Source organism: Ciconia boyciana, chromosome 3, assembly GCF_034638445.1.
Source record: "Ciconia boyciana chromosome 3, ASM3463844v1, whole genome shotgun sequence".
Lineage (NCBI taxonomy): Eukaryota > Metazoa > Chordata > Aves > Ciconiiformes > Ciconiidae > Ciconia > Ciconia boyciana.
The window spans coordinates 71,495,116-71,639,294 of record NC_132936.1 but is presented as its reverse complement, the minus strand read 5'-3'; the positions used below and the strand labels follow the sequence as shown (position 1 = coordinate 71,639,294).

Below are 144,179 nucleotides of genomic sequence, written 5' to 3'. Positions count from 1 at the left end.
TTTATATGAAACAGGAGATAAAACAAATATCAATTATTCATAGGGAGCCACATCCATTGGCTTAGATTTTTTTTTCAAAAGTATTAATGAATATGGCTTTTACACATTTAAGATGTTTATTTAATGAAAATGAACCATGTGATGCATTAAGGGATGATTATTTAAAAATAGCAGCACTTTATGATGCAGAAAAAAGGCGGAATCTTAATAGCTGCTTTCATTTATATTTTATGTGCAAAAACCCCAGCATAAAAAAATTATAAGAACCTGACTTTAACTAAATCAAAGTTATTCAAAGAAATGCTGCTTTCTCATTTTTTAAAAACTTACTCTCTTATGCTAAGAAAGTATTATCTACAGGTGAGAGCACGAGACTGCAAATTAAAACACATGGCTGCTCTGTCACTTCATCACAGATTCACTCTTTGGCATAGGGAGAGATTTTATGGCAACTTCATCTTAGGTTCTGTTGACTGTTAGCAAAACTGTGCGAGTTGACCTCTTGTGAAAAACCAAACTTCTAACCTGGTATTTGTCTGATCACAGAGATTCTGCTCCCACTGTGACTCACAGACGGACACAGCCCCAGAGCTTTACAGTTCAACCTTTCACAGCGCCCTACAGGGAGCTACGCAGAGGACAGTCACGTGAGCCGAAGCATGGCCCTGTCTGCACCTTGCCTTAGCAAGAGCCTTTTAAAAAAAAAAAGGTATGAAGAAGGTTAGCCTGTAACTTCTCCAACCAGATCTGACAGCATTTCTGAAGCTCTTTCCACTCTTAATGCCACATCCAGAGAAAGCTCTACCCCATGAAAAATTTCCTATTCTGACCCCAAATTAAATAATAATTATAACAGAAGGTCAGTAAATGAGCCTCTTCCCCTGGTTTTGCCCACCTCTAATGCAATTATTTATTCAATATATATTTTTTTAATATAATAAATACATTGGTAATTAAGCATCAATGAAACAGATGTACAAGAAAAGTTCACGATACTGTGCCTGCTCATGCATTTAAACTGCGATGTCCTGGTGATGCAGAGATTATGTTCTTTGTATGGCACATTGTAAGTTACTATGGACACTTACAGGGTTTAGAATAGAATAATGAACTGCATTGCTTTCCCTGGTTTATTATTAGGTGGCAACATTTTTCTAAATTAACTAATACTCACACAAAATATTTCCTCCCTATTTTGTGTGAAGCATGTTTAAATGAAGAGATAAGCTTAAAATATAGCATGCAATCGTGGTCAGACATATACCCTGCAAATTGAAGAGAAAAGTGACAAGTGTCCCCCACACACACACTATATGTAACACAACAACAGACACAAGCTTTATTATTTGTGGGTGCTCATGACAATGAAGCAGAACTGAACCTATTTCCTGTGCACTCACTGGGCTGCATTATCCATGGGTCACATTTAAAGTGGAACTAATAATTTTAAAGGAACTGTCATAACTGTGTGCATGTCGAATTCAGTGACATGCACCCAGGGACGTGATTTGCAAGAAGCATCAAAGACACCAATAGTTCATGGTTCAAAAATAACTGGTCTTAGACCTTCAATGGCTAAAAAACCTGACATCTCTGACTGAAAAGAAACAAGGTAAGAAAGCAGCTACATATAGAACTAACATTTATGCTTGACTAGAGGAAGTGGGGACGTAATAAAACTGCTTAGCTATGAGAGAGCCTACAGGAGTTTTTCACAAAAACAGGAAAACAGCATTAAACTGACATTTACTCAGCGAGCCACCAACCAGAAGTGCTTGGGGGACCCCCTACACTGAAGCAAAATGCCAGAGCTGTATAATGATTAGACTTTGATGGATCCCACTGACGTCCCAAAGGCTGTTCTGTTTCTATTTTTTATTTCTTTCATCTGATCTTCATCCATAATTTGACAAACTATTTTTAAGTGTCTATTTTCCTTGTGATTTATATATTCCAGGCTCACCAAATTAATTCAATACTTCACCCGATCACCGACTACACTTATCTCTTGTTTAACTGTTAATGTGACACCATAATCCAAAACCTGGCCCGTTTAGAAGTAGTGGCAAAATCTGGTCACTTTAAAAGTAGTGACAAACATACCCCTGCAGCTGAGATCCACCCAATTTGTGTGCTCCTAAACTCACATTCTACCACTGTTTTCTCCTACCCTCTGCATTGAGCTCCAGTGACAGAAATAGGAAGAGACGTTTAAAAAAAGTAACTGTGAAAGGTTTGTGCAGAGTTCTTCAAAATGGTTTTCCGGGCACCGTGAGACAGTTGGCTGGTATTAATCAGTATATGTCCCCCTCAGCCAGGGAAGCTCATCCCATTACTGAGAGTGTGACCCAGTCTCTGTCCGGATGAAGCTCCAGTACGTTACTGAGACTCACCCATGCCAAAGCTCTTGTGCTTCCTGCCTCCAGGGAAGAACAAGTAGAAGAATTTTCGGCAGGACCTGATAAAATGTGGCAGTATTTGACTTTCGAGCTCCCCCGCTGCCTTGCATTTCTGTGGATGGTGCACTGGTAGTTATTTACTTAATTGGAAGACTATCCTTATTAAATTCTTAACTCATTTACTGTCTAACAGCAGTATAGGCAAGTCAACAACAGTATAGGCAAGTCAAGTTATCTTTTATGTACACTGAAGAGAGCCAGGTTAAACCTAGTAAGTTGTTGGTGACCTACTTAGCATTTGCAAAGGTCTTGTGTTTCTGTCTGCTGCTCCCTCACTGCACTATGACTTAGAGCACCTCCAGAACAGTTTCAAACAAAATATCATCCAGTCCTAGTTAAATCATAGACAAGACATAAACTTGAAAACTCCGACTGCACCATTACTACCTGAGGAAAAAGACGGCCTCTCAGACAACCCAGGCCCAGCACACTAGAAATTATTGCTATGAGAAGTTTGAAGGGGTCTCAGAAATGAATCTCAGTGAATACTCCTCAAAAGCAAAGGCAGACAAAGAGCATGTATCTCAAATGTAGATGATCTCTGATTCAATGCTCACCATCACCATCATAAAGGTCTTTCTTTAGCGGAATAGGGCACCCAGGGAGAAAAGCTTTTGTGCAGTGAATGTTTTTGCTGTATTGAAAGATGTGACCAGCTGAAGAGAATAAAACATCTGGAAGATGCCATTTATGAGGAAAGATTTTCAAGTATTTAGACCATTGGTTCAAAGAAGAAAGGAATAAATTGTTGGGGTTTCTTTATTTCCTCTGAATAGCATAAGTAGTGGGTTTAAATTGTAGCAGGAGAGATTTAGCTTTCTAATAGAATAGATAGTCTATGGGAACTACAGCATCTCCATCATTTAAAGGATTACAAGAACAAACGTCTATCAGGAGCAGTTTAAGTGCAGGTGAGTCTGCTTTGGGGACATGGAAATTAACCAGGTGAATTGCTGTCACTGTTATTTTTTAATTCCATACTGCAAAAAGCCATTGTCAAAAAACCTCTTAATTCTCAGAAACAAAATTAGTTTATGGGAATCCTAATTTAACACAGAGGTATAATCAGTGAGTTAAACAGGTTTTTCTACATTAAAGAGCATATTGAATTAATGAGTAGGTTTTATAAGTCTGCATGTGCACGTGGGGCAGGATCCAGCTGTTCAGACATAGTAATTTAGTGCCTTTTCAGCTACACCATGATATCCCACTTGCTGCCTAGTTGCTGCTACAGAACGGCATAACTCTCCCATGGATCTGCCAGCTCCAGACACATCTGGGACACTGACGGTGTCTCAGAGGGAACCCCCTGCGGGGGATAAGCTGAGAGCCAGCACAGTCCCACGCAGTTACCACCAGAGAGGCAGCTAGTACCCTTTGGCATAGCCTGGCACATCCTCCCATCCCTCCAACCGCTGCATGAGAAGGACATGGGTCTCCTCAAGGCCCTGGGTGAGATATACTGGAGCCTCACAGGTGGTACTAACACTTACGTCCAGGCAAATGAATTGAGCTCCTAGTGTTTAATGCAAGACTGGAGCTATAAAATGCTGCCTGGTACCTTTTGCTATACATATAACATGTTTTGAAATCATGCTATTGCAACCTCTTCTGAAACCATGCAGTAAATTATACTTCAAACAATGACCAGCTCTGTTTTAAAACAATTTGGATATGATTTTCCCAGCTCCTGTGCCACTACCATCACAGCTTTTTAGTGGCTTTAATTTCCTTACTGATAGACTTTTGTTTGCACAATAGATCATTAGTAAATACTTGGTTGAAAAACAGGTTTTAAAACTATAAAACCAGTGGAAAATTATTAAAGCTTAATAGGGTTATACTGAAGCAAATATATAACATGTGAAGAAAATAAGAAAAAAAAATTCAACTGTAATTTCTGTAGGAAACCATATATTTTATGAGCTGCTATACCTATCAGTATTCAGGATCCTATTCTGTCTGCTAGTCAGGGGAGAGATGAGGAAAGATGAGAGGGGCATACTCTGAGAAGAATATATGAAACTTTCTTTACTTTTTGTTATAATAGCATTTGAACTTACAGGTCGCTACCTACTAAGGTTAACAGAGATTTAACCCACTGACATTAAATATTAATGTTTTCTCTTTCTCTTGCATTTAAAATCAAAATTTAAAAATCTATTTGTTCCCAGAAGCTAGCCACAAAGACTGGAAACCATTTTTTTTTTTAAATAAAGCCATTTTTATTAATTAACAGGAAAATCTTCAACATAATAGCTTTTGGATTCCTGTAACTTCTGGAATAAGAGCAGAGATAATTCTCACTGAGCTCCCACTGGCTTCTTTTGGAACTGTTTACTATGATACTAATGATTAACAACAGGACAAACAAAACTATGTCAGTGGGTTTTTTTCATAATTACCTGATCCTGGCTGACAAAAAACCAAGAAACAAATAATTAATTAAATTGTCCATAAGAGAACAAATCTGAAGGTCTGTATCTGTACATATTTTTACTTTTTTGTCTGTCAGAAGAAACAACTTCTACATCTTAAGTGGTAGTTTGAAAATATTAAGTCAAAAAAGAAATTGCAGCTCCTAGATTTAATTTTTCTTATCTCCTTTTTCAAATGTTTTCCAGTATTTTCTGAAACTCTCCTGAAGACTTTAGGAATTCAAAATTTAACAAGGAGTTGTAATGTAATCTCAATCCTGAGATTACCTAATCAAAATTATTCCTTTACTATTCCAGAGATTTATTAGATCTCTGGAAGATGAAAATACAATGAAATCTCCTACAAATGTAGGAGAAAGTTGAGATTACTGGAAACAAGGATGTGTGGGTTAGCCACAGAACCATGTAGGTTAGAAGGGACCTCCAGAGCTCCTCTACTCCAATATCTTACTCAAAGCAGGTCCAGTGAAAGCAGGTTTAATTCAACATGTCGGTGTAAAGGGCAGCTATCTGAAAATTTTCAAGCCTTGCAGTCATTCTACAAAGATATACCTCTTTAAAATAAAGTGTTTATGAATAGCAAAACAAGAACATATTTTAACTAGAAAGTAAAGAGTGATTTATCTTCTTCAAGAGATTAATTTCATGCTGGAATGATCCAATGTACTCTGTAGAAGGAACATGAAGGCAACAAACACAGGAAGTAATAATTGAAGATTAAAGCTTTTGTTACCTTGGGCGGGTTAGAAAGAACTTGTGCAGGTTCCAGTACTATAACTATAATTACACTGCATAAAGGTGTGAGAGCTGAAGTACCATTATATAGTACTCATTGTTGTTTGAGATGATGGGTAATAGGCAGTTAGCCTGTTTTAGCATCCTGTTTGAAGATTAAAGCTTGGATAATAAGAAATAACTCTTGTTTTCTTCCTATCATACACTGGTGAAACACAATAAAGCTTTAATAATCAGAGAATTGTTCAGAAACCATGGTGATTAGCATGGTACAAAGACATTAATAAACTGGACAATTCGGTAAATTTCAGCTTCTAAACCTCAGCAAAACTGTAGGAACAAAGGGGCAAAGAGGAATTTTCTAAGGGAAGTTCACGTTATCACAACATACCTGCTAGTTTGTGAATAACTTCAAGGTGTTGTTAAGGAAGCCATGCATCCATCAGAGAACTGAATTTACACCCCAGCAGAGAATTATAGACTTGCATTACATTTTTGAGTCAATGATGACTTCTACAATAGAAGGAAAGATGCTCATGTGGGTTTGTCCTGCCTTTTTTGCAAGATCCCATTTCTTAGCTGTGGTTGTAGGCAATGCTCAAATTTGGGGTATGTGTATTCCAATGTAGTAGTCTGTTACCCAGGAAATGTTAGCATAATGTTTTTAAATCAATCATAAAAAGAAAAAATTCTTTCAATTGAGAACTGTACTTCTAAGATGAAACATTTTTTCCTTTGAATATTTTGACTGCCCCATAGATTTTGTTCTGAGGAAGATAACACAAAGAGAGAAATTTGCTCTACTAATTGAAGGATACATGCCCAGCTCCCTGAAGCTGTATTTCTGTTTCTCCGAACACCACAATAGGCTTTTGCTCCTTAGAAAGAAAAAAAAAAAGCATGACCCTCACTTGGAAAGTCCTTTGAACAAATCAGTTCTACCAAGGCTCTGTAGTCTGGAGGAGGTTGTGCTTCCTGGGTCACACAAGTGTTTTATAAACACCCTGGAATTTAGCACAGACTGAAAGACCTATTGATGCAACAGGGTGAGTGCAAGGTCCTGCACCTGGGAAGGAAGAGCTCCCTGCAGTGGTGCTGGCTGGGCTTGACCAGGGGGAACAGCTTTGCTGAAAAGAGCCTGGGGGTGTTGGCAGACAGGGAGTGAGCATGAGCCAGCAGTGTGCCCTGGCAGCAAAGAGGGCCAACAACATTATGGGCTGCGTGACTAGAGGAACAGCCAGAGATGGAGCAAAGTAATCATCTCCCTATACTCAGCACTCCTTAGACTGCTTCTACAGTACTGCGTTCCATTTTGTGCTCCTAAATACAGGAAAGATATCACTAAACTTGAGTGGGTTTAGTGGAGGGCCACCAAGATGGTCAGGGACTGAAGCACTCACCCTGTGAGGAGAAACTGAGAAACCAGGGCTGGTTCAGCCTGAGGCAGAGATGGCTTTTGGGGTACCTTTCTGCAGCTCCCCAGCACCTCTGGGAAGATCAGTAAGAAGATGGATCCAGGCTCTTCACAGCAGGGTGCACCAGGAGGGCGACATGTAATGGGCAGAGATAAGCCTGAGCAAGCTGGTTTGAGCACGCAGCTGACCCTGCCTTGAGTAGGAGGTTGGACTAGACACCCACCTCTCAATGTCTTTCCAGCCTGATTTGTCTTGTGATCCTATATGTTCCCAGAAAAGAAACCAAAGAGTAGAAAGGATCACAGCTAACATGAGTGAATAATGTTTTGCTGTTGCCAAAGCAGCAAAATCATCCTGGGATGAATAAAGAGGAGCAGACTTGCAAGACTCTTTCAGAAAAGGAGGGAATAGTCTGCCCTTTGCTTCAGTCATGAGTAGGAATAGCCTTAAATTGTAGCAATAGATTCAGCTGCCATGTGTTCCTCCTTTCAAATGATATTGCTTAGCCATTCCCTATTCTGGAGTACATAAAAAGCCTCATTTATAGCTTTCTGTCTCTTTATTTGTGTTATCTTTCTGGTATTTTCTGTCCTGTTTGTTCCTCCAGACATTTGAGCTAATAACAATAATAATAAAAGCTTTTATTTTACTCTAAAACATTGGAGGTGTGATAAAGGGTGGGTGAAGAGAAAAGGGAGTCTGAAACAGAGAATTCAAGCTTTGACTTCTGTTGGCAAGGAAAATTGTGGTGCTGTTGTACCTTGGTACTGACAGAATATGCTTTAAATAATTTCAAAAATGCCTGTAAAATTAGTTACATGAAGATAGACACTTCTGTTATATTTAACATAATATCAAAAAATGAAGAGGAAGAAAATTAGCTATCGATCATCAGAAGAACTGTTCTTTTTTGCAAAATCAAGTGTAAGCATTGCAGCTCCTGGGCTCAGGATTACAGTCACTGAATAAAGTCATGCAATTCAACAGGTTTAATCTCAAAAATGCTGATTTTATCACTTACGTCTGATATGAAGTCAATCTTTACTGGATTCTACAAGAGCAGAGACATTTAATAGGTGCTTTCCCTAGTCTAATTAACTTTCAAGATCATTGTCAGGCCAGATTTGTATTTCTAGATAACAGAAGAGATAGCCAGAATGCCTGTAGAGAAAAACCTGCTCTTGCTAAATGGACACTCTGTGGAAATGAGGGAGATTTGTACTTATTATTTAATCTTACTTATTCTTTACTTCATGTAAAAACTTGGTGGACATGACTCATAGACATACTTTCGTGTTCTTGACAAAATTGTTAAAGAGTTTATCAACTGCCTTGCAACCTTTAGTTAAAACTAGAAGGTGAGAGTGAAGCTCAAAAGTATAATTGACCAATGTCTTTTTTCAGTCGTCTGAAAGAAAAAAGGCAAAGAGTTAAGTGCTTTTTCAGTAACATAATTTTCTTGAAGACATACCAGGAAGTATCTCTACAGAGACCTCTACAAAATCAAGAAGCAATATTTCTTATAACCTTGATCAGTAACAATGGGGAACAGTGTGGATAATCCTATGAATTTCTGATTTTTCTAAGGTTAGACTCCAGAGAGGTTCAGGTCTGAATTCAGCATAAAAACATATTGAACCTTGGACATCTAACACAGTGTGCAGAGCTAGTGCGATCTGAGTTGTGTACAGCCTTACAGAAAAAAAAACACAAACCAAACTCTGGAAATATTTGTACAGTTGCATATGAAACTGGGACCAAGAAAGACAAATTATGTGTGCATTTTATAAGGTGGAAAGGACAGAAAAAGAAAAGTAATTTTCAACAATTACTCCTTTTAATCTATTACTGTAACATCTTTTTAAAACCAGTTTCTTCATGGAGTCTCTATTCCACAAAGACCAATGCATATTTTTATACATGTTGTATATAAGTACACTATATAATTCCAATAACATCCTTCAGAAAAATAATCATATTTTTTTGTTGAAGGACATAGTGTATCAAGAGAGAAAAATTGATGGACCTTTTCAAAGTATCCATATTTCAGTCCTCATAGAGCCAATGGCCACAAGAGACAAATTCCTTGTTCTTCATTATGAAAAAAAAAAAGAAAAAAAAAGATAATTATAAATGCAATTCACTACCATGTGTGGAAGAATGGAAATCTTTCAGGCAAGCCTCAAGTTAAACCCTCAGCTGCTAGTCAGGTTTCATTTAGTTTTTATTTAGACAAGGCTGCCACACCTGCATGTCTAAAACCAGGACAAAACCCCAGATTTTTGTACACCCCAAGTGAGCCTATCCTCTTCTGCATCAGGTCTGCCCAGAACGGAAATCAGGATTAGGTGGAACCAGATCATTTCTTTCAGACAGCCCCCACCTGAGTGCTACCTAAAGGGAAATTATACACCTGTGCCCTTTGGGGCTTTTTTCTTCCTCCATCTAGGTCTGCCAATTCCCACCACACTGCCTGCATCAGGAAGGGGATGTGACTCTGCTTGGGACAGAGGAAAACTGCTCCCCGTCCCTTTCTGACTCTTTTGAATTTCCCGAGCTTTACCAGTCAATACCACAGCCTATTACAACCATTCCCCTGGAAGCCAGACTGCCTCCTCTCCTAAAGAAAATCTGAGGGCAGAGCTGGTGGGCGGAGGAAAGGCATCTCTGAGGTCCCAGGTAGGTGTACAACTGATAAGCCAAGGCTGGAGAAAGAAACCTCTGTGCCACCACGGAGATCCTGGAGGAAAGGAGCTTTCTCCCACAGGGAGGCAGGTGCTGTGCTGCAGAGGAAGCTCTCCCACTGTGGGGAGAATCTTTTCATTGTTCGTCTGTATTTTCTGCTAGATAGTTAAGCAACAGTTAATCATCATCTGGCAAATGCTCACACAGGCAGCTTTAACAGTTAATTTCTGTACATTTCTAACTTTAGAACTTGCTTTGCAACCATTTGTGCATGTAAAATGCCATTGTTTGCATATTTGCTCCTGTCAACATGAAGAAAGCAAAGATCCTTACCAGGTTTATGTACCTATACTACTGTAGATAAATCTGAAACTCTAAAAAAGGTTGGTTTTGCTCCTTAACGCTGGGCTTTTGTTGAGTTTCTGTCTAATCTTCTACCAGGGAAATCAGAGTGTGTATATTTTAAAAGGGCCAAGGAAGAATGTCACCATACATACCATGAACTGTTATTTGAAAAATACCAGTTCTGATGAAAAAAAAAAAAATGCATACTGGTGCCTTACAATACAAGTCCTAAATTCCCATTCACTTCTTCATAAGGAATGAGAGAAAAATAGATTTTCTGATTTTTTTCTAATTCATCTAAGTTGTGGTGAATAAAAATTGCACAACTGCATCTGACTGTTTTCTTTAATTCTAATTTGTAATGAATCCCTTTATGCTTCCTACGTTGTCATCTGTCTCAACAACATTAAATTCCAATTTGTTGACATCTGGTCCAGTCCAAATCAAATCAAAGATGCTTGACATTGCAGAGCTGTATTCAACAAGCTTTCAGACAAACAGCAGAGGCTGGACAGAATTTTTCAAACACTGCAACAGAACTCCCTCATTCTCAATATACACTGAAAAATAGCGTGAGAATCAAGTATCAGAAAAGAAAGAATCAAGAATTAGAAAGGGATGACTGGTTCCTTCCAATTTTAGGTAACTGTAAACTAGAGTAATTCTACTGAAGTCAGCAGAATTGTGCTGGGGAAAAAAATAAATAGAGAAATTACATTTTCTCGCTTTGAACAAAAGTTGGTTGATTTTAAATATTTGGATGAGTATTCTTTATTATTCACAAATGCATCATTCTAGTTCCCTTGTAATACAGATATAAATAAGCTTTCTCTAAACTTCATCTCCCTCCACACAAAACCTATCTACCTGAAATTTCGGCTTATGTAATGAATAAAACTTTCCTCAGGAAATCTGAACCAGAGTCAGTAAAGCAACTCGGAAACAGGAGGTTTCAAAGTAGGAAATGATCTCATTTCTTGCAGGTTGTCTTAGTTTCTACTTTCTTACTAAAAATCTAAAATAGATTGGCTGAGTAATTTTAAGCCTGTAAGTCATTAAAATGACCGAAACATTTGCTAGAGTTAGTGGGCATGCAGAAGAACCTTTTTCCACAGTCAGAAGTTAATTTGTTCATTGCGTTTAGATTCAAGCTTTGTACGTAAATCTTCGGAGCCTTTATGAAATAGTGTTTTAGTCTCTAGAAAGGAGAGATGAAAATAAAGGGAATCGACCTGTATAATGACTGAGATGAGGGTTGAGTCAAGCATTCCTGCATTATAATCCTGGCTCTGAAACCAGTTTGAAGTGAGCTGTCAGCTAGTTATAAGTTCTTGCTTCTGATTCTTCATTTGTGACATGTAAACAGATCGTAAGTTTGTGAGAGTTAGTATGATTATACAGTACTTTGAAAGTCCTAAAGTTAATATAAACTTAGGATGTATCCATCAAAGAAAGTAACAAGAAAGATGATTGCACAGGCAAGGTCTAGGAAGTGCAGGATTTAGGTGGCATCAGTGATTTCATTCCTTCCAGTGCAGAGCTCCTGAGGAAAAACATCTGTTGTGATTTCAGTAGTGTAACCATCCCCTCCTGACTCTGCAGCCCCTTTTAGGCTATCCGTGTCCACATCAACCAGAGCACCATCCAGAATGATTTTTGGCCCCTTGCTGTATCCCCTGGGTTAGGTCTTGCAAGGGAATCAAGCACTGTAAGCTTTCCCCAGACAATTACAGAGGTCTAATAGGCAGCATCCAAGGGCTGCAGTGGGAGCCGTTTTCTCGGATCATCTTTATACAACATAATTTCACATGTAGTTTGAGCTCAATTGTCTTCATCCCCAAACTAGTGACTGCAGCACTTCACTCTGAAAGATCCTTTTCAGTATATGAGTTTACGTTAGTCCACAATACACAAAACATTTGGTTTGGGGTGGTTTTGGTTTTTTTTCATTGAAGATTTCTATGCCAAATAATTAGCTCAGTAAATGTAAAGATCTCCCTGAGATGAAGCGATGATAATGAAGACATCAGCCTAGTGCTAAATACCATCAACAGAAGGACTTGTGTCCTCACAAAGGCCAACACCATTTATCAACACGTTGTAAAAAGTATGAACACACACCATCCTCAGTCGGACGTGGCTGGGTGATTGAAACCAAACCATCACTCCTTTCAGCAATACATCTGTTTCACCATCAAAAACAACGCACAAGAGGATGTTAACGATTTTCCCCCAGCACCCCAAAATGTGCTGAGTATTTCATAAACAGAAAGTGAAAAACACCTGCAGCAGCAGCAAAGCCCAGGGTCAGGCTGGGGAGGGAGGATGAGGACAGCAATGAGATGATGGGTACCTACAACAGTGAGTTAGGAATGTTAGGCATAACGTTGAGCTGGCATATAACTATTTCTACAGAAAAGAAATACGAAGGATAGAAAATGTGACCAAATCAAAAAGGGTTGGGGAGAAGAGTGGGGAAGAGCACTGCTCTAGAGCGACTGCCATTCGGAGGTGCCGCACGCCAAAGCCGTGCAGCAGCCCTGTGTACCCCAGGCCTATTAAAGTGCAGCTGCTATTCACTGGCCTCAGTTTCTAAAACTGAAATAAACAAATAAAAAAACATAACACAGATATACGTAGCAAGAAGCGCTTCACATGAGGGCCTTAATAGCATCAAGCCATGTGAGGTGGTTTCATGGGCTCTGAGCAGCCGCTGGCAGAAGGTCTGTGTCGGGACCAGAGCCTCTCCTCAGTCTATTTTTCACTGTAAAAAAATGTAGATATGATTCAATGTCACGCACTTCCCCGCTCCCTCTCGCTACCTGTTGAAGAAAGAAGCTCATCCTGTACTCCCCCACCTTCCTCTCCACCTCCAGGTGTTTTGAAAGAGCTGCCTGTCATATTTTAAAGCAGACCCCACCTTATGGTGATTAACAGCACCTAATAAAATCCTGCGGCACTAAATCTTACTGCTGGCCATGAACCCCTGAGGCTACTGAGACCTCTGCGGTTTGCCTGTGGTGGAAGGGTGAGCGACTTGGCCAAGCTGCCAGCTGCTGGGTCACGGGTAAGGGAAGGGCGACCATTTCCTACAGGTGCTCCAGGCGAGGTGGCCTCCTGTAGCAATGTCCCCACTGCCTCTGCTCCTCCAGTCACCGGAGGGAGTTACTGCTGTGAGGTGAAAAGAGGAATGAAATAAGAAGGCAGGCCTGACAGCCTGCTTTTCTTCCCCAGCCTCCAGGCTTCTGTTTTGGGCAGAATGGGCAAATCTGCCGCTTCTCCATCTGCACAGCTCCCTGGAGCAGCGGGGAAGAGGATGGCTGGAAGCACAGCAGCCAGCTGCAGTCTTCTGAGAAGAGTCAGCTCTGAGTCACCACACCATCACACTGCATCATTATCACCACTTAGCATGCATGATGACCAACGCCTTCCACAAACGGGTAACAAATGGTTATTACTTCTATTTTAGCCTTTCCCTCTTCCTTTTATTGGGTCCAGTTTCTCATGCCAGCACTTCACAAGCATCTTGAAAAGCAACGTTCAAAGCGTCTTCTCCCAGGCTCCCAGTTATACATATTAAAGGGAATTAAATTTCAGACAGTAGCTTGAAATTCATCAGCATCAGGGCCATATCCCAGCTGAGGGATGTCTCTCTGGGCTGGCTTGCTCCAGAAGCAAGTCTAGATGGTGGAGCACATGGAGGTGCAGGACAACACCTGTCCCCCTTCCTTCCTGTCCTCCCACAGTGACACAGTGACAGAGGCTTGCCCTCTTGCCTCGCTGTGCTGGGGCACTGCTGGGTGGATAGCTAGGACTACCCGCATTACTTGAATAACCACTCCTTTGAGGAGAGGCTGAAGAGCCAGACACGTGTATCCTGGAGTCTAAATCCATTTTACATGTCACCAGCTGGACTGTGCTGCTCTAGACAATTTTTTCTCCTTGTACAGGCAGAAACACTAGCTGTTAGCAGTACAGTAGTTGCAAAAAATACCTGCAGGGGAACACCAGTTCTAAACACACTGTTATTAAGGTACCTTCTCGTAAAAATCTTCCACAGACCTGATGACAACTCCTTGCTGAATTATTCAAGGTGATAGCATCTCAGCATATTTTTAAGAATATTACATGCGTTTGCTTGTTTTTCTTTTCTGCTTGAAAAAGGCCTGTTGCTTTCAATAATATTCGCAATATTTCAGCATCATCGATTAAATCGAATAATCAGTGTTTTTGTCTAGAAGAACACTAAAAAGACAGAATTAACATATTTTATTGTGATTTAACCACAAATTTATTGTATGATTAACGCTATGATGGGCTCAATTCTACATGACTATCATGGACCTAAATACATGCCTGCTGGGCTTTAAACTTGACAAGGATAGCAAGAAACACAACATGACCTGGCATTTACATGTTTGCAATGCAGATATTGGAGCTAATTCACTTCTCACTCAATGATGAAATATTTTTATTTTCACTGCAGTTATTCCAAAATTATGCTGGTAGAAATCACAAGAAAAACAGGCCCCAGAATCCTTCTCATATAACAGAAATTCTGTATACACAATTTGGACTGGATCCTCATATGCTGTGAATCATGTAGATATTTTGATTTACAACAGCTGAAAAATCTGTCCCACCAAACATAAATTACAGGCTTCATCTGAGAGGTAAATCCCCAGGAAGCTTCAGCTGACATGGAATCTATGTGCTGTTTTCACATGCAGAGTCTGTGTATTATCAGTCAAAATCTTTAGTTGATGAATATTGCAGGTTATACTCAGGCATAGTTAGTGCAAGAAGTTCAGTAAGTAGAGCCATACTTTCAGCTCTCAGCCGCCTCCTTTTCTTCCTAACCTGCAGCAGGGATTTCAGAAAAGAGGCTTTCTTTCCACTTCCTTGACATTGCTCAGGACTGGAAGCCTTTTTCCCCTGCCTTCCCACCATGGTACACAATCCGTCTTACCTCTCTGTTTCCTTCTTCCAAGACAGGACAAAACCCTGTCTTTCCATGTGCCTGGGGCAAAGCAGAACAGAGTCCCTTCCACTCAGCTCAGCTACCTGAGGATGTGTATCATTCCAGTACTTTTCCTCCATGGCATTGTTAGGGATCTGCATCTTTCCTGAGAGGTGGGTCAGACCTATACATATATGGTAATTTATTTACTATAATTGCTTTCTAAGTTCCTACAATCCATCTATCTAGCAAGTAGGTATAGTATCCCTTGGGAAACTACAGAAATTGTATACATTGCTTACAACATTAGGAATGTGCATAATGCCTTTTTACTTCTCTCTTAAACAGGATTCAGTCACTGGAAACAGGAATAAGATGAGGCAGTTCGCCACACACTGCCAGGAGATGTCTTGACACCCCAGTCTGGCATTCTCTCCATTGTCTTGCTTGGGTTCCAGAGATTTCCCTAAACTTTACCCCTTTGGTTAAAGATCTGAATGTGAACTGATTGTTATCCAACAAATCCTGTCTCTGCCATAAACATAATTAAGAGCATGCACCAAACTCCCACCACTTCTAAAATGTCGTAGTTTCAGTAAAGATCATTCTGTGCTCTAAAAGCTCAACTGATGGTGTTACAGCAGCTTAGCTGGTCCACTGTGGCTGCCTTTATACAAGCAAATTACAAGTTACCCGAGAAGTTACCTGGGCACTGGAACACTCTGTCTTGTAGTGTCATTAGCCTGTACCAACCAACTTTTCCCCAAATAATTCCTAGGTACTGTTCAAAACTTGACACTGGATGGAGATTATCACAAAGAGGTCATGTGCATATAGCCAACCTCTTTTGGAGGCTCTTGTAGCTTTTGGAGGCTCTTGGAGGCTTTTGGAGGCTCTTGTAGTGTCATTACCTGGGCACTGGAACACTCTGTCTTGTAGTGTCATTAGCCTGTACCAACCAACTTTTCCACAAATAATTCCTAGGTACTGTTCAAAACTTGACACTGGATGGAGATTATCACAAAGAGGTCATGTGCACATAGCCAACCTCTTTTGGAGGCTCAGGGGATTTATCAGCATAGACATGGCCTGTTGTGTACTACCATAGTTCTGTATTAGTCAGCTTCAATTACTAAAACATTTCTGGACACTTTTATTTTGCTGGCTTAAACATGGCTTATAACTGTGTGTATGCTCTTAGCCCACTCAGGTTGCTAAGCAGAAAAAATTACTCTTAATACCACTGGATGGCCTTTAAGCTAAGGTACATCATGAAAGCCTGGGCTAAGATTGAGTCCCGGGACTGTTACCATGCTCAGCAGATACCCAATACTTTCTTAAACCTCTGTAACATACCCATACATTTGATGCCTAAAATATAGCCCATGATATGAATGCCTTGTAGTGTAATATATATTGCTGTTATGTTGACTGTTCTTTCATGGCAAATTAAGCACATACTCTAGTTAGAAAGCCTAAGCTGGGACAGTTAGAAGCTAAGAGCATGGCTCTGTTACATAAAGCTTGAAAAGTATGTCTTTTTAAAGTAAAGGGATGAGTACGCACATGTAGTCCATGTCTGCAATTAATAATATAGGAATGCCATCATGGACAACTGCATCAATAGGTTAAACCACCCCCAACCTCATTGTAATTCAACACTGTAGGAGGAGAAGTTCATGGCTACATTCAGGGGTTAAAATTAAGAGGAAGATTCGTTAACTTTGAATCCAGCTCATCATGCCTGCAAGACTATATACTGGTCAATGGCTTTACATTCTTAATAAGACAGGAAGCATTAGAAACTGACAGACTGTTGAAAATAACTTCATTGAAGTAATATTTAAAACTAAACAGTATTGTCTATAAAACAAGGTAGCAATTCAAGAAACATGTGTGTTTTAAAAAGCACTCATGAATACATCAATAAACAGATAAATTCAATTACATTTTCTCATGTTGAACTCTCATATCTTTCTCAAATGACTTTTGGAAAGTAATGATAATCAACAATATAGGAACACTGTGCTGGAATTTAGTGCAAAATAGGAGTAGAAATCTTTATGCATGACAAATATCTAATGAAAGGTAAAAATCTTTGGTACTTACTTTATTTCAAGACCTTTTCTTCGCCTTCCTCTCTTTAGCAGAAGACCCTTACTTTAGATGCATGCGTGGGTACTGGTATTGTTGTTGGCATCACGGAAACTGTCAGAGTTACTGAGATTAGATCTGATTTTATATGCACTTATAGCAGTGCAAAAGAAAAGAGCACAGATATAAAGATAGCCAAAAGTTGGATGGCTAAATTAATGTAATAGCAAACTTGAAATCAGGGCCAAGTTTAGTACCAAGGATGTGGGATGGCACCAATGACATGAACTCTAATGCTTTTTAGAGCAAACCTTGCAGCAGGACAGAAAAAGCTTCAGTGTCACTGAGCTAGCGTAACCGTTTCTGTAAGGTGAGAGTTTCCACGAGGAAAGTCTACACAGGCATCAGCTGAAATCACCGAGTTCAAACTCTGCCCTGGCCAAAAATCAAGAACTGTACGTGCGTGTGGTTTCACCTGCCTGTTTTAAATCCCTTCAGACAGCAGGTAAGAAGACAGCTCTGTCTTCTCTGCTCTGATGCTAAAGCACTGACTAGGCTTTTTTTAAAAAGTGGGAAAGATTGTATATGCACAAAGTATTTTAAAATAAAAAGCCTTTCAAGAGAGTAGTCTCCAGCTGCTTCAGAAGACGGGGCGGACACCATGGTTCCACTGGTGTGAGGGTGGGTGGTGGCACTTTCCTTGCTGCCAGGGAGGAAGGAGCTGGAGTGGGGAAGCACGGCTGCAGGTCTGTTTCTACCGCGCTGCCTGTGACAGCAGCGGAAAGTGGCACTGTTCCCTGCCAGCCTGCTCCCGCCTGCCTCAGGGTGGCCAGAAATGGGGGAATACAAGGGTGCTTAAAATTTTCTTTTCAAGCTCAGCTCTTGTTTGCTCCAAACATGATGCAGCCTGAGAGGGGAACCAAGTCTTTTATCACCCGCAGTCTTTGCTGAGACTGACAATAAGAGATGTTCAGTGTTCCTGCTGTGAACTTTGTGTGGCAGAGTGCTGTAAGATGAGAGCAGGAGACTTGCGTGTTCAGTGCCTGTATGTGTGAACGATGGGACAGGAGCAAAACGGGGTGTACGTGTGCTGGTTTTGGCTGGGATAGAGTTTATTTTCTTCCTAGTAGCTGGTATAGTGCTGTGGTTTGGATTTGGATTTATTTCTCATAAGAATAATGTTGATAACACACTGATGTTTTAGGTGTTGCTAAGTAGTGTTTACACTAAATTAAGGACTTTTCATGTTCCCATGCTCTACCGACTGAGAAGGCTGGAGATGCACAAGAAGCTGGGAGGGGACACAGCCAGGACAGCTGACCCCAGCTGACCAAAGGGATATTCCATACCATATGACATCATGCTCATGAAGTCATGCTTCCCCCATAGAAAGCTGGGAGAAGAAGAAGGAAGGGGGGGATGTTCGGAGTGATGGCGTTTGTCTTCCCAAGTCACCATTACACGTGATGGAGCCCTGCTTTCCTGGAGATGGCTGAACACCTGCCTGCCCATGGGAAGTAGTGAATGAATTCCTTGTTTTGCTTTCCCTATTAAACTGTCTTTATCTCAACCCACGAGTTTTGTCACTTTTACTCTTCTGATTCTCTCCCCCATCCCACCAGGGGGGAGTGAGCAAGCTTAGTTGCTGGCCAGGGTTAAACCACGACAACATGATACATGTGTTCATGGACATCACTGCAGTCTTGCTAGTGTAAAGAGTAAAACCAAGGGGCAATCCTGAACTCACCAGCATGCATTCAGGATGGTGTTAACTCAGTTACATGCCTGGTTTTGGATAGGAGCTGTCATGCTTCGTGCTAGTTCAGAGCATGGGCAGAGAAATCACAAGTCTGTCTGGAAAAATAAAAAGAGAAAGGCTCTACAGACATGCTCTCATCACATACTCATACTGAAGGCAAAGAGCTACCTGAGGATTAGTTTTATAAGCAAAAAGAATCTCTTGGACAGTCACTTACCAGTTAAGGAAGGATCAGACCTTGACTCAGGCCTCTTTCGAGTCATACCATGTTTAACATCACAAATGTGCGTGATGTGGAAATTACGCTGACAGGTGCACAGCAGCAAATACCAAACTTCTCAGTTGCAACTTTTGTTCTGTTTCATCATAATTTCTGCACTCGCTGGGATGCAGAAAGGTTTACTAGAACTTTTCTGTGCTGTTGCAAATTGGTTTTTTTCCTTTGTAGCTGTTCCCCAGTGGTCATTGAGTAAGAGGACCTTGTGAGAGGTTGAGTCTGCTGACTCAGAAAGTCTTAGTTTGAAAGGCAGTGAAATATTCTTGAAAGTATTTAAATTTGTCATCAGCATTGCAAGAATTATTAAGCAGAAAACTATATTAAAATTGCACAATGTTTTAAATCAACAAATTTAAAATTACATGGAGCACATAAAGAAGACAAGGAAGTCTCATTAAAAGCGTGTTCTCCACTCCCTGAACTAAATTCTATGATCTCTCAGATCTACCAAATTATATAGTCTATGTTCCTTTCATGTTGTTTCAATTTTAGCGTAAATAAAAAAGCTACATGCTGCTACTACTCTGAATTCAAAATGAACTGATGCTAACTGAGGTTTAATACAAAAATGATGATGATGCTTTTTCATCCTCCTCAGAGTTAGCATTTATTACCTGCAAACCACATCCAGACCAGAAGGACATTGAAAATATAATCAGAGAAGTGTATTTCTTTATAGCAGTTTTGCAGCAGCTGCTATGGCAATACAGCAGCATCTCTAAACCAAATTCATATAGAGGATATATAGTGCCATTGAGTGTTCTGAGTTCACCAGCAAATGAAACCCATTTTTCAGTAACACAAATACTGGCTTAATTTACAAAGATTTATGGATCAATTTCTTGCCCACAGGCTGCGGATCACCGTCCTGTGTTGAGGTTCTTTCATGCCCTTAAGGGCAAGCTTAAGGAGAAGCCTTTTGGATCGTGTTTCCTGCCACGTTAATTTTTAAAATGATGGGCTCCCTTGCTGGCTTTGAACAAGTCTTAAAAATAGTAACCAAAACAGATGCTGAATTCTTTTAGTTTCTAATCCTTCAGACTTTTACTACCAGGTATACAGCTTGCTACCAGCAAACTGTGATGTTCGTGGTGGCCTAAAAGGGAAAGCTCTGCTTTCACTTACACAGCAGTTAAAGTATGAATTTTTTAAGCAGCTACCTTGTATCATACTGGATTAAACATTTACCCAACTATTGTAAGCTGCATAATAAATAATAACTACGTATTTCCTCTGTAACACTAGGAGCTCAGATTACAACCTGAAAGCCAAATCACATTATTTCTAGTTTGTATGTTCTTTACTAGAAACAAAGACATGGCATATATATTTTATTTTTCATTCTTTCACCATTTTCTGGCCACGAGTTTATACAACAGATGTCCTTTCAGCATAATTCCCACAGAAATTTATGTTAAATTCTAATAAAAATGGAAGATGGATTGAACACAGAGCTGGCATGTTTCTCCTCTCCTTTTCTCTGAAGGGGTCTGAGGTAAGGGCAAAAGCAAAAAAAAGAGGCTAAAATTGCTTTCAAAAATGAAACTTATCAAATACAAATGTATACCTGTAGTTATCATTCATGTTTTTTAATATATTTTAATATTTAACGATACAAATATTTGAAAATTATATTATAATAAAGTTCTAAATTAAAACTATGTTTTAGTAAAATACACTTTAAATTATGGAAAATGGAGCAAAAATATAATTTTAAAACTATGCAAATTAAAAATAAACTCACAACTTAAAAAAATTTATATAATCTACCTACTTTCAACTAGCTCCTATCACAATAGTTTACAGAGAAAAAAAGATATTTTATGTCTAACATATTTTGTTTTAAAATTGACTATATTATCTGTGGATAAGCACTGTAGTTACATATACAGATAATGCTGGAATAGGAGATTTCTTTAACCTTATTCCCTAAATAAAAAATTTAGCTGGTTTATAATAAAGAATTTCTGTGCATATGACAATGAACACATTCAGAAATATATTTGAACTTTACAATTTTATGTAATGATTTCTCTGAAAAAAAGAATCTACTAATTTAAAATCAAAGGAACAAAAATAAATAGTAATACGTCTGATGGCTTTTTCTTTTCAGTTTATAATCCTTGTAAACCCATATTAAAGTATATACTTAATTTATTCAGGACAGATAGAAGAGGAAAAACTATAGTTAGCCTCTACGTTCCTCTCCATAATTAATATTTTTAATCCTTTGGAAGCCTAATCCACAGGTCGAGTCACAGGTATTTCTTCCATTGATTTCATTTTTTTCACTTTGAGTGACAACCATTTCAGCCTAGTTAGCAGTGCTAAAAGTTTATCCTGGTTTTATACAGGAGCATAAACTTCTGTTTTCATCAGCTGCATAAGCAACGAATATGTGATGTAGGCTTAGGAGGGCTGTGCAAGTATACATCGCTTACCTGCAGTAAGAAGTTGCTTCAAAGGATGAATTCTGTCTCAGAAAGAAAAATCAGGATATTTGTTACCTCTAATCTTCACTTGATCTTAAAAGTGTTTGAGGCATGAGCTGAGCCTGGTTTTATCATTTCAGACAACCTCTTTTGTGTATATATATATTTTTTTCATCAATATAAGTAACCTGGTGTCAAATATTACCAAATTAAACCAGTAATCTTTCTTAAGTAGACAAACGCTCACATTCCTAAAAGTGTCATTGCTTGTTTGAGCACCAAGTATCATAAAATACAAAGTATTTCTTGATTTACCACTTAAATTACTATGAAAAGCAGTACGGATAGGAGGAGGCATAGTCCCAGAATTTGGAGTCAGAAGGTCTAGGTTGCATTTGTAACTGAACCACTGCATGACCACGGACCAAGCATTTTGCCTCTCCGTTGCTTTACATCTAAAATAGAATAACAACATTCATCTCACTTGTGACGTTCTTTGCAACTTACAGATAAGAAAATGACATGTGATTTACGTATTGATATGTCCTATTCTATGCCTGGTTTATGTTCCAGTAAGCCCAGTTCATTCTAAAAACTATTTCTGAAAAATGTTGTGTTAGTCATGGATTTGTTGTGCTTAGTGTGAATGCTCAGGAGGAAAATGTTTCATGAAGATCCAGCTATCGCCTTCAAGAAAAGATCATGGAGTTCCTGAATACTATTTTTCTCACATCATGCATTGGCAAAAAAATGACCCTCCAGGTCAAAGAGCTACATTTCCCAGAAACCAAGTTGTTCTTAGTGCAAGAGTTACCATTAGCTGCCCCACAAGTCAGTCTTTTTCAGTAATATTATTATTACTTAGTACATTGTAACAGTTCCTTTTTCTTTGAGTATTTCCAGAGGAAGGAGCACATACGCTCTAACTTCTTAAAACATGCACGACCAGTACCTTTGATTTTGGTCACCAGAATTCAATAAATTGTTATAGAAAAGAATAATTACAGGCATTTAATTTGCTTCAGTGCCAATATGTATGGATAGGAAATCTTAAAGCATTTTAAGTAGTATCCAAGATTGGCATGTAAACATAAAACAACATGCTGAACTACTGTCTACTCCAGAAACTTTGTGAAAACCTTGCTATAGTGAGGATAAAGCTGTTCTGTATGAACAATGAAAACCTTGCTCTTGATTGAAACTCCAAGGAAAGAGAACCTTTCTTCTGCTGTGATACACAAAAAGAGAATAAGAGTTGTCTTCATCTTCTTAAGAAAGTCACCCTTCAGGGTATAATCTATTTACAAGAGTGCTGAGAACACTGAAGAATATTATGAGTACTGACAACAGAATAAGTATTGTGAGTAATAACACACTGAGAGTATAAATAGAAATATTAAAAAGTGTACTCCTTATCTACTTCATGGTTAATTCAGAGCAGAGTGGTGGGACTGTGGTAGTGGTGTAGGACACCAAGACATCTTGTTTTATATATTTTACATTTGTATATCATCTACAAATACTGAGAGTATAACTGCTATTTAACAGAGCTGAGGAGACCAGAACAAATATGAACTGATTACTTTTCCAAAACTCTTTCCAAAATGTATACAGTGAGACTGGAAGTCCTGCGGTATTCTTACTGATTTATTTACCTTTAACATATGACACCTTACATGGTTTTTTACCCTGCTTCAGTGGGCTTTTCCTACTACAGTTTAACATCACGACTTACTACACAACCATGATGTGCCATAAAGAATGTCAGGGACATGGAGCAACTCACGAACTTTCTGGATTTCATACTGGCACCCTGATTTTTATATAGGGGTACGTAAGTAAATGCACTGCAGAGAGTAAATGTATTATTGTGCTGCCTCTTGCGAGTAGTTTTAAGGCAACACAGAGCTTTTTAATTTAAACATTATGTGTATTTTTACAAGCAGCTGGTGTTTAAAGTATGTTTGTAAGCAAATTGCAATTGATGTCTTCTCTACTAATTTGGTATCCAGGGACAATCTTGAAAATTAGATCTACATATGACTAACGAAAATCTGGTGTACAATGTAATTAACTGAGCCGAGGTAGACCCTCATAAAATGACATTAAACGTAAGAGGTAAGTCTCAGAGGTCTTGTGTCATCGTGTTGGCATTATGATTCATGCATGAGCAGCTACCAGTGAAGCCCCTGGAAGGAGCCTTCACCATCGCTGAGAAGGGACACTGCACTCTCTGGTGGGCGTGCAGGAGACCCAGGCAGAAAACAGGAGTTCCAGGAGGTGGCAACTAGTGAGATGCCACTATAGCTGGACCCATCCTAAGTCTCTCATGTGAAGTTGTAGCCACCATGCATTAGCCCTGGAAGAGCTATACCTCCTCCTGAAACATGCAGGAGAGTCTTCTGAGCCCGGTCCTTCTGCTCAGCAGCTGAGGACCGCCTGAACTTTATATGCCCACAGCAAATACTTTTGGTTAGTGCCAACTCCGACCTTCACGATGCTCTCGGTGCGGGTCCTACATGGGCTGAGGAGACCAGAGTAACTAGGCCATTTAAAGCAACACCAGCATTCACCATTACTATCCTGGTTTGGCTACGAGGTAGCATCAAATGTCCAGAGGCCTTTGCTTTTCAACAAACACACGCACTTGCAACATGCTCTGTTAGCTACTGAGAGGCCATAGTCCTACACAAGGACTGTTCCCCACCCTGGGCCTTACAGCCACCACAGCTGACTTCCCCAACCCTTCCTCTGCTCCCCATCATGCCCCAGAGCAGCCCCTGCTCCAGCATCAGCCTCCTCGCTCCCCTTGCCAGGCACAGCTGCCCCAGCCAAGGGCAGCAGCGCTTCTGGTACCTCCCAAAAGCTAGCCCAGCACTTCAGAGGTGGGAAACAGGGCAGAAGAGGGGCAGGGTTCCCTCCCTCTCCCCTGAGGGCTATGGAGGGCTCGTCGTATCCCCCCAGCACCCACCCAAAACTTACAGAGCAGTCAGCAAACATAGGGAATTGCATTTTTTTTGCATCTTAATTTCTCAAAATACCTCGCAAGCCCTTGGCTTGTTTGAGTGCTGTACTGAGGTACCAACGAGGGCGGTTCTGAATGCAAAGAGCAGAGCAGTACTAAACCTTACAGGAACAAACCCTCAGCTGCTGAACCGTCTCAGTGGCCATTACAAGAATGTCTAATCCTTCATTTGAACATTGCAACTATTTCTACATGTGCCAGCAGGCTCAAGTAGACCCTTGCTGCTTTTAATTTATGCTAGGAATATTAGCACTAATATAGTTTTTTCCTCTCTCCTTATGTTGCCCTGGACTCCTTCAGAGGAGAAACCACTCCAACAAGGCAACATTAAAACTGAGTGGACCTGACACGACAACTTGTTCATCCTCAGGTAAAGACTCACATTCCAGCAGTTGTCCATCTCTGTAACTCCTCATCCTCTAGTCCAAAGTTTAAATGTATTAGAGCGGGAATCTTTTCTATCATGGCAAGTGTATTCCAAAATCAAGCATCTATCACAGTAATTGCCCAGTCCATCCTTGCATTCAGGTAATGGCATTTCAGCTCAAGACACCAGCTCCTCCTAACCACAGCAGAGGCACTGTATGAGAAGTTGCCTTACATATTCATGCCCTGCCTTTTAGGTATTTTGCAAGTCAGCACCATTAGTTTCTGCCAGAGGACACGTCCAGGTCACACCACAGCAGCTGAGCAGCTGAGGTGTTCACCGAACCTCAGTCGATCTGGAATGCGACGTCCAATCCAAGGCAAAGCTCTGTTTGCTGCTTGCCCCAGACCTGCACTGAGGGCTTGATGGAATGGCTTGCACCCACTGCTTTGGAGTGGTGGCTTTGGTCTCCACTTGTCACTACAGGGGCACAAGGCGGGCAAAATAAATGTTATGTTTTTAGGGCAGCCAATCACTCCTTGAAGAAGGCATGTGCATTTAGCAGCAGGATAAAGCTTTTATGGAAGCCACCTGTATTTTTTTAAGTTTAGCAAATATGTACATATCCTACACAAATATGTTTGAAACAAATGTTAAAATCAGTAACTGATTTTAAGCTTTGGCTTTTGTGCTTTTAACCGCAGATTTAATGCAATTACCCATGACCGTAGTAAGTAGATGGATAGCTACAGTCAGCGGAGGTGGAGGAAATACACACTCCATGAACACAGCAAGAAGGAACTCAATGAATCCGGCTTCATGCAGTGTTTCAAGAGCACCATCTTGTGGTTTTCCCTTTCCAGAACATATTTTATTTTTTAAAATCTCTATACTACAGCATAATTTCCTCAAAAGGGTTGTCACCCCTTGGCTTTAGGATTAGGCATTTTGGAGGTGGGGAGGGAATTCTTATCACAAGCTTAATCTAGATTCCCTTTTTTAAACTCTGTGAGTCAGGGCAGACTTTGTATTTTTACCACTAAATATTCTGAGGTTTTTGAGAGCGAGCACTGCCAGAACTTTGAGTTTTAAATTTTTTTTTGTCAAACAAAACTTTCACCATGCTAAAATGTCGCTTCTTTGCTGTGGAGCCTTTGGCTAGTGACAGCATATCTGGCTCATGCGGCGGTTTTGCCATGCGTTAGAAATCAGCCTCTGAGGTGAACAGCTAGGCTGTGTGCTGTGCTAAGGAGCCAGCAGTTGCAGAGTTGAAGTAAAAGGGGGTTTTTTTTGTTTGTTTTGGTTCTTGCACGTCCCACATTCCTCAAAGCACAAAGGCTGCTGCTGGGGAATAAATTACACTGATAAGTACATACAAACTCGTCCTTGTTTTTACAAGTGATTATATCATCAGATTGATCACCATTATCTGACACTTCTCTCCAGCTTCTCTGGTTGCTGTGGTGGGACAGCTGAGACTGCCTTTAATGCCTTGCAGAAAGATGTAAGCACCTCAAGTAGCTCCTTGGGTTTTTCAGGACAGCATGGTAAATACAAGAGAGAAGACCTGCAAAATGTGGATATTCAATACTGATTTCAGAAAGTCCTAAACCCCTGCCTCTGCCTGCCTCCCAGCTAGGGTTAGGATGAAGTTAAGGAATAATCTGGCCCTGTAATTGTTCGGGCCAGGGGGAACAGCTGCTAGCCACAGCAATTTACAGAGCAGAGAAACATCCCGCCCTTCCCCACCATGCAGAGCCATGCCCGGAGATAAGCAAGTAACTGGGAGAAATCTGTACTCTTGCATCAGCCAGGCAGGGGGCTCTGTCAGCCTGCAGGTATTTATCACCCTCTGTAGATCTGAAAGGCGTATGTAATGTGGGTAAGAAGCTTATCACATTCCTGCAATGTCACTGGGGCTGCCAAATGTTGAGTCTGAAAGTGGTTTTGACGACACAGCTGTAGTAGCTGGGGACAACTCATCTCCATATGGCAAGCGCTATGCTCTTGGGCTAGGTATGGCTCTCACATGATTACATATCAAAGGCAGGTTCAAGATAGGCTCAGCACAGACATTAACAACAATCTGCACCTACTATGTTCCCACCTTTGGCACATAAATCACTCTCCTCAGCACTGGTTGGGGCACCTGCTAGTACTAACATCCAACACCCTCACTCTCTATAAGGAGCTGCTTTCTTGCTCAGCAGTAGATGCCAGCATGCCTGGGTGGGGACTGATTGTCCACTCTGTTTTTTTCTGCCATACACCATTTAACTGAAGCTATTTATGAGGAGACCAACAATCATGTGGCTTTCAGTAAGAGGCATAGCTTTTATACAGGTTCAGTGCTCAGCATTGTTGGGCAAGGTTTCAACTGTTGGGCAAGATTATCATAAAGGAAGAAATAGCTGTGTGCCCACCACAGATCCCCATGTTTCACTTTAGAAATTTCGCGTAGGAAAATGACAAGCATTGGTAAGAGGTCATGGTCCTTAAGGAGCTGTGACCCACCTGTTGAAGGCTGCAATCTTGAATGTCTATTCTGATTATTAACACTAAAGCTGATAGGCAAGGGTCTGAGGATCAGCATAAGACAAAAATGGGAAAGAAACAGCCATGATGGTTTGCAGCAGACCCATTACAGCTTGGCCAAAGCTTCATTAGAAGTCAAGTAATCTGACCTTTCCAACAAGGTTTCAGGTAGAAGGTAGTTGCTTCTTATCACTCAGAAGTTAGTGAAAAATGTCTGTTTCTTCATATTCTTCATCTCCTGTTGTGACCACTGAAGCCATGTAGTCCAATTCTTCCCCCTTATCTGGAGGTAACAAGGGATTTTCCTCAAAATTCTGCATTAGCAGATAAATTTTTACAAGAAACAAACAAAAAAAAGCAGCTGTTCTTCACTCTCTCCACGTACAAATTGTTAGGCCTACTAGAGAGTGGATAGTTGCCCTTAGTAAGCTGAAAAGGTAAACCTGTTAAGTTTGTAACATCTACATTCAGCTCCAAAACAGACACGCAAATTTTAATTCAAGATGTATCATAGTCTGCAACACCAGTCTGAGAGCGGATGCTTGTGCCACATTTCTCAAAATCAATGTACAAAAGGGCAGTTCTGTCCAGATCTTAAGATATCCGTGCTCTTCAGGACACAGGAATTTCAGTAGACACAGATAAAAATTCTATAAAACTTTTGCTTATAGTATTTCTTATCTATCTGTGCTCAGCCTACAGCCTACTAAAGAGACTCACTGTGGTTGCATGCAGATCAAGCCCCTGACCATTGCCTCTTCCACGTCTCACAAAACAATACTGGAGACACCAATACCCAGTAGTTCAGGGCTGTTACTTCCTATATAAACACCATTCTTCTGGCCTGCAGGACTGGATGGTAAAGGCGGTATGGTCTAATCACCAGAATAAGGTATAATGGGATGGAAGACTTCTACCTTTCATTCTCAGATCTTCAGCATATCCGTAAGTGGACTTAAATAGACAAAAGATTTATGGAATCAAAGCTCTTGATATAACTCAGACAGCCTCTTATTTTAAGTCTCAGGTTTAGGTTAGGAGATTAAGTTCACCACACAAAAGCAGAACGCTAGAGGTCCTGCTCAACTGTTTCTACTGCTTTTGTCACAAATAGAAAATTAACAAGTGCAGAAGAAGTTGCCATGCAATATTTAACTGCTGTCCCAGTTCAAGGAGCAGGACCTACAATGCTGCCTTCCCAGTCTCTTATCTACTTACTAACAGGAAAAACACACCCAAACCCCAGACATTTCCAGAAAGTGATCAGTGCTTTTCTTCAAAGCTTGCCTTTCTTTGCTGTGGAATCACAAAGACTTCACTGACAGTGAGCTAGTTCTGCAACAGCCACATAAATTCAGCCAATAGCAAATTTGCCCTTGAATGCATTGGTTCAGAAACTATCAGCAATTACTGCTAAGAGCCTTTAGGTAAGCTGCAGAAACACAGTATGAGAATGGATTTGGAACATTTTACACAAAGCCAGGAGATTTGCTCTTTTTTAAATCAACGCTTTTAAGAAGCACGTACTAGAAAACTTGAGAAATGACCATGAAAAGTAATCTTTTAAGATGATAAATAGGAAGTCCAGAATTGCCAAGTTGTTGAGAACAGTAATTTATTTTCACATTTACAAGACAAACATGAATAATATTTAAAGTAGTATTTACAAATATATACAACTATTTTAAAATTATCTTATGATTTGGAAAAAAACTGGCAAACAAAGTATTTTTTTTAGCAGTACAGCCAAGATACAGTACTTTCTTTTTAAGCTGGAAAGTGTATCACCTCACAGTTCAAGGAAAACCTGCAGTTTCTGAATGAAGAAATGAAGGAAGAGCAACAATTAAAGATTCACATAAGGTAAACCATCAGAGAAAATGGTATTATGAACTTTCACATTTTAAAATTAAGGCAAAGCCTTGGGAAAAAAATCATAAAATCTAGACTCCCTCATAATTTTATGTTAAAAGGGACTTCACTCACCTCACTTGATATTCACACTGTAAATGATTTTAAAAGACTTTTGAGCAAGAGTAAACATTTAAATAAAACACAGTTTACACTTCCCCCTTCTGGCATTCAAGAATTGCAGGGTTACACATGGAAGGCTACTTGCCAAAACTTTGTTTCGTTCAGTATTATTGTGGGGTATTTCGAAGACTGGAACACAATGGACAAATTGTCAGGACAATATTTAAAATGTTATTAGAATCCATATTCAAAATTTTATTTTAAATTTATAGATTAGGAAGACTTTTTAAAAATGGGCATTTGTGATGATTCCTAGGAATTTCAACACCACCAAACAGTACAGAGGAATAATAAAAGTAACCTTTTTTTTAATATAGAATAGCAGAAAGCATCTTCTTGTTTGATTTTCTTTGTGGATAACTTCATATCCTAAAAAAATCTTTTAGGGGACATCTGACAATCTGCATTGGGCTGGATGGATCACAATCGCCGTAGATTCTGTTTGCTTTTCTTAGTCCCAGGAAGCGGCCCTAGCTTAGAGTTGGGTTTCACTGGTTTGCTACTCATACAGTCACTGGAGCTGTGGTAGCTGCACATGCACTTTGTGCAAAAGTCAAAGCCACAACTTTCACGATTGCACGTTGCTCTTTGTAGATAGGAGTCATACTTTGCAGGTGAGCCACAGCGATGGCAGACTTTAAGGCTTTCAGTGTTTTTCAAGGTCTTGGCAGCCTGTTGGAAAAAGCATATAAAGAAAATCATAAGTGGAAGGTAAACACACACCCCAAACATTCTCTGATGTTATCTAAGTGCCACTAAACATGTGATAACTTCTCCTACTCTAGAGAGATAAATTGCAAATTTAGCCTAATTCTGGTCATATCAAATTCTGATGGAGATTGAACAGGAATAATCAGTCTATAACTGCAGGTACTCTGGACTGGAATAGAGGTAGCCAATTTAAAATCCTTTAAATTTAAAACTTAAAGGACAGACAGACTAAATGCAAAGCAGTACAAAAACCGGCCCTCCTGAATCCTCCAAACCTCATCCAAGGTGGTGATTTAGTTAACTTTAATTTTTTAAAAAAGAAAATAAATCTGAATCCCATTTAAATAATTAACATTTTTGAAAAGTAAGCAATGTGTCCAGAAATCTCAGCTGTGGGGCACTCTGCTTGACACCCCAAATTGAAGCAATTCCTACTTCTTTCCAATGAATTCATTTTTGACACAAAACCAGATTCACCATTCAAAATCATTCAGCATTAGAAAATTATAGACCTGTATAATACCTTATCTCAGTCAACTGTTATAAGCAAAATGTTTTTATAATCTAAATGTGTGTGTATAGACATATATATATGTTTATCAAGGAAAAAAATTTAGACTGCTACTTCAGTGTACAGTTGAACTTTCAGATTCCTAATGCCACAAAGTGCTATATAGTAGTATTAGAGCAGCTTGATCATACTTTCCAGTGTGATTATATCTTCTCTTATTGCAACAATTTGCAGAATAAGACTTTTGAGCTTGAGTATAAAAACTTCTTCTAGTTAGGAAAATCTGTTGCTTATTACCAAACTATGACTTTCAATAAACATTTTAAAAAGTCTTATAAGACACTCGCAATGTAGACCTGCACCTATACGTGGGGGAAAAAAAAAGCTTAAGAAAAATAACAAGGTAAAGGGAAACTTAGGCTGTTGGCAGCTGTTGACAACTCCAAATGTGTGACACTACAAATATGTAGTTAAAAAGCTATTTTAATGTCAGATAATTAGTTGGGAAAAAAAAGGTATAGAGTGAACAGGAAAAACATTCATTTGTTTAATTTTTAAAAATAAGAACTACTTAGTCTTGGTTGTTTTTTTTTAATTGCTCATCAGTGTTGAAGCAAAACTGACAGTTTTTGTGGGACTGCTTATGTGGAAGACATGTGATTCATTATAAGCCCATGGAAACTAAGAGGAAATGACTAAACTTTTTCATGTTTGATCCAAGCCAAAATTTAAGCCAAAAAAACCCCCACTAAGCCATTTTGAGGGTACCTAGACACCCAGGGGGAAAAAAAAAAATGTTGAACATCCCAGTGTATCAATATTCTCCACTTAGTTTCTGACATTGTCTTAAAATAGGCTCAGTAAGCAAAATCTGGCAGCCATACTAATAAGAGTTGCAAGCACTTCAAACTGGAGATACTACTTTCAGAAATATGCTTTACAAGCTGATTGTGTGCCGGACAAGTGAGAAATTAAAGATGAATGGAAATCACCAGTTACCTCAGAAAACTCCATGAGCCTGCTGTGATTCTTAGATGCTTTGGATCTGGTGCCCTTTTTATTCAAGTTGTTTGGTGGGGTTGCTTTCTGAATGGAAGCTAAAGCCACTCGGTAGAGAACATACTCCCTTGTTGCAGCATGCTCTGATGTCTTAGTGCCATTCTAACAAAAAGAAAAACAAGAATAAAATTTGAGAAGAGACTTATCTGATACTGATTTTTTGTTTAATAGAAGTCAACAACTTATTTTTGATCCTTCCTCCTGGCTAGAAGGTTTCCAATAGTAAAGCATCATACCAAGTAGTATGCTACTAATTTTACCTTAGCTTTCTCAGTCACTACTGTTATAAATGCATAGAACAGACCCCTAGTTCAGACCATCAAAACCAACCATCTTCTATTATGTAATGCAACTTACTTTCATATTAACACATCATAATTATTTAGGCAGAGCATAGAACCCAGTCACCGCAATGTTTTAAAGCACAAAGCAATACTTCTAATTCTTTACCGTGAACAGGGATGCTTGACGTTTTCTTTCTGAGAAGTAAACTCCTCCCACCAATTTTCTAAGTTTGCAGTTCAGGTAAAAAATAGCATACAATGGCAGGGAGGAAATCAAACTTTATGGGATGAACGTTCAGTGGTGTCCAACTGTTTCATCCCAACAGGCTAGCACCGTAAAATACTACATAAAATTCAAACTAATTGACTATCTTATTCTGTGGCAGATCCTAAGCCTTGTTTCATTGTCTCTCCATCTCTCAAGGAAGAAAAACACCTCTAGTGTTTTAAGAGTCCTGCCTTGGTAAACTGCAATGCTAATATGGTTGGATCTTGTATTTTTCATTTCATAGGACAAATAGGCATCAGGGATAGCTCACAGTGCAAAAAGCTTCTCAGTTTTCCGTAGCCAACATGTTGCACTTCAGAGACTGTTGCTAGAAAGTACAAGCAGAGAACCGAGTCGCACAGCCAGCTGAGTGGTTTCTCTCAGTCTCTCTCCCTTCTGGACCAGTGGGGAGGCTGAAGTAAGCAAGCCTCTGCTGAGAGCCTCTAGGGCTTGCCCAGCGGGCAGTGCTGGAACTGACCCTCTCCTTCCTGCCTTCCTCTGTAACACAGGACATGTGGAAGCTCTTAAGAACATCTGCATCTCTCCTTGGGTAACCTCAGTCAACCTTCCTTGGGCTCCAAAGACAGGGAAGTGACTAGCAACACTTGAGACAGGGCATCCTAGCCGGACAAACTCAGACACTCCAGTGACAATGTTTTCAATCTAAGAAACTCTTCTGTGATCTCTTAAGGCTGGGAGGAGTCCTGAAATAGCAGGAAGACACTGCTGGTTTAGGCTCGAAATATCTAAAAAGTGTGGAAACTTACAGAAAGGTTTTTCACAGCTTTACTATACATTTGGAAAATCCATTTATCTTCTTGTAGAATCTTCTGCCATGTTGTGCTGACTTTGGCAAAACTGCAATGACAATACAAACATATCGGTTACCTCCTAGGAAAGGGAAAAACTTTTTATTTAATAGTGGGAATAACTATGCAATTTTTTTCTTTCATGTAGAAGATGGGATATGTTCACAGTTGTAGTCTTTAATTCGCCTTCTATGGGAAAGACACATCCTCCATATATATCATGGCTTACATTGACAGTTCATGTTTTAATATATTAATACATAATACTAACCATTGAGTAAATGTCACAAGCCCCATATCTAAAACATTCTTAAGCCATCTGATTAGGCTGTTTACTTTCCCAATGAAACACAATGAGATCAATATACTTACTTTATTAAATCCATCTCACTGAGATGCCTTAAAATGTTTGCTAATATATGCTTCAGGTTCTTTTGGAAGAGTTCGGCAAGAATGTCTATTCTATCTAATCCCATTTTCTTTCCAATTAGGTTACAAAGTTCAACTTTTCCCCTAAAAACAATTCTGTCCACTGCAGCCCAAGACTTGAGATTTCTTTTACCACTTTTTTTCAAAGTTGAGCAAATCATTTCTTCATAATGGATTACTGGCAACAAAGTCTTCTTTGAGAGTTGTGCTTGGCTTTGGTTCTTCATGAAACAATGCTTTGGTGTGCCACAGAGATTCCCAGCCAAAGGTATACTATCCTCATGTTCTATTGCATCAGCATATTGATTACTTAACATAGAGGAATAACCACTGTCCTCATTAACTTTACTGTTTTCCAGTGCCTCCATTTCGTAGACACCTTCTTCAAGTCTCTGGGTTACTTGTTTGTTTTCTTTGTTATGTACAGGTCTTCCTTCATCATCAAGATCTAGATTTCTGGTGGCCGCATGGTATGAGTCACTAAGGAGTATTTTCTGATGCTCTTCAGCACAGCTTTTACAAAAGCCTTCCTCATAATTCAAGGGACAGGATTCTTCCAGTCTTGTTTTCTCCACAGCAGATTTCAGTGGTGCAAACCCAGCATGGAGAGACGTACAATCAAAATCACATTTCATTTTGAAAGAGTGGTTAAGGTTTGATTTCATTTTGTTTGTATCCTGCAAGAAACAAGGACAGTATTACAACACAGCATAAAATGCCTCACAAATTCTTGTTGTTATAAAGAACCGATCATGCCTTCCTTCTGCATTATGAATTTTAAGCTTCTAACTCACCCTCTAGCGTCTAAAACAGACAACTAGTGGAACTAAGGGTTTGAACAGCCACACATTAAATCTATGCAAGACCTTCTCAAAACTAGAGCTTTACACTGCGTATAACTGGGGCAAGAAAACTGACTGGGTGATTTACTTTGTCACCATTCCACCAGTATACGTTACTTTTAGACCACCAATGCCTCCAGTTCCTACCCCAAATGCAGCAATATACTCAGGACACTTGCGGTCCCTGCAAGGGACACCAGTGGCAGAGGGTCCACGAGTGACAGCAGGCCCGTGCAGGGTATAGCCAGGCCAGAGCAGCCTGAAGTTTGCATCCAAGGCCAGAGGCAATGCTGCTGATGCAGCCAGGTATCTGGCATTTTTAGAAGAGGAGGAGGCTGGGTGGCACAGGAAAAGCTTGTGTGCTCACATGCATGTGTAAGTTACAGTGGAAAGCAGCGACCCTTAAACAATGGTCAAAATGAAATACTGGTTACTTACAAGCATGATTTGAAGAGGGTGGGAGGACGATAGATATTATAGGGAAACTGAGCTTTTCTTGCCCTGTTTCTTTCCCCTCTCCCCGAAGTGTGGTGCTATCTATAGTAACAATTGGGGGGGGATGGGCGAGGGCTGAAGGGGAGAAGGAAGCCATCTCCGTCGTCTTAAATCTAAGGGGAAAATAATTTTCAACATGCTTTGCAATCCGTAGGAAAAATAAGCTCCCCCATTTGAGCAGGTATTTTAAGGGATTTAAGCACTTCCAGCAGTTTTGGAAAAAAGTATTAGAAAAACGTGTTTCGTGAATGTTTCGGAGGAAAAGTCCCTTCTTCGTACCTACGTTTGGTGGAAGAAAGGAGCAAATACGCTTATGGCTTTGTACAGTGTGAGTTGGGGGAGATGCAAGCCCTCGCTAAGCCTCCTTCTCCCCTTCCCCCCTCGCTTGCGCGCCGCCAGCGAGCAGAGGAGCTTTTGGGCTGAAACCCTACAGAACTGGGAAAAGCCCTCCCTCCCCCCCCCCCCCCCCGTTTCGGGGCGCCAGGGGCAGCCCCGACCCCCCGGCGGAGCGGGCTCAGCCGCGGCCCCCGCGGCGCTGTCAGGCTGCTCCCGCCCAGCGCTCAAGATGGCCCGGGTCGGCGGCAGGTAGACCGGCTCCCAGCCCTGCCGTGCCCCGCGGCCCCGGGAACCGCACCCTGCGCCTTCGGGGGTCTCCGCTTTCCCCCGCGCTGGGGGATTCCCCCTAAAATGGTGACTGCGGGGCAGGCAGGAGCGCGCCGGGAGGATGCCCCCCTCCGGCGGCGTGGCCCGGCGGGCGGGAGACAGCGCGGCGCGGCGCCTCCCCGCCCGCCGCTGCCCGCCGGCGGGAGCTGCGCTCCCCACCCCGGCTCGGCCCCGGCCCCGTTAGTGCGCGGCAGGCAGCGGGTCGCGCCCCACACGCGGCCGGTGGCGGGACCGGGGCGCTCCGCGGCCGCCCATGCGCCGCCGTCCCGTCCCGTCCCGTCCCATCCCGTCCCGCCGGCGGGATAGCTGCGGGCCGAGGCTGGGGAGGGCGGCGGGGCCGGGCGGCCGCCGGGAACCCCCGTCCCCGGTCCGCCTGCCGCCCCTCCAGCACCGCCAGCGCCCCCAGTCCCGCCACCACGTACGCCGGCAGCCGCCGCCGTCCCGGCCACGGAGCCCTCACCGCCGAGTCCCGCTGCCCCGAATCGGCCCTGCCACGGATCCCTCACCGCGGAGCCCCGCTGCCCCGAACCGTCCCTGCCAGAGAGCCCCGCCAGAGAGCCTCGCCGCGGCGCCCCGCCGCCCGCCCGCCGGCCCGCGCTCACCTGCAGGGCTGCGCCGCCGCGGCCGCGGGCAGTGAGTGCGGGGCCGCCCTCGCCGGGTACTTTTAAAAACTTTGAATTTGGTATCCAAAACCGCGCCGGCCAATCGGGCGCCGCCGGCGGGGGCGCCGCGGCCAATGGGAGGCGGGCAGAAGGCGGGGGCCAATCCGAGGCGCCGCGGGCGGAGCCGGCGCTGCTCGCATTTTCCCTCCTCGGCCGGCAAAGAGCGAGCCGAGTGGCGCGGAGGTGGCGCGCGCGCGCTCGCTCCGGACGGGGCGGGGCGAGGGCGGGGCAAGGGGCGGAGCGCGGGAGACAGGGCTCGGGACGGGGCGGGGCCGCCAGCCTCTCCCGCCCGGCGGCGTCTCCCGCCCGGCGGCCGGCCCGCCCCTTCCCCCCTTCCTCCCGGCCGCCCTCCGGCCCCCGCCGCCTGACGGAGCTCTCCTCAGCGAACAACCGGCTTCCGCGCCGCGGGGGTGACGCCCGCCTCAGCGCTGCCTGGCGCCCAGCCGCCTCTGCGTTTGCTTTCATAAACGGATGCGGCTGGCATCTTCCTATCACCCTTGCACGCTCGGAGTGCACGCTCAAAGCGTGCAAAGCTGCTCTGCCGGGGGAGGGTTTGTTAGGTCTGGCGGTGGATCTTACATCTGGGTTCCTTCCCATGGAAGAACTGTACTTATTGTAAAGTACGATCAACGTAATAACGTAGTAGTTGGCAGAGCGAGGAGGAGCGCTACCGGGAGCTAAGCAGACTGGACAGCCGTGCGGGGATCCCACCGCTGCTGAAAACACAATCCTCTCACAGCTCAGGGAGGCTGCCTTTGCAGTGAGACGACAGACCTTGCATTAAAACGAATATGGAGCAACAAAGGGACCTCAAGTCTTTATGCAGTAAAGCCTGCCAGGACGGACCAAGGAGGTTCCGCTCAAGACAGCGAAGTCCACCTTGTATGACGCTGTCAGGTGCCAGTTTTGGGATACCTCTGTCAGCCTGCCGCCAGAACCACGTGATATCTGGCTTTTCTCACGCTGCTCAGAGGCTGGCCACTTGCAAGGCAACACCACGTGTAGTGTCTGTTCAGGAGCCAGAGAAGAACAGGGAGGCTGCGAGCCAGGCAGGGTCTGGCCTGCCAGGCCACCAGCTGGAACATCAGGGAAGGTCTAGGGTGACAAAGACCTGAGCACTTATGTAAGTCTCATGCAGTAGTCCAGTGCTTAGACCTGGCTGATGGCCTTTATCTGTTGGGAGGAATATGAAGCTGAAGTTAGAGAGAAGGAATCGCAAACTCCATCCATCACTTGGTATAAGATAGCCTGGCTTTAAGTGAAGCCAAGACGACTGTCACAAGTGCCCTGTAGTCTTCCATTTACAGTACTGATCTGGTAGGAATAAAGACTTCAGTCCTAGTTTCTGCTCCAATCAATATCCAATTATTTTACACACAAAATGCATCAGTGTTTATTTTTACTTTCTTATGTGCCAGTTGGGAGTTGTAAATCTGCTAGTAAATATAGACCTAGGTCTCACACTTACCAACAGGAAATATGTATGCCTCACCTTACGCATACAGGCACTCCTACATCTGAAGTTAATGTATGCATCTTTAATTAAAAGATTTGGAACTTAATCATAGTTACCATGCAGTATTTCCTAGAAAGCAAAACTGATAAAGGTATTAAATGATTCTATGCCGTTTTTTGACATGCATTGGTTCAAACTGCAATCTCAAATGTAATCAAAGAAGATGATAAACTGATAATAATCAGTTGATTTTTATATAGGATGTTTAAATAATGCATTTCTATATGCTATCTGTAGCAAACTTACTTTGTTCCTATTGTAATTTCCTACACTAATTTTAATTAGAAGTCTGAAAGCAAACGCCCCTATACTCATGGTAACATTTTTCCTTAGATTCCAATTTCTTATTTACTGGTATTTATATTTCAAATACATTCTGTTTGTGTATACACACATGCATAGGTACAATGCATGATGGGATAATGTGGCATGGAAGCTGCAGGGTTTGTATTGCTGTATGTATTTGGGATTGTAAAATGTAGTCTAAAATAAAGGTCAAAAGTCTTTACCCACAGATATAAACGTGCACGTATATCAGTAGATTAGAAAGGCAGAAGTTTTACTTTGTTTTCACAGATCTTTCAACTTTCACAAATCAAATGTTTTAGGATGCTGTTAAATAAATAGACAAAAACAGTAAGATGCTGTTCATACCATGTAATGTTTAGAAAATCAATAACCTGGAGAGTCAATTAAAAACATAAAGGAGAAATCGAACTGAAGCCAAATGGAGACTAAAATATCAGCCAAACAATATTGTAACAATTATTCTAACTTTTGACTCAAGAACAGAAACATCCTTTTCAAAAACAATTCATATAACTTGCCACTTGGCTTCCACAGCTTTTCTTTTTTGGAACAAGGGATATTCCTAAACAATTTTTTGTGTTTACGAATAAAGGCCAGAAGGCCGTGAAAACATGAAGGAGACACACTTTGACTCCCTCTCCCATGCCACGTGTAAGTGATTAACAAATATGCAGATTAGTAGTGGGGTCATTTATTTATCACTTTCTTCCAATCACTCAAACAAAATAGGATTTTTTTGTTCTCTCAAGGAAGCTATTTGACACTGTACTGATGTTTAAACTATTGTTTAAATGAAAACTGGAACTAGAAATAGCTCATTTTTTAATGCGTACCTTTTGAGAGTGGTGTATCAGTATCTTGTCAGTGGAGGAAGTTAAAAACTGCAGTTACTTCTGGCCCAGTCAGATTTACTTTTTAAGTGGACTGCTGCAGCAATAATGTCTCATATGAAGGTAATAAAGTATTTTACTCAGCAAGTAAGAAAACTGTTTATCAGTCATGAGGAAACAAGTTGTGGTGTCTTTCATGATCTGAAAAGCAGTTGCATTTTTTGGGTGGTGCTCCAAGAAGCTCCTTTGCAGACAAATGTCTACTTCTGTTGTAATGGGCTGACAAAGAGCAATGTTCAGGATAGATTCTTTTTTTCATTTTCTGAGATAATTTCCATTAAAGATTCATAATCAGCATATTCTCTCAGAGTTTGTATCATTTCATCTAGCATTTCTTCCCCTAGCATGAAACACTCGATATGATGCACTGATCTGCTTATCCTGTGGTCAGTAATCCGGTCCTGTGGAAAATTGTATGTTCTGATCTTCTCTGATCTTCCTTTAGTCCCAATCTATCAAACAAGAAGAATCAGTTTATCATTATTGTCTTTTTATAAAAAGGATGAAATATTGATTACGCATCTAAAGCAAAAGCTTTCCCTTCCTCCCATTATTACCCAAAATTTGTTATAGTTATGTAGAACTCAGACCAGTTCAGTAGTTGTAGTAATTGTTCTCAAACATGTAAAAGAACTATTTTACTGTATCTTTTTCTAATATTATTCTGGTTCTTCACGCTGTAATCCAGTTTGTTTCACTAGATCTCTAGAATTTACATACTACTGAAATTTTAAGTCTGGTTAATATACAACCTTTTTTGCTGAAGGAGAATGTAATTTTTTTGCCTCATATAAGTCCTTCCTGGGCTCCTGTTCATCTATATTTCCATTTACCATTTGCAGTTCAAGACAGGAGTTACCCCAAGGACATATGCTTGTACAGAATTATATCTTTACTAAGTGAAACTTACTTGAATCTTTCGAACACTGTTTCTCGTTTTGGTTTCTTCTTCCAGTTTGGCGTTATATAGTTTAGCACATAGCATTTGCATAGCCTTCTCTTTGTTTCTAATTTGAGATCTTTCTTGCTGACATTCAGACATGATCCCTGCCAAAAATACCATGACATTTAACACTAAACAGCAACACATACTAAAAGGGTTTTGCAATTTCTAGAAGATTTTTATTATGTTACAATAAGCTGTTTCTTTCTTCAATACATATTTTGGACTGGGAATGCAAAAGTCCAGGCTTATTAATGTCTAATGATACATTTTGGGAGAGAATTGCAGGCTGAGTTGTAAGGTGCTTTAAGCCATAAGGCAAGAAATTTAATTTGATATGTTGGACAACAGGTAGATAATGAAATAAAAGATACGTGATGTGATCTGACTTACAGAAGACACCTTTAATACTTGTAACTTTTGGCCACAGTTCCAGGAAATTTAGGATTTAAGGAGCAGTAAAATACACAAGATAGTGAGTATATAGAATATGATCAGAATATACAAAAGTGGGCACTATTTTCTTAAAAAAAAGGTGTGGTTTCTCCCCCAAAAACATACAATTCAAGTTAAGATAAGAAGTGAACAGCCTAAGAAAGGAGTAGGGAGAAGAAATACAGGAAGAAGACTGCACAAGCGAAGTTGTTATTTGGATTTATATTAAGTAACTGGTAAGATTGCAGTATGCTTTTATAAGATTACATAGTATTACTTTACGAAAGACTTGTTTACAAACAACTTTTTGGATCACAATGAAGGTTTATAAAAAGAGTTAGGATGAGAGAAATGGAAGAAGTAACAGGACAATGGTAAAGAAAGAGAGATCAAGAGGAATGAAGAGTGGAAAGGTGGAATAGGAAAAAGTGAGATATAAAACCTTTATGAACCATCTCTAATGCATAACCACAAAAAAATCTGCAATACATTTTAAGATTTCTGTAACAAACACTAATAACTGCCTTCAGCAAAAACTAAGATCATTTGCTGGTTTTAGTTTGTGGGGTTTTTTTTCCAAATGTGCAGGCAATCCAAAACTTTTTGAATCTGGAGTACCTTTTTGTCACCATATCTTGAGCAGAATTCTATCCTCTCCACTGTTTACCTTCTGCTTTACTGAGGTGATGCAACAAGTGCAGAATGGATTAACGCCTTCAATAAATATGAAGAAATGGGTGACAAAAATCTGGATACGTGAAGATAAAGAGCACTCGGGCTTACCCTGGGGCTGTAAAGCCTGACTAATGTTTGTGGTAGAGAAGAGGAAAAGTTAAAAAGCAATGAAAGTCAAGGCAGCTGTTGTGGATTGCTCAAAGGGAAGTAAAAAGCTTAGGAATGGCAGTAAAAAAAGATACAATAGCTAAAATCAGGTAGCATTTGAGGGTGTATCTTAACCATCCTACGTTTCCTAACCTGAGCCCTGGGGATGGGCCTCCTAATTGTGTGTGTAATCTATGGGAAAGGAACCAGCAGACAAATGGAAACTGGCATCCTGAGTAGACTCTGCAATTAAAAGCAACATTTTAATATGGAAATAGAGCAATCTCTCTCTCAGAGACTAGTCAAGAAAAAGCAAATCATCAGATTTTAACCTACTCTGTTTTTCATTTTCTTTTCCATTATTTGAAAGCTTAAATATAACTTTTTCATAGAAATTGATCTGGACGCTTTTAGAGTGTTACGCTTAATGGCAAAAGGGATAGCTTACCTACTGAAGCCAGTAGTCTTCACTATTACAAATTGGAGTGGGCACAAGATGGTGCATTTAGAGTACTATCAACACACATGAAAACTATATGAAAACTCTGCTCTACTGTTGTCCAGGTTTGAAAATAAAACCATTGTTTCAAAAGAAATTCTGACAGCAGTTTTGCAATGTATATCTTGTATTAAGGAAAAAATGCAGCACCTGTTGGAATATGAACTATCCGTACAGCACTGTCTGTGGTATTGACATGCTGGCCTCCAGCTCCACTAGCTCGCTTTGTTTCTATCCGTAGATCTTTTGGATTAATTTGTAGTCTCATCTGTCATGGGAGACAGAAAAAAACCACGAAAACTCAAAAAAGAACACATTTATGTTGTTTCCTTCTAGACAGATGTGAAATATACATAGTTGGTTTATTTTATAAGGCACATTCAGGCAAGATCAAGCTTATTAAAGTTTATGAGTGGTAGCTCGCATCCACTTATAAACATATTAACAAATCCTTGTAGCCAGATTGGAATGCGACATGATGGAAGCCAGGAAATCAGACAAATAGTAGCTTCAGGTATAACCGTCCCTTAGCACTAATCTTCCCCCTCTTCTGAAAGCTCTGCACCCTCTTCCAGCAGAGTTAAGTTGACCAGATGGTTTTTAGATAAAATGGAGCACATTCCCTTTGCTGGCTCTGGAATGGGGTGATGGTCTCTGGGAGGAAGGAGCGAGACAACTTCAGGAGAGAATAGCAAGGAGTAACATCTTTGACAATTTTCTAGGTCAACACGAAACAAAGATCAAAACAAAGCTTTAGTTCTTAGCCAGTTGTTTTTAACCAAGCCAAGTATGGCAAGAATGAATTATCAATGATTATTTATGAATATCAAATCTCTATGAGCTCTGTAAACTAATTCAGTCTTTTGTTCCTTTGTAAAAAATGTAAAGTTTTCCACAAAACATGCAAGACAGTCACAGTGAATTTTCAAGTTCTAGTGAAGTAAACTGCCAGTAACTTTGTTGTGATTAGGATTATGAGGAAATCCAGAAATTCTTTATTTCACTCCCCTAGACAAAAATTAAAATAAACAAACAAATATGACTTAGTTTAAAACTAAGATTAAATAAAAATCATTACAAGAGAATAACAAGAGAGACAGAAAACACTTGCGTATCAGCAATACGGAATGTTAAAACATTGCTCATGGTAAAGTCTGTTATACTAAAATATAGATATTACCTCGGTGGGTTGGGGTAATATTGCAACAGTCATTGTGCTGGTGTGAATGCGTCCTTGTTTTTCTGTCTTTGGCACCCGCTGAACACGATGCACTCCTCCTTCAAATTTCATGTACTTGTAAGCCTCAAGACCTGCTATACTGGCAACTGCATGTCTTAGGCCACCTTAAATACAGAAAGAAAACAGTTGTAAAGCTGTAAGGAAAACTGTTGGTACTATGCTGTTATATCTCAAACAGTGTATTTAGACATCGCTGTCATTTGTTTCTTAAAATTATGAATTTACCATTTAAATACTTAGGCAGAATTATACCAAAAATGCAGGAAAACTCTTAAAAACAAAGCCAGACATACATACTCACACACTATCTCAAGTAAAAGTGCCAAATTCTTTTTTATAGAGTTCAATTTAGGTTTTTCATATACATAAAAAGATTGTCGATGAACCATGTACATACATGTACACATACAATTGTAAACCATAGTAGAACTCTAACACCAGCAGTAAGTTTACATAAAGATCAGATTTTGAAAGCCACCTTCAAAAACTACATCAATTTTTTTATTGTTAGTTCAGAACCTTATCATTCAATGGGAAAAAACCCCAACTCCTTAACTAAAGGATGAGTATTAGTCACACTCTTCTTATCCATTCTCCTCTATGCATCCTACCCATGTCTCATCTTTGTTCTTTCATTTCCTTTTAATCTTTTGCTCCCTTGGAGCAAGCAGAACTCCAACTCTTACCAATATATCCAGCAAAACATTTGACAGCAATGTACTAAAAACTAGCATCGAACAGCTTGGAACTTGGAAGTAAAGCCCAATACAATCATAGTTTTGTGACAGAAAGAGTTTGTTGCAATACTAGTTTATGGCATTCTTGCTCTTCCTTGTTTGCTAGTGTGCAAACCCGTCAGGCGTGCCAGTGTAACTGTCTGAAAGGTCAGAGAAGTGATGGCACTTTAAACAAATGTAATTTTTTACCTATTTTAGTTTTTAATCCAGCTCAGTTCCCAAATCCCATTCTCAGCACAGTGGATGGTGTGCCAAGGGAATGATTAAAGAAGAGACAGGCAGCCTTGAAAGAGCATTGCTGTTGAAGTCTTGCAACATGAAACCACAGCCGAGGAAAAGAAGAGGCACATACTTCTCAGAAATACTATTTTAGGCTATCTCTAGACTAAGGAAATCAACCATAAGGACAAGATAGCAGCTTTTTAAAAAAGGAAAATGAAGACAACGTAGAACCTGAAAATGCCCTGCAGAGCAGGAAAAAATCATCAGCCAGAACGCAGGCCACATTTTTCACCTCCACGGAGAAGGTTTGCAAATGTTTTTATTCTATAGAAATTTAAAATTCCCTCATAACTTTACTAAAACATATTTACTTTTACAGTCACATTTGTGGAAAATAGTATAAATGGCCTCTTCCTTTCTCTTTCATCTCATTTTTGTCCAACTTTTAGAATTTTTCTCCCACTTGTACAAATCTGTACCACTTCGATTCAAATGCACCTAGTGCTTCACTGATTTAATTTATAGCCATTATCTACTATCAATTCTGTAAGATAAATCCATCATGTTTAGAATAAATCTGACCATAAAGCATGTAGTTTAACAAATAAGAATATCTGTCAAAATCTTCAGTTTAGATCAGTAAGTTTAATTCTAACAGGTAGTGTGAAATCTTTCTACTGCTCCGCAAATGCTATTCAAATGAACAAAAGATTTCTTCTTTACTCTAAAAGAATCTTATATAACCTAAAATAATTAATGTAGTTGAGTAATAAAACTTTCTTACTCCTTTACATATAAAAGCAAGTACTAAAAAAATCATAAGCAACCTCTGCACATGAGGAAGAAGCCAGGCTATGTCAGGAGTAAAACTAATGTGAATGTCCACAAGGCTACGGCACTACTGACAAGTATTAATTACGTGATAAGCAGTTCATTGCAAAAGCTAATGTTCTGTCTTTTCTCCCTCACTTCTCTGGCATTAATATATATACCACGGGTACCGTCTGTCTATTTGAGCTGCAGTCACATCTGTGACACGTTCAGGAGAGTTTAAGTTTGTAGTGATAACAGTGTGCCTGTGGTGCTTAGCATGAGATGACCAAGAAACTGGTTCAAAAGACAGGTATTTAGGTCATACTGCTTCAAATCAACTATTACCAACACAAGTTTAATATGAAATGCAGCCAAATCCAATGGAATTTCAACAAACCCTTTACCCTGGCGCACATGTCATAGGCCTGTCAAATACAGGTAGCTCTTACTAACTATATGCTTGCCCCTTTCAATTAAAATGTCCCTCTCTATCCTGAAAGCTGATGTGCTCAGAACAAGAGTGTGAGTTTGCACTCGTTTTTTATGTGGCATCTTATACCCAGATTGAAATGAAGTCCCATATCTGTGTCTCTGCCTGCCACAACAGGGTGAGAGGCAGTGGATAAATAATGACATGTGGGTTTGTGCTTTAACGTGCACGCTAAATCTTGAATGTGCTATTTTTGCACAGTGGCATCCCTTGGGGTAGGTCAATAAAGTCAGTTAAGAGTGGACAGAAACCAATCCTTAATTGCAGCTTTGTTTAACATTCACCTTGTTCACACATGCTCACATTCAAGTTTCAGCTGAATTCTGGAGCTCTCTGAAATAAGGGAGTTTGATGTTTTCATGTAGGACCTTGCTTTTGCTCATGCAGTCCATAAAAATGGAGTGTGGATGGGATGCAAGAGCCTAGTGTCACCAGCAAGCATCCTTAACTCCATTCTTACTCAGCACAGCACAGACACCTTGAACCTGAGGGTTCAAACATGCCTTTCAGTACCAGTGCCATCTATAGTCCTCCTACCTCCCAATTTATTTCTAGCTCCTCAGTTTTGATAATAGGTGGTCATGCAAGTAAGATCAGAACATACACTGCAAGAGGCTGACAAAGGCTAGGGCTGCCTTTATTTTTCTCTAGATTTACATCCTACCTTCCTAAACATTAATTTCAGTGCACAGGCAAGCCCTCAGCAAGACAAAAGAGCTTAAAATAAATATATATCCATTGAAAACCTAGCAGTTTCAAAGAGAAAATACAGCTAGATGTATACTAGGTTAATGTATTACTTCAATTTCCCATTTAAGGCATTAAAGATAATGCCTCTGAGGGTGTGGGCTCCTTGTCCAAGGACTGAGCTTTCACCAAAAGGGTAGTCAAGCTCAACTCCCTTTCTCTTCCAATCCCTGAACTGCAAGTTGAGTCAGACCTGACTTCAAACTATCCAATACCAGAGAGTTTTTAGGCCAAATCAGTGGATTGATCCAATTAGCACTGTGGCCTCCAAATTGCTAAAGCTGAGAGGGAGAAGGAACATAGGGCGGGCAGCTGGCTGGAAGGTGGGACAGCCCTTGTTTAAGCTGACTGTGAAACTCTGCTCTGAAGGGGAATGTGACTGCTGGGGTTTACCCCATCTAAGTTTTGCCTCAATGGAAAGGGCAACTCTCCTCTCCCCCTAGTATATGAAATAAAGAAGGCCCAGACCCTTCCCCCATTCTGTTTACACCCATTTAACCTGCACCCTGTTTATTCCATATACTTAAAAAAAAAGTTAATAGATTTCTGTCGTCTTTGAAGGCTGAACTGGCTCAGCTCCTGGCAAAGCGTTTGCCTGGTCATGAATGGGGATAAACATGACCTTCCTCTTTCAGCAACAAGCTGCGCTGTAACGTGGAGCTTCTTCTTGTCCCTACCTTCACTTGAACTGTGCAAACAGTTTACTTGACAAATGACCTCTTGACCATAAAAAAGTTTATTAATAGTAACAAATCTAGATAATAGACAATACTGAATTCAAGTGTCATTACATTAAAAAATGTATATCAATTCAATCAACAGCAGCCACTCTACAAGGAGATTCTGATACTGTGAAAACCTGAGTTCATGTTCATCAACTTGAAACAAGTCACCCTGAAGAAAATTATTCAAACATTTTATAGATATAACACCTTTTAAAATCAAATTCTAGTAAAGCTTTTAAGAACCCAGAAGTGTAAGTGAAATCCATAGTAAGTTAAATTGTATCTGCATATCTGAAAGGTGAAGACACGGGCCTCCCTTTTTTGAAGTGTCAATACTGACAACAAATCAAGCCTGTACCTAGATTTTCAAGTTCCCAGTTTGTGATGTCCGACTGTATTTCTTCCATGGAGTCCAATTTTTGAACCTTCTTTTAATCCCTCAACATATAACAGTGAATCTAAACCTGTACTTCTGGCACAGAAAGACCCTCATTAGAAGGGGAAAGTAGCTCACTGACATGAGAAGCTCAATTAGGAGAGTTGTGGACATCTATTTTTTGTGAATTTCTACATGGTTGAAACAAAGGGTTCAAGATACTTGAAAATATCATTGAGTCCAAAATGTGGCGTAAGTAAACAGAAGAAGTGTTAGAAGATGCTTCACATTTCTCAAAGCTTGCTAAAAATCTCTCTGCAATTATATTGTGTTGACTGAAAAAAGATTAGAGTTTTTCTGACAGATTGCATATCCTAACATCCCAGCTTTTCTCATTTCTTCTTCAAAGTTTCACTAAAAAAGAAGAAAAATGCTGATGAAAGTATGAATACAGGTAAATTTTCACAACCAATCTGAGCTAGGAGCAATAAGCTGCACACGTGCCCATCTACTGATCCACACCCACTATGATCTTTACATTACTTTCACAGCAATATGTAAGCAAAATGTGCTAGCTTTACTCACAACAGCATGGATAACACTAAGCCTGCAGATCTGTTAACACAGACAGACTTAGCAAATTTAGCCTGCTGAGAAACATGGCTAGCAATCTGTCAATCAAAACCCGAAATCCCTGCCACTGGTTGGGCATGTTTTGGATTGCAGTTTCACAGTTGGCTTAAGCTGACTGAACCTCTTGCTGCTGGAAGGAGGTCCTGGTTTTCTCACTGCCACCACCAGCAGCCACAAACTTCTGCCTCCACTGCCTCCATGAGCATATCTCCTCTTCTCTTGTGCTGGATTACCTGAAAACTAATTGGGGTTTTTTTTGTGCTGTTTTTCAGTTGGATTGACTTCGTGATGAGACTCTACAGAGATGCATAATCACAAGTGCCAATGCAAAGAAGTCAGCAGCAACACAGAGACAGCAGCCTGATATTTGGGAAACAACTTTACACACTAACTGGATTAAGCTAAAATTAACTAACATGTGCCACTGCCTCAGTTTGTTGTGTAAACCTATCAATCCTCATCTTTGCAAATACACTGTTCCAGGAGATGCAGTGAACCAACTCCACAGCTCATCATCACCAGAAGATCCAGTTTTTCCACCTCCTTGCATTCAGCCCCATGCTGCTACTTATCTTATGCTAGCTCTAAGGCTCATAAGAACTGATTTAACACAGTAACTAGGCAAAAAACTATCCCAGTTGTAAAAAGCAAAGTCTTTGCCAGTTTAAGTGAAAGGACATCAAAACAGACAAAGAAAAAGGTAGGACTGCTCAGACAGGCAGAGAAGCAGTAAGGAAGAGGGGAGAACAGAGAAACATCTCATTTTACTGGCATCAAGCTGTTAAACTGATTACCTGTGAAATTTTAGTTGACGACTTTCATAAATGATTAGATCTCTTATCTCTCCTCTCAAAGTCTCAACAATTCCCCCACTTTGCTCATCCATTAGCTGTTACAGATGAGGTATATCCAAACATCCCATTTCCTTATATAAATCCTCAGATGAGATTATTTCAGATAAATTCAAGATGTTTTAGATTAAACCTCAAGAGTAGTTTTAATTATACTAGTCCCTCTCTGCCAAGGGATCCATAATAATAAACAGACTTTAAACCTGACACCAAACTGATCCATAAACATTAGAAACATCAAGTAACGAAGTAGAACAGCATATCCAAATAAAAAGTATAGGTAATCTGTATTTGTAAAAAAATAAAGCTAAAACAACATATCTGCATCACTTTCTGAGTTTTCTTCCACCAAGAACTTAGTTTCATTTCTACTTTTTGAAACTACTGAAAGACAAGTTTTATTTTTTAGCACGTTATTATTTTAATAGTACTTCTGAAATAGAACTTCATTCTCAAATACAGAAGCTGAGGAAAACTGTACTCAGACATCCAAACAGTATTCTCCTTCTAAAATTAAGTTAGTGCAAATTAGCTTCCTGTAGTCAGGAAATTCAAGCGTCATATGAATGAGTGTTTCAACTTTAATTAAAAAGTTACAAACATTAAGTATTTTCATTACTGACCTATTTCACTGGGAAAGTATTCTAATATTTCAAATTTCCACTTTTTATAGGCAGCATATCGTTGATACATATCAAATATCTCCGAGGTGAACAGCATGGCTTCCTGCCCTCCAACTCCAGCGGTTACTTCCATGACAAGATCACTCTTGTCCGTTTCTTCTGAAGGAATCAAAAGCAACACTATCTGCGAATACAAAAACACCCAGCTAAGACTTCCCTCTGACACTGCTATCCACAACCGAGACAGTATAAAATGCCAGACAAGTCTGCAATTGATCTAGGCTGCGTTCTCCTGCACTAACTCCTTGGTTGCCCAGCGGACAGGCTTCTCATGCCTCTTGCACTGAAGAAGCAGCAGTCAGGAAGAGATGGGGGGGACGCTGCACTGCAGGAAGGCTCCCTGTGTCTGTTCACAGTCACAGGAGCTACATAGGTCTCTCAAGACCTACGAAACTTCACAGAAGTTTTCACCCATCAGGAGCACTGCGATGTCTGCACACCACAGGATACATGCCGGTTCTTGCAAGACAACTGAACATCTCCCTTCCCATCAGAGTCCCTTTTAACCCGGTCTCAACTGCAGAGCTAAGAAGGTATGGATGTTCAGGAGGACAGTCCTTCAACAACAACTCAGATGCATTAGTCGTTTGTTTATTTAAAAAGAGAGAGCCAGCCTTATATTGATCTGTAGAAGAAAGCTACACTAGAACCAAAAAAACGTATCACAATTTTGCAGGCTGGATCAAAACTCTGGATGATTTGCAAATGCTTTTCAGTCATCTTCCTTTAGTAGCATTAGATGATGTTTCTTTCCACAGATTTCTCCTTCTTCTTTTGGCAAAATCATATGTATTTACAGAAATATTTATAAAGTGACTTGTATTGTCGTGGAAGGAATAAAGAATGTGACAATACCAGCTTCTGCTTCACCAGTAACATCAAGAATATGTAACAGTTTGTGTACCTACAGATCATTATTTTTATGTTAAATAACATAGATACTATGTAGAACCTATATAAGGTAGCAGTCTAAAGTAGCTACATAGGATTAAACTATTTTTTTAAAAACCACTAGTGTGTCTGATACTATACAAGTTTAATGTTTCCAATAGATAAAAAGCTGGGCATCCATGAAGATACACCCAGACAAGACAAACTATAGCACCTACTTATAAGGATGTATTGATTCAAACAGTTTCAGATACAAGTAGGCACTTACTTGCAGGCTGTCTCTATACCATCTGCACTTTTCATTTTCCTTAGCTAACAGACAGTAGTCGAGGAGTATAATTGTCAGGGAGGGGAGAAGGAGAAGAGTTTATCGTATACATCATATTTTGATGAGAAGATAATTTGGCTTCGTTAATTTAAGAATGGCAAGGAAATAGAGGCTTTGAAAGGGGACCTAACCTGCTGTTTCAGTTCAGCTATCTCTTCTTCACAGGAGGCCATTTCCCTTTCTGCAAGGTTCCGGAAATCTTCACTCTCATCTGGAATATTTGAGTATGGTTAATCCTCAGTCTTATATCAATGCCACTCTCAGAAAACCTTCTGAAAAATAACTACATGAAGAACTTACTCTACAGGAAAAAAAAAACCCCACCACACAAATACCCCCCAACACACTAAACCTGTGAGAAAATGAGATGAATAATACGATCTGTAATGAAGACACATAGTATACATTAAGAGTGTTTTCTGATATTGTTCAGGTACAAGACATGGGAAAATCTGAAATACAAGAATTTCCACTTAAACATTAAAAAAACCCCCCAAAACAAAACAAAAAAAACCCCAACCCAACCAAAGAAACAACAATTGCTGTGCTGGTGGTCAAACAGTGGCACAGGCTGCCCAGAGAGGTTGTGGAGTCTCCATCCTGGGAGATATTCAAACCCTGACTGGACACAACCCTGAGTGACCTGGTGCAGGTGACCCTGCTTGAGCAGGGGGTTGGACTGGATGATCTCCAGAGGTCCCTTCCCACCTCAGCCATTCTGTGATTCTAAGAAATGACTTTCTGTATTTCAATGTGACAGGAACATCAAGGATTTAAAGAGCACAGCAGCTCCACAACTGACACTCTTCATTAAAAGGACTATTACCCCTATCATTGCATGCAAAAATTTGAGGACAGTAGTAGCAATTTCAAGTATTTTATCTCTGTCAATTTATTCCAGAACAGCTGCAAAACTTCTAACACATCACTAAAAACAAAGGTATGGAAGAACTCTTGCATAGTAAGAGGAACTTGTAATTTTAAAGTGTTACTTGACTGATCAACATTCATGTTTTACAATTAAGACTTGTTTTCAACATCTTAAGCAGCCTCTGATCCGCACTGATTCAGCTCACTCACCCAGAAGAAAAAAATATTACCCCACAAAGGAGAAGGTGGTACACACAATGAAAAAGGGGAACTGGGGTGGGCACAGGGACACAAAACTGCACAGTCAGCAGCAAGAGAAGAAAATGAAAGATGCTAAACCTCTTTTTTCTGTGTACAGAAAGCTTTTAAATGCGTTCAGCTGAGACGGGAGGTGTACTCTTACAATAAAGCCACACCTTTTCAGCATTTAGTCAGTAGCACAATTTTAAATGAAACTTTTTGACTTTACAATTTAGGTTTAATATTGGTGAATTAACCCCCCACCCCCAATCACTTCTGTAAGAAGGAAACTAAAAAGATAATCATGCGTAAATTAGTTTAAACAACAAGCATGCTTTAACTCCAGCTGGCTAAGAGCATGCATGGTTGACTACCTGACTAACTGTAACTCTTTAAACATATAAGCTTGATCACCTCCAACTATCTACGTTTCTTTACAGTAAGTACTGACGGATCAAGGGCTACTCATTAAGGCCAACGGAAGGAAGGATAAGAATTAAGGAATTACAAATCTACTAGAGTCAAACCAGCTATTGATAATGCAATTATTATGCAATTAAGAAATAATCTAATATAACAATTAATAGCGATTGCATACTTTAAGATGCAAATGTAATATAGGCTCTAATATCAGTTTAAAATAACATATACAAATATTTTTGAGGATGAACTACAGAAGTGCACAAAGTTACTGACTAAGCCCTTGTGATCACTCCACTTTGCTGAAGTTCTAAGCCTGGTTTTGATGACACTGGCTTCTTCAGCAGTTTCTGAAAGGAGAAAAAAAGATGTTCCATTCCATTTCATTCAGTTAGTTTGGGTCAATGATTAGTTTGTTCAAAAGAAACATTTCTCCTTTTTCAATCTGAGGTGGGAGAGAATAAATAGAAAAAAAAAAAAAGATCGTTTGCTTTTAGACAGCGTTTGCCATGTCCATTAGTCAGAATAACTGACTACAGTTAACACTTTTGATTAATCAGTACTTAGCAAAGTAGTAAGTATTAAATGATCATAGAATGGTTTGGGTTGGAAGGGACCTTTACAGGTCATCTAGTCCAACCCCCCTGCAAGACCAGGGACATCTTCAACTAGATCAGGTTGCTCAGAGCCCCATCCAACCTGGCCTTGAATGCTTCCAGGGATGGGGCCTCCACTACCTCTCTGGGCAACCTGTTCCAGTGCCTCACCACCCTCACTCTAAACAATTTCTTTCTTAAATCCAGTCTAAGATCCCTATGATCTAGGGAACGTTTCATGACCTAGTGAATGTTTGCTGATCTTGAAGTACTCCTTTTCTGCATTTTGGTTTCTAACCGTGATCAAAATTAAGTTTGATTCAGGGTGAAAAATATTAACTATCTGACAACACTAAAGTGCGCAGCCACTAACGCAATGCAAAGCTACGTCACAGCCTGGAGGCAGCACAAACCGACGTGAAGGCCTACGGCTGCTGAAACGGATGCAGGCAGGCGGACCGATCCGTCCTGACAGCAAGAAAAAAACCCGCAAGAAAAATGTAAAAGCTTTCTATCGCTAATTATCTTTATTTTATACAAAACAGATGCTATCACGCTGCTCTTCCTTCAAGTATCAGCGGCTCCCATGCCCGTGGATGATCCTTACCCACTCACCCACCCCTCGCTTGTACCCTGACCTCTGCTCAGGCTTGTTTGCTCTCGGCAAGGGAAGGCAAGAGGAAACTGCCCCGCTCTTCCCTGGCCGACAGGTTTGGAACCCTCCCCGCGCCTCCCCGCTCTCCCGCCACCGGGGCGCGCCCCCGACCGCGCCCGCGCCCCCACCCCCGCCGGCACGTGCCGCGCCTCCCGCACAGGCAGCTGGCAGCCTCACCGCCGCGCGGCGCCACGTGGCCGCCCCCGCCCGCCCCCTTGGGGCGCTCCCCCAATCGCGTCGGCATATGCAAATCGACCGCCCCGCCCGCCAGGGGGCGCCGTGGGCCGCCCGGCCCGCACCTTGCCGCGCCAGCTCACGCGTGTCGCGCAGCTCCTGCTCCTTGTCGCGCAGCCGCTGGATCCGCGCCGCCAGCTCCGGCCCCGCCCCGCCCCGCGCCCGCGCCTCCAGCAGGCTCCGTAAGGAGGGGGCGGCGAACAGCTCGTCTAAGCCGGGCCGGGCGCTCAGCCCGCGGCGCGGCTGCAGCGGGCATGTCCCCGCCGCGCTGCCCCTGACCGGCGCTGCTCGGAGGCTCCGCGGGGGCAGCCTGGAGGCACGGCAGCGTTGCGCCGCGCGGAGCGCTCGCGAGAGCAGCCACATGCCCGGCGGGGGCGGGAGCTCGGGCGCCCTTCCCCCGCCAGCCCTGCCCGTGCCGGAGACACCCGAACGCGCTCGGTTGCCTCCCTTCCGGGTTTCCGGAAGCTGCCGAAGAGGCTCGGCGCTGATTTCGGGCGCACTCGGAAGTTATCGGGGCTCCGCTGGCGGAAACGGACGAAGGGGTTCGGCTCCTTTCGGTTCGCGGGGCTGTGGGCGGGCGCGCTCTGATTGGCCGGCGCTGGCAGGGCGGGGGGGCAAGGGGTGGGGCCCGGCGGCAGGGGGGCTCTACGGGCGAGACGCAGGCGCGGGGCCGTGCGCAGCCCAGCGCCTGCTTGCAGGGCTTCCTGCCGGCGCGGGGGGTGGCAGTTGGGCGGTTTTTTAATTTGTTCTGACCGAAAAAAAAGCCCCAAACCTCGCCAGATCCCCCGTACCACAAGTTTAAAGCAGCGTAAGACCCCGCGGGGGTGCTGAGGTTTTCCCTGGGGAGCTTTAGTGTCCTCCCACACCGCGGTCAGCTTCCGAGGCTGCTTGTGTGGAAGGGGACGCGGGAAGTTTCATCTGGGGATTTGGATACCCAGGTTACTCTTACAGGTCTCTTCCTCTCACTCCAGAATAAATTTTCGGAATTAAAATACCCTGAGGAGGAGGGGGAAGCTGCAAATACTTGTGGAAGGATACCTCCACTGTAAAAGCAGGTGCAAAGTTAAGCATTTACAGGAGAAGAAATGCATTGTCAGAAGAAGAAAAAAGGGCAGTTGAAAGAGCCTTTACGGCAGAGATTAGTGGTGAGACTGAAGGACTCAAAATACAGATCTGAGTACGGTGTCTTACGTCAAAGTTTTAAACCGGAAGGCAGCGAAGATGCAGTCATTTAGTAAATGTGATGGATGTTGTGGGATGATCTTGAGAAATCCCCTCTGGTATGCAGACAAGGTGGCATAGTAACCGTGTTTGAGATAGCCTCATTAATAAGATTCTTGGCTAAACTCAAAACAGTTTGAAAGATATACTTTATTATAAAAATGTGCAACTATCTATAAAACTTTATTAGGCAGTATTTTATATTACAGTCATTGGAGGAGTCAAAGTCAGGTCTCTGCTGTTCTTCTGTCCCTGTTCATGGCTTAACAGGACCAGGTAATCATACTTTACAACTAATTACACTGGTGGAATAACAGTAACTTCCATGTGATACATTAGTAAATTGCTACTTTCATGAATGTAATATCAAAAGCAAGAGTAATGCTTGCGCACCTAAGCAGTTTTGGTAGTCAGAAATGAAAACTTGCAAGTTTTGTTCCATTGGGAGATCCAAAGGTAATATGGTCAACGTGAGAATTTGTTATTCCGAATATTAAACATTAAAATGAATGGTTGGGTAAAAACATTTTCCTATGATTGTAAATGCACCCCTTTGAATAAGGATTATTGGCAAAATACACTGTAGCAATAACTTATAAGTAAAATCACACTCCAAGAGCTTTGTGGAGAATGGACAGTCTGTGCAGCTGGTCTCGTGCTGATAAACAGCCCAGGCCATTGCTTATGAAAACTTGACCACCAAAAGCTTCCCTTGCGCTCACTGCTGCCTGCCCATGAAGCTCCCTGAAGCCTTCTTTCAGAAGGGTAAAAGAAAAACGATCAAATTCATGCTTTCAATAGACCAAATATTTTGGTGTTCTGTAATAATGAATGAAATTATGAGTCTTAACAGCTGTGTGAACCCTGCTTGTAAGAGAAGTACGCAGAACTCAGGAAATTTAGAATAAGGGGTGATTTAATGTAAAGCTTTTGAGAAGGAAAAAAAGGTAGTGTGAGTCAATGACTGATGGTCAGCCTTTGAATTGCCTGAATTGTATCCCTGTTTTAAATCGGAAGGACGTATTTCCACAGAGTGAATTTATGGATAAAGGAAGGGGCAAAATCTGGCTTTTGGTATAACGTTAAATTAATATGCAGACAATGTTTATATCAGGGTTTTTTTCCAGCTGATTTTGGCACCATTATTGCTTTGTTCTTTCATCCCACAAACGTCACTTCTACTGCTGTCAGAATTATTCAGGACCTATGTGAAGGGGGCTGATGCAAATGTACTCAGGGTATTGGTGAACAGGACTGGACCTTTGTCACCGCAGCCATGTTCCAGGATGTGCTACGGTGCCACTCTTGGGTCTCTCCAAAAATAACAGCATTATGGGCTGAGAAAAACCCTATTTTGAAGTTGGCAGTTAGACATGGTTCAAATAAACTTGGAGGAGACATTGCAACCTTAATTTTTTGCTTTGTTGGATTTGTTAAGGACTCAGGCTGTTGTTGGCTGGGTTAACGCTGCCGGGAGCAGGCTCACAGACATTGTAGAGGTGTGAGCTTTACTCCTTGTGGTGTAGAGAGTCGCTGAAGTTAAGAGACTTTCTTGTATCAGCTTTGATTGCTTTTGAATTGGCATTGTGGAATACTTATGCTAAATGGCTTTCGCAAGCACTTACTGCGTACAGAAGCTGCTGGTTCCTGAGCGGGCTCACAGCGTGGTCAGTCCAGCAAGCTGCTCTCACCAGAAGAGCCCCCACCTTTTTTAGATACTGGTTCCACGGGCAGATGCTCCTTGTGATTGAATTTGCTGCCTAGGGGAGCAAGTTTGGCATCAGGTGACAGCTTAAACCCTGGCTGTTTAAGGTAGAATGTAGGTCTCCTGTATTTGCTTGGTTTAGACCACATCCTAGCAGACACTTTAGCATGCTTTTAATTTAAAACAGAGCTATTGCTAGCTTAAGTCTGGTTTGTGTCCACTCTCTGTTGTCCTGCAAATGGATTATGTGGACTCCACAGGTGCTGAGGCGAGTGGTGGACGGGCTGTGGGCCTGGAAGTGCTATGGCCACGTTTCCACAGCACCATGCTGCCTGGACTCAGCTGGTTAACGTGCAGTCCAGCGACCTGTGTCACTGACCTGTCTTTTCTCCATCATACCTTTAGTCTCTTTCATACCATATATGCCTTCAGTCTAATTGAAATACTGTTGATACTATCTGTGAGTTTTGTTTTATCCTGGGTATCCCAAACTACTTTCAGCTCAGTTATGTGAACGTTGACTGTAAACAGCTAAGTTGAACACATGCATAATACAATATATATTCAGTTTCTTTGAAACGTAAAGGTCAGGAGTGTACACGAGTGCTCTGCTTATTTGTGGCTATTTGTCATTAGGCTCTATTTGACAGAAAAGATTAAACACTGGGCAAAAATGACAAAAACATAACTCACTTTCTTTAGTGAACTTGCTATATACATTCTCATGAAAAACTGAAATACAAGTTAAATACATACTTATTTTATTCCAGGCTATAGAATAAGTGTATCTAGGCAGTTTTTCAAAGTGTATTGTACACTGCATGCACAATAAATCAGTTTAATAGCTTGACTGTTTTACAATTTGTGTTCAAAGAACTGTATGATAAGCAATGAGATCATGTTATGGCATGACTTGTCCATTTGGACCATATCCATTTTTTCATAAAAAAATTTGGGAAACCCAAACTGATAGATGAAATGTATATTAAAGATTTTAATATGAGCATTTGCCCCAAGAAAGAAACTTCACTTTATCTTCAATTTTTAAATCCCTCCAAACAGAGGATTTAAGACAAGAAATTTTGAACATGATTTCATTGCACTATTACACTGAAGATTGGTGTAATATTTTTCAAAATGATGTAACAGTTTCTAAATACAGATTTTGGAATCTTATGCTAGAAATCAAGATAATACTTCAGGGCCCGCACATTTAGCTTTAAAACTGTCCTTGAAAGGATGACTTGTCTATGTTGACAAGAACTTCTACCTGTGTGAAATATCTTATAAAGATAGCTTATGACTAGCAGGTCACCATCAAATAGTAACATTAAGAATATTCAAGTCTACATTTGTAAAGACTTACGCATGCAGTTTTGTCTCTTATACATTGTTTAGATGTGTGGACTGAATGTATTGTGCCTCAAACATCAACAAACTTGAAATTACACTATGTAAATATATACATATATGATGCTGTATATGTTTAGTACCACAGTAAATATAACTGTAATCAAATGATACTAGACATATGTAGGACCATAGTTAAATTCCAATTAAGAAAAAAAGCCAGAAAAATTATTTTTTTCTAACAGTATTTCACAGTAGAAGGAGGCAGTCCTTTCTCACTGAATTTCCCCCCCCTCAGGATTTGTAAACATCATAGCTATTATTCTGTCAGTAGAATTGAATATTTTATTCATAATGGTAAGTAGCTAACCAACATTAATAAAGTTGTCATAACACAATAACACTTTCAGACAAAACAGGTATTTATTAAAAGAAACATTTATAAATATTTTGTCTTGCATTTTAAACTACATTTTCATAAATAACAATATTTAAAAGTGCTGAATATGGTAGGATAGTCAGCAACGCCACTGTAAACAGATTTGTTTTCCACTTTGCAGATTTTTTTTTTCTAGATCCCATTTTGTCAAACACTACAACAGTTAAAATATTTGCATAGGGAATAGAGAATAGCCCTTTTAATCATCTCCTGAATTCTATATAAATTACAAAACCAAATGAGTGTAAGAAACAGTTCGTTAAATTGTTCGTATATATATCCAAAAAAAGCACACAGGTTTCAAGTAAAAAGAATGATTAAAAAATTCCCCAGACTTGCTATTTGAAGCATGTTCAATAAATTAAAAAAATGAGAGGTAGTAAAACAAAGGAAAAAAATAAGCCCCAGAAGATAAACTAAGACCTGCATCCTACCAGTTACTGTACAGCAGCAGACCCGCCTCGGAGGCAGCGGCTCCAGCGAGAGCCAGCAGCAGAGGCTGCCTGCAAGGAGTAACTGGGTGGTTGGAGCCAAGTGTGTTGGGGCTAGATTCCACTCAAGGACACAACTGCCAGACCTTCCAGTCCCATCAAAAGCAACGGGCTTATGCCATGTTTAGTCCTATGTAAGTGAGAAGAACCTTGCCTCTTAAGTCTTAGTATAAGACCAGAGTTGCCAGTATTAAATATATATATACATGCATACACATATATATATATTTAACAAGTATTCAAAGCCATTTCTTGGTATATCTTTAGCAGTTTGTGAGGGATGCTAACGCTCATTTTTCTTGTCTATGGTAGGTATGAAGATGGGTTTTTTAAGTTCCGAGTCACTGTCTCTTTAAACATCAAAATGCATCCTAAAATTGGACATTTTTTGATAAAAAGGCCAAGCAAACACCTATTAAAAACACCATGGCAGCCAAGTGATGGGAGTACCGTGCTGCCTTAGCTCTGATTAAGGGCTCAGTACAGGATTCTTTACCCAGGAAAGACACCCGTTGCGTTTCTGTAGGCATTTTGCTTGGGTAAGGACTGTAGGTTTAGGAGCCCTTGAAGTTTGGTTTAATGTTACTCTCCAAACCCCTTGTTTTCAAGGAGTTACTCAAAATCAATGAGGCTAGAAGCTAAGATAAGTCTTCTTTAACCCGCCACCTCGTAAAACATTACTTTGTTTAAAAACATTTTTTACTGGATTTAGCTTTCAAAAAAAATAATCTTACAGGACAGATGCAATTCATCAAAATGTTCTAAAATGCTCTAAAATGCTACATGTAGGCAATCTTTTATTAAATTTCTTTATTCAAAAAACTAAATTATCAAGCTTTTTGTTTTTTTGTTTTTGTTTTGTTTTTTTTTTTTTTTTGCTGAAGTACATAACATTATACAACAGTGTTAGAACTGGATAGCCAGTCTTTAATAAATCAATTACAGTATCTGACATCTGAAATGTACATTGAAAATCTTTGTTCTTTTAACAATTAAACAATATCAGCGCATAGATTGTGTCACCCAGATATGGATCCCTTTAAGTGGTTTGTGCTTTTTTTTTTCTTCTTCTTTTTTTTTTTTTCTTTTTTTGACATTGCAAACTCTGTAATGAAAATGCCACAGTTTTGGCAGTGAACAACCAGAGGAATCCTCCGCTTGATTTATTTTAAATAAACAGAGATAAATAGCTCTTTTTTTCTGTACAGAAATATTGGCTTCAAAAAGTCAGTGTATTGTACTCAGTAGAGCATGTTGAGTAATGCTACACCTTAAAAATTGGCTTTTTTCAGTTAGTGATGTTAAAAAATGCAAGCCTCTTTCTGGTTTGCTGCAGTTGTTTCTATGTACCATAAGACTGTATTGCACAAAAAAAGTTCTTAAATACAGATATAATTTATGTTATTGGATTAAATATTGCAACAACTAAGTGGTAAGTGAAGCAGTTTTACCTTGCACATGCAGTGTGAGGATACACAAGGAGACTGTTCATAAAACTACAAATACATCATTGCAATCTTGACTGCAGTAGGGTGAAAGGAGTGTGAAACAAATGTATTTTGGCAAATCCATTGTTCCCCTCCCACGCCATCTCGAGCAGGGAGGACCTTGGTAAAAATGTAGACAGAGACCATAATATGTGTTTGTTTTCTTCACAGTAGCCTGAGTAGTGCTAAACTGTAGTTCTCCAGGAACCCAGCTCCAGATGTTATTAAACTACTTTTCTTCCATCCCACCCACCCCAAAAAAATCAAGTTATTTTGTTTGAAAATTAAAACTAAGTTTCAGAAGTAGAGCCTGTAATACTTTCAACAAGAGACTTATAAATCTGAGAGTTCAAAAACCTTGGAAAAGAGTCTCTGTGCATTAGGGTGTATATCTGGAGTTGGGCATCTTCATACATGTGAGGGCTGGGATCCAACAAGTTTCTGTTGATCACTTCTCTCACCCGGGAATCAAGACTAACCTAAAGAAGATGAGAACAGACTAATATTAAACAGTAATATCGGAAAGGCTGTTACACGCATCTTTATTTCTCAGGGCTCCATTGAACATGCCAAGTTTATCAGTTTGTTCAAGTAATGCTCTGTGCTTCTTTCAGAGCCGCCACACAAGTACAGACTGAGACCATTGACTCTATATCAGTTTTGACTTGGTCTTTGCATCGATCTTAAGATCTGTAAGATGAAATGCAGCTGTATAATGGAATAAATACAGTGCAACTAAATAAAGCTCCGCAGTAACCTGGATTTCCCAAAATACGTTATTTTACCTTAAAAAAATATTTTTTACATATTTAAAATTATTTCTCTGAAATGAATGTTGAATGACTCTCATTCAGAGACCTGAAATGTTTTTTTCCTGACCATTTGTGGTTAAATCTTTAGAAGCTTTCTATTCAGCATTCTCATCTGGCTGCCCTACAGATTTTTTTCCCATTTTTTTTCAGGCACTAGACTTGTTACTCACAAATTACCCAGGGGTTTTTATCATTTGTATCGTGTTAAACTCCCCATTAATATTAACTATTTCAGATTTGTTCTTCTTTTCAAGAGTCTCTAACATCTGGTAATATATACTTTCAGGATATCATATGTCCATATTGAAGTTGTTAGCAAGTTTCAATTTTAGCTTCTCATTTACTTTCCATTTGTAATGAACTCCTGTGCCTAGGCAGAAAAGGGCATATTATGCTTGGGATGAATGCATGGATGATTTTAGAATATCATTTAGAAATTTGAGTGAATGTACAGCTTATCCCCAAAATGCTCTAAAAACAGTAAAACTAATGCCTTCTGGATTAAACGAAATGGCAGTGGCAGGAAAGCCCACCGGGGCCAGCAAGGGTTTACTCAGCTAAGAAGAAAAAGGCTAAAAGACTGACTAGAGAAATACCAAGCATAGATCAGTTAAGCTACTGTGATTTACACCAGGTTGCAGTCTGACCCTACTACTCTGCAACCATATAAAAAGGTATTTATATTGTCTGAAGGGTTGAGTCCAACCCTGGAAAGCTCCACGTACCAAGATACCTTGATATGTGAAGGCTGCTAACTGAGATGAAAACTCGGAACAAGTGTGGATGTGTGAGCTTGTGTATTTTTATATGTGGTGAAGCAAAGTCTTTGAAATACAGTGGTATGGTACGGTACTGAGGAGTAAATGTATGTTTTCATTATATCTTCAGTACCAACTGTAGAATCTGGCATTGTTGGTTTGTTGGCATATTGGAGTATGTTACCGCCACAGCAGGCAAGCTCTTTCTCCTCCAGTATTTGCTGTTACTTGGTTATCGGTCACCAGGCACAACTATGATGCAGCCCAACTGCGAGTAAACTGTTGCCTGTTCATGCTAGCAAACCGTACCGATTACTCAAGTACGCTATCTCTGCAGAACATCCATTACACCTGCTTAATGCACGCTCTCCATCTAAGCGCTCATTGCTCCGCCTGCACACAGCACCCCGGGGCGCAGCAGGCGTCCCTGCTGTACGCCTCCCGTACGGATGGGCAGCGGTGCTTCGTCAGCTGCCATGAACAGCCTCCCCCCTTTCCCACCCTGGCGCTTCCCCTCCCTTGTGCTGGCACGGCTGTCTGGGCAGCTCCACAGCTAGCTGAATTAAGGAATCGATGCATCTGAAAGTGGCATTTCTTTTCTGGGCTGTTTTTCAACCCAGGCATTTTTCTGATTCAATTCATTGTCTAACTAACGTAGCTGTGCAAGCTGACTGGACTGCACAGCAGGAATGAACAGACCTGTGAGGCTGCTTGGCCAGTGACTACCTGCTTTTAGACACAACAGCATGCAGGGGTGTAGTGTTATGGTAGTTTTGAGAAGCAGTGTTGCAGCCATGCGTCTTCGGAATTTATTTGAATAGATGTCAATCCTAGACTGTTGCATTTCAGTAGCATAGAAATGACACACTAAGATGTAAGCAATTCTCCCCCTGACACACACGCACACGCACGTACCTTAGCAAAAACAGTTTGTGCAGCTAGCTAATTGGGTCTTCATTATCAAATATAATAGCTGGGATAAAAAGCTCAAATTTTGCAGGATGGTGGGGGTTTGTGGCATTGAATATAGTAAAAGTTAATTGCACTTAGAGAATGAAAAAGATTTAATTATGGAACTATTAATTTACATTGTAGTTTTTCAGTGGCTCACTAAAGCCAGATGGCAAAACTAGCTGGAATTACTAAAGGTATTTCCTTGCTAAACAGATGAATACAAGGTATCTGTTTAGAACCCTAAGACCTTCTGCCTCAATAACTTCATCCCTGAACAAGTGATGCTAAATATTTCAGCTCTTATGCCAAAAGATAACATCTGGAATGGGATGCCTGGATGAACAAGAACTTTTCAGCTCCCATGCTGATCTAAAGCATTGCAAACAGTTCTTGTTTGCTTCATAAGATTTCCAGTAGGGGCAGGAGCAACTGGATTGATGACATCCGCACATGTCCAGTGCATCGTTTGTGAGTAGTTTTGTTAAACCCCAAGTCAAACAACTTTAGTTAGTGTTTGAATTTTAACTGCTGGTTGATCTTAGCTTAAAAAGATAACTGAGCATTCAGCACATATATATGTACTAGAGATACTATATTGTAAGAAAAACTCATTATTAGCTTGCTGTACTGGCAGTTATCTCACTCCAGAGCAAAAGTCTACTCTATGGCACAAGAGAAGATAATGGACCTATAAATTGCCATTGGCTTCATTCATACGAATGAAGTTGCAAATTATTACTGAATGCAGTGCAGAAGTAAAATGTAGGAAGCAAGGTCCACTGTGAGCATAAATTAGGATAACGCCATTGAGTAGAAAGTCAGATGCAATGCACAGAGACAAGGCAAACGAGCTAAAGGTGCATGACATGGCCTAAGAAAGACTCTTTTGTAGTGCTTATATATTTATATGTCTCTCTATTCCAAAACATGGTTTGATAAGGGATGCTTTTTCTTTAGTCCAGGTGAAGATCATTTCAGAATTCCTCTATTTCAGTTCAAGGGTTGAAGAAAATCTTATATAATTTCCTAGATATTATCATATCCTTCATTAAAGAAAAGATGTGGTCTCCATTCCTGGACTCTCACATAGGAATAACCAGTGCAAATTTGGATCTTCTCCCAGACAGCTGTTGCAGCAGATAAATCTATAATGATTCTGATTTAAATTCCTCAATTTTGGTGCCTTTTCTCCAGAAATCCATTTGCATTACTTACTTCTTCTCTCTGGCAGGCATGTAGCATTACTAAAGAAGCATACCTATTTCTCAGCCTTCTCTTACTGGAGTTTCTTGAGTCTTACAGAGAGCTTTGAGGTGGTGTGGCCAGTGATGCTAAATGCCCCAGCACCTGTGTCTTTACTTTTTCTGTCCCTTCCTTTCCTGATTTAATGTCCACACTGACTTTCATCTGACAGATGAGGCAGACTTTCAGACCCCCATCTGGCAATCCAGGGTATAACATTTCTGCTCTGGCATAACAGAAAATGCAAATGTGACATTTACAGCTTTACCTCTTTTGGTGATAGTATAGAAATGTAATCTTCATATATAAGTCTTGCTTTTTCTTCAATAACTTTCTTGTTCTGTTCCTTCTTTAGATCTTCACATGCAAGCCAGAAAAGCAGGTTCTCCTCACTATACTCTGTTCGAAGAAACTCTCTGAAAAGGTTCCTCCCAGCTGGTGTTTTCATCATCTTGTCAAAATTCTGAGCCCAAGACAAAATTTCATCTGCAGTAGGGTTTTGGCTGCAAAAGAAAAGTATCATTACAAATATGCTTCTATTTTTGTAACAGTGTTTTCATACATTCATCCAAAAATTCTCCTTTCAACTGCACTTCAGTCCAGAGTGAAAACTGGAAGCAACAAGGCTTCAGCAGTGACAGGGGAATTTTGTTCCCTCTTCACTTATGCATTCATTATCTCAATAGCCCACTAAACGTGTTTAATGTTATGAGACATGTACTTGGCTTTCTACAAGTTTTCTACTAGTGTTGTTAGCCATCAGACTCAAAGACAAAATCCCACAACAGCATTGAATTCCTGCCTCAGCAGTTAAAGGAGATGTGATTTCAGGGAGCTAGCAATAGACTCTCTTTCATGAGGGGTTTAGATGACACCTGATGTCCCTGCCTGCTTCTGATGGTGTTTGCCCAATCACTGGCTGCCACACAATTTGGTTCAGGAAGGACAAGAAAAACAAAAGGCTCTTGGCAGCCAAGAGCATACTAATGAGGCCCAACAAAATAGGAATTCAGAGAGCTTTTAAATTAGCATATTTCTCTGTGCTTGTACCTAAGGGTTGCTAAGCTTCCCTCTGTTTGGTGCTATTGACCTGAATGATGATCTATTGGCACAAGATGTGATGGATGTTGCTGGCAAAACTGGAGAGAAAAGAAATGGGAAAAAGTCCTTATTCCCATTTTCTGAAGGAAAGTATTTGTGGCTTGTAACAGTGGATGCACTGGATAAGTGATCAGAAGACTAACTTTCATCACTAATCCATTACCGTACCAACAAATAGCTTGGGAAGGTAATACTCCAAGTTACTTAACAAGAATTAAATATGGTTTCAAACTTAATTCTGAGTGCTCACCCTCCCCTTCCTGATAGGATCCAACACAAGAGCTTTACTAGCTGTTGTTAATAGCTTCTGTGTAATCATGTTGCACAATAAGTGATATTTGTCTATATGATTTCTCTTCATGTCCATTTATCAACTCCTACTCTGCATGCAAGGCAGACTGGATGATGGGAAGCTATTTGTGATAGCTTTTTGGCAGTCCAAAAGATCTAATAAATGAGAAAGGGTTTAACATTTAAACTATCCAGCAAAATAATTGTAATCTGAACCAAAAAGTATAAATATACACATTTGAAGGTGAAAAGTCCTCTCTCTGAGGAGAGTGAAAAGAACCTGCTGAGGTGGATGGAGCTGACAAGCAACCTGTGCTCCCTCGTTGTCTACTGTGAAGCTCTCTTCTTCACTACGGTATTTTGTGGAAATTTCTGACATTGTCCTCTCATAAATGCCCATGAGTAGCAATGAAGACAAAGAGTTGTTTGGGTTGCTTTTACCATCAATCATATCCGCTAGAGTTAAGTTTTAATTTACTTTTTATGGGATTAGAGAATTCAAGGTCACTGACAGGTTAGCATTTTTCCCAACACAATAAACATGGGCACAAGCTTTAGACAGAAATAGAAGCTCAGACTTTCAGTGCGTGTTAGCCCATTTTTCAAGGTGTGTGTTTCCTTGGTTAATCCCAGTGAAACCATAGTCCAAGCTGTTTTATGACAGATAGCCATGTTAAAAATCTCACTGTGAAGTATATTTGTGCCCGTTAGTTTTTCTTCTTGTCTGGATAAACAGAAGAAAATGATCCCACAGGTAGCAGAGGCTTCTTATAGAGACCCACTAGTCTATGGAACCATCCATGCACCTTGCATTCCTCCCCACAGTTCTTCCCCACAAATAAGGAACTGTAAGTAAGCCTGATTTATGAATGTCTCTGCTGGCATTTCATTGTCAGGACAGATTTTGCTTCCTTTTGTATAGAATTTTTTTGAGGAAAAGTAATTAAAAGGACATTCCCGAAGCATAAAAACCAAGACAATTCTTGATATTAGTTATAGGCAAATTAAAAACATTTACTAGACAACAGTTTGACCAACTTACCATTCTTCTATGACTTGGATACTCTCCATTTTGGTCGTGTGTGTTGTCCTTCCTGCATTGTCTCCTCTATCTTCATTCCTAACAGTGAGGCTGCAATGTAGTACAACACTTTATTTTGTCTAGAGAAAGTTAATTTAAAACAACGACTACAGTAATGCAAACTTTTAAAAGATATAAACCGATGTAAAGTGTCATTTTTCACTCTTGCCCCTAAAATTTTGGAAAGAAATTTTTGATAATTACTTTTCCCCTTAATTCTGATGAATATTAATTAACAGTTGCTATTAGCATGTGTAATTTTTTACAAGCTCACAGTTTATCCACTGAAAGACGGACACAAACTTAGAGGTCCCTTTTGGAGTGATTTCACTTAGTAAATTGAGAATATTAATAACAATAAGGGTAGGGGGATAAGGATATCTGAATTGGACATTGATGAGGCTTTGGTGCCCCACGAGTTCTGGATGGTTGTTCATTCTTTATGAACGTTCCCTTTTTTCTCTCCAGGATACGGTAGCAGTAGATGGCTGAGATACAGAACTTAGCATGTGGCAGCTCCTTATGATTTCCTCCTCTGACCTAAATTTGTTTTTCATTCCAAAAAGTAAAACTTACTGGCCTCTCAACAGAAAGGCATCCATTACCCTCATATTACCACAAGCAAGGAAAATAAATACTTCCTTTATGTAAGGATGTTTTTTATTTTTTTCTTCTTTTTTGAGCTGGTAACTAGCATCACTTATTTTTCTGTAAATATCTTTTTAATCGGATGTGCTTTAGTGGTAGCGACTTCCTCAGTGTGTGCTCTCTATGAATGTTCTGGAACATGGCATTGCCAGCAAAAACCAATTCCTGATAACTACTGAAATACAGCACATTTTGAATGACATAAATATTCATGTAGGAAACCTGGTTCCAATAATTAAGCTTAAGAAGTGGAACGTAGTAAGGAGATGGAGATTTCCCTTTATCAGGTGTTCCCTACATGTCCAATTGAGAGAAAACAAGCAACCAAGCAAAAAATCCCCCCCTCCCAATCCCAAGAGAGCTCATATTTTGAATACTGAGTATTCACCATACAATGATGCTCTCCGTCATCCTAAGTGGCAATATATGAAAATATGCTGGTAGCATAAAGCTCCCCCCCACTAATCTGAGTAACTTCTGCTCAGCTCTCAGAAGAAATCCCAGCTTTGAGACATTTTTAGCACAAATAACCTTTCTTTCTAGCCCCTCTGCATTTATGAGTTTCTTCAACTTTTTTCAAGTGTTTGGCAGAGTTAATAGGTGATCTCAAATACTCTTCTGAAAACTGGAAGTTTAAGCTCCCAGGTAAAGCAGAGCACATATTAAGACTTAAACATTACGAAGACGTACACTTTCAAACGAAGCTGTTTGGTACTGGTTGCTCCTTCACTTACCTGCCAAGACCTTAGTTCAGGCCCTTGGTCCTGCTTCCCCTGTTACAGCGTAGGAATGCAGCTCCAGTGCTGCTAAGGTGTTAGGGTGTCATCAACTGCTGCAGGAGAAACAACACATCCTGAACTCTGGGGTTGGCAGGTAAAAAGCCTTTCTGTCTCCTCTGACCTGTTGCTCGTCAATCTATTACAGAGGGAGCACCCAGGAAAGCCAATGGGAGTTCCGTATACAGGAGGAGAAAAAAAAGGGACCATCCACTTTCTGTCTTGTAATCTTTAAGTCCACACGTGTAACTGCTTAGGGTCACCTTGCGTCTGGCCAGAGCACAAAGCTGGGTGAGGGAGAAGCAGGGAAGGCACAAAGCTTCTCTCTCTCCCTCCCTCCCTCCCTCCTTTGCAGTCCATAGGTAGAGCAGCACTTGTCTTCTCTGCTGGCTGCAGTGAACTGAGTGTCCTTTGGTTCCATGGAAGAAGGAAACAGCTCGTGTAGGTTAGGAATGTAACAGGCTGTTCACCCGAGTCCGTCCAAAAGAGAATGAAGCTGCCCGTTTTCTTTCCTCCCATCACATGAGCAGCAGCTAAGCTGTACTGAGATAATTTACTTGTCGGGCAGTAGACACCCAAGGTTTGGATGCAGAGTCTTACTGGAAGTAGAAGGTGACTCATCTGAGAGCAGTTAATCTACATGCTAATTTAATTTGATGTCTGGGATCAAATATTGTTTGTTTTGCTCGTACAAAATCTCTGCTACGCTTAGGAAAACCAACATGGGCTGATGAAGGTGGAATACAAATAGTGAGTAGCGAGTAAAAAAGATAAATAGGAAAATGGACAAGAAAGCCATGTTGACTTCATTGCACTGTTTTATCACAGGAGTAACAGATAGGCTCTATGCATTTTGATTTTCTACAAGACTACATCTCAGTAAAAAGTTCAGATGGTGGGCCCAGAATGTAGCGTGCAGTTTTCTGGTATCTGTACTAGAGTGACAATGCGAGGTACACACTTGGCCCTAATTCCTTCGTCTCACCATTCATAGCTGGAGTTCAATGGCTGAAGTTAGTCAGAATTGCAAAACAGGGAAGACTCTAAAGCAAGACCTGTTACACTTGGTTGGAACAATTTCTCAAGTTTGGGTATTGTATTTAAAACTGTGCTAAATTTATAATACATCTTGGCCTAAATTCTGCATTATGTTTCCAGTGACGAACACTAGCACTACATTTCAACTTTTATTTATCTACACCTGTCAAGGCTGGAGTTCCATCGGATACATTACTTTTGATATGTTTTTCCTGTGAAAGAAACCATCATTTTTATACAGAAGTACATTCAATTCAGACATGTTCTGTTTTCACTCAAGGAACTGGTTCATGTTTGCTTAGAAAAAAAATTAAATATTTACACATTTGTGACTTCAAAGATAATTTGAAAGGAGCCTTTAAATAACTCTGATCACAATAACTGATTGCTACCTTTTACCTCAAAATGACAACACTGCATTGCTATTTGCTATGTTACTATCTTCAGTTGAAAATGCCCTATCTGTTCACATTTCTCTGTGGAATTCAAGCAGTCCTCAGCAGCAAAGGCACCCTGCATACCTGGAGGTGATGTCCTTGATACATTATTCCATCATGGAAGCTAGCTGATTATGTCAGAAGAATTATGCTGTATAGTGTAAAACTAAACAGAGGAAAAGTAACAGGATAAAGATTAACAAAATGATCTTACTTAGTTAAGGCTTTAAGAAGAGGAAATTGCCGATATGCCTTATCAAAAAGTAGTTAAATGAAAGGGAGGTGTTCTAGAGAGATATCTGATATAAATTAACATATACGGTGCCATTATTATTTATTAGTTGGAGTACATCCAGCAGATATCTTTAAAATTTAGAAATGTAAATTACCCATTATAAAAGCACAACAAAACTACTAATGCCTTAAAAAGAGAGGGTTTGGGGTGTCTAAAGGCAGAGTTTAAGTGGAAAGCACAAGCACTGGTTTGTTTTCTGTTTCTATGGAATGTTTGTTCTGCCCACTTTTATGCTGATTTTATTGCTCTGGAGAGTGTGGTAAAATGTACTTCAGTAGACCCAACTGGCCTGAGCTCGATGTACCTTTCAAATATGTCTCAGGTCCCTGACTTCTACAAAAATGATAGTTTCTTTAACTACTGCAACAATATTATTATGAGTAATTTCTGTTGGGAGTGAGTGCTTTTCTACTTTGCAACTTCACAGACTTTATAAGCAAAAATGTTAATGACCAGGGACTACTTGAAGAAGTATACAAATTGAACAAATTACCACATATAAGGTTAAACTGGTCCAGGTTCCTCACTGATGTGTTTTTGGAGGAACTACTGGGATTCAGAAAACCAATCTTTATTTATTTAACTACTGTTATTCAGCTGTTAATATTCATGTTCAGCAATTAAATAATTGTTCTGTTGAGTAATTACTTAGCTAAATCAGTATTGCAGGCCACTGGTGCATGGTAAGGTAAAAAAGCCAAGCTAATTGGATAAAATCATCAAGAGAGTTGGACTAATTTAAGAGCAAAAATCTCACTGACTCTTCCTCCAGGTTTCCAGCTGGTGGTTTTAGCCTTTTTTAAAAGTTGCTTAGCATCCCTACTGCTGCACTTACCTTCTACTGCCATTAAGAAACTGAAAATCATTTAGAGCTTGGACCTGATCTTTCATTCTCTGTATATCCAGTACACAAATAGTCTTTAATTGCTCCCCAAGGGCCAGATTCTCATGTACCAGTAGCCTAAATCTGGCGAATCAGTGAAATTTCTGTTATCACTACGGCAAGAAAACTATGCCATGATGACAGGTGCTAAGATTAATATCCTGCCTGTGCATGGCTAATACCAGTTACTATTCACTCAGGTATTTTCTCAGTTATGTGCATCATATGCAGTATATCATCACAGTATTTTGCAGTTGTGTCTGGCATTGAAGACAATGTGACGATTAAAGCCTCTTGCCTTAGTGGTGTTTTGTGTGCTGCCATGAAGACAAGGAGTAGAAATCAAACTGGGACACTGTGAACTAGTTGGTAGGCTATTAGGTTGCCATGCAGGAGATCTATGCTCAATTCGTACCTCTTGGCCGAACTTTGTGGATGCTAGGCCCTGCAAGGCAACGATTACATTTTAGGCTGAACCTGTGTATGTCACACAGCAGGGCCACGAGCCCTCTAGCCACCACTGTAACACAAAAACCTTCCTTATTCCAGCCCAAAGGCCACATGAAGTCATTTGCACATACATAATCTAAAGGCAGAATTTGGTTTTCAGATGATAATCAATATTCAAGTTAAGATCCTCTGGGTAACAGATGTTCTGACATGTTTCTTTCACTGATCTACCCTTTGAAAGAGTATATCTCACTGGCACCACTCTTCACCCTATCCTACTCCTAGGAATTTTTATTATCATTGGATCAAGAGACAAAATATTTTTAGGTCATAGGTCCAAAAGCCAAGAAAGATGTTTTTGATGCTTAAGTCCAGCTTCCAGTGTAAGCTTACAGGCAGGACTGCCATAACTTAAATTATGGTGATTTACTAGATGTAGATTAAGTGGAGGCTTTCTTAAAAAAATACAACTCCCTCCCTCAAAAAAACCACAAGAGATCAAGATTTAATTGTGATTTTAAAATTCCACTGCTGGATGATGAACAGAAACATATTTTTCCTGGTTTTAATTTGGATGCAGGAGAAGTGCATGCCAGTATCTTTTTCATTTTTGATTGTGGTTCAATCTGACCAGACTGTCTTCAATACTGTGGTTCAACAGTCAGTCATTGAAAAATCAATTGTTTGCACAGCTCTGTTCACAAGTTCACTCCTACATGCTGAGGCAGGCTCTGGTAGAAGTCAGAGATGGATGTGGTCCCCGTATGCTGTATGGTAATGCAACAGACAACTATACCGCACTCTTTAATTTCTTTTATGAAACCAAAGATAAAATTCTTTTCTGACACCTTGTTTTTCTGACAGCTGGAATATTTAAGCCTGACGGCAGTGAAGACTACTCAGGGCTGTGTTTGTTTGTGAACAGAGGAGCATGATGATTTTGCTATACTGTACAAAGCAATAATAATGAAAAATAACTGCAATATTGTCATGATCCATTCATAAAGAACAATACAGCTATGTTAATCTCAAAATCCCTTAAAGTCTAGTCAGTAATGCTATCTTCTATCTCCCTTTTAATGGCACAAAAATAGGCATCCATGAGAATGAAATGTTACATAAACAATATTATCCAAGGACAACTTTTTTTTTAAGCTGAGTAAAGGGTAAAAATCCTGCTTCTATCAAAGTCAGGAAAGAATTCACTTTTGTTACAATAAGTGAATAACACCCAGAATAACTATTCTGAGAAAAACTAGAGCTAGAGTCATGATTTTTATGAAGAAGTGATGCCTTGCACTAGGTATTTTCATAGGCTCAGATAAACTTGCATTATATCCTTCAGGCCCCTGGCTGTATTAGAGAGAAAGGGGATGCATCAGCTGTCAAAGCCATGCGTTGTGGTCTCTTATCTCTGACCTCTGAGAATTTATCTCCTTGTAAGAATAGCAAGACAGACTAAAGCACTTAGACTGTTGTAATAATACCAGTATATGCAAAGCATAGAAGTGCAGAGCAAACTTCAGCCAAATTAGTGGCACTAAATGAATTCTAGAGCGGAGGCTTGCGTGGACCCCTGGAGGTGTGCAAGGCCAGCATAAGTGATATGCAGTTCATCCACAGAAAGACATGAAACAGTAAAAGTTGCAAACTTGGCATTTCCATATGTCTGCATTGGTTGTCTGTGAGAAACTTTGGAGGGGAACAGTGGTCAAGAGCCTTTGGAGTCATTTATTTAAATTGATCAGAATCTGGTTTTAACTCAGTCAGCAGAACATGATAATTTTTGTTCCAAAGAAGAAAGAGATCAAAATAATGTGAAGGATTTTTTTTTTTTAATTAGTGTCCATCCTAGTTCTTTAATGAGATAAGGTTTACAGATCTTCAGTGAATTCAGTAAAGAAATGTCGGATGTAAAATTTTATACTGAAAATAAGTTTGAATTTTAGTGAAAAAAACCTACATCCTCCTCTGAGTGAAAAATGAGTTGTCTTGTGCTTAAAGCTAAATGATGGAGATTGTGTTTAGTAGACTGACACAGGAAAGCAGTCTTGGGGAAAAGCCAACAATTACCATAAGGCTATAATCAGCCTACTTGGCAGTGTCCACTGAAACTATAAACTCCTTTCAAAAAGTCCAGGTACCTGTGGTGCTAAGTTTCCTGAGTGCCAGAGTTACATTTGCCTTAGGTGAAAAGATGGTGCAAGAGACATGTATAATCCAAATTGTTTTTAAAAGAAAAAACCAAACAAGCATAGACTCTAGCTTGGACTCAGCTGTTTTAGAGTGAAAAAAAAAATGTGTTTGCAAGGAGAATTTATCAACTTGAGGTCTGATTCTGCAAGCCTTACCTCATGTAAGAAAAAATCCAAACAAATATTTTGTTTGTTTGTTTGTTTTTTATTTTTAAATAATGCAAGTATTTGCAAGGTTAGCATACTGGAGATTTTGTATTACAGCTAAAATCCATCCAGTATTTCAAAGCTTCAGATGGTGGAAGGAATGTGGAGTCACAGACCTCCCAGCTCCTTCTTCAGCTTACACTGTGGTCTCATCATTTTGACCCGTAACCATAAAAGCTGCAGTGATAACTGGCCTTTTTTTTTTTTTTCCTCATAGGTCACAAAAAGTAAAATAAAAATTAATCAAATGATAAAAACAGATGTTTTTTCTCTTCCAATGACTAGAAAACATTCAATTTCTTCCTTTCCAATTTTCCTTGGTGGCATTTTTTCCCCTCAGTTCAGTTTGCTGTGTTGTAGTGTGCTGTACTTCAGATTTTTTCCCTTTTTTCCATCTCTTTGTTTGAAGAGCATACAGCTGAGAAACCGTCTGTAACAGACGGTTGGGCACTTGTGTGTGCCGTGAATGTGCTTTCAACTGAAAAGCTTACTGTCTGCTCAGGATCCAGTAATAGTAAATGCAGGCAGACTTCTGGCTCCCATATGCACCTTTCTGCATACCATAAATCCTGTGGGCCAAGGGGGAGCTCAAGGTGGAAATTTTCTCATCTGATTTTTGCTACCCAGGATGGGTGCAGAAGCTGTTTCACAGGCCCTTCCACTGGGGTTTTGTAGAGAATGCAGCTGACTGGACCTGAGTTTGTGTTCCACACAGATTTGACAGTTAAAGATAATTTACTTCTGAATTGGATTATCCACAAAATAGCATTTGTGGAAAAGGTTAAGATTAATTAAATTTCATAATTTGTTTTGATTATTTTAAAAATAATTATCGTTACATTTTAAAATTAAATAATCAGTTGTCTTGGTTTCATTCATTGTTAGTAACCATTATTCTAACTAGTCTTTTGTAAGTAATTCTAGTTAATGTGATCAAATAATAGATTTAAATGAAATATTGTGCTTAACTTTAAAGAGCTCTTTAGAAAAATTACATTCTGTCATAGTAGATGTTTTTCCCAGTAAGCTTTCTGATTACAAGAAAAGAGATTTTCTAATAAGAAAATAGTTCATCAGGGAATCCAGCAACTATAACTCTTGACTTCATGATACCTGGAGTTTATTAGAACCTCATCTCCCAGAGTCCTGCAAACACTTAGCAGCCTCACCTTTCACTCAGAATCACATTTATACTAAGAACTATGGAAAGAAGCTTGAAGAGCAATGCCTTACAGCATCAAAATCCTAAAGCATAACAAAACCTGCATTCGTTTTCTGGGTTATTTTGAAGTATCCTCGCTTCCCTAAACCAGTCTTGAGATTTCTAGAAGAGTGGCATTGACAGTATGGCTGAGGAGTGTGTGGACATAGGAATAAAGAGATGTGGTCAAAACCCCCTGTGCCTGCACACAGGTATCTTGGCGGGTTCACTGCCATATTTCTGGCACCTCCACTGTAGCAGCAATCCAGGGGTGACCGAAGGAATCGCTGACAATTCTCCTGTCTTTGTTCCATAATGCTGCTCTTGCAGTGCTATTTAGACTTTTCTGTGTGAAGGAATAGCTTTTAGCCCTGTGAGATATTTGAGAGTTTAGAAGGAAATACACTTAAAAACACTACGGATGAATAGGGTCCTACCTTTCTTCCTTGTGAAAACCTGGACTAAGGACTGTGAATTCTTTTGTTCAAAGGCTTATGATAAGGCCAGCTCATCATTGTTCAGAGTTGTGAATTTCCCCATGAAAATAAGAAACTTCTCAGTTCACCTGAGATTGTATGTTTCTGCCGTACTTGGATGGTGGGGGAGAGCAGGCTGAATTTCTTACTGCTTTTCAGTTGCAGTGCTTTCTTAATACTGTGCTGGTTTCAGCGTAATTGGTCAAAGTCATTACAGATTCAACTATAAACCATAAAAGAAGAAGGAAATTGGTGGAAATTAAGGTTTAAGATATCTGGAGCATCTCAGGCTATTAAGGTCTAGTCAGTTAAGACATTTAGCTCTCTCCTGATAGTCTTACTTATGTTGTGCTACTCCTCAGCTTGAGTAAAAGCAGAATTGAACCCAAGTGATCTAGTGCTTAAGAGTATAATAATCTCTCTGTTAATGGGAAGTCTTGGCCAAGATTCTGGAGTTTATGTAAGATCATTATATAAGGTTATTAAATTGCATCCCACATGCCACTGTGAAGGTAGATCATCCTTACTGAAATATGAATGCTAAGCTAAAGTAAGTCATAGAGAGATGTGCTCAGTAAAGCAAGTACCTAAAAAGGTTTTAGCAAATCTGCAGTGTTCCACTCTGTTCCCTTTCCTGTATATTTAACGATTTAAAATGGAATAGATCTAAAATCTGGTAACCTTTTCTGCTCATAAGGGACAGTTGGACTAACAGTCTCTTTTTAAAGCCATAAGTTATATTCTCCTGCTGTATTTTCCATAAAAGTTGAATTCAGTATACATTTGGCAGGCAAGCTTTCAAATGTGTCCAAACTGTGTGTTTTCCTTGTGGACCCCATGAAGAATTTGAAAGCAAAGCCTTGTAGAATCAAAAATCCACGTGTCAATACATCTCCCACCATAGATTGCTATTTGCAGTGTGATCTTTGATGTAATTTTTATATTGATTCTTTCTCCTTTTAGAAAATGTTCAGAATCGGATTGGTAGTGGAAAAACTAACCTGCTGGAAACCCCTGACAAAAGGGACATTCTCTTAAGATACCCACAAATATGTCCAGATATGTTTTGCAAAAATTTAAGATCTGAGTTTAGTCTTTGCCAAGGTGAACACAGAATCACAGAAACGCAGAATCACAGAATGGTTGAGGTTGGAAGGGACAGAGCTCTGGAGGTCATCTTGTCCACCCTCCCTGCTCAAGCAGAGCCACCTAGAGCAGGCTGCCTAGGATCATGTCCAGATGGCTTTTGCATATCTCTAAGGATGGAGACTCCACAACCTCCCTGGACAACCTGTGCCAGTGCTCAGTCATCCTCACAGTAAGAACGTGTTTCCTGATGTTCAGAGGGAACCTCCTGTGTTTCAGCTTGTGTCCACTGCCTCTGGTCCTGCCACTGGGCACCAGTGAAAAGAGCCTGGGTCCATCTTCTTCACACCCTCCCTTCAGGTATTTATACACATTGATGAGATCCCCCTGAGCCTTCTCTTCTCCAGGAGGAACAGTCCCAGCTCTCTCAGCCTTTCCTCACAGGAGAGATGCTCCAGTCCCCTAATGATTTTAGTGGCCCTTTGCTGGAGTCTCTCCAGTGTGTCCAGGTCTCTTGCAATGAAGAGCTCAGAACTGGACACAGGACTCCAGGTGTGGCCACCAGTGCCACAACCAACATGTTTACTACAATCATATTTAAAGAAAGCCTGCGATTGAAGAATATTTTGGGGGGCTACTTAAAAAAATGTAATGATATTTACACTTCAGGATGACTTCAGGGAGAAGGAGGCAAATGCTCTCAAGGTCAATGCAGGCTAAAAGGTACATGAAAGGAGACCGGTCCTTTTAATGGACAGCCTTGTTGAACTTGCTTTCCTCCTCTGTTCTTGTGTGACTGATTTAAGCTACCTAGCTACAGATATTGCATCCAAAGGCAGATGGAAACTACCAGTGTGCACTGTACTTGAACTTCTGAAATAAAGGACAGTATCTCCCTCAAACTTAGACTAGCACTGAGCAAAAGTTGTAACTGTGCAAGAGAGGAAAGAACTAGTGATTTAAAGCAATCTGACTTTCCTAAACTCTCCTTTTTCTCAAATGTATTTTGTTCTTCTGAAAATCTGTAAGAAAATATGCTTTCTGCTGGATTCTACTTTAGAGAGATTATATTACTTATACATATTGATAGCCACACCAGAAGCTATTACAACTTTTGGAAACTTTTAGTCCTTTCTAGGATAAATTTTTGAGATTTTTGTTCTCAGATGTGGAATGTAGTTTCTGTATAGGTAAGAAATCCATGTCTTGCCAAAATTTACTTGCCAATGATTCCTAATGGAGTTACTCTAGCTTTGTTTCATTACTGTAGAGCTGGTTTCTGCTTTAGGCAAGATTCAACTCAAGTGTGTATTTCTCTTGTCAGGTCACCCAACAGATCACTAGTCTGGCTGCCAGCTTCATTCCTTCCTTCAGAATATATTACCACTCATATTCCATCTTGTACAATGGATATATCTAATTACTAGACAATCCGCAGTGTCCTTACTCCTGGCTACAGCTATTTTGCAAGCAATTCCTTCATATATTTGAGACAATTAAAAGTGGCAGTTGTCTAGTGTTCAAAGAAATAGAAATTGTATTCTTTGAAAGGGTAACTGGATGAATAAAAGCCCTCCAACCCACTAGCAAGCAAGCCTAATGGTCTCAATTAATTCTGATAAATAGGCCCAGTCTCAGTTTCTGTAGTGGCTTTTTTTATAATGCTTGTTTTGCAGAGATGAAAATAGCAGCAACAGTAAAGAATTGAGCCTGATTAGGGTCGCTCCTTTGATTCCACAGATTTAGTTGCAGTTTCCAAATGGGAAGAGATGCCTGGGAACATTAATACTAAACTCTCATTTTTTCTTTTCATAAGGTGTAGTAAAGTTCTTCAATTAAAGAGGGCTTTATGTATTTGTAAAGTATAATTCCTACCATGATGTTTATGAACACCGTATTTTATGAAATTAGCCTGGACCAAACTCGTTTACGCTTATCCACATTACAATCAAATAAGATGGGGCATCTTCCACTTAACATCTATCCAACTAACAAACAGGATTGAGAACCGCCATGCCAGTCTGTGTATACTACAGGCATCTGTTTTGATGGATGTTAACTGCTGGTTTCCAGGTTTCCTGTTAGACAAGGCCCTGAGCTGGGAAGCACTTTCAACATGGATGTCAACAGGAACTGAATACAGCCATTGCTCCATAGGATGTGCTCAGCATCTGCCGGTATCAGGCCCTCAGTCAGCTACTTCAGAAGAGCCAGAGTTGCAATCTAGACAAATACGTGTGCTATGGAATTATTAAGGGTGACTAGACAAGATTCGCATCTCCTTTGCCTTTCTGCCTCACATAATGAATGTCTGACCCACTTTTCTAGTAAGAGGATCTCCATCTTATAAGTGTTATCTGCTAGGGGTGCAGACTCATTTCCATGATACATTCTCTCATTTTTTCTCTTAAAAGCGCTAGACATTTATTCCTGTTTTAACTGACATTTTAAACCGATTTGGAATGATACATGGTTAAAAAATAAACCTTTGTAAGATGGAAATTTTGCTGCTAACAGATTTAAGTAGCCTAATTTTTTTTCCCCTTTTGGCTTGGAACTACAGACTGCATTTATTCTTGCAGATAAAATGGGCTGGGAGAGTCCTCTGGCCCTGAGGCTGACTGGCACCATGTAGCCCCAGTCCATAAAGCCCATACCGAAAACAGGGTTTCTGCACCTGCGACAGGTCATTGCCTGAGACTGTGCACTTTGGCACTGGCCAAAACTCTGCCAGGGAGTTAACGCTTGCTAACAATTTAACTGTACGGCTGATTGCTTAAGCCCATATTACACCCTGGCCCTGTTTAGTTTACTAGTATAGACAGAGCCAATGTGTTTAATTTGGATAAGATTTTTTGTTGTTGTTTTTGACTGTTAAATATTTAAGTTTTTATTGTACTCCATGATGAATAAAGTTTGCAAGGCCGCCTTGGTGCCTTTAAAATGACACCATCTATCAACATGCCTTACTTCAGCTTATATTTTGATCTCAGACCCATTTTGATCTTTCACACACTTCTCCATTTCTGTGTTTTTCCACAGACTCCTGAGTTAATACATCTATGTGTAAATACATAACTGTCAAATTTGTAATAAGGAAACAAAAAACAGCCCAAACCCTATCGGGGGAGATTTCAAAGGCTCCAAACTCCTAAAAGCTGAAGATCCCAGCGTAAACTGGACTCAGGCATCCTCAGCACTCTTGGTTTTTTGTTTTTTCTTTTTCCACAGCAAGTCAAGCTGTGCGCTGGTGACAGAAAATCTGTCATGACATTACGAATCTTCCTTCAGCTACTGTTCTGCAGACACCAAGCTGAATAGCATTTTGGCACAGGCAGGTGGGAAACGGGCATGAGTGGTGAGGGAGAGCCAAGATGCTGATGCTCTGAAGCAATCCATCTCTTAAACAGCCTCTGAGGAGACATCAAGCTGCTTTACCCCAGCGGAGGTGATTCTGCCATTGCTTTCTCTCCCTCCACTCTCCTCAAGAGCAGCTGTCCCTGAATACACTCTGTGTGCTGCGCCAGGGCAGAATCAAGATCATTTTCTAAAGTTAACTAGAATTAGTCTGCTATCTCCTTCTAAGGAGCTACCGTCAGCATCTTATGTGTGGCTGAATTAGAATGAGCCTTGTATAATCCCAAATCCCTTCTGAGCATGTATTTATTCTTCAATTTAGGAGGATTGCAGTTCTGATTTTTTTTTCGCATTCCAGTTTTCTTTACAGAATTGTTTGCTTGAAATAGGACTATTTTCTGCAGTTACACTGATGAGAGTTTCTTATCTTAGCAGTCTTATACACATAGGAATCTATGCATTTGGTTTGTGAAGCTTCAGAAACATTTATTAAAAATTTGCTAATATATTATGTTTATGTTCTACCCATTCTCTAACCTGCTTGTGTTATCACAGATGGGTAAAAATGACAGTAAATCTGTTCCTCAAAATGAAATGAACTTTCAAAGTTTAAAATATTAAGGATAAAATCCTGATACTAGGAAAGCTTGGCCCAGAGAGCCCAGGGCTGGTTTTGATGTTAATGAGGATTCTACCACTGGCTTGTAATCAAAGTTAACAGACTGGCTGCATAAGAAGCTATTGCTCCACTCTTCACATTAGACTTCTATTTTTTTATGGTGAGGAACAAGTTTACTACATACCTTTGCAAATAGAAACATTTATCAGTTTACCTGGAGTTAGACTCAGTTTACAGTGTTAAAGGCTTTTTCAAACCAGAGTTCTTAGTTGAAAATTAATTTAAAATGATTTACATACGCTGAATGTCTGCGTAGTGACTTGTGTATCTTTGTGCTTCCACCATGATTTCATGGTAGGCCAGCAGTGCCTTAGTGACTACCCCTTTGCAGACACTTGCCAAAATAAATGCAGTGTGTAGCTTACAGCTTTCTCCTAGAGAACTGCATGATTTTGATCTACTTTGCATGTCCCAGAAAGCAATGACCTGCACCAAAGCCGCTTCTGCATGGCAGATGACCTGTGGAAACACCTTGCTGCTGTGGGGCTCACAGTTCCTGCCCCTGCTCCAAGGCTGCGCAAGACCTTGTGCTTCCACAGGGCTTTGGAGGTAGGTGGCAGGGGGCTGAGAAGAAGAAAGGAGGGAGATAAAAGGTGGTGGATGAGCTTGGAAATAGGGATTTCTGGGCTACTTTTTGATGAGGGGAGATGAGATGTACTTGATTAATTTAGAATAGGGCTCCACAGTGACCAAGGCAGGCTCTCATAAGATTTAACAGGTTAACTTTAAGCTTCCTTTAGTTGTTTTTACATTAAATTTTGCTTTTGGTAAATTTTATTTCTCTAGTCCCTTTGGTTTGCCAGTAATGTTTTAATTTCCTGTATTCGCATCTCTTAGATCTTTAGAAGTAGATGCAGGAAAAATTATGGAGAAGTAGTTTGCTGCAGTTAGTATACCTGAGACCTCATCTAGCATACCTTTGCACCTTGTGGCATCATTTATGTAGAAGAAATGTGCTCCCCTCTTTCAAACAGCAGCGTTTCACGTCTGCTTCACGGGGAGGTGCAGGAAGTGGTCAAAGCTGCCTTTACTCGCCACCTCTGGAGCTCTGGGATAAGCCGTGTATTCAATCACGTCTGAGGTATATTTGTGTTCTGGCTCAAGGAGAGAGCAGACTTCCAGGAATTATTAGGCTACCACTGACAATCTGGCCCAGTGTCCCAGAAGGGCGCAAGCCCAGAGGTTGGCAAGTCAGGCTCTGGTGCCCTGGGAGAGTTGTGTAAACAAGCATGCACAGAGCCACCTGTCCCCAGCCCACCCTGAGGACCTAAACATCCATAAAATTCCAGCAAAATCACTTGCCTTGTCTGAATTACAAAGCAGAGTGAGCCTACTAAATATCATACCCACTAGGAAGACAGGCTTCTCCCCTCTCATTTTTTTAACTTTAGAGATCATCCCTTTCTTTTGCTTTAAAGGGAAAAGAAATGCTTTACTTGGGTATTATTTAATAAGTACTGTTAACATAACTTACAAAAGTATGAAAAAAATACTTGACAAGCTATTTATTTTTAGAGTGTCTTCTGCTTGTTTTTCCAAATGCTGAGAATTTAAATTTCTTATTTTAAGTAGCTCAGGGAACCTTGAGAGGCCCATTTCTGAGGACTAAGTATTTAAATCCTTACCCCACACTCACCCCATGGTGCATTCCAGTGACAACAGGAATGTCTGCCAGGCAGCTTTCTCTCATGGCCTCAGCACTGAGGATATGTGGACTTAAAGACAAGGTGATTTAAGACTGATTTTCTAGAATATCACATTCGGTAGCTTGTGTGACAGGTCTTATATTTAAAGCTGGATTTTATCCAGCTTTAAATTCTACCTGTCAGAAGAACTGGTGCTCCTTTCCTAAGAAAGCACCAGTGCTGCCCATTGCACTGTGATGATACAGATGATACTATCCCATAGGTGCATAAAGCACGAGTTCCCGTGCTAGCTAAGCCTACTAGCCCTCAGAATAAATCATTCTCCAGGAAGGAGAGGGAATGTTTTCATCTTTGACCTCTGCAACAGCAAATGATAAAAACATAAGGAAGTCCTGTGATGATTTAAAGTATAAAAAGGCTCAGAATGGAACATCTTTTCCCATTAAAGATTTTTAAAAATGTCACCTTTTATTTCAGTAAAAGACAGTAGCCTGCACTTCTGTATACTGCACTAGAGTACAATAATTCCCAATGCACTTTTCCATGTTTGCTTTTCTCAGGAGTGATGTTTTGAAAAGGTAAAATGCAGAGAGTCGACTACATCTGTTTCATATGTGTTGTCCTATGTGTTCAGGGAGGAAAAGAAGAATTAAAAAATCAGCTTTGTAAAAAAAATAAAATTGAAAGCCAAAAATATTTTTCAAAATGACTTCTTTTGTTTTGAAGATAAAGATTTGCTTTTCTTGCTGAAAGCTTTAACAAAATCCTGGAGCCTGGGTGACTTTTTGTACCAGCCAACCTCTAGTCTACTCCTAGTATAAAAGTTCTGCTGCAGACAGGCATGGGAAGCAGAATATGGATTTTGTTTTCCACATATTTCAGAACATGTGGCTACAATTTATTGCATTAAATTGTTTCTTGTTTCCATCCTTTCTTTGCTTCCCTCTCCTCCAAACTTTCTACCATAGTTAAATAAGATAAAGCAGCCATGACTATGACCCCCAGGGATTATCTTCTGTAGAGTCATGCAAAGCTTAGACACAATTTTTTGATGGCAAACACTGAATATGCCAGAAAAAAAGTATTCATCTCAAAGTACTAGAGAGGTGGGAAGTGCAAAAAAAATTGTTTTGGTTTGTTTCTTTCATTTAGAGTACCATGCACACTATGTTAGGAGGAGGAAAATGTTGAAAATTGTCCTTAGAACTGTATCTGTCATCTCATATTCATGGCAAAAGTGACAGAAATATCTTCTTGTAGGCCCAAGTCAACTGCTAAAACCATGCAAGGAAAATGTTCCCTTTAATAAAGGAAAATATTTGTGTAACAAGGTCATGAGGAAGAAGTTTCAGATGTAACTCACACCAGTCATAGGCAAGTTGTAAGAACTGGAGGAGAGAGGTTTCTTGCCAAGAGCAACTCTTGTTTACTGCCAAGCTGGCAAATACCCTATCTTCCTTGGCATCTCTTGGGTGTGGGAAACTAGTCATGGAAGGGTCACAAGAAATCAAATGGCAGGCATAGCTTTTGTACAGGGCACAGCTCAGAGCTGCTGGACATGTGAGTCCCTTTCCCTCTCCCACAAGAGTCTTCAGCAGTTGTTTTAATGGTTCCCTTTAAGGTAAAGGCCTTACAGTTCACACGTTTGAATCAAGCTACGGAACCAAGTGAAGTGGTGTGATCATCTTCACTTATCCCCTGGAAGCCTTTTCATGTCCCTCAGACTCCTGTACTGCTAAGGTCTCTTGCAGGGCAGATGTTAGATGCTTTCTGAGCCTTCTGCGTGTGGTAAAAGGAGAGGGATTATCAGGCACCAGTGTTCCACAGCTTTAAAATTCCCTGAGCGCCTTATGAAACGAAGAGAGGATGAAAAGATATGACTCCTGCTCTGGGTGGGAGACAAAAGAGGAACCAAAACAAAATTGGCAGAATAGCCAACCTCCCTGTGCTAGCGTCTTGAGAGTTTTTTTGAAGAATGTGATTTACAAGTGTTTGCAAGAGAATGACTGGCTTCATGTCTGCTGATGAAGCTGGAGTAACGGATTGCTAAATAAGGTTGGGGAGGTGAAACAGCAGGCTTCTACCCTTACCTTGCCAAGCTGAGCTCAGAACTGTAAAGCCATAGCACTAAATACTAAATGTGCAGCTCTCTGGAGAAAGTGTTATTGAGGAAATTACAGACTCATGCTAGGAGTCTTACTGCAAATTTTGCAACTCTCAGGCTGCCCGAGTCATTGAAATTACATCTAGTAAGGAAGCCTTTTCTTCTGTCCTCTATGGGAATGGTGTTTTGTGGAAGCTTAAGACACAGGGTGAGATTTAGTCCAGCACCTTAGCTACCTGACTGGTACTTATCTGTTAGATGCTTTAGTGAGGCAGTCTTCCTGAAGTAAGTGCCTAAGGTCTGTATCTGGTCAGTGGGGAGAGGAAGGTCCTATAGAAGATCTCCAGAGGGATATATCATCTGCCTCTGCAGTAAGTGGACAAGCTTTTCCTGTTGGGAATTTCAGAAGCACATTATTTTCTCCACTGGGGAGGACTGCTTCCTTCACTACTGATGCTCAGGCACCAGTTCAGGGCTTAAGCTAGTTGGGCAACATCCTGACCATACCTATTACAACAAAATGGCCAACTTAAGGAGCCCGTGTATCTCCATCTTTTCCAATCTGACCAAACCTTGGTAATCAGCCCTAATTTGTCCTTGTAAACCGAGCAGTTTACTGTCCTGACAATTATCAGTGCCAACAGATGTACCAGGTCTGGCTGGGATGGAGTTAATTTTCTTCATAGCAGCCCATATGGTGCTGTGTTTTGGATTTGTGACCAAAGCAGTGTTGACAACACATCAATATTTTAGCTGTTGCTGAACAGTGCTTGCACAGCGTCAAGGATTTCTCTGTTTCTCATGCTGCCCTGTCAGTGAGCAGGATGGGGGTGCACAAGAAGCTGGGAGGGGACACGGCTGGGACAGCTGACCCCAGCTGGCCAAAGGGATATTCCATACCATATGGCGTCATGCTCAGCACTAAAACCTGGGGAGGAAGGAGGGACGTTCAGAGTTGTAGTGTCTGTCTTCCCACGTAACCATTACGCGTGATGGAGCCCTGCTTTCCTGGAGATGGCTGAATACCTGCCTGCCCATGGGAAGCAGTGAATTAATTCCTTGTTTTGCTTCACTTGTGCACACAGCTTTGCTTTATCTATTAAACTGTCTTTATCCCAACCCATGAGTTTTGTCACTTTCACCCTTCTGATTCTCTTCCACATTCCTCTGGGCAGGAGTGAGCGAGTGGCTGTGTGGGGCTGAGCTGCCTACCAGGGTTATGCCACAGCAATGGAGAAGTACTCCCAATATTTGTTACCTTTAAGAAGGAATTATTACAGAAAAAAAAAGTTTGTAATAAGATGTACCGAATAATTTTTTGATCTAACTTTTTGCTGTTAACAAGTCTCTGTTAGGCAAGGTACTATTTCCCCAAACAAAGGTGTGAATATTTGCCTATGCTGTTATGCAAACGGAAGACTTAATGCCTATTCTGATTTTAACACAGGGTGGAACAGAAGAAAACAAACACCACATGATTCACAAAATATATTTTTAGAATTCTAGTGATTTGTTTGGATATATGAACTATTGAACTAACTCTTCAAACAAATAAAAGTGAAAGCTTTTTACTAAAAGCTGCACATACCCACCCCCCGTTTCAATGAATGGTGAGGAAGTTGAGGCACTAGGAGATTAGTGATATAAGAGCTGTCCTCAGTCACACAGGCTGGTGGAAAAACAGAAGAAAAGCCTCCTAATCTTGATATTGACAGTGAAAGCATTGTCACCACCATTAATGAATCCAGCAACATTTCCAGACAGGTATCTCTTGAGAAATTCACGTTACTCACATACAAAGACCTGTTGAACTAGGGAAAGTATGTAATTACATTAGGTCCAGAGAACCTATTACAATTATCGATCAGCTTTCCTATTACAGAGAACTACCCTAGAGAATTACCTACCTAGAATCCCCTATATAATGAGTGACTAGAAAAGTTTGTTACTTTTTTTTTTTTAATTATTTTTGTAGTTTTTTAGGGTACACAACCGAGGCAAGAACAGTAATCTGTACTCTACCTGGACAGTTCAAATTTACCAAAAAAATTTTGGCACCAGAACAAATTATTTCATTTTAACTGAGATTCTGAAACATTTCATATTGCCTTTTTCAAAGTTTTGTCCCATCTCTCCTCTAATGGAGTTTCCACTATGGAATCACAGACGATAGAGCTGGAAAAGACTTATTATATCATCTGTTCTACCTTTTTGATTTTAGAAAATGCAAGTGATGTCACTATCCCCTTTGACCCGTTCTTTGACTTAATCCTGAAAACTAGCTTAAATTGACAGGATTTCTCCATGCTCAGTCTAATCTACTTTACAAAAAAACCCCCCTCAATCCCTGAAAAACCCCGAAAGATAGGATATTAACAGCAAAAACAATTACCAAACCAGCTGAAAGGACATCCTACTTTTTAAAGCAATAATTGCTCTAATTTAGATTTAATATGCATAAGCTGTTCAAATATATAATGGTATTGCATATAATATGGTATTGCATTCTAAGGAGTGGAGGCACTCCAAGGGTCACAAAGCTCATAAAAGCTTCAAAACAGAGTATAGTTGTCAAATAAGACTTCTTGAGCTATAGCATGCTTAAAAAATAAAATCAGTTGTCTTTACGTTTTAGAAATTAGACGGATACTTTTATGGCCATTCATGTTCCAGCGTGCAAGGCAAAAGCCAACCCTAGCTGTACATGCACAATGATGGGCTTTATTTCCTTTCAGTAAAGAGATGTTGTAGTCATGGTGGATAAACATCCACCACAGTCTATGAAAACATCATCTCAGGGGTTGTTAAAAAGCAAGCAGAGTGCTAGGAATTAATAATAAAAAACCAAGAGCAAACACAAAACATGGTGGACCCATGTCTTGACTACTGCAACAGACCTAGTCACACATCTCAGACAGGAGGTAGTAGAATAGGAAATACATAGAGAGACACAAGGTAGGTGGATAGACAGGAGAGAGATAAGGATAAACCATGGTCTGGGTCAGTTTCTGTATCACAGAGATTAAAATAGAGAAGACTATGGAAGAAAAGACAGCTGAAGGGGGATATGAGAGAGCTCTATAAAATCTTGATCATCCTGGGAACAATTATTCCCTGTTCTTCACAATCATAAGAACAAGGAGGCATCAAATGAAATTAACATCTAGTAGGTTAGAACAAATAAAAGGGAGTAATAGTTCACAGAGTGCACAGGTCCGTTGTAGAATTTATTGCTACGGGAAGCTGTGGATGCCAAAAGTTTAGATGAGTTCAGGAAGTCGCTTCAGAAAATGGTTTGACAAATTAATGAAAGAAAATTCCATCAAGGGCTATAAAACACACAAAAATAACCTCTGGGCCAGGAAGTCCCTAAGTTGCAGACTGCCAGAAGTTGTGAGGAGTTTTGCTGTGGGTAGGTCGAGGAGGTGCATGTCCACTTGTTTTATCCTTTCCTTGTGGCATCCGCTACAGGTCACTTCCTGAAACAGGATACTGACCTAAATGAACCTCTGGTCTGTAACAGTATAGCTGCTCTTACGCTGTGCCCTTGTCACAAAGCAGAGATAACAGTGGCAAAACATCCTCCCTTTTCTTCCCGTTTAATACACTTCCACCTCTTTGCTGCATGGATTGAACACATTGCAAAGTTACTTCGTAAAAGCATGAGCTCTCACTCATCCTTGCTCCAAATATCCTCTGCCTCCAGGTGAAACTGGAAGTAACAGCCAAGGCAGGTCCACCCTGGTACTGCCTCCAGGATGCGGCATCTTGGAAAAGGTGTCGCATTTGATGCCTGGTGCATACATGCTGGTATGTATTTTTAAATATATTGGGGCAAATAGCCTCAGATTTTAGATTGGGGCCAGATGGCTGATTCAAGTCAAACTAACACAGATACACAGAGGAATGGTCACTCCAAAAAGACTGAACTGTGTATGTAACAGGATGCAAAGGGTCCAAACAGTACTGCATGTCAATTACTTTATATTTCAACACTAACTCTGTTCATGAAAATAAGAAATAAAGACCTGATGCATCTCAAGACACTGTGAATTTAAAGCTATTTCTGAAACTGGCTTTAATTCTTTGACTTTCCAAGTGAACTCTTGCTTTAGGAAGAGACAAGCAGCCACAATTTTTGAGCCTTTTTTCCACTAAAATTACGCCACACCAGTTAAAAGATAAAGCGGAATTTAAGGCTTGTGTTTTCAGATTTACAGAAGATATATTATTCAATGACTAAGTAGTAAAACAGGTCACCATATATTCACATTTATGACCATCTCCCTTTTACCCTCCTGAATGCAGAGAACTGCAATATCAAAAGTACAAGCAGAAGAAAAAATGTTTTGAATGCAAATTATAAAATGTTCAGTATCAAGTCTCTCATTCACACATACTAGTTTTACAACTGAAATTTCTTCATTTAGTTATGCTTTAAGTAGGGTAAATATAGCTTGAATTTACTATTCTCTCCTCTTCCCCCTCACAAGATGTCCAACCAAATCAGGGAATTGTTTAATCAAATTTTTAAGTGAAATGTTAAATTGTGCCTTTTGGCAGCAATCCTCTCCCAGAAGTCTGCATGTTCCCAGTACCTGGCAGTCTCCATTCTCATCGTTTACCTGTGGTGGATATGGAACCAAATATACTACAGGACATACCATGAACAGCTGCAGCAACAGCACCAACAAAAGCAACATGTGTTGTTGGGCCTTTGGTTTCCAGGTGCTTGAGACACAGCTGATGTTCCTTCATTTTGTGACTGCTGCCTCTTTCTCATGTCAGCTACTTCAGTGCCCAAGTGGCTATAAGAACACAGACATAAGAGATGTACAGAATTACTATAGACCGTCATAAAGTACATTCACATTTCTACAGCAATCTCTGATTCTAATGATTCTCACAGCTCGTGGCAACAAAAGCACGTGGACATCAACTGTGCTGGCCAAGTAATAGTTCTATTGTGTTAAAAGCAGCTTCCAGAAGACCACATTTTAGCGACACGCTTATGCTACCGTGCCGTTGAATCACATCTATTCTTATCGTTTTGGCTGGACTAAAAGGACTGTTTATTACCCTTTTGAACAGCAAGCTACACTGCTTGTGTAGCACTTGGTAGAGACTGAGTTGTTCCTTACCATATGACTATCACAGCTCTTTCCATTGTACTAAAAATAGAGCGGGATGGTTATTCACTTTAAACATGAGCTGGAAACTGATCTTTTTTCCTTTTTGACTTCTCTTGTCAGTGCTGGACCAATGAAATTGGTATAAGTGATATTATATCATGGGCACTAATAGCTGTCTGTTAAGAGCTGAGATTATTAGAAGTGTCATAACTGGGAGGTTTGCTACTTAAGAGTTATTCTCTGTAAATAAGATGAATAATAAATATGTATTTCCACAATACTTTTCCAACTTTGGGACTATTTTCTGGTCACAGAAGATTTTCTCTTGCTCATTGCCAGTCTTTCCTAGGTTTTATTAGGATAATGTTAGGCCAAGATATTTTTCTTTCCAGTGACTTGCAACATGCAGCTGGAAGTAATATTCCATGCATTACTTAGTTTTCAAAAGAAGTTAGAACATTTATTGCTAAGTTATGTTATTTAGGAAGGTTTCAAAGTCAGAATTCTTCTAACGGATCACATCTTCTTTGTACAACAACTATGAGTTTCCCAGAGTAGTGGCTATTACAAGCATATATAAATTACAATAAATTTAGTACTTTTGCCTTTGAAAAAGTGCAAAGAGCTCACTGTGGGGAGGAGCCCAGTTTAAAACAGAAGTGGGTAGAAGATGGCCTGGTGTGAGCAGCATTTGCTGTGCTCCAGACCCCCAGGGCATCCTGCTGCAGTCAGGAGTGCTGGGGAAAGGCAGGCTCAGGTTGATTTGCCACCTGGATACATCAGGCACAGACAACCGAGATGTGCTACACCATCTACAAGCATTCAAGCAGCAGCTGTGAGAGTTCGCATTTACATGGCTGCTAAAACTCCTGAAGTTCTTCTTCTATAATAGTGTCCTTATAGACAGTTTACACACAACAACATGTAGCAAGGATACTAAGCTTCAGAACTCTAACTCATGCTGCAAAACTCAAGGTCGGTGGTTATTTCAGCTTCTTGCATACCTAACTTTTCCATGTACACTGTCACTGAATAGAATCAAGCCATTTTTGAAGTGTTTAGTCAAATTAAACAATGAAGAACCATTTAACTACCTGTGGTGAGGGCACCTGCTTATGCTATTGATATTACTTCTTATGGTTTATAGTTGCTGAACTCTTGAAGATTAAAATGACATATTAAAAAAACCACACCTTTTTTAATCAAATGTAAACATGTTGTTAACAAGGGATACTTTGACATCATTGAAAAAATGCCCATATTTTTATGATAGATAGGAAGGAAAGGAAAAGTGTTGCAGCATAATAGCTCAGACAGTGAGTGACAGTATGGAGTCACTTCCTCCAGATTACAGTGCTGAACTTCTGCTGACTGTGCATGATGCAGTTAAATTATTTCATAGATAGCTGTGTCATGCTGTGAAAGGTACTTGCTTCAGCAAGTGCAATGACTATTGTTAAAGAAATTTAAGCCAGATATTTTCACAGGGTACGTTTGTTTCTTGTAAGATACAGATTCTAGAAACATTTGTACAAAAATCACAAAATTTATTCGTTTCAGAAACCGGTGAAATTACCCGTAGGTATTTGTAGGGCTGTAATCCTGGAATAAAAACATCCCATGCATTCCACCTGTGTACCTAAAATTATGTATTTCTTACACAATTTTAGTTATATATAAAAAAAGTACTATGGCTAGAATCTGTTGCACTGTAAATACAAGGGGGGCAGGATGAAGGTTATCCATTCAGACATGATGATGACAGCTGGTGACTTTGCTGTACTTTCACAATAGCTTTAACACAGCACAAGCTGCCATGCCACTGAAATAAATGTCTCCCTCCCTTTTCTCCTGCACAGCTCACAGTCACTCATTCCCACACCTGAGCTGTCCCCTTCTCTGTGCTGGCAGCAGCACTTGTGCAGGTACTTGGTGAATTGGATAAAAGAGTAGGCATGATTTAAAGTTAATCCAGAGGGGAAAGAAAAAAATAAAATTAATTTTAACTTGGTTCAAGTCCCAGTCTCATTCACCTTGGGAAGATATGAGCACTTGGGCCAGAGCAAGGGAGGAAACAGAACAGCATAGCATGAACATCAGACAGGCAAGGGGAGCGTGGGGACCACTTCCTTCAGTCCCTGCTCGCACTCGCAGGAACTGATGGTGAGACAGATGAGAGTTGCTCAGCTGCAGAAAGGTAAAATCTGCGACTGTAATTCCCAACACAGCGCACGGCATGCCCGGGGGGGCAGAGTCAGAAGTGTGGTTTCACAGGAATGGTCCACATCCTCAGCCCTGCCCAGCAACTTCTACCACTGAAAATTCTCCAGCGTTCAGTATGGACTGCCATGGCCAACTGTTTCGGAGGTTTGCAAGTCTGGCAGTACATGGTAGCAACAGGAGTTGTGAGGAAACATGGGTCTTCATTGTAGAGCATTTCAGGAGGCATGGTTTCCTCCAAGGCTGCTCAGAGCCCACAGGCTAGCCAGTCCTTAGAGTGGGACTGCTTGCTTTGCTATGCTCTAACTCTGCTCTGGAGTATAGGGAGGGACATGACCCAGCCCTTTCCTGACCATGCATTATTTGCAGGAGGAAGAGGGCAGTCCTTCATTGCAGGTACAGTTACATTTATCTATTTAGGCTGTATTTGAAAGAAGAAAAAAAAAGAAAAAAACCCCAAACCTCCCCAAACCCTGTGTACTTACATCCAGGGATAGTTTGCATTCTAGTCCTAATACAGTGTGTTTGGCTACTTGAGGCCAAAGCATTAATTATGATGCTAGGGGAGTGCTGCAAGGAGTTATATTTTGAAATGGGTTGATAACATGGATACTGTGTAGTGGGACTATCCTTATCTTCAGTTATAATGGGCAAAGATCTTACTGGCACAGTAAGAGTGGGGACAGAGTTGTATTTAATCCATTTCAGATTCTGTGCCTTCCACAGCTGATGTTGGTGTTCACTCTGCACCTTGCTGTATCTGAAAATGCAAACTGTTATTTAGCTTTGTGTGACTGGCATGCTGATCAACAAAAGCGCAAGGCTGAAAATCCAAGCAATGAGACAGTGTTCTGAGTGAATACATAAACAATGTTTGCTCATCTGGCTTAACCACTGGCTGAAGTCAAAGTTATAAGCCCTTTTCTTTTGCAAGTGTTACATTCTCTTGGAGACCTTCTAAGCTGAAGTCGATAAGAAATATGAAAAATCCACCCCGTGATGCAAAACAATAATATGTTTACTGAGGATGAAGTAGGATGGGTGGAAACTTTAGTTTCATGCTTATTTTGGTTGGATTTCATGTTTCATGTTGTATTTGCAAATACCAGATGTCATCTACGCAAAGCCGTAATTGATTCCATTAGATTATTTAGGATGCAGAAGCAGAAATATCTTAATTCTTGGCTATATTTAGAGACTGACTATAGACAGAGGGTTTATATTTGGTGCCTTGCTCCAAGGCATGAAAAAGAAACTTTGAATCTTTAATTCAGCAAGTCAGTCTGATGAGATAAATTATTTTTCTGTAATTAAGTGTGAAAGTTAGTACATAACTGTGAAGGAGTAGAATATTGTGAACTGATATTGAGTAGACCTTCTAGGATAGTGGTACAAATTGCACATACTGTCTCCCAGATCTCAGTTTGCCTTTTAGCTTTTTCAACATTTTCATGCTTCCTGAGACCCTCTAGCTTGGCAAAAATACTGTGTGCTGAAGGTGGGCCTTTGCCCGATAGAAATACTATTTCTCCTTGGTACTCTGTATGATCTCTCAGACCATCACAACACAGGTATAAGCTTCTTCTGCCAGTTTTGCATCTGGTTCTTTGCCTCCATTTGGTTTCATGGTTTACTAACAGTGTTATGATTTCCATTTGTGCAGATAGGAAATAGGAATAGTATTCTATTTTGCTTGACTGACTCATTCTCTTGGGGGTGGGTAGGTGTTATGGCCCTCTGAGCAATCCCATAATCACGAAGGATTTCATTTTGCAGAACATCTGCTGTCCCTACTCTGCAGCCGAGGAAAGGAACCCAAGGGTACAGCAACTGTTTATTATACAAGTTACGAGACAGGTAGTTCATATAAGCTGCAGAGGAAGAAAGTCTGTACAACCCTGTGTGTATCTTCAATCTTGCAGTGCTAGAGGAATATGAAAACTAAAAAACCCGTAGAAATTTGGAGTAAGGCTTCCTGTCAGTTGTGGAACCGATGGCACAAGGATCTATTTCTATGTTTAGACAGTGTAATTACCACTCATTCCACCGGGTACTCAGGGGTAATTATTACAGAAATCCCCTTGTGCACAGAGCAGCATCTTGGGAAGAGAGCTCAAAAAGGAATAAGTGATGGAAGAATCATTTGGTTTATTACATTTGTACCTGGGCAGCCCTATTGAATACTGACTACAGTCATTTCAAATTCCACAGAGTGCCTCTAGAAGATGAAAAGAAGGTAATTTCTGAGCAGTTGCACCTCCCTGACTCTCCACCTCCTGCAGGACTTGTGCTAAGGTTTTAGAGTGTTTTCCCCAGAAATTCCCAAGGTGTTGGACATGGCACGAAAAACAGGCTGCATCAGTTCAGTGGCTCTACTGATGTCTATCCTCTGATGAAGCAAGAGCAATCTTTTTTTTTCCTCTTTATTTTTTCCATGGCCTCAAAAGCCCATCGTTAGTGCCCTGCAAACTATCTGAACTTTTCGCACTGTCCCATCCAGCCCCCTCTACTCATTTTGGAGCTTCCCCCTGCACACGACCTTCCCGTAAGCATTTCTGTTCCCCTCTCAGGATCAAGAAGGCATTCCCTGGAGAAGCTCATGTGCTAGGAAGTCATAGAAACATCTTGAAACTCCATTAGGGATTGAGAAATTTTTATCGTATCTTCTGGAACCATTCCCTAATGGCTGTTTTGAAAGAGATGTATCATATAAGGGTGCGGATCAACACACACCATCGTTTTATACAGCAGGCAAGGGGCATTATGTCTTTTGTTGTAGGTAGGACACATAATGGCTTAGCTTTCAGGACAGAATTGGAGCAGAATCAGCTACAGCAATCTGTCTTTTTTCAAACTTCTGCAATAGGCAGGAAAGATCACCTTGCATCAGAAAGGAGCAGTCAATGACTTAAGAATATTGAGGGTGATTTACTCTGCAGGCAAGAAACTTAGCCCTTAAAATATGTTTTTTTCTGGTGATCTATCACATTAGCTCTTCTGCATTGCTTTGCTTCCTTAACTTTGCCAATAAAGGACCAAAACCTCAACTGTGTAGCTTACATAAATTCAGACCTTATACCAGTTTATACCAGCCCCAGATGTGACTCTAGTGATCTCTTAACCACACTTCATGTTTTCACTGTCTTAACTGGTGTTCAGTTGGTACATGGATTCCTCACAAGAATTGGTTTTAAGTTTAGGGATGTTGAAAGCCTTCAAGCCCTAAGCAGTAAGGTAAACACTGCCCATTTAAGACCTCAATCAGGATTCATTGTAAGAAATAAATGTACACTGAGGAAGGCTTTGTATACAGTGGATTCAAGACTTCCAACTATCATTTTAGATTTTTCCACATATTTGGAAATTCTCCACATTTATAAGAACAGAGTAACATTAACACTTCCTTGATTTTTTTAACTAGTTGTTTGCGGACAGTTAGTGTGATCTTTACAGGATTTTGACTGGTTGCTTGGGTTTTAGTTTCCTAAAACAGTCAGTGGGAGACGTGACAGAGATATCCCTGGAATACTATTTTTTTCAGAGGAGTTAGGTGCCTTACTGAATTTTTAATATATAAGACATCTTTTTAACTCCAAAGACTAAGCAAAAACTCTCAGAGAATGCCATAATATGTTACTTCTAATGATCTGTGATATGCTATCTGTTTTAAAGCCATAGTTTTTTTAAGGACAGACTACTAGTGTACCAGAACAATGCAACACAGCTTGGGTGCACCTGCCAGTTAAATAATCTCACAGATGCATGTGCTGCTCTTGCAATGCAAAGACAGCCCTAACACAACACCGATCTTTTATTTGTGCTGTCTTCGTTCATCTAGAGGAGTGTCTTGAGGGTACCACAAGCTAAATGAAGACCAAGAGATTTTATCAGATGTCTGTGAGCTATAAAGATTTCCATACATGCCTCACAATGCTGAGTGAGTAGTGAAATCAAGACAGCAGAGCCATGGGCACCCTTTTAAGTGCTGCTGACTACTTATGCAGTCTTCATAGAGCAATGGCATTCATACTAGTCACTCTGCCCAAGAGAAACCTTGACACGGGTACATCCTCTCTTTTGCCACTGAGTCCTGAAAGCCATTCAGTATTTCACAAATAAATTCATGTAAAGTAATAGAGAAGAATAAGTCTACCAGAAGAAGAAGTGTAATTGAGTTACCTTGGGCTCCATTTACTTATTTCAATGTATCTGTAGTCTATTACAGAACAATTAGAAGCTATTGGCAACAATGGAACCTTCATTGCATCTCAATTGATTTAAATATAGCCTACATGGAAAATTTCAATTAGTATGCAGCAGTATGGAAAGACTGAAATGTTTGCATTTTTAAGAATTTGGTTTTGGAAGGAAAGATCAATGCAAAAGGCAATTTCTAAAAACTATTCTGGTTAACAGTAGTCATGTCAGAATTTGAATTATAACTCCAAATTTTAACAGATTTGCTTTTCTGGATTCTTCAAAAACTATATTTTGCACCACGCCTAAGTTCTAAAAACTTGTGAGGAGTAAGAAGGTCTGAATCAAACCAGAAGTTGACCTGTGCATTTGTAACTAGACCTTCATGTTGCATACATACCCTATGTTGATGAGCCATACAGGCCAGTGCACAGATTCTGTGTTCTATGTGCTGAGTTCAGCCAATAAAGGGCATGCATACATTATAGCTTTTAATTTTAAAAGCCTGGCTGCCTACATCAAGCTGTATGAACCATTGCTTTTAACTTTGGTGGTCCCATACTGATTACCAAGGTGGCAGAACCATGGAGGGAATTTATTTCTCTTAAGTAACTTGAAGTGCCCAAGACACCCCATGGCCTCCATTCTGTCATACTTCTTGCATAAATGGTAGACCACCTTTTGGTAGTAACTTTTGAAATTGTAGTTTTTGAATACTTTTTGGCTCAGAGAACAGGTTATTGCACCTACTGAATTTTTCTTTTGGGAAACTGAAGACTTAAGTGCCCACAGCAAAACATCTTGCTCTTCTATTAGTTACTGCAACTCAGCAAAGAGTTTCAAGACATGTACACCTCTACCATATAGACATCTTTCTCCTGTCAGGTCTTCTGCTCTGGAGATGTTTGACTCTTTCTAAAGTCTTTCAGAGCAAGCCCTGAGAAGGTCATAAAGTGGACATTCTGTGCATTGATGGAATAGGAAGAAAAAGAAATTGTGTGAACACTTGGCAGAAAGTGTTCAGACATTAAGCGTTTTATTAGGATAGAACACTGCTGCGTGAATATTCATTTAAATTGAAACTGTGCAATTCAGCTGAACATTATAAAATCCTTGCCTTGTGTACAGTAATATTCTTTTTATGACTTTGCCAGACAGCTTCTGTGCTCATAAAGGATGTCTGAGATTTCTTTTTATTATTTCATGGTGAACTTAGTATCCTGAGGAAGCCCTGCTTAAATCTCTGCATCATCAAGTAGATATGCATTTGTACTTCTGAATCAGACATTACTGCTCAGTCACAAAACATTAAGCCTGACAGTAATGCATTATTGAAAAGTTTGAGATGCCTGCATGTGGTTTTTAAGGAGCTGTACTAAAATTATGATTAAGAGCACTCTACAGTCTTCAGGAATATTTTATAAAAAGCAAAATGTAAAACTCATCAGGAAACCTTTTATCTTTTTAAAGTGTATTGTTTTTATTTGTAACTGTTTGAGAAACATCTGAGAATCCCTTTTTACACTACATCTATTTACCTGTTCATTGTGGCTAGCATGGCTGCAGCAGACATAGACACATGAAGCCACTACACTTTAGAAAGGTGGAAAGATACTTTCCTCACAGGGGCGAAATACAGGTCTTGACATATTGCTGGAAAATTAAAGAAGTGTTTGTTAAAGTCCATGACATTCCCCATAAATAAGACACTAAGAAGACTCTTGAGAACACAGAGAGCTTTGCTGCATGCATTAGCACTGTAATTTCTAAATAAGTTTCCCTCTGCTCAAAGCCATTTCTCTGTGTAAAAAGCCAGATGTCATTTGGGGGTTATGTGAACTGCAAAGATTCTGTACAAATTTCAGCGAAATTTAAGAAAAAATTGTAGGGCCAGCACAAGAATTTGTAGCTAACATAGGGTAAAAAGATTTGCAAGTGCAATTCAAGTATCAAACAGGCTTTAATGCTGGTGAACTACTTTTTCTGCATGTAAAACCATTCTGGCAAATTTTCATCTGCAGAAATGGCAGCATTTAATGAAATAAATGCACACAACTTTCATTTATGGTGCACATGCTACTACAGACTGAAAAACAAAGGAAAATTGTTTTAGTGTGGGAACAGCTTTTCTGAAACAACTTTGGATTATTCTAGTCTTTGAAGTGACAGAATTCTTCACTGTAAAATGAAGACTTGCATCTTCTACTTCCAAGGCACTTTATTTTTTCAAATTCCTTCTGGAAATAGAAGTAGCAAATTTGGACAGAAAGTAGCCTCAAAAAGGCTTCCTTAATATAGGCTTTTCGAAATAACTGGGTTTTTGGTCATCATGCTGATTTTAGTTTCACTGACTGACTTCTGAGGTATCCTCTGACAGAATCTCTGTGTGTTCCAGCACTCTGTTTGTCAGTCACCCTCAAAAGTAAAAAAAAAAGTAGTATAATAAACAAAATCAAGAGATTAGTGTGGCAGGGAGAAGGTATTTGGTTAACATGGTAAAACTGAGAGGGAGAGGAGTGGAAGGTGGCATGAGGTAGAAACAGGCCTAGGGTCTTTTTGGATGGCTTGGAATAGTGGGAGAAGGTTACAAGCTCTACATGCAGATAGGCTTGATCTAAAAACAAGCTGCTTCCAATAAGAAAGGCAGGGGCAGGGATTGTCCAGGTACCATGCTCTGCTCACCTTATAATATCTATGAACTTCATGACCGTAGAACTAAAGGAATATTTACCCTTGACAGATAGTGGTCAGACTGGGCACATACGCATGGGTAATGAATCTCCACTTCCCTCCCACAAGCTATGCTACTTCTGTTAAACTCGGAGGAAGCTCCTGATATTTCTGCTCCTCTAGTTAGCGCTAATGCTTGCTGGTCTGAGGAAAGGAGACGAGACCAGTGTCTACTCTGTGCAAGGGACGTGCTCTTTCCCACCATGCTGGCATTTGGATCAACAGCGGTCAGTTTAAAGCCTTGACTCTCTCTAGTGCACTGTGCTGTTGGCGAGGTTCTTGCTTCCACCTTGCTATTTCTCTGCTCATTTACCTTGCTGCTATCTCCAGACAACACATTTATCTTATCACTTCTGACTTCTTCCTTAGCTGTTAACTGAGGGTTTTCAAGAGTTTCCCCGGGGTTTGTATGTCAGTGGATGACACTTTCTACTACTACTCCACAGTTGCCTTTGGTTTCCTCTCCTCCACTCTCACCCCAAGTCTGTAGCTGCTTCAAGTGACCTGCAGTCCATGGCAGCTTGGGGCTTTGGTTTCTTGCCTGTGCTGTGGGTAGTCATCTGCTCACCTCCATAACAGGTTCAGATTTGTGGCTCTTTTATTCCTTAGCGTTCCTAAAATGATGTCTGTGTCCTGTCAAGCATTTCTCTCTGTGTTTGACTCTAATAGGCAGGTCTTTACCTATCAGTTTGTTCAGGGTTATAATTGGCACCTGAGAAGGTACAAGGCATGATTCAGAATGACATAGGAGGGATCCCTTTCCATCCATTCTTTATCCTCTGTCAATCTCTTGGTTATCTTTACTGCTGACAAGATCTTTCCGTTGTTTCATGACTATCGGTAAAGATAATTTGTGCTCACTGGTACCAGGACTGGTGCTATGCCATGGGTGCAGTAATATTGTTGCATATGGTAAGAGCATAAAGCATCGAGTACTTTGAAAGGAACAAACTTGTAATCATAGTTTTGCCTAAGTATCTTCCAGATTGCCAACTCAGTTTTGGGATGTGGTCTAACAGTCATTCATATAATTAAAAGCAAACAGGCTTGTTCTTGACTTCTTCCAGGTTTGTCTGCAATTTCCTTAGTACGTCTTTCTATTTAATTGCTATGTTTTTATCAGGGCTATACAGATCATTAATTTTCACTTTAGGCGGATATACTAATTATTCCCTGGATGGTTCTGCTGCCATGAGCATTTTAGACTGTAGCTTTAGGATGAAATCTACTATCCCCACCCAAATCTTTGCTACAATTTGTCACCAAATGTTCCCCAAGTTGTGTGTTTTTAAATTACGGAATCTTGAGCAATTTCCAAAATTACCACGGTTCTCGTAAGTTCTTATGCCAGTCTTCTTGTCGTGTAAGTCTGTTCCCTCTGTGCTCCTAGATGTTAGGTAAAAAAACCAGTACGACAAAATAAACCTCTTCCTTTTTTCTTCTGTTACTCAGTATCAGCTGTTTCTGTGTTTCAGGCACTATTCTTGACATCGATGTCTTAGTCTCTTTCCATCTCCCCTTTCTCCTCCGCACATCATAACAAAGCTTTGCCTTCATTTCCTCATCTCTTTTTACAGAAGCAGCTATTGTTCCCATGCTTGGAGAAGGTTTGTTGTCTGAAGTCCCGATTTCCACTGGTCTGACTCTTTCGCCGTACTTGCTTGTTCTGCGTTAGATGCTGCTTTGCCTACCTGTTGATCACACGTCCTGTGCAGCGACTCTCACTTTTCCCTCTGCTGCTACCAAGCTTCATGTCCTTCACACTGTGTCACATGAGAGGGTTCCCCACTTATAAAATGAACGTGGCCCTCTTCTTTAGTAGCAGAATGGCTTGTGGAGGTGCTGTAGTGAGCACTGTGGCCACATGCTTCCTCAAGGCCTCGTCACATCCCTGTAACTGGTGCTCTCCCCTGCCCAGGCTCTGTGTCCCTCACTGCTGGTTTTGAGACCTGGCTGGGGCTTCGCCAGTGCAGAGAGAGGTGGCAGCCACTGGTCACAGCCACAAGCACAGGACAGTCATCGGGAGGAGCTATCAAGGGCTCTTTTATCCCTTTCTGCTATTCAGCAAGTTACTGGGAAAAACAGGCATGAAATAAAAAGGGCAGCTGACAACAGTGGGAAAATGGGAAGACAACAAACAAATATGGAAGACAGAAGATATGGATTTACCTGACTAAATCTTGGGTGAGAACCATTTTGGAGCAAGAAACTAGAGTGGGTGTCAGAGAGGTGGCAAGCTATGTGGCTGGAAAAGCTTCAAAATTTTAATGGGAGGCTTTTTTGAGATAGAGAAGAATAGACACACAGCTTTCAGTTTCTGGGTGCCTTGAACTATATATATGTATATGTTAACAAAGTAAACATTTCAGCAACAACATTTATTTTGGTCAAAAATATAAAAATTCTACCTAGATCTCATGGAAAAGTCAAGGCACGCCCCATGCCTAACACATCTCTGGGCAGTGGGAGCCACTGGTCTAGACCCTGAAGCTGTTTTCTTCTAAGATTCCCTGACAGCAGAAAAAGGCATCACAGAGTTTTTAAAAATGATGACACTGTGCTCTTCGAGCTTTGATTTGCATTCACCTGCAACAACCCAGTGCAGTGGTACAGGATGCACTCAGCCGACAGCAGAGCGACAGACTTTCATGGGACCATCTGCCTCCTCCTGATTTGCACCAGTGTCTTAGCTCAGCTCCCTTTCCATGGCCTCCTTTCCTTCCCGCTCCTGAGGTCACTGGCCTTCCCTGGCCGAGATGTCTGTCAGCTCTGCTGTGAAACCGATGACCTGCAGAGCAATACGGCAGGCAGATGTGTGTCTAATGCTGCTGCAGCAAGACTTGCTACGACTCATCTGTCAAAGCCACTAGGCAGCACAGGAAATAAAAAGAGATTGATGGAGAAAAAGAACAATCAGACTTCCAGGTTAAATCCCCTTGCCATTACAAGAGCTTTCTAGAACTTACTCACTGTATTTTCAGTGAGAGAAAGCAGGTTTTCTTTCCTTTCCCTTGCCCTTGTTTTATCCGTTCCCTTGCTGGAAGGATTGCCATGTAGAAAGCTGCAGCCTCCTTTGTGTACCTCATCACTTGAGCATCTGCCTCAGCCACCTGAATCCTCAGTAGCATCTTGTTTGTAAGCTTGCCTGGAAGAACGGGTTTATCCAGAGCTACTCACAGGTCACTTTCCGACTACCACAAATTTATGTGGCTGTTGGTACTTTATAACATCAGGTAGCGGACACTTGTAGCACAGTCTCTCTCCCCTAAACATAGAGGTATGATGCAAGTGTGCAGCAAAAGCAAGCCATAAATGTCTAAATTATACAGAAAACGCCTAACAGTCAAAGTGGTATCTATAAATTCATAGAGATTCCCAAAATACCACACTGAGGCAGAGGGCTCAGATGTTTTGAAACTAGTGTGAGGAGTCCCTAAAGCTAGTTAGCATGTTGTGCGTTGGAAGGGATGTATGAAGGTTCAGAGAAAGAAAATAAAACCAATTATGATTTCTTCTCCTCTCCTTTCTCCTCCCATGGCCATTTTTTAATGTGTCAGTTTTAAAAATACAGATTTCCAACCATCCCAGTAAACAAATTTTTACAGCAAGCTGTGCATGTATTCTTTCATATTCACCAACAGAAAAGAAGAAATTATGTCTTCCTGCAGAATCCGACAGCTATTGCACTATGGAAAACTTACATATTAAAAAACAATACAGCAGGTTTTCTTCCTTTTTTTCTTTTTACGCCTATCAAGCATGTGAGTTAACTCTTTTAGCATTTCTACAAATGCTAAATACAAATTTGCATAGAAAGAATCCACCATTTTTCCTCCTGGGAAAGGATATTTTACTTTGGAGGATAGGCACCAATAGTAGGTAATATTCCAGAAGTTAATTTGTTCCCCCCTTTCTTTGTATGATGGTATACTTGAAGCAGTATGTCCTTAGGGAAGGCTATGGTGCTATTGCTTTTTTTTCAAACCTTAAGAAGAGAAAAAGAACTGCAAATCATTTGCTGCCCAGAAAAGAGCAAAATACATCCAAACACAGAGAAACCTTTTGAAGACCACTTATAAGTGAATTACAAAAAAGTCTTACATAAAAGGTCTATTTTTAACACCTCATTTTTATAAAGTTTAAAGTATGGAACTTGAAACTACTCTCCCATAATATAAATTTCATGATTTTTCATAATCCAAGTCTATTTATTGTACCAATATTAAAAAATCTACTGCTAAGACACAAGGGACTGAAAACATGCTGTGAAAACTTGAAACCTTTGAAATCTCTGGAAACATGCAAATGCTGGTATGAAAGTGTCGCATCTAGTCAGATCTGTACATTTACAAGCTCTGTACTCTTATGCTGAGCATTAGCATAGATTTACAATCACCAGCTATGTTCCTGTATAGCAAGGCATTAAAGTAGCTCTTCCACTTCAGTATGCAGTGGGGTAGAGTGAACCAATTTAATTTAGATAAATAGATCCCTGAAGATCAGCAGACAAGACCTCTTGGAACACTGTCTTCACAGATTACTGAGTGAAGCTTGATGTGAATGTCTCATCTATCACCCCTCTTCCTATAAAAGCTCTGCTCACTGGCAGTGCAGCCTGTCTGATGTCCTTGTTTACTGCCACACAGACTATAGGCTCCATGGGGGAAGTTCATCAGCATCCTTTTATTCAGTATTTCATAATGTTAAAAAAAATTAGAGAGCTTTGCATAAAGAGCTATATTTCCTCTAGCCAGTGAAATATACTTAGGTAGTTTTCTTGCTGAATTTTAGAAAAATTATACCTATAATGATAAGAGGACAAGGTAATGTTTTAACTTAAAAGAACTGTACAAGAGCTCTGGGCAGCCTGTCGACTGTATGTTAATGGAGAACATTAAGTGGATTAAAAAGAACTGTGGGCACGGCACAGCTGGCCCCGCCAGCTATCCGCAGCTCCACCTTCCCCACAATTTGCCCTCTCCCAGCCATTCATCTGTATTGTGACTTGGGCACTGACTTCTGTCCCAAACTCTCTTTGAAAGCAGGACGTTGCTGTGAGATCTGTAAGAGGATGGGGAACGAGGGAAGCTTGGGAACAAGCTTGGATTAAAGGCCAAATTGTACCGAGACTTCACACACTGATTCTCTCTGAGGACCTTCTCAATGAGCTGTCACAGCAACTCTTCCAGCAGCAGGGGTTTATAGGAAGTCTGTGTTGGCCAGTAAAGGTTAAGCTTGCAGACCAAATCTTCTCTCCACAAGAGCTTTAGTAGGACCTCTTTCCTTCACTTGGCTGCTGGGGTTTTTTCCATGCACTTGGGTTAATTTTCTGTCTTTGAGATTGTCTTTGAAAGTTTGACCTGTTGTTTGGTTGAAATTGGATGACATACATGAAGTTAGTGGAGAGGGACAGACAGGCAGAGACAGCAAGGTCTCACAAGCATCATCGGCTTAGGAAATCGAAATGAAAAGTCAGAAACCAGATGAATGTGAAGAGCTTTGAGCAGTCTGGTCTGGAATACCCCACCACCGAATAATAAATTCCCATTCATCCAGCCACAGCTGTGATCCAGGAGCTATCTTCAGTCATTGAGGCAAAGGGTGAAGGGTGTTGTTGGGGAAGGATGTGGAAGGAGAGGAGTAGTGCTCGCTGTCTAGCCCAGCTATATTGAGTAAAGCAGAGCCAGACCGCACTGTGGTTTTATTTTGTGTATCGGGAGTATTTAGGCTAGATCCATCCCACCAATTGTGCAGCTTCATCACATGCTTTGGGGAGGGGAAAAAAGTTATGCAATAAAACCAGAAAATATGATTGAAGCTACCAAGCTTTGCAGCAGGCTAAGGAGGAGGTTTAATATTAGAAACTACTTCAGTCTCTTTTTTAAAAAGGCAACAATTAGAAAGAAAGTTTCTTTAGACTTCTTTCTTTTAGTCCCATAAGACATAAAAATTCAAAATATTCCAGCTGAAGGGCCTTATCTAGCTCCCATTTCAGGTCAAAATTTTTATGTCCTGTTTTTATTTGCCTCAGTTAATTCTACTGAGGCAAAGGGTGGAGCATGTCATGCTATAATACTCATATGTTATTAGAAGTAAATATTGGATCAGTTGGTTTAAAATCTCTACACTAGTTATTTATAGTATCTTTTCTTCAAAAACCCTTTACAATAAAAGAATAATGAAGCCTTTTTGAGTGAGTAAGCTGGAAATTAGGGCATAATGCTAGCAGCAAGCAGCGCTTGTTATGGACCAAGACATATCTTTCCTCTTACGAAAAATACAACATGTTCTTTATAACAGGACTTTCAAAAACATCCAGTGGTTGTAATATGCTTCATCCACTAAACCAACTCTTAAAAACTTCTCTAATTTGAAGCAAAGTAAAGATGAAGCTCTCACCCTGAAGAAGGTGAACATCTCTGAAAGATTTTTACTCTTAAAACCTTCTTAGGTAGAAAAGATTTTGGGGACAGAATCTTTAAAAAAATGCATAAATCGCAGAAAACTGCATGGAATGAATTTTATTTACTGCAAACCTATCTGTGTTTTAAGTATTAGACATAAGATTGCTTCATATGGGTGGTTTCTAAGGTTGCATGATGTGCATCAGAGATTCCTCTGACATTCTAGCTCTATCACAAAGCAAAAAACATTACACTTGCTACAGCTAAATAAATCCTTATCCTTTGAGGCAAAAGATGAATATTTAACACAACTGTGCGGCCTCAGAGATCTACTATATGTCTTTCCTTGTTGATACCTGAATGGTGGCCAGCTAAGTGCAATGATAAATAAGAACAGAGGCTTCACAGAGGGACATTAAACACAATATTTCTCAGTAAGGGACCACTGCTTTGTTTCAAGAGCTGTCAAACTAAATGATGCTTTCATGTTATGTTTTATATTTGACTCATGCCTCTTGCAAAGTTCTGGCACATTCAGTGAATGCACAACTGAAAAAGCAAAACTCAGCATTTCTTCCCAGCACACTTGACACAAGTCAGCATGCCTAACGCCAGTCTACCAGTCCTTGCTAGTTCTAATAAACATCTCTTGAAGTGGCTTCATTCCACATTATAGACAAGAAGAATAAAAAAAATCCCAGTAGACTTACTTAGTTACGCTTGGAGACAACTGATGGAGAAGATTTGCCCTGTGCTGCACAGAGGAGCTCACAGATGTGGAACAGATGAGGCTGATGTGGCATGCACCCGCCGCACCTGCAGAGCACGTGGGGGCAGAGGTCTCCTGACTACCATTCCACTGGAGGCCACCTGAAGCCTCTTCTGAAGGGAGGACAGCTTACAGAGAAGAAGAAAGGCTATAAAAGATATTAGCCCTAACAGGAATACTTTTTCCCAGCAGCACTGCTTGCATTAGCTTTTCCATTTGTTATTTAGCTGTCCTCTCGTGGGGGAAAAGTCACCTTGAAACCCCTATTCCTGGTTACCTGTTACTATGTGTTGCTTTTCTTTCTGAGATACTGTCAGCACTTCCAGCACTATACTAACTTGTGCATCAGCGTTCAACATTAGATAACTGCACATTCCATATATTTGCAGTTAATAATCCAGTCATCTGTTATTCCAGGGCTGTCTCGGACTGTTAGGAAGCATTCTTCTGTTCATCAACTTTCCTGAAGTTTGCAGGGTCTTCCTAAGGGCATATTCCAACTCAGTTCCTTCAGTTTTTCCACACTGGGCAGCCATACTTGTGTTGTTCGCAGGGTGCTGCCTACGGTGAACTTTGAGTTCTGAATGCTGTTCTACTTCAGGTCTAATTTTAAATGTGTTTTATCTTTATCCTCATTTTCCACAGTATCAAAGTCCTGTTTATCATTCAAAACTTCAGGCAGGGGCACTTCCTTTGCCCATCAATAAACATATTGCTAAGAGTTAATTCCAGATCTTTCAGTATGCCGAGGGCTTTACCTCAAATTGCAGTCCTAGTCTGGTTTTGAATCTGAACTCACCTTCCCAAAATCACCTTTGAAAGCGAGACCAGTCATTAATTCCATTTTTACTTGCATGTAATATCTTGTTAAAAACCACGTTGTTTCTGGTGCTCATTTTTGTTCATTGCTCATATTTTGAACATAGCCTGGTGGTTAACCATCCCTACTTCAGTTAGCAAAAATAATGAAAAATAAGATTCTTCGGTACCATCTACTTTCAGAAACACGAATGCTTCTGCCCGTCTTCTTTTTCGGGTAGCACTGACTCCGGCCAAAATGAAGGAATGTCTGAAACTTCTCCATTAGCCTTCCCCATTTCCAGAGTTTCAGCTCTCGGTGCAGGACAATCTGCTCCCTTCTTCCCCTAAAGCTGGAGTAACAGTTTGCATTACTACTTTGGCTGCTCTGAACCGATGCCTGGCTGCGGTCGGCATCCCTCGCGAGGCCCTTGCGTGACCTCCCTCCCCCAAGCTGAATGCACGGCTCCATCCCTGGCCCCAGCCCTGCTAAGGATGCCGTTCTGCAGAGGGAACCGCAGGAATAAGGTGCCCCAGTACGGGCTGACATAAGTCCATAAGCAATTCTTACTGCAGGAGGAACCTGGCAACATGAGGGGGATTTGTTGTTTCTATTAGTATGTCAATACATCTGCCACCCTTCCCTCCCATGTAAAGGCGTGTTGACATGACACACAAGCAGAAAGTGGTTAAAGGCATGTTGCCAGGCAATTTTTTTCAAGTTGATTAATCCTTACAGATAACCTGAATGTAGTTAATGAAAGGGATGAGAAGCTGAAGTTGTGTACTCCATTGATACCATGTGCTCTGACACGAAAGCTAATTCAGCTGAACCAAAAAATGGCTTATGAAAAATTATGCAGGTGCTGTAGCTGGTCACTCTTGTTCAGGCTCTCGTGAAGTCTCCAGGTATCCTACTTGTGATTTATTTATCCATAAACAAAACTTCCAAATAACCTGCTCTATCCTGAAACACTTGTGAATTACTCAATAATATTCACAACTATGATTGCACCTTTTTCCCAGAAAAATAGACTCAAATTAAATGCTGCTGATGATAGCAGATAGTAGACAAACCTTTTCAGAGAGATTTTCAAGTTAAATAGTTTAAAAAATGCAAAAGATTCTGCAGAAATGAACAGTTGTGTCTTGCTGCAAATTACTGAACAACATTTAATCTGGTTCTGCCAAGGACTAATCAGAGTTTCCCTGTGACTGCTAGAAAACGGCATTTTTGCAACATTACAGGTTCCCAGGGGTGTGGTAGTGGTGGAAAGATTTTGCTGGTTATGTTCTAAGTTTCTGGTTGGGGGAATTTCTCCCCCCCTTTCAAATTTGTTCAGTTCAACATTAGACTGTTTCTGCCACTGATGCCATGATTCATCGCTTTCCCAGATGCTGGGAGCATTTGCTAGATTTATCTCCTATGATGCACTGTTTTCCCCTCGCTGCCTAAATCCCACAATGTATCACTGAAGTCCCATTACTGGAAGTGCATCATGGGAAACGGTGGGTAGAGAAGATCTTGATGCAATGGAAAGGTGCTATTCTGCGATTAATGCCTGAAATACATTGATCGGAGTTGTTCAAATGATGCTTTGGTATTGCAAAATCAAAGTTCAGAAGTTTTGCAAAGTTACTTCAATCATTTGAGATGAACACAAATATTTAAATAAGACAGATTTCCATTGGATTGATATTCTCATTTTTGCCCAAGTTAGTTTCTGTTTTAGAGCCAGAAGAGGGGCTGAAAAACTCCATTGGCACTTCTATCAGCTTTGTGGTCTTTTCAAATTCAAATTAATCCAGAAGAACAATTTTGCTGGAGTGGGTCCTTTCCTACTCACATCACTTATTATTTTAATTGCCTATATTGAAACTATTATTTGTGTACATGAATTGCCACTTTAGCGACAAAAGGCCAAATTCTGATCTCCTTGTTTAGTGGTAAATGCGACTACTTCGCTGACTCTATTGCAGGTGTTTTTCCTTTCCAGAGGTGTCGGTGAGCCTGGGTTTTCTTGCACAAATCAGGAATGCCAGCCACTCTGGCACTTCTAAAGGCTCCTTCTCTTGTGCCTATCTACTTCTCATTCAGCAGCTCAAGACTGCAGTCTCCATTTCAGTCAGCCTTTTGGTGGGCTGAAGTAAATCAAGCTGGAGCTCAGCCAAGTAATTTATAGCCACTACACTCCCTGTGTTCTTCCTTCCCTTTCCTACTGGCACATGTACACACAAGATGAAGTAAAGAAGAATTTTAATCAGTTTATGGGCATTACAAGGGATTCCTGTAACAGTGACAATCATGTCTTCTTTCTGTCCTCAAGTCCTCAGGAAAGGAGGGTAGTAACACCCAGTGTGCTCATTTACCTGTCGAGGCTGGGACAGTGATCTGTTGTCCTCTTGGTACATCTAGGGCTTTAATGTCAGTGAGACCTATGCAAAGGAGACTATTTTTATTGTTAAAAGAAGGCTGAAAGAAGAACTTCTGCCACCACACTAAAAACCTGAGCATCTTCTATCTTTTTGTTTTATCGTTCCCTAAAATTCCCACTGAAGACTGGCTGCTTTAGTGAATTAGGTATCTAAGGGATCCCCGTCCATTTTGTCAGTTCTGCTCCAGAATTATACATGGTGCATTCCCTCTCAAAGAGAGTTTGTTTTCTTCTAAATGAACAATTATTCACCACAGCTTCCAAACATCATTTATTCAAACTCTCTTGAAACATATTGATTAGGATTTTCAAAGTGAGCGATTTGTAGCAGTGAATAAATCCCCCCCGGGGAACAAAGGTGTCTGCTGAAGATGAGACTTGGAGAGTATCCCAATGCATTTTCAAGTGCATGAGGAAAAGATTAATTATATCTGCCCCCAAAATGGCTGTGGCTAGAAAGCTGGAATTGCACAGGGAGACTGTATTCACTATTGTCCTATTGTGCTCTGGCAGAAAAAAAAGAGGATTTGATTTGGACGAATAAAAAGGTTTTGAAATCTCTCCAGCATCTCATTTCCTCTCCCTAGGAGTGCAGAAATTCCCACTCATCCTACATGTACCTGACTCTTTTGATACTGCTCTTATCATTGCACTTTTTCCACCTCCATGGGTACAGCTCCTGCTGCAAGTACCACTGCTGTCTCAGTGCACCTTACCCCCGCCTCTGCTAGTGAGGCAGTTGTGGTAGTAGCAGCAGTAACAAAGGTGGTGGGAGGTGCAGCAGCAGCAAAGAACACCCCCTTTTTTTTTTCTTGAAAATTTAGCCTAAAAATGTGGAGATGCTTTATAAGCAGGGCTAATTTGTAATTGGCAAAGTAATTATTCCATTAAGGTATTTCAACAGGAACATGAAGCTCTGCAACTGTGTGCAAGAACATAGTTTTCTGTAGCCCTGCAATTAGCAGAACATAAGCTGTTTAGTGGGCATCACCGTCACAAAGGCTATTCCATGGAGTACAGGGAAATCTAGATTTTTAATCAAAATGAGATACTGATGACTCCCACTTCCTGTGAAATTTCAATTTTTTAACCACTGTCACTGTGCATGTTGATATACTACTGCTATGTCCTGCAGAGGACATATTAATAAGTGCAGATGCTGTCCACAGCCAGGGCATGAAGCAATCCCAGTTTGGCCATGCTAGTTCCCCTTGCTGTCACAGCAAACAAAATCAGCAACGCTTTCTGCTCACTATGCGATTTTTCTGGGAAAGAAGCTGCCTTATATAACATCACCTTAATTTTATGCCCTCACTCCCCAGCTTGCCTTTCTTCCTTGGGCTGTGCAAATATCATATTTCTTTTGCACAGTGTCCAACTGCTAGCCAATTCCCATGTCAATCTAGAATAGGCCTGGTCAGGAATTTTTCAATTAAACATTAATTAGAAAAGTCTATGTTTGTCAAAACCGAAACGGACTACTGAAGCAATTGTTTTTGACAGATGTCCTCTTAAAAAAAAAAAATTCTTTTAAAGAAAGTCTGGAAGTTGCCAAAGTATCTCACTGAAGTGGTTTTGTTTTATTTTGTTTTGTATTAACGGAGGCCAGTTTTTCATTTAAAGAAACCTTTGGCTTGAAATTAATCAATTTATATTGGGAACTGAAATAAAGGAATTCGAAACCCCCAAAGTTTTAATTAATCCAACCAAATTTCCACATTTTCTATTTAGGAAGGGTTATTATGTTTGAGAGACTTTTTTCACTATTCAGGGCAGGAACATTTTTGAAAATGTTAGAGATACTCATGGGACAGGACAAATCTTTCTGTCTCTGCCTCTAGACTGGAACTGTTCAGGACCCTGTGTCAACTCATTCCTGGAGACCCCAGCAAGTTAAAAGCAGAATACAATCCTTTGATGATAATATCAATTTCCCACTTGCCTATAAACCACTAATTTTCTAGATTTAAAAGTTGTATTCTCCTCTGGAATCCAATTTATCTTGTTTTCAAGCAGTTGTGCTGAAAAAACCCTGACTGCTTCCACATGAATAGGGAAAACTGCTGTGGTATGACTAAAAATGGGAAAACAATTCAGAGGAGAAATCAGAGCTCAAGTTATAGAATTTGTAAATAGTTGGTTGGGAAAAAAACAAACCAGTATTTAGAGAATACATTGAAAGTTCTTCTTGTACCCAAACCATGTTTGCTTGCTTTTTATGATGTGAACAAATACCTTAAATTTGGCTCTAATTAACTGATTGTTACTGATTCCATAGGGTATACCTGGTTATTTTACAGCAGAAAACAGTGTTCCCTCATAGCAAGTTATGTACTTAACTTAAAATAAATACTAACTAGCTTTTTAGGTTGCCAAAGCTTTTCCACTGAGTAAAACAATTACACTTGAATGGCAAATAGTATATACAAAGGCACTGGGTTGTACTCTTTAAAGCAAATACACAGTAGTTAGAAGCAACTTGGTTATTCTAAGTATCTGACAATGAGAAGAAAGAAAGAATATTTAGAAAGTTTGACAATTTAATCTCTTCTGTTACAGACATCTAGGCTACCTCTCCTAATTAGCTCATCCCCTTTTGAGTACACCCGTAGACAAGTAGATGATTGAACTGAAGGAATGGGATCCTCTGGGCATAATGGGGAAAAAGAGCTAGAGCTTCGCTCAGTCAAGTAGTGTCAAATAGTCAAAGAATATGGAGAGAATTATAATATTATAATATCTGATATTCTATTATAATAATTATAGTATCTGAGGTTTAAGGTAATCCTGTGCAAAAATAAATCTTATATGTGAGAAAAATAAGTTGTCGTATAATTACTCCTGCCCGTGCCTACAGAGATTGAGTGACCACAGTCAAGTTTACTGAAGATTATAATAAGGTACTTAGTCCTGCTTGCACCTCAGCACATCAACTGTCTGGAAGGTTTCACGTCTGGACAACTGAGTGGGTCATGGATGCAAAACTGAGTGATACACAGTGACTGCTGCCTGAAGAGTTCTGCTTCAAAGATTAAAAAATTTCCCTGGTACTTCTTTCACAAGACAGGTATCTATTATTTGCATAGCTGCTTTCTAGGGGTGTTGAATCATAAATACATCTAGGAATTATTAGTCACCATTTACCATCCCTTTACTCTTATACCGGAAAACTGGTATTTTAAAGTGAGAAAGTGAATAGTGAGGAGTAAGCTTTACATAAGCTGTTGAAGAAGAGGCATAATTTAAAGAGCAGCTGTAGTGTACATCAAAGAGTAATCATTTTAACCAGTGACCCAATAAAGCTGCCTAGATGTATTCCTGGTTTAATTCCATCTTAGCTATTGTAAAGCCAGTTTGTTTGGCAAGAAAGCAGCTTTTATGCACTTACATAGAATTTCCATCAGCCTCCAAGTGCCTGAGATATGAATCAGGTTCCCAAATAACCCTGAAAAGAAGATGATTTTTGGTTTCCTATAACTGGTCATATAAACATAAAAGCAAGTGCATAAGGGTTTGGTGGGATTTTTTGCAGAGTTATACAGGAACCCACCGCGTGAGGATTTAGAGCACAAAGTTTTCTTGAATCCTCCAGATGTCCCCAGTTAGAATTGTACACATTTCATATTATATACAGTTAAAGGGCTACATTTTTTTTCTTTGGTTTTTTCCTCTTTTCTTTTCTTTTTATGATTGGAGGAATGAGGGGCAAAGTTCTTAACACTGAATGGATAGCCCTTGCGTTTTTTACTCCTATGAAGAATGAGGGAATGGCATAGGACTCCGATTTTTGCCTTATTTGCTTGATAGTCAAGAAGCGTGATACTGAGAACTGAGATGTCAAATTTCTATAGAAAAAGCAGAAGCACAGTGACTATTTGTATCAAAAGCCAAGCAATAGCTTGGATACACCGTGTTTCCTAAATGAGTCAGGATTACTCCTGGGCAAATGCAGAGGACAGTTTACTCTCTACTTCTTGCTCAAGAGGATGACGTATGCCATGATGCAAGAGTTTTCAGGTGCTCACCTTGTTTTCCTTTACAAAAGCAGTTCTGTCAGCTGTCTCAGCTTTTTCTGCTCCCTTTCTCTGTGCTCCATCCTCCCTTACACTGCTTCCTTGTTATTCCAAGAGTGCTTATGCTTCAGCCGCAGAGATATCTACTGTAGGGCTCTAGTGGCAGTTCGTAGCCACTTGGCAAAAAGGAAGATGGTTTATGCTCTATTGTCATGTCAGGAAACTGCGATTTGAGTCAGTGAGGTTCAGAAGCCATGTAGACAGACCTCAGATTTCAGGAATAATCTCAGTCTGGTTTCCTGCCTTTCTAGTAGCTTAGCTCTGAAAGTCCATTAGCTCAAGTGAGTTTATGGAGGCTAAGCTGCAGTCAAGAGAGTAATACTTTGGTCTTCAGCACAAGTCAGATTCTGTCACCAAAATGATATGAAAGAGATTCAAAGTTTTCCATCCCATGCTAAATGGTGTACACTGTTGCTCACTCAAACATTTTCTTCAGTGACAGCTGACATTAATCGCCCTGTGAGCACACTTGCAGTTTAAGTGGGTTATTTTGGTATGCTTGCTTTGGGAAAGGTAGCAGGACAATGTTTTAAAAAAAAAACCACACCAAAACCCCAAACCTAAATCCAGCAACCAACCTCATGTACCATAGCTTCTTGAAAAGCTGAATTTCTCTAAACCTGGAGTAACTAAACCATCATCTCCCAACCACCATTATACTAACCTAGATGCAAACTAAACATGAGCCTCCTTCAGATACAGAGGCTATTTTTATCAAATGGGGGCAATAAATTACTTTTTTGATGTGATACTCAAAACATAAACCAAAGGAAATCAGGAACTGCAATAGATGGAGAAATTGAATTAATATATAAACAGTTAATCATTCTTTAGACATGCTTGGCAAATTTTCCTGGTAAGAATGCTATCACTTTGGAAGATAACTTAATAGACAGACAGGACAGGAAAACCGGTTTGCTTCTAATGGCATTGCTATGGTATAATGGGGCTGAGATGGCTGTATTCAAGACAGATGCTATTATTTGTTCTAGTTTTACCATAAGTGACACTATGATATTTCCAAAATCAAGCCTTGAAAGCCCATTAAAAACATCTTGCTGGCTTGACTCATAACAAAATGTAGGAATTGGTTTTTTGAGTCCTGCTGAATGGAGAAGCTTTCAGAACACTCAGCCTGATGATCGCTAGCTTTTACGTCAAAGTACAAGGCAAACTTAGCAGTCTAGTGATATGCTTTTATCACCCTTTCTCTTTTAATGGTGTGTCCTTTTCCATCTAAGTTATTGCAGCAATGGATAGAAATGTTGCTTCCCCATTTACTAATTTATTCCTGTTTCTGTGCATTTGTGTCACTTTCATGGGAGGCTTACAGAAGTTGGTCAGTCTGTTAGTCTCACAGAAAGATACTTGCATCCTTTTTAACTGAAGAAATAAGTTCTGTGCTCCAGATGCAATCCTGATAATTAAAGTTTAATTTAGCATAAAACCCTCTCTTATTGCATTTTGGTTTTAACAGTGTTCCCTTACAGTAAGCCACTGTATTCCCCTAACAGACCACACTGATTCTTTATTTGACTTGTCTTTCAGTGCTCATCTTCACTGCTCTCTCATATCCTAAAATCTGACAGTGTATAAGCAAGACATTCCTTTCAGGAAAAAACAGCAGTGCAGAGTTAACGTTTACATTAACTAATTAGAAAATCTGGTGATGGAGCTGAGGACACTTTCTCAGTGTGTCCAACCCTACATAGAAGGCAGTAGGCAATTCTGCTATGATTCACATCTAGCAGTGTGTCAGTAGATGAGGCAGAGGGATTTTAAGAGCAAGTGTTCAGATTCCACTAAAGAACATAAGCTTTAAATTTTCTACAACAGCTGTTCACCACCACTTTAATAAATCGTCAATAAAGGAAGTTCCACTTGTGCCCAAGTCAGGCACAGGTCAGTTCCACTTGTGCCCGATTGATCAGAGATGGTCAACAAACTGGAGAGAAAAGATGATCCAGTAGCTGAGGGCTATTCTAAAATGTAAGAAGCCTGACTAAATTGTTGCTTGTTGTCTTTTAGTAAGTTACTTCTTTCAATAGGAGTTGAAGACTACAGGTTGTGAAATGATGTATTTCAGTTATTCGTGTACAAAATAATTTTTCCATTTCACGAAATGTATCTATGATTTTAAAATGTTTCCAGTTTTGAATCGAGTGACTCCAGACTTCTCTCTTGTGCATAGGTCGCATCAAAGGGGATGTAACTGTTAGCAGATACAAAGCTAGGGCATGCAAGAGATGCAGGTGTAAGTCTCTTTTCTGCTCATCGTGAACTTAAACCTTGCTTTCTAAATCCAGGTGGAAGAACAAGTGATTGACTATTGGATGAGCAGAAAGGAGTCTTTTCTTTTTGACTAGACAGTCAAAAAGTCGAGCTTGGACTTGAGACATTGATTTTTAAGATTCTGAGGCACTTGGACAAGATGATAATGAGAGATACATAAGAAACGTAGATAATCAGAGAAAAACTTTAACTTGTAAAAACTTGCTATTTGCATTTTTCTAAGCTACTGTGCGGGGCCACAATAGTGCACCTGTCTGCATTAAGGGAGCCCTGTCTGGAATTACCAAAGGTGTTGTACATTTGTTTCAGTCCTACGATCACTTTTAAACAACAGCTTTCATCTCCTATATATGACTCCTGTTATACTAATAATTTCACAGACTAGGGGAACATACAGCCTCTTGTCTCTTCCACAGGTCTCTGGAGCAGGGACTGACAGATAATTCAGAAACGTTAAGTGGAGTTTCCTAAACCCACCCACATTCTGCCTCCATCAGCATGGGTCCTGACCCCAGGAATTAATTTCCTTACAGTCTTGTTTGATGTCCCCATGGCATTTGAAAGATTAAAACCAAATGGTCTCTTTTCAGAAAGCAACAATTTCAAAACTGTCTGACACAACTGCCAGAAGAGCTCATCTGTGCCCAGACCAAATGCTGTATCAGAAGAAATGCTTAGAAAAGGTCTGTCTTCAGTGCACTCTCCATCCAGGTTTGGTGAATATCTTCACCCAGGTGAAGTCTCAGGAGACTTGATTATAGTATAAACAGAAAAAAGAAAAGAGAGGGAAAGTATGGGGTAGAGGAGAAATGAATTTGCTAGTTATGGCTTTAGGATAACCACATAGCTGCAGAACTTCTATGCAAGGATAAATACCGTTTAGGATGTCCAGTCAGGTTGAACATCCACTTAATAATACTTGCAGATCTTCAAAGAGAACTTGTCAGGCTATTTGTTGCATGTAACATTTACTGTAGGTTTAGTCTTTGTCCCAGGTAGGCACCCAGACTTTGTTGGTTTTAATGTGCTGGGTTCCCCATCTGGGTTCCCAATGGGTTCCCCAGAGCTGGTCCTAGTCAGCTGGCTTGCAGGTACCAGACCAGTCAACTCTGGCTGCAAAGAGGCAATGAACCGTTTGCTTTTAGAGGTTTTTGGTGGGTTTTTTTTTTGTTTTTTTTTTTTCCCCTCCTAGAAGTGAACAGCCTTATGTAAAGTACCTGGGCATCTGCAATACCTTGACAGGATAAGACACCTCAGAATGAATTCCCAAAGGCAGCACGCAAGTATGAGGCTCCTTGGCAGCTTTGGTCAACTTAAGTCCAAGCCATTGGTCCTTCGACTCCTGCTTTCTGGTGATGTGTTTCTACCATGTGGTAACCCAAATCAAGTAGGTGTTGTGGCAGAAAACTAACTCCGTAGAAACAAAGGGTTAGTTGTCAGCTGGACTAACTCTCTGAACTGATTCACTGTGGTCACTTACATGTGGCAGGGAGAGAGGAGCAGCAGTTCTGGCGTAGACTGGATTAAGCTGCTGCACAACCAGGAGCGGAGGACTGGTAACCAAAAGAGTGCTTTACCCTGTCCCTTCCTGGGATTGAGAAACCCAGTCTGAACTGCAGAATGACTGAGATTTGCATCCATGGCCCTCTCCTAGATTTAAGACATCCGTGAGTCATCCCTCTTAAAAACACATTAAGGACTAGGATATGCTTTGAAAAAGGAAATGGTGGATGCGCTTTCTTGCTTTTATTCAATGTTGCAAAGATTAAATAATATGGCTCCCACACTCTCTAGTGCTTAGAACAGGGCAGAAATCAAGGTGTTCCTGCTCCCAGGTGAAAATTGTACTGGTGGGTACTTTGCTGCCTTTCTGGCTAATTACTCTTTAATTGTTTGATGGGGTTTTGGGTAAGTTTTTTTGCAAAGCAGCATTGTGTCAACGGGAATAGTGGGGACCGTTTCTCCCTTTGAATATCTTCAGGACACAAAACTGGTGACTAGGGCAGGCTTCCTGTGATGGGGAAGGGAAGGTCTGAACTCCCTCAGGTTCACATGGGATGAATCCAGGTGTCTTGCATCCTGGCCAGAGCTGTCCCTCCTGCTTTATTTTATGAATGAAAAATGGAGAAAATGGCAACAATTTTGGTGAGGGCAGGAGGGATGAAACAACCACAAAACTTACTTCTGACCAGCCTTCTTTGGCTGTGCTTTGGAGTGACAGTTAGTCTGTGTTTTGTGTTTTGTGATGAGCTCAGCTCTTTTAGGAAATGAGAAGCACGCTCTCAGCATGTCTCCTGGACCGAGCTCCTCTGGGACCTCAGGCAGAAAACATGTCCTGATGAGAGCTGGTTGTGACTTAGTTAGCTGGAAGCAGTTCCAAGCATGAGTAATAGGCACTCAAGGCACTTGACTGGGGAAATTTGGGTACCTAAGAGTGTGAGGGGAATGCGATACGGTGGGATCTTAGACACAGAGGACTGAAAGCCAACTAAGTCCCAGTTTGGATGCCTCATCTCTGTAGCAGATTGGGGCCAAAGTGCATACAGCAGCTACTGTCATCCCAGCTTGAGTAAAGAAGATAAACTCTTTCTTGCCTATCTCTATGCTAGGCCAGTTCAACCTATGCACAAATACCTCATCCTGGAAGGCTGTATGTAAAACGGAGCTGTAGGAAATGTTTAAATTAAGTGAAATATTTTAATTATATTTTTTTGTTTCTCTTCTGTCTAAAAACTATGTTTTCCTCAAAAAGAATGACAATTAGTAATGCCTCTACCCCTAAAAATATGGAGATCTTAGATTCAATCCCAGAATGTATATTCAGACATTATTGAAATGGCCACTTTCTGTTCACCAGAGGGTTAGTACTCAGGACACCAGTGTTGCCAATAACTATCGAACTGCAGTATTTATGCATCTTCCATAAACAGAATTGATGAAAAATAATATTAGGGAAATTTTGGGTGGTGGAAAATGGCTTTTTTTAAAAACAATGAAACAAAATTAGTTTTTAAATGTTAAGGGTATTGATCAGGATACAATGAAATTTTGAATTATCTCTAACAGCAATAAAATCTTTGGGAGACTTGCAGTTGGCTCAATAGTACCTTTTTCCTTAGTACCTTAGTCCTATCATAGAAAGCATGCTGTGGATAAGAAAGGCCTCCAGTAGATTTGCCACGTAAAGCAAATCTAGCAATGGCATGAGCTTTTATTGCTATCAAAAGTTGTCTGCCTTCTTTCTCTTCATGTGCAGATCTCCAGATCCAAAGAAAGCACAGCTCTGGAAAAGTTGATCTCCTTTCTATTGAAGAAGGTCATCTGCTCTTACTTAGCCAGAGGTGTCTTACTTATTTTGGGTGTGGGGTAAGATCAGAAAGGAGGAGAGGGAATAGAAGTGTTATCTAATTGTTAGTTCTGACCTCCTGTTATCTCCAGATCAAGGAAATTTAGTTGAATAGGTACATAGTTTTGAGTGCCTCAGGAGGAAATTCTAGTTGCGGATAGCAAAGGAAAACTGAACCTAGTTTTTGTGGGGGATTTTTTTGTTGTTCTGGTATTGTCCATATGTCATTATTTATTGCATATTAAAAATTATTTTAATTTTAACACTTTTTTTAAAGCAGGACTTGAGTAATATCTTTCTTAATATTCAGGCTGAACAAATATCTCTTTATAAAGACTGAATTCCTCAGATGCTACAAACATCTTTTAATAATCAAAAGCTATTAGAAATCAGTTTTTATTTTAAAAAGTGACTATAATACATTTCTTCCATTCCCCTCAGTCCTTACTATAAAATTCTTCAGCATCTCCCGCTTCTTTTTCTAGCTCTGTAATGCTGGATTTCTTTTTCCCACGATATGTTCCCCTACTGCCTTAAGTCTACACTGGCACCCGTGTAGTCAGTTTACTGTTGGTGAGATCTTGCTCTTTTCAGCCTCTCACCCACCAGTGAATGGCTTTCTTCTCCTTGATGTTGCACTGGCAATTTAAATTCATTGGATAGAGAGAAAATGTCTTTATCTCCTCTCCAAATTTTCCTCTCTGTTCTGTACCATAATCTTTCAAATCACTTTGTTCCCAACCTTTTAAACTTCATTTCGACTCCTCTCTCCTTCATTTACCATCGCATCTGTTGCAAAGTACTGTTGTTCATTTTCCTGAGCTCTAAAATCCCTCTCTCCTTCCCATTTCCATAGCAAAAAGCCTCCCTCTGTCCCTTGACCTTTACTTTTCAGTGTCCTACTCTCCTATGCCATACTTCCAAGATTGTATCACTGTAGCCATTTAATTCACCTTTTCTTCACTAATTTCCTTTTTTCTTCACTAACTAGCGTTCAGACTCATGTTCTCACTTCAGTACCCTTTACTGCTATCTACCATTAGAATCTTGATGTCTGCTATGCCTATTTCTTGCCCTTTCACACTTCAAAGCTCCTTTTAGAATCTCTGTGTTCTCTCCATCTGTGCTGGTTATTATTTCTGCTCTTGAGATTTGTTCTTTTTCCTGGAAGATCTGGATAGCCAAGTCTGAAGTGTACACACTCTCTAAAATTTTCTGTAGACCATCCCTGTCAATAATTCAGTCTTCCTGCTCCCCAAGTTCAGCGGTTCTTGCCTCAGGATGTAAGCAGGGAAACAGCTGGAGAGCTAGGGGCAAAAGGCTCACAATGAATATAAATGTGGCATAAAAAGTTCTTCAGATCTCATGGAAGGGCTGTACTGAAGGCAATTAAACAATATTTAGCATCTCAATAGAAGATTCATCCCACTTAGTGAATAGGATAAACTTCTGTTCTCTGTGGAGCTGACTCAAGCACTTCCTCCTGCAGGGAAATTTTTTGTAGTTTTGTGGAAAGAACTAGTCAGAATTAAATTGAACTGCCTGCATGTTTGGTCACAAAGTAAGATATTGCAGATATTTCTGCTAGGGCAGAGGCCTGTGTTTGTGTTCATCATTCCATTGCGTGGAAACGTAGGAAGGAGTTTTGCCTTGCAATTTATTGATCTGGACTAGCATGCTTCCTCACTGGGATAGACCTGTGGGCAAATACTATGACACTTTTGTGGAGAATATTTATTCCATCTTTCAGGATGCAGTAGTACCAAGCACCTTAAGAAAGTATATGTCTGCTCTTACTGTCAGAAACCATCCCCAGCCACTGACCCTCTATACCACTGCAGATCTACTTCTAACCTTCCCATTCTCATTAATATTCTGGAAAAAGTTATAGATACTTCTCAAAGACAATCTAAATGTCTCAAAAATTCTTGACTTTTCTTTCTCTGGCTTCACCCTAACTTACAGCCTTATTGCTATAATTGTGGTATGACCGATGACTTCTGGAGAAAGACTGATAAGTTAGATATTCTTGCCAACAATATTCCATCTAAATCCACACCTGAAATTTTTATTTTGGGGAGCTGCAGATTTGTTTAGAGTCCTAGCAAGAATAATCATGTGCCGTGGAAACTTCCTGTCTGCCTTTGAGAAGCTTTGCTTACAAGGGGACAAAACCCACAGGTCTCCCCACAGCTGTAAGCGTGGCAAGTTCCCATGGTCCATCCACATCGCTGTCTTGTGAACAAGATGACAAGATTCCTTGTGCCTGTGTGTGGCACCACGATAGCAGCAGGGCCAGGGAGGCTCAGGCACTCGGGGCTGGGTGGGATATGGAGTGCCTGATGGAGTAACCATCCACTGCACACTCAAAAGATAAGTGCTTATCACTTGGGCACCCAGACCAACTCAGTGTTGTCCCCACATGTTTGTTGGGGGTATCTGAGCTCCAGACTGGCCTTTAACAAATGGTGTATGCATACGTACAGCCTCGGGGTAGCTGCTTTTTCTGATCAGCGAACTGTTTTCTGACACACGTAGGTAATACTCGTCACACATGTTGCCCACTGGTATGTCACCCATGCAACATCTTAGGAAGGAGATGTGGATGGAAATGTTTTCAATGTACTAATAGCACTGACCTTTCTATTTCCATTATACATCACTCAGAAGCAGTGACAAGACATTCAAAATCTGAAACAGTGTGGAAGCCAAATTTAGATGGTTTCTGAATGGCTTTATGTTTGTTTGAACAATACAAGTTTTTCTAAATATAAAAAATAAACTGAGGTCATGTTATAATTGCATTTGGGGGGGGGCATAGCTGCCTGCTGATCACATCAGACCTTTGGACATTGTTCAGCCACCATAAGTTTGGGCGCAGCCAGATTTTGTTTCCTACTGAAGTCCCTGTCCTGACATAGGGCTGAGTATTTTTCTCAGTGCACAGTAACAGGTAGGATGATAGCAAGCAGAATAAAGGATATGGCATGCTTATTGTCAGTTCAAACCTCTTCTTGGGTGTAAAGACAACTTTTAGATGTGAGTGCGAAACCCTCATAATGCAGCATGATCTGTTTCCGTTCAAGTCTTCAAGTGGGTCAACAATACCTAGTTCATAAAAGAACTGAACTCTAAGAATAATCATCAGTCAAGTCATCCTAGTGGCCCAGATTCTTCATTTCCTTGACAAATGTTTAATTTTCTCTTGTGATTTGACTTTTCTTTTGAAGGTGACTCATGCAGCAACAAATCAAAGTGATGACATTTTTATTTGTCCTGTGCAATCTCATGCAGGTGAACGAAAGCATTGGCATCACACAGTTGTTACTGCTGGAACCCTGCTCTTCTAGACTAATATCTAAATGTCTACATTAGTATTTTTTTAATTTATCTAGTCCTACAAGATGCCAAGATTGAGAAGCACTTCTAAGTAACTTACAGAAGTTTCCTGAAAAAGCCTTTTTGTCTGAGAAGAGAAATTATACTGATACTGAAGCTTTCTTGTATCCAAATCAACATGGAAATGTATCTTGGTGACAGAGGAAAAAAAACCACTCTTAGGCCCCCCCAGAGTTTATGTAGGTGAGTCTTTTCTTACACACATGACCTCATGTGTTTTGCTGCCACTATTCACAGCAAGGATCGTGCTGCATCACAGCACGGAAACTCAAGCAGCACACTTCTAAGATTTCTTTAGCTGCACCTTGAATACTCCTTAGCAAGGGAACCCTTTGACATAAATGGGAGTGAGAAGATGCTCATGGAGTGGTCACACAGCCTATTGCATTCCTACTCCAGGGAGCTTCACAGATGAAGTTATGAAGGGAAAGGGCTGGAGGAGGGGTTCTGTGACTGGAAGGAGTGCTGCTGCCATGGCATTTGAGCCCCCTTTCTTCACAAGATACAAAGATCATGCATACTGAGGGTTCCCTCCACCTTCTGACGTCTGTTTGATCTAAAGAGTATTACTGGGACAAATATTTAAAGGGGAGGGAGATAAGTGTGCCAGGTGGACAAATGGAAGGGAGGGAAACCAGTTTAATATGGATGATTGCACAAGAACAAATGGGGAATAAGCTGTCTTTGAATAAATGTGGCTGGAAATGAGAAAAAGGTTTTCAACAGGAGCTCTGGAACAGCCTTTGAGTAAGAACAGATGTAAAACAAACCTTCCTGCTTTTAATATTAACTTGATCCAGAAAAGGAAGGAAAGGTAAGAACTGGTTGCTGGAAGCAGCGGGAGATTGGGATGCAATTAGCCAGGGTGTTCCCTCCAGCCTATGTTCTTATTTTCCAGTGTTCCTAAAACTACTACTAAGCCACCTGCTGGAATTGGCCATACTAATGAAAAGCAGTCTAATCCAGAATGCTGCTGAGCACATGCTGCCAGCCTGGTTCGATAGCAGTTGATTTGCTTGGCACTCTGCTGGATACACTCTGTACCTTAGAGGATAGGACTATAGCACAATTTAAAACAGTCTCTCACCTACATAGCTCAGGGTTTAACATAGAAAAAAAAAAGTCTGCTGTATCAATAGCACCCAACTTGGTTTTAAAACATAAAATACTGTCTTTAGGTGATTCCAGCTAGTACCTCACAGCATAGGGTGCAAAGTCAAGGTGTCTCTGGCATTCAGTCCCCTTGTTGCGTATGATCTCACTGTCCAGCAGAACAGTTTCTACTTAACAGAGCCTAAATAGAGCCTTGCAATCACGTTTGAAATGTGACTGATGGCTAGCATTGCATGTACAAATAGTTTCTGCCACAGAAGTCCGTTCAAGTTAATGGAAAAATGCCTTACACATTAATAGCAATTCAATTATTTGGAGTCTTAAAACCCCTAAGAACCTTAAACCAACTGAATCCCATCTACAGCTGGGTCTGCAATTAGTTACACTTTCAGACAAATTTAGCCTTCTTGCATTAATGTTCTTTTAGACCATATTTACTTGAATTCAAAGAGACCTTTCCCCCATCTTTAAAGGGACATGCAGTAACTTCTTTTCATTAAGAAATAAACTACACTGCATTTACTTGGGCCATTAGCATACTTCAGGGCAAATTTACTGGAGGAGTTGATTTGCAATAACTTACGGCACAGCCCACAGATGTGTTCTCTCACTGTGGTAAGCAGAAGGCAATTAATTCAAAGTATCTTAGGCTAAATTATAAAGACATAAATATAAGCATATATAAAGTATATGCTGATATAGATTGATTAAAGCTTCTCCCCTAGACCAAGCTCTGATCAAGCCCAAGAATGCAGTGTTGTTAAAATTCAGAGTAATCTGGGGTTAGAAAAGGTATGCTGCATTCATTACTAGAATTAGGCATGAGTTGACTAGTTAGTCCACTCTCTGTTATTACCTGTAAAAACATTTTCTTGTGTGTATTATAACTGCAATCTTACAGGATCTTTTATCATAAAAACTAACAATCAAGCCAAAAGAAATGTGCATAGAATTTTTTTGTACTTAATTTGGTAAAGCTAGGACAGGTGTTATCTGACTGACTTTACTGTATTGGAGTTACCTCATTTTATAAGGATGACAGATCTACAGGTAATGGTTTAACGGATCACAAAAATCCCAGATTGTTTTAAAGAACTGATGAGCTGAATGTCAGGAGATATATGCAGAAGGCATCATGCTACCTGCTATATGCTTCCATTTTCTCTTTCTGATTTTTTAAATGTAGGGCTACGTTGCTCAACCATCCAAAGTCTTCATGTTTTTGAAGTCTTTTGCTTACTGAGGATTTTTTTTCTAACATGGCCATAACTAATACTTTTCATATTGATATTCAGGTTACATATTCAAGGGAATAGTGTAATTATACTGGATGGGTTTTGCTCTGGTCATCTTCAGAATGCCTAAGAATATTTGATCAGAAAGACTGACTTCTGATTCAACTGCAAATTCCCATTCTTGTCCTGGAGATTTTCTGGATCTGGAGATTTTCTGGATCTTAAGCTCCCTCTGATGTTGTATATATATAAGCGTTACTTTGGTAAAAGGGAAGCTGTCGAGTGAGAGACAAGATTCTTAATGTTAAATTTTGACCCTCAAAATCAACAAGAATTTTGAATTTTGCCCCTTATATTTAATTTCTGCATCTGCCACTATTTTACTGTGTGATCCTGTAATTGCTTAATTGATATGTATCTGTATATCTTTCCTGTGAAATAGCAGTGGTGGTGTCCCAGCATGCAGATGTGATGTGGTTGTTTGAAAAGTGAGCTTGTAGAAAAGATGGCATGATGGGACAATTATCTTAAAACACTTACTAGGTCTAAATCCCAGAAATCTGGAAAGACAGTAACAGCCTTTTCATAATGTGTTCTGTATTTGTTCTCAGTGCTTACTAAATGGTCTAGATTCTCAAGATAATAATAATATGAAGGATAGTCCCCTCCTTTTTACTGTTTTGAACTTTCTGGATTCTCTATTTTCTTAAAAGTTCCTGAAATTTCACCTGCTTTTACACATTGTATGAAACCAGGTCACAGTATTTGTCACAGCATTATATGCCTGACCAGGAAAAATGCTCAATAGAAGTAAAGTCACACAAGGTATATAATTTTCCTATTATATCATGCACCTACAGATATGAGCCACTCCCCTTTCCTAAACTTTACAATTTCTTGCTGAATATGCTTGAACAATTCTCTCTCCTGTTATGTATGAAAGAAATGAATATTGAACATAAATCATACCCACCCCATCCCACAGATTTGATAGAATATTAATAGTAATGAACACATGAAGGACTTGAATGAACTCAATATAATTAAAGCCATTCAATATGAGTTATGCTAAATACAAATTTTAGAACTATATATATTTGAGATCCATACGAGATGGCTATTTTAATATTTTATATAAGTACCCATGTAACTGACATGACTGCTAATAAATGAAGACATTCTTCTAGCATACCACAGCACAGCAAAACATAACACAGCAAAACAGCCCAAACCATATTCAGCCTTCCTAAAACAGAATAAGATCAAGTCTTGCTTGGACTTGCACTTAACTAAAATTACAGAGCAAGGTGGCATAATCAGTTGACTTTTACAGCAGGGAGCCGTGACAGAGTGGCAGTCTCCCTTTAAAGGCAGCAGGACTCTGGTATAGTCTCTGCTAGTCTGTACGTATAGAGTTAGGGCTATATAGAGTGGTCCAGCTTGTAATATCTCTCATATTTCAGCAAACACAGACCTGGCATCGCTGGAGAGAGCAGCCAAGCTGCTTTAAATGAAGCTGCTTTGGTAGCAGAAGCTGCATAGCTGTGTTAATGCATCACTCACTAATTTACTCCCTTTCTCACTGAAGAAACTACGCTAGATATATAGTATTTTTGCACGGAGAAAGATTATGCAGTGCAGATGTAGTGTTTAAGATGTCTGAGTGTCTTTAATTAATAAGTAATGCTTGGCTTTAGGATTTAAGATTTTCTTAACCTTTTATTTCTATTCCACCTCCCTAGCTGTAATTTTCCACATACATTCTGTCTAGAAATTTACTGATTTCTAAGAACTTACTGCCATCTGCTTACAAAGTAAATAATGTATGAAAATTTCAATTGTATGAAAGGTAAGAAGCATTTCACTCATATTTTATAAACAAGGAACTTAAAAACAAAGCTATCACTCAAAACTTATATGAAGATATGATAGAATCAATCTTAAATTGATTGGATTACTTTTATTCTCTCTTTTTTTTTTTTTTAATTTAAGCCCAGATTCATTAATATACCAGAACAGCACAAATTATTCAAAGCACACCCGTCATTTAAATTGAGTTTACATCTATTTTGCATCACTGGAGCAGTGCAAAGCAGATAAAGCACGCTAGGGAATCAAGCCCCTACATTGGTTTGGAGGACCCATGTTTAGCTGAGGCCCAGGTTACATGGTGGCTGGGCAGGAGGGGCAGGGCAGACCCTGAGTTCATCTGTTTGCTTGCTTTTAGCGTTCCCCTAGGTTCCTGCACAGTCACACTGCATGGCTGCTTCTTTTGTGCACGTTGGAGAGAGCAGCAGTGCCAAGGGAAACCTTCTGAGTGCAGATACCCGACTTCGGGTTGAGATACAAAATCTCTGCAGAAAAGAGATCTCTGAATTGGTTAACTCGCCGGAGGATCGGAGTGAGACGTGCATGCAGCTCCCTATCTCAGACCCACTGTAGCCAAGACCCACAGAGGTGCCGCACTGAAGGGCTGAGCTCCTTCGGAGGGTGCAGTAGCCCCCCAGGAGTCAGCAGCAAAGCTAGACACACAAGCCTACTTACATCCTGTATAGTTATAGCCATTAGCTATAACTATGAATAGATAAACTTAATTACAACTTAATCTATTCATTTGTTTTTATACCCTAGCACAAGCTTTTAATTAATTAACAGTATGGAAAGTTTGATTGCATTATTTCATTATTAAGACTACTTAGGACAACGAATAGGTCAACAGAAATGCTAAATTTCTTTAAGCATTTAGTTTTTAACTAATTTTAACTTGAGCCAATTAGCACATGAATTTTATGTTCTTAGAAAACTCATTCTGTATTCACAGAATAAGCACAAGTATGGTGAGGATATATTTTTCATTAAAAAAGCAGAAGCTGAGACCTTGGTACAAGTGCAAAATAAATCCCTACCTGACATCATGGAGACATGATCAGGAGGGAGCTAATGGAACTGTGATGAACATCCCTGTAAGAGCTAATACTGTTTCACTTAGTACACTTCTAGCGTATTTGTAAGAATCTCCATATGTTTCATACTTAAAGGCATGCGTGTGAAGCATGCAAGTAAGAAAGTGCTATTTAAAAGATACTAGGACTGTAAAATTTATTCAAGCTAATGTATTTTCTGTGAAGGAAGATTTATATACTGGTTTGCCAGTATATAAATATACTATTATAGTATATTTATATTTAAAAAAATATATAAATATACTATTTTGCCAGTATATAACTGGTTTTATATATGCTTTGCCACATATATATACACACACACACACATATATACACATATATGCTACTTATAAGTGGAAAATCATTCTCACATTTAGTTTGAGACTGGCTTAAGTCTGAGGCTGACTGATATCCCTCCTATCCTGTCTTCATAATGATACTACTCACTCTCTTCTCCTTTTAGTCTTTTGGGAGATGAAGATTACTGCATCTGAGGTTCCCAGTCTTTTATTTTTTGTGAAGGATTTCACAGTTCATGTGGGTTTCTACAGTTCTCCACTTGTCCACGTTCTGCTGTGGATTGTGTTGCTCCAAGTTGTGTCTGCTGCTGATTTCAAACTGTGAGAGCTTCTGGGTCTTTGGGTCCAGGTTGTGCTTCTGTAGTTCTCTGGTCTCTTATTCTTCTATTATTCTTGTGCAGAAATCAAAGCAGGGCTGCTGGTGAGATCAGGGAAGCTTTCTGCGATGTTGGTCTGATCAATCCTAGTGCTCCTCAAGCATGATTCGAACTCAGTAGTACTCTTGGGGAGAAGAACTTGTGTCGCAGCTCCTTCCAAATCAGTTAGATTTTATGGGACATTTAAACTTTACTTTTGAAACTATGCATGTTGCTCAATATGCACATCCTTATAATGAACATTACACAGAACAATTAGAAGTGATGCTAATTCAAATGTACAGCGTTCATAGATATATGTCCCTTGACATATAGTTTACATTTTGTATTTAGTATACTTCTTAAAAATTAAGAATTGCAGTTTCAGAATAAAACATTTCATCTTCTCTTCAGGGTAGGTAGAAAACTGGATTAGGATAGGGAATTTTTCACCAAGCTGTCAGTCAGATTTCGATTCAAATCAATAGTGCAGGGAGTTAATTTTCCACAGACAGCTTTTCAGTAGCCTTCTTGAAATGAGTTCATGGGTTCAGGGCAATTCTTTGTGCTCAAGTGCCCATGTTGCATAACAAGAAAAAGAATGACTATTCTTATCTGTAGATTTCAGCATAAAGACCGAAGGCTGAATATGGCTTTACACCTCTAGGCAGACCTCTCAACTCAGTGACAGAGAAAACGAATGGACTTGAACTGCCAGCGCTGTACCTGCTCTGGTGTGAGAGGACACTCCTAGCACCTTGTACAGACACAGTATGTGCTCCTTGTCACACACGAAAGCTAAGGAGCACTGAATGAAATTATCAGGCAGCAGGTTCAGAGCAAACAAAGGAAGTACTTTTTCACACAAATCATAATTAAATTGCGGCGCTCATTGCCACAGAATGTGGTTGAGACCAAAGTATAAACGGATTAAAAAAAGGGAGTAGAGAAATTGAAGGACTTATTAAATATGACGGTCTGGGAGCAAACCCCAGTTTAAGAAATCCCTGTACTACGGTTTGCTGGAACTTGAAAGGATATAGCAGGAAAAGATCGCTGTATACCAATCCTGTTTCTTACATTTTTCTCCCTTCAGCATCTGCTAATGACTATAGTCAGAGCCAGGATATTGAACTAGATGTTCAATTCACTATAGCAATTTTTTTGATCATATGCTTTTAATCAAATTATGTTCTTATTTTGGCTACTTAAAAGGATGTATGGCCCTCATGGAGAAAGGCATTTAAATGTCTAACGCTCACGTATTTTAGGGAGGTAAGTACGAGTGTGTATCATAGCCTTTGCGTCTTAGGCCGTAAACTTATTGGGGTGGGGCACATGTATCTTTTATCAGGACTTTGCTTATTCTGAGTATGAACTCAAATAAAAATATGTATTTGATAACAGTGATAACAGTGTGTAACACTGTTTCTCTATAATGGTTAAATAATTTGTTTGCCTAAATGGCGTGTGCCACAGGAAAATTCCCTAGTGTTTTACGTAAGGATGATGACACTAGCATCCACCGATGTGAAAAAGAATTAACTTCCTTTATAGAACTCCCCCCATTTGCAATGCCTGAATCTTACATTTGTAGAAAGCTATTTATCACCTGTTACCCATAACAGTCTTGCCAGAAGATGTGTAACTTACATTTACCTAGCAGGGTATTTGAGATTTCATCCATTTTGCAAAAGCATCTGGCTGCAAACCTATGACACACGTTGGTGAAAATCCAGGTACGGAAATGAAGAAACCAAATACCGAAAATCCTAAATTTTGCCCCTGCCAGTTCTAAGCCTGCCAGCGCGGGTGAGGATTCCATCTAAATCAACACGAAGAGGTAGCTATGAATTGTGCAGTACAGGGTTGACAGCTGAGCAAGCCAGGCGACCTCGGCTCGCTTAACTGCGGGCGGTCTCATCCCAAGGAGAGGTGAGGAACCGCAGGAGCAGCGCACCGCGGGTGCCGGCGGCTGGCCAGCATCGCAGCATCCCCGCAGCCCCGGGGAGCGCCGGCGGCCGGTGTCTCCCTGGGCGCAGGGAAGCCCCGCGCTGCTCGGGGCCGCGCCGGCCGCGCCGTCCCGCGCTGCTCGGCACCGGAGCCGGGGCCGGACCGGGAGCAGCCCCTGCCCCGCCGGCCGCGCCCGGCCACCTGCTCCTCCCGCCGCCCCCGCCGCATCCCGCCGACATTTCCAGGGGAGGGGCGGGAAGGAGGCCGGGGCAGAGGGATGGCGGTGCCGCAGGGTACGGCGGGCGGGGGAGGCTGGGTGCCGCCCGGGGGCCGCGGAAGGCGGCGCGGCCGGGGCCCGCGGCCCCGGGGTGGGGGCGGCCCTCGCCACCTCCCCTCCCCTCCCCTTCCCGGTGCGGCGCGGCGGGGGCTCCCTGGCCCCGGCCCGGCCCGCTGGGGGCAGCCCAGAAAGGGGGCCGGGGGGAGGGAGGGCTAGGAAGGCAACTCTTGATCTTAGAGCAACGACTCGTCGGCTCTCCCTCACCTTCCGCCGGCTCCTCGGATTAAAATAATGCCACCGCCACCGATAATGATAACAATTACAGCACCTCCCCCCCCCGCCAAGCAGACCCGCGTTACAGGGAGGGGAAGGTCAAGAGGAAAGGCAGGAGCGCTGCCTCATCCGCGGGCTGGCGGCTGTCACACCGCCAGCCCATGCCCCGGCTTCCCCGGGGGCAGCCCCGTCCCTCCCCCTCCCCGGGCCGGGCAGCATCGCCTGGCGCGGCGGTGCCCCGCGGCATCGCCCGGCGGAGCCGCGGCACCCCAGACACAGACCGGGAGGGGCGGCGGGGGAGGGCGCGGGCAGAGCCCGGCGGCACCTCTCCCCACCCCTTTGTGCATCGCGGGCAGGGAGACGCACACACGCGTACAGACACACACACGCGTACAGACACACATATAGACACACACGCACATATAGGCACACACGCACGCACACCCCCCCCCACCTTGCAGCCTCGGCGCCGCAGCCGCCCGTTGTTACACACGCACACTGACACACAGCCGGTCCCCCGGTGAATGCACGTTCTGTTGCACTCCACCGCCCTCCATCCATCCTCCCTCTCGCCTCCCTCCCTCCTCTTCCTCTTCCTCCCCCCGTCTGGTTGGTGTTTTTTTTTCCCCCCACTCCGTGCATCAGTATAAAGCAGACATTTTGATGCCGTTTAACACGGTTCAGGCTTAAATAAAAGCGGAGCGCCTTACCCACCCCCGCCCGGCTGCGTGGAGTTGGCGCTGAGCGATCCCGGGAAGGGCTGCTGCGGCTCGTCCCTAGCGGAGCGGGTTCGCTGCCATCCGCCCAACTTCAGCACCCAGCCGGCAGGGAGAGGCAGACGGCGGCAGGCAGCAGGCGGACAGGCAGGCAGCAGGCAGGGAGGGAGGGACGGGAGGGCGGCGGAGAGGGAGGGAGGGTGCGAGGAGCGGCGCGGAGGCAGGCAGCCTCCGCACATGCGCTCTGCCACCGGCGGCGGAGCCCGGCGGCAGCGGGAGTTTCCCCGCCTGGCCCCGCGGGTGAGTCACGGCCCGCCCCGGCCCGGCAGCGCCCGGCAGCCGGCGGTGCTCGGCCGGGCTCCGCCGCAGGTCCCGCCGGGGAGGCTCCCCGGGAGCCATGGCTCCCTGCGCGGCGGCGCGGCGCGGCGGGGCGGGCGGGGGGTCTCCGGGGGCTGTGAGAGCGGCGGGGGCCGGGGCCGGGGCCGGGGCCGGGGCCGGGGCCGGGGCAGCGGCAGCGGTCCGCCCCGCGCCGCGCCGGGCGGCAGAGCGGCAGCGTGCCAGCCTGTGGCCTGGCAGTGTGTTAGGGCGGGAGCAATACACCGCGGTGGTAAAAACTGCTGGGCTCCTGCTTGGTTTTATTCTTGGCCCCGCATCGGTATGTCCGAGTAGAACAAAAATAAAATCAAAACGTAGGTGTGTAAACCACTAGCCAACTCTTCGTTCTCCCCGTGCAGCCGAGAGAGAGGCAGGGATTTAGTGGCTGAGTAACTTTTTGATGTCGGGCACCTGAAGCACGATGCCTAAGTAAAGAACCAGTGCAGATCCGTCGGTTGCAACCCTGAGACTCGAGATCAGGATGTTCTGAAAATCCGGCTCTGAATCCTGAATCCTGCCAGGTCTTGCCAGTTAGTTTGTCCCAGCTTTCCACACTCCAGTTTCCAAATTTTGGCTCAACAGAGAACATTATGCAGCTTCCCTACTGCACCTTAAAAATCCGGAGCCTGATACGCCTCAAGGCAACAGCACTGGAAAAATACATATTTGGCATCTGGATCCTGTCAAATCATGCCACGAATCCAGAAATGTTAATATCTTAAGAGAGAGCACATTGCTGCATTTACCACTCCGCCAAAACCGTCTGGCAAGATGGTACAAAAAGGCACAAGGCTGGATTAAGGTGGTACTGTGCCTTGCCAACAACCCATATTAATTCTCTTCACAAAACTGGTCTAGACACCTGTGTATTCCATCTAGATCCCAAAGCAGAGCGCTACAAAAACCGAAGCCAAAACTACACGTATGTTAGTAGGGCTGAAAGGAAAAGGATTGGAAGCAGTCCAGAAGGGCTAACTTGCATGAGAACCGTAAGAGCGTAGGCACATCAAAACCATCTCGGCTCCCAGGAGTCTGTATTCGAAACAGAACTAATTTAACAGCATGGCAGTAGCAGTCATGGCTGTATGGCTTTTTGACTTCTGGGATAGAAGCTTCAAATTCTGAATCGTAAGGACCAAAGTCAGTGTTAACCTCCCTGAAAGTCACTCGTCACAAAACCATCACTTCTGTTTTCTTCTGATCTTGATCCTCGTGGAGAAGTCCAAACTCCGCTTGACACCAAAGGTTATTGGCTAACTGAAAACACTTGTATCACCGATTTTATATCACGTTCTGTCCAAGCAAAATGTTTGCAGTCTGTCTCCTCTTTGCCTCATAGTTTCTCATACCTTATCATCTTTTCCCTGACAAACATCCCCCTCTGCTCCTTGTGTTTCAACAGACTTCTCTTGAATTGTTCAGCTAATTTAAAATAATTAAACTAAGAGCAACTGATATTTAGCTTGATGTTTAAGCTTTTATTTAAGACTTGAAGATGAGCTTGAAGGCCTGAAAAATTTTTCCAACTATCCCAAGTCTCCTAATAAAAATGCTACCTACATGTAGAGTCTTGCCCTCAGAAAATGAGGCCATTTTTCATTACATACCTAAATAAAGAGGTAGGTGTAACTCCAAGTTAAACATCCGAGTGCATGGTTATTTGGAAGTCTTCATGGAAATTTAGCTTACATTTCCTTTCTTTAGAAATAGTGCTCAAAAGAGTATTAAAAAGGATAAAACATATTTATGAAGTGTTAACAGTGTTTTTATTTGTTAATTGCAATGGTTAAAATATTGCTTGGGTATCTTCCTACAGCTTTAAAGAGCACCAGTTCTATTGTAAGACCTCAATTCAGAAAAGCCTCCATGTTTAGGAAATAGTCTTAAGGCTTGTTTAAGCTCCTATGCTGGAGCTGACTGACTTCATACTGCAGACAGTAAGCCTTCGGTATGTGCTTAATATTAGGAAGACAGTTCTACTCTGACAAAAGCTATGAAACCGCTCAAAGCAAGTGTCTTCTCCTAAAGATTTAGTAGGTACATAGAATGTATATGCAGATGTTCAACCTAAAAGGGAGACTGAGTAATGAGTAGGAATGAAAGGAAATAATTTTATCCATATATCAGAAAAAAAAAATATTTTAAAATTTTGTAAGTTTGCAAATGCTATGCTTAAAATGTTTAAATGGATAAAAGACTTCAGCTTTTTATGACTCTGTTAATGTTTCCCACAGCTCTGAACAAGCCCAGCCATTCCTATTTACCATCGTTTCCTGCACTGAAGCCATTCCTTGTTGTTGCTTGAACTCCTGTTTATAAATCCACTTCCTTTCAATAGCTGTTCAGCCGCTCTGTTCTGACCACTGCCTAATCCTTGTGCCTATTTGAGAGCCCTGCAATTGCATTCAATCACTTTTTCTTCCAGGCCTTTCTCTCCTTTCTCCCTCGTTCATGTGTCTTGTTCCGTGCTTCTTTGCATTTCTTAACCCAAACAGTTTCCTTATTACCATGCATTCATTGGTTTTTTTATTAAAATCTGTTGTCATTGTTTTTCCAGTGAATTGTCACTGACTTTTGAGAAAACAGAAATGGATGGAGCAATGCATTATAAAAGGGCTTGTGAAAATCTAGAATGCTGTGTACGTGAGAAGGCTTTCTGGTACAAAGAGTCCATATAAATCTAATAAAATAATTTTATTTCAGCTTGGTGATCTTTAATGTCTGGATTCCTGTTGACTTTAATGGACATGAAGTTAGGTTCCTTATTTTCTGGTATTAAGTCTACATAATTATTAGTTGACTGTATAACTTCGGTCAGTTTCATCTTTTACCTGTAGAATACAAGACATTTAAAATTTGTCATGATCATGAACTCTTCAAGATTACATTCAGTTAATAGCAGTCTCTGCCTGTCTTCAACTTAAAAAAAATCAAAGGCTACCATTAAAACCAATCAATAGCCAAAGACTTCAAGTTGATCAGAAAGTCTTCTTTCATGCGCGCAGCATTGCTTCAATGTGATACAAAATGAAATATTTAAAATGTGTTTGAGCCACTGATCATATATATATCTTTCTCTGTAAGCAGCAGTATTGCAACAGTTTAAAGACGCTTACATCTGTAGCATCAGCTAGGCAATGAGTTAGAAAAATGTCCTGCAGTTAGAGGTGACTGTATATTTATGGTCTGCTTCATGCAAAATGCTGCTTTGAATCTTTCTTAGCTATGTCCGTGCAATACCATGGTTCTTTTACAGCCATGGCTGTTTATAACTATCAGGCTGTCTAATGCTATTTGACACTGTTAAGAAGAGTTTAAAGAATTAAATAGACCTTTCTAGGCTGCTATGCAGAAAAACATGAAAATTAAAAAAAACACAACCACCAAACTCCCGACCTAACTCTTCCTCTTTGGCACAAAGCAAATGAGTTGAAGAAGTTATCATCTTCAGTTGGCTATTTGGATGGAAAGCTGGCTTGCAAAACGTGATTAGAGCTGCAGCATCTCAGTGTTACAGAGATTTATTTTTGCAGTAGCAACAAATCGAACAAACACAGAGTCTATCTCTGAGAGTCCAGTTTCAGATTTCCCCAAGTGACATTTATAATTTGGCTGGTTTATATGCAGAAACAAAGGCTTCAGAAGTCCCCTTATTAAAGAACTGCTCTTTGCAGATGGCAGTGCACTTGTAGCGCACTCAGAGCAAGACCCAGCGATAATGACATCTTGTTTTGCAGCTGTTTCTGTTAACTTTGGCTGAGCAATCAGTATTTCAAAGGCTGGTATGATGTGCCAACAGCCACCAAAACCCAAAAGTCTGTTGACTCAAATGAGAAGAAAAATGTCACTGGCACTAAACTGATGAAACTAGACTGAACTATAGCTCTGGTGCTTGAGGTAGCTTCCTAAGGGCTTGAGCTACCCTGGTAGTCTCTTGATCCGAGCTCAGTAAGAAAGTGGCATTACCATTTTACCATTTCACCAAATATATTCTTCCATCACAAGCTAGACAAAGATTCCTAGCACTATTCCTAGAGCTAAATATATTTTATCCCCCTTCTTTAGTAGCTAGAGTGAATAGATTTTAAAAGGCTTCATTGCACAGAAGTGGGAGATGGAGATTCACTTCAGTAACCAGGTGATCTGAGCACTCTGCAGCGAAATGCTTCTGATCCTTAAGTGGAAGTGAACAGAAAGGACCAGTAGATGGTAAGTAATTTTTTAAGGCTAGTAGTCATAAAAGCCACTTATATCTCCCAAGAAATGACATTTGGATGGCAAGAAGTATGTAGTATTTTTGACGTGTCTGCTTCTAGTGAATGATAATCCCAAGGTTATGAGTCTTGATAAGTTAACAAAAAATTATCAAGATTAACGTTCAACAATGAAATATTAATTTTTACTTAGCTTGCTGATCCGCAAACTCTTTAATGTTTCTCTTTAATGATGACATCCCTGATTACCCTTAAAAGTCATAGGGCATATCATAATGCCATTTCCCTAAAACTTTGTTTTGTCTCAGCAAAAAACAAGTAATAGTTTTAAAATTTGATCCTGAGTCAAGAAAGCCTTTAATCACATACTTGCTCTCAGTAAATGGGACTTAAATGTAGATATAGAGCTAATTCCATACTTAAGTAAGTTGTATAAAAATAACACATACTTGATTGCTTTCTCAAGTAGGAGTTTGTGTTTTCTATTGTTTTACACAGTTTATAATCTCATATAGTTTGCTGAAGGTAAAATGAAAGCGCAAAGACTTGTGCTTTATATATTCTGTTTCTACTCAGTTTGTCTACTTCATGTTTCCATGAAAATCTTAATTAAGCTGAAGCTAAAGGTTGGAGTGCAAATAATAGTAGGTAAAAAGCCCCAAAGCTCCTCCACCTCATAACATAACAGTGGCTATAAGAGTTTACATTGTGGAAATTCAAAATGGTATGGTTAGGCTTAAAACCTCCAAGCATTTGAAACCAGAGAGTATGGGTGAATACAAGCCCACCTCTTAAAACAGGCAAATATTTCAGGTGGAGAATTGTACCTAAATATAGAACAAGGTAGATTCGCTGGAATAAAATTGGGTATTTTATTTCATGGAAGACTTTGGGTAGTATCTGTTCCCATAATATTATAAGTACAGACAATGTGTTCAGTATAATGTGAAGAAATTGATTTTGTGTCTAGTAATTAAATTAGCCCATTTCTTTTCATTGTTATTTTTGAAATATATGTAATTCTTCTGCCAGGGTTGTTAGCAGCAACCAGAGCAGGGATTGGAAGCACACATAAGTGTCCACCTGGAGTTTCTGAGAGAACCAACAAGAACTTTTTTCAAGGGAAAAAAACCATGAAATACCATAACAGAGATTTCTGTTATGGAAATAAAGGGTAATGATATCTCTTAAAAGGTTGCTTAACTTGTAGCTTTTGAAATTTATGTGGCTCTAATTCTGTATACTTCTGTCTACGCTATGCAGCTGGTGGCAAGGCGGTGAGGGTCTGATCTGTGGCTGAAACCCTCCCTTTCCTCAGCACACTGTGAGGCAGGTTTTGCAGCTCTCAGCCTTGGAGATTTTACAGCCGAAGAGTAGGGTGAGCAGCTTCCTGTGCTACGGATGGTGTGTCACCCTCTCATCCATCCCCACTATGTTTGGCGGGAGTTTATTAACTCAGCCCAGAGCCTACAGCATCCGAGAGGCAACTTTCCTGCCTGGCTCTGGTGCCAGTCACCGACTGGTGCCAGTGGTTTGTGTGTTCCCACAGCCCCCAGCCACGCGCGGTAGCCTCAGCCGCAGGCAGCCGGGAAGTGTCCTGTGCTTGTCGCCTGCACCCGCACCCCTTAGCCCACCAAGAGGGATTCAGCTTTGGTCCTCCTGCTGCTGCCAGCCTTGTTGGCTTCAGCAGTCAATGCCATATCCCCTGGTGAAGGCACTTCTCTGTCCTTGTTTCCCTCTTTGTCACTGTGTATTGAAGAATCCTCCCAAAGTCATGGGTTTTAATGGCTAGGAATCAGCATCTGATAGTGATTTGAAAAGATTCCTTACCACAAACTAGACACCTTTTTCCTTTCTTCTTGGATTGGCGCCACAACCTGTACACTTCACATGTTGCTGCGGTTATGGTGAGTCCCAGAGCAGTGGTGGGAACACCCTGGGAGAAAAGCTTACGTGAATGAATCTCTGTCCGTGCTCCCCTGTCTGTCATAGCACAGCTGTCTTCTCCCTTGAAGCATCTGTTCCTCTGGTTTTTGGATCAATGAAGAATCCAGATGAGAAAGTCTCATCTGGCTGCCCTTCCTCTTCTTCACCGAGAGATGGAAGCAGAGCACTCCCTCTCCGGTGCCAGGCCACTGTGCTCTACCTGTGCACTTAGGGCCCTTCAGATGGGGGGAAATAATTTAGTGATATGATTCAACACAGTAGATTACTCAGTATTCACAAACACACTCTTCTTTAACGGATGTCTGGTCTTTCCACCGATATTTGTATTTGCACATAGACAGCACCGTTCTGTGGTTGGTACTTGCTATTCCCTCTTTGCGATGTATAAGCTGAAACTTTTTGAAGTAGAAGTGGTACACAGTCACAGAGTCCACACAAGGTGACTTAGGTAAGTAATCAGTAGCAGATGTAACCAAGAGAATAGGCAAATGTCACTAAATTGTCTTTGTGAATGATGTCTTGAGTGTTCTGTAACATGTCCTTTTATTGGTATCCCTATTCAAACCAATAATAAACGGAAATATGAAGTTCATTCTTTGCCTGCTAAGCTCTTCTACAAATGCTTTCAGATAATTTAATGTGTTTAAACTACTTGTCAATAAAGTCTGACAAAAGTGATTGGAGCTTTTTGCAAAATCAGAACAAATGGCCTCAAAACGGATTGCAAGGGATTATTTAGTCTGTTCCCCCCAAGGAAATTTCAGGCCCTTCTTGGGTCATTTTCTTAACTAATTGTTTTTGGCTGTATCTGATCGCTTGTCTGAATATCTGAAAAAAAGTGTCAAGTCAGCATTTGTATATGATGTAAGAACAATGAACTGGTTACTGCCCTGGTCAGAAAGACTTAAATTTGCGTAATACAGAAGTAATGCTTTCTATTTGAAAATAACCTTCTAATAAAAGTTATGAGAGCAAAATCCATCAGTCCTTACAGATCAATGACTTCATGATCTTAAGATAGTACTGCCAGGTTAGCTAGCCAAAAATAGACTTTGTAGATGAGCACGGATTTGGCCTTGTGAGAGGCTCACAGGTAGAACAGAAATTTGTTTTCCACCTACTTGAGAGAAAATATTTTCAGCAAATTTAATCCCCCTCACAGAAGGGTTATGCCATGTGCAAATACCGTGGCTTTCAAGGCAGTTGTCCTCCAAAAAATCTTGGGCCTGTATTTTTTTGGTTGTCGTTCCTCCTCACCCACTTTTTTTTTTCTTCTTTTTGCTTTGACTGAGAATAACTGCCAGTAAAGCCAATACAAAGCAAGCTTTTGTCAAAGCTCCACTTAAATTACCATTTTGCTTCAATTTAAGTTTTCTGCAGCAAAGTGGAAACTTAGTAGCAATTTCCTGACTTCTGAAATATTCTCCTGAAAATCAAGAGACAGTTTCCCTGTCAGATTTTCCTGCATGATCAATTTAGCTTTTAGTCTGCAAACAAATGGCTTGATCCAAACGCTGAGAGATCAGGATGTCTGTCACCTCCACGTCCTTCTTACAGAACAACAGAATAACGTTGACCTGCGAGGCATATATGCAGCTGATCAGAGGATGGTGCTTCTCAACCTTTCCTATTAGAGACCGTCTAAAATTTTTTTAAAACATCCCAGTGCCGTGCAGTGTTTCTACACTCAGCTTAAAATTAGCATAAATTCTAAATGCTCTTATATCGCTTGCTTTTTCCCAATTTAGTTTCTTTTCTCAGTTGCAGGTGTTCGGGTATGTAGGATGTGTTCTGTTTCCCGTTTCCCCATAGTCATTTTGCAAGGCAACCCCAAGCTGAGAAGCAGTGGCATATACCACGCTCTCCTCTCCCAGCATCATAGTTGTAGGCTGCATCAAGTCTGGTCCAACAGCATCACTGATGCTTTGAGAGATTTGCAGCAGGTGAAAAATAGGGCAATGGGTGTAGGTCCAGCGATTTGCAAAACGCTAATTTGAAAATATGCTGGTTTGTGCAAAATGGCTTTTTTATGGCTCCATTTGGGCTTGTTTAGCTTTTTGTTTCTGTTATTACTCTTGCAATCTTACTGACCTCTGATGTTATGACTCCTTTCGGAAGACTGGAAACTGCACTCTAACTAACAAGAGAAGGTGGTGGTCCTTTATTTCAGCTATGTATCATATTAAATGTAACCAAAGTCCTGAAGCAAAGGTGTAACAGCAGCCATATTCAGGGACTTCTGCCAAGTGGTGACAACTGTAACAAGGCTGAGCAGAGCAGCAGAGTGGTTGGCTCCTATGCTTTTAGTCTTCATTCTTCATTTTTTTAGGACTATTTCATGTCCTAAACTTATAGTTCATTTAGAGGGTAAAAGAGAAAGGTATTTGCCTTACTTGCACAACTGAACGCATTTGCATTTGAGTATGTCATAATCATGACATGAATCCAAATTATATGAAGACCTGTAAATTTGTCACTCAACTAGGCACCATGATTTAATGAGCTGAGCAAGTGACTGGAAGCTAACGGGCTTCAGCTAACAGGTAGTTACTATTCATATGTGGTTGTTATGTACCTGTCAAAACTCACTTCCCTAAGTAGACTCCTGGATTAGTCTTTATTTATTTAAAGACTTTTAGACTAGTCTATATTTATTTAAACATGATAAAGCAATTCCGAAGTTATACCCAGACAGACACATAAGCTCATTATTTCATTTTTAGCCTCCCTCAAAAATTTTCCTGTATTTATTATCTTCTTCTGTTGCTCTTGTTTTGAATTAGCATGTCATTTCTCGTAAGCAAGACTCCATCTTTATTTTCTAACACATATGCCTACAGCACTACAAAAAAAGGAAAGAGCTTGCCATTGTGTCAGTTGTTTAATATTGTACTGCCTGATGGATCTAATCCATAAACATGACTACAATAATATTGTACAGAGAAATGTGAACTCACACTCTTTGTTCAGGAAGAATCACTGTGAGTTCCTAAAATTAAATCAGCCAAAACCCTCTCTCCCTTTTGAAATTGTTGGCTAGGGCATATTACTGTAAATCCTGAGAAACTCTATTTAATTTAATGCAATCCAGAATGGTAGTGTGGTAAATTAGGTGTGAATGTATCCTTTATAATAAAAGATAATTGATAATCAGTAGGAAATTTGTATCTGTATGAAGTCAAAATCTGCCTACCAAGTTTCTTCTTCCCCTCCATGAAACCCAACATCCTGTCAACTCTAGTTTGTCTCAAAACTAAGAAAGACAGCACTATAAACATGCTGTGGACAACACCACTGTTTGCATATGTAAAAATCCAGCTTTTTAAGATCAATCACTTGTTTGCTAAACCTGTCTGAAGCATAATAAGTAGATAAATGGCATGTAGCTGATATTGCCCGGTAAAATACTTTAGACACAACAAACAAGAGGAAACAGAGTCTTTTTGAGAAGAATGATATCATTGTTTTTAAGAGCATTTCAATGCCTGTCACAATTCAGAAGGCAACAGACCAGAACTTGAACAGCAAACTTAGCCTGAAAAATGAATGTTTAAAAATGGCACCCTCTAACCAAAAAGGCCTGTTCCCAAGATATAATCAGAGCTATAGTGGAGGGAAAGCATCTGGAAATGTAATCATGCTAAGGAACACTACAAAGAATTCCTAAGCACCACTTTATGAATCAAATCAAAGGGCGTAAAATGAAATAACATCAAAGCACCTTAAACTGTAGGGCCTCTTTTACACTGACCAACTGTTATTTACAAGATCCAGGCAGTTCTCATGGCCAGTGTGTTGTCGGAGGCAGGTAGATAAGGTTGCCAACATTAAAAAGAATCACTTTTCAGAAATGACTCATTATTTTGGCTCAACAACCTGAGACACCCCAAAGCCTCTCATGTTTAGAGAGAAGGCAGGGAAGAGGAACGGTCTGTTCATGAGCTTCTGAAAGGCCGGCCTTCTAGAAACATCTTAAGTTGGTCACTCTAACTCACTTACTATTTCATAAAAATCATGGTCACAGTTTGATCTCAATTATAATGCTATAAATTTAAAAAAATCCACCAAATTTCATAGAATTGATTGAGCAGTAGAACTATGTTAATTTAGATCAGAATAGGGTTCACAGGACATTTTAGATCCCATAGGCAGAAATATGAAAACATTTCTTTTTCATATAAATCCCTCAGTGGATGAGGACACAATCCAAGAAGGGACCTTTGGTGTACAAGTTTGTTTCTTTTTAAAAAAAACCAAGCAATAAATAATAAAATCTTTTCTTTCTTAGTAGTAGATTTGTGATATTGCCAATAGTAAGAAAAGAGGACTATAAGCATTGCCTGTATATTTTAAAAATAAATTCTGCCGTTTGTCATAGTGTTACATGCAGAAGCAGCCTCTAAGAGGCATACATAATCACTGGCCATAGGAGAAAATAATACAAACGATATTGTGCATGCATGCACAGATACACAATGCCCTTGGTGCTGTGGGCTTTCTGAGAAAACATTTTGATGAAAAAAATGACTCAAGCAACCAGCCAGGCCATTCTTTCAATAGCCCTTTATAAATTCAGATCTTGGATAAAGTTGTGCTTGCAGTTATACAAGCTCAGTCTGGAAGTCACTCGCCAAATTCAGATCTGCTTCACAAGAGGGTAGATGAAGAAGCAGTTCAATTCTTTGGGATTGGGCAAACTGCTTTATTGGTCTGCTTTTGTGCCTGAGATCTGCTCACATTAGAAGCTGAGCTGCCTTCTGGACCTCTACTGTTTATGGATAAATCCCATCTCCCCAGCTATGACCAGGCTTGACCTTGTCAGCGACTGTCTTCTTCGACAGCGTCTTTTAGAGGCTGTGAGACCATACGCTATTTTGGAACTTAATACAAGGAATTGTGTCTGACTTTTCTGGTCACGTTGGCAGCTAGAATATAATTTGTAAGAGTCTATGCAGCACCAGATAATCTGCTTGTGCATACAGAAGATGGCAGGGAAGTTTTTAATTATCAAAGCTCTTAATCCCTGGCCCCATCTATCAATTTGATGTGAGCCAAAGGTAAGTCCAAACGTAGAGGAATATCAGAAAATCCTGACAATGAAACCAAAGGCTATTGAATGTGATTCCTTTATAAAATATGTATGGAAAGTAAAATGGTGGCTCCAGCTAATTTTACTGTTAAGTGAGTCCAGTATTTCATTCCTTACCCACTCAAAGCTCCCCTGGGCTTTGCTGTAGAATTATTGTGTTGGAATTGGAAATGGAATTTGTGTTTCAAAGTAAATAAAAAGGGAAGGGTTGAGAACATCCAATTTAAGAGAATAACAACATGACCAACATGCAACAAATGCAATTGTAGGAGTGGGAGAATTTTGCTGATGAGAAGGAAAAAAGGAGAGGAAAAAATCAGAGCAAAATGTGTAAAAGGGCTTAAACTTTATCAACTTGAGTAATTTCTTAACCACATTTCCAGATAAATACATTCTGTTCCTCAAACATTTTGATGTTTTACTTTTTCCCTCTCCCTCCAGAAGAAAGGAACATGAAGCTGAGAACCCAGCTTTGCTGCTGGCAGACAGCTTAACATTTCTGTGTAAAGGAGCTACCAGTGCAGACCGTCGGGGCAGGCAGCTGTGCACATCCACGCTTGTCTTTGGAGAAAGAGCTGTAACTACTGAAGTCCGGATACCCAGCGCTTACGAGGCCAGTGGTTAGTGTGGTTACTGAAACCAGCCAGAGCACAGAGTGTATAACTGGGGAAGGGGCTGTGCTATTTTGCTTTAGGAACTGTGTAGCATCCCTGCTTTCTGACTAGCGAAGACAATGCCATTTCAGTATAATTAGATATTAGCCTAGATCCTCTTTAAATGTTCCAGCATTCTTGGTAAAGATTTGTTAGTGCAGCAGTGCGATTGTGTATGTCTGATGTGGTAATGTGCATTGGTCAGGAGTATGTCCTTCTGGCCTGTGCACGGTCTTCTCCTTATTGTGCGATGTTAGCCCTTGCACCCACAGAATTTCTGCAAGTCTGCAAACCAAACTGCCTATGCAAGCACCATGTCAGCTAGTGGATTCACAGGGACATTGAAATCAGGGGACGTATAGTAATTAACATCAGCAGAAGATTTGGACCTGAGCATGTATAAGTCTAAGGATTGGGTTAGATGGCTAGAAATGCAACTGCCAGGATTTGTATCTGCATTGTTGTTGATGGCTCCCAAAATGAACTGATGCTGCAGAATTTCCCCATCCTATGGATTACTGATTATTGTTTGTCCTTTACTAAGAAAATATAAACAATATCACTGTAAATTTTAGTAAATAATTCAAATTATTAGAATATGTCCTTCACATTCATTTTTTTCTTTTCAGTGTATAATAGTGATGCTTTCCACTGATAAGTCCACATTGTTAGCCTTCCCGCATCTCGACCCCAGTGTTCATTACTGAAAGTTTACAGTGAATGAAAACTGGGTCTGGGGTTTGTAAATCTGTTTCAAAGAACAATATGTCAACAAACTAGAAGCCTTTCTAGTTCAATTATAAAGCTCATTTATTCAATCTTTTCTTTCCCAACAGGCAGTAAATAAGCATGCCTGCTTCTTTTTTTTTTTAATATGCATTTACCTTTTTTGTTTATGTGAATATCACAACATCCCTCCTACACAGCATTCACATAACTTTTCTCTGCGGGGGAGGAACAGAGAGGAAATTTCACATGACAGACATTAGTCTTCTTTGTTTAGTCTTAATTTGGGAAAGTGCTCAGATGCTGTGATGATTGGCACAGCATGAATAGGAAAGGACAACAGAG

General features: G+C 40.6%; 3 protein-coding genes across 8 annotated transcripts; all 3 read right to left on the bottom strand.

The window, feature by feature from the left end:
• Positions 1-29,851: 29,851 nt before the first annotated feature.
• FBXO5 (F-box protein 5) lies at positions 29,852-39,088 on the bottom strand. 3 transcript variants are annotated; one of them, XM_072856080.1, is made up of 6 exons: positions 38,952-39,088; positions 36,234-37,466; positions 33,575-34,308; positions 33,161-33,251; positions 31,782-31,943; positions 29,852-30,232 (listed from the first exon to the last, which is right to left on the bottom strand). In XM_072856080.1, exons 2-6 carry the CDS (start codon positions 36,888-36,890, stop codon positions 29,981-29,983), a joined length of 1,896 nt encoding a protein of 631 aa, XP_072712181.1. In that variant the 5' UTR covers positions 36,891-37,466; positions 38,952-39,088; the 3' UTR covers positions 29,852-29,980. The 3 variants fall into 3 exon arrangements, with proteins under 3 accessions (XP_072712181.1, XP_072712183.1, XP_072712184.1); XM_072856082.1 differs by having other exon boundaries at positions 36,873-37,466; XM_072856083.1 differs by lacking the exons at positions 36,234-37,466; positions 38,952-39,088 and adding an exon at positions 34,912-35,101.
• A 156-nt stretch (positions 39,089-39,244) lies between these two features.
• Positions 39,245-53,965, bottom strand: MTRF1L (mitochondrial translation release factor 1 like). 2 transcript variants are annotated; one of them, XM_072856085.1, is made up of 7 exons: positions 53,524-53,965; positions 50,575-50,654; positions 49,165-49,348; positions 42,888-43,051; positions 41,858-41,975; positions 39,919-40,055; positions 39,245-39,460 (listed from the first exon to the last, which is right to left on the bottom strand). In XM_072856085.1, exons 1-7 carry the CDS (start codon positions 53,819-53,821, stop codon positions 39,245-39,247), a joined length of 1,197 nt encoding a protein of 398 aa, XP_072712186.1. In that variant the 5' UTR covers positions 53,822-53,965. The 2 variants fall into 2 exon arrangements, with proteins under 2 accessions (XP_072712186.1, XP_072712185.1); XM_072856084.1 differs by lacking the exon at positions 53,524-53,965 and adding an exon at positions 52,250-52,268.
• A 5,681-nt stretch (positions 53,966-59,646) lies between these two features.
• Positions 59,647-131,039, bottom strand: RGS17 (regulator of G protein signaling 17). Of its 3 annotated transcripts, none has more exons than XM_072857935.1 (5): positions 130,825-131,039; positions 88,533-88,676; positions 66,352-66,441; positions 64,186-64,420; positions 59,647-60,630 (listed from the first exon to the last, which is right to left on the bottom strand). In XM_072857935.1, exons 2-5 carry the CDS (start codon positions 88,649-88,651, stop codon positions 60,442-60,444), a joined length of 633 nt encoding a protein of 210 aa, XP_072714036.1. In that variant the 5' UTR covers positions 88,652-88,676; positions 130,825-131,039; the 3' UTR covers positions 59,647-60,441. The 3 variants fall into 3 exon arrangements, with proteins under 3 accessions (XP_072714036.1, XP_072714039.1, XP_072714038.1); XM_072857938.1 differs by having other exon boundaries at positions 66,352-66,429; positions 130,825-130,952; XM_072857937.1 differs by having other exon boundaries at positions 130,829-130,952.
• Between the last annotated feature and the right edge of the window lie 13,140 nt (positions 131,040-144,179).

Coding starts and splice junctions, on each gene's coding strand:
- FBXO5 (XM_072856080.1), bottom strand. CDS start 36,890: ATGGGAAGGAACCCAGATGTAAGATCCACCGCCAGACCTAACAAACCC. Junction 34,309..36,233: donor GCGGCGGCGCAGCCCTGCAG/GTGAGCGCGGGC, acceptor TGTTTCTTGCAG/GATACAAACAAAATGAAATC. Junction 31,944..33,160: donor AAGCTGTGAAAAACCTTTCT/GTAAGTTTCCAC, acceptor TCTTTTTGTTAG/AATGGCACTAAGACATCAGA.
- MTRF1L (XM_072856085.1), bottom strand. CDS start 53,821: ATGTGGCTGCTCTCGCGAGCGCTCCGCGCGGCGCAACGCTGCCGTGCC. Junction 50,655..53,523: donor GCGTGAGCTGGCGCGGCAAG/GTGCGGGCCGGG, acceptor CAAATATTCCAG/ATGAGAGTGAAGATTTCCGG. Junction 40,056..41,857: donor GATAGTTCATATTCCAACAG/GTGCTGCATTTT, acceptor TATTTTTGGCAG/GGATCATGTCTGAATGTCAG.
- RGS17 (XM_072857935.1), bottom strand. CDS start 88,651: ATGAGAAAGAGGCAGCAGTCACAAAATGAAGGAACATCAGCTGTGTCT. Junction 66,442..88,532: donor TGTTGCTGCAGCTGTTCATG/GTATGTCCTGTA, acceptor ACTACATTGCAG/CCTCACTGTTAGGAATGAAG. Junction 60,631..64,185: donor CTATACTATCACCAAAAGAG/GTAAAGCTGTAA, acceptor CATCTTCTTTAG/GTTAGTCTTGATTCCCGGGT.